This window comes from Cervus canadensis, chromosome 32 (assembly GCF_019320065.1).
Source record: "Cervus canadensis isolate Bull #8, Minnesota chromosome 32, ASM1932006v1, whole genome shotgun sequence".
Taxonomy (NCBI): Eukaryota; Metazoa; Chordata; class Mammalia; order Artiodactyla; family Cervidae; genus Cervus; species Cervus canadensis.
In genome coordinates, this window is record NC_057417.1 from 28099878 (window position 1) to 28221773 (window position 121896).

Genomic DNA, 121896 nt, shown 5'->3' on the forward strand with positions numbered 1-121896 from the left:
GGCTAGGGCAGGGGGGACCCTGGTGAGTTGAGGGCTGGAGGGCACCCAGAGGCCAGGGTCCCAAGTGCCCAGGTAATAGGGAAGGACCTTCATATTCTTTTACAAGTTAATCACGATTGTCCATAAGTTTTGGGGTTTTTTTTTAAAATATTTATTTACTTATGCTGAATCTTGCTGCCTATGGGATCTTTAGTTAGGGCTCTAGTTCCATGACCAGGGATCAAATACCAGGCCCTGCATTAGGAGTGTGGAGTTTTAGCCACTGGACCATCAAAGGAAATCCCACCTGTAAGCTTGTATTATACATAATGAACCACCTTTGGGAGCCCTGCCACCCAGGTAAGGAGTGTTAAGCTAAAATACCTTAGATTAGCTCACCGGACAGATCCTGACCAGGCCCACCTGTGAATGGCAGCAGGGAAGGAAGAAATGAACACATCCCCTCTGGAGTCTGGCCGGAACCGGGACTTTCCCCCTTCCCCTCTTAGTATGAGAAGCCTGAATTCTAACATGGGGAAGACGGTTCCTTGCAACACCAGTGTCCCATCTTTTCGGTCTGCTGGCTTTCCGAATAAAGTTGCTATTCCGTGCCCCAACAACTCTCCTCTCAGTTTATCGGCCTGCCCTGGGGCGAGCAGTTGGAGCTTGGACTGGAAACCCCCACAGAGGACCAGAAGCTGTGATGCCGTGAAAGCAGAGAAGTTGGTGTCTGCGGCGATGGAGGGGCGCCCTCTAGGCAGGTGTGAAGGGTGGGCTGGAGCCCCTGGGCAGGAGTCAGGCTGCGAACCGGGAGCTGCCTCCACATCCTGTCTCCCCCACAGCCCCCCCAAACCCCCCACCCCACCATGGCTCCAGGACTCCTGGTTCCCGTCAGCCCAGCCAGGGCCTGTTGGGAGCTGGAGCGGGAAGGCGGTGGCGCCAGAAGCCTTGACAGGTTTATGTTCTGGCTGCGGCTGCTGCTCTGGCCTCATGCCGAGTCCCCTGTCCTCCTCCTCCCCCCAGAGCTGGGAGACGCTCAGCCAGGGGTCTGGAGGCCAGGGTCTCCTGGGAATCACACCGTTCCCTTCCCAGTCCTGGGCCATCTCTGCTCAGGGGGTGCCTGAGAACCACGCCTGGACCCTTGTCCCTCCCCTCCCCCTGCCCCAGCCCTGCTCCTTCAAGTCCAGCCTGGTGCCCCCTCTTCCAGGAAGCCCAATTGGAACATCACCCTCTATGGGTAGGGGGTGCCTTGGGTGGCTTCGAGAGGGTGGGGCAGAGATCTAGACCCAAGACTCTGGATTCCCAACCTTCCCCTTTCAAAACCCAGGACTCCTGGTTTTTCACTTGCCTTGCCTCAGTTTCCTGCTTTGGAAAGGGGCAGTGGGCTGGAGCTGAGGGGCTTAAGTGACTGCAGCTCTGGGGAGGCCTCAGAGAATGGGCACCTCTGGGCTCCCTTCTGGCTGCCCCGCTTGGCCGCTGTTGGGGCCCTCACACTCATAGGGCACCTCGGGGACAGCAGTTAGCACTGCGTGCCTGCTCTAGGCTTCTGCTCAAGGCCACTCTCCCAGCCACCTTGGGGTGCCCCGAGGGACCTGCAACCTCTCTCCCCTCCGCACAAGGGGTCCCTGGGGAGAATTGGGGGACCACATTCCCCTTCACTCTGCCCCCACCTCAGTCGGGGTCTAGAATCTTCCCTCTGTCTCCGCAGCTTCTCTCTCTGACTTCCTGTCTCTCTGCTTCTGTTTCTTTCTCTCTGAGCAGGGTCGGTTTCTCTGTCCTCCCAGGGAGGGTGAAGCTTTGCTAGGAGTGGGCAACGTAGTCACAGTGCCTCTGCAGGGTCTTGTCTACAAAGCGGATGGACACCAGCCCTTCCGTCTGTGGCTTCTTCATCCGTACAGAGGGGATGATGGGAGCAGCCCCTGGCTCCAGCGAAGACGAATGAGAATGTTCCCGAAGTTTTCAGCACGGAAAAGTGCCTCTTGAGTTCTGCTGACATCAGCAAGCTTTACTCACAGCCACACTATGAAGGGGGTGCCCGCCCATTGCCCCACTTTTCAACTTAGGCAAACGAGGCCCAGAGAGGCTGAGTTACTTGCCCATAATCACACAGCAGGTCTTATTGTCGTCTTGAAACTGACTGGTGTCATTCCAGGGGGGCTCTGGTACCATATTGCTTTATGTCTCAGTGCAGCTGAAGAGGAAACAGACAGAACAGGCTCCCTCTTGAAACAGGACTCCATCGTGGGCCGGACTGTGGACTTTTGAGCTATATGCCCAGTATCTATGGAAATGACATGCAACTGGAAAACCAGGCCCCTGGATGGAAGAGCCCCAGGGCTCATACCTAGACTCTCCCTCCCTAAAAGAATACCGTAATTAACTGTGGAACTGAATAGAATCATACATTCTGTTTACTGGGGTATGACCACAGGCCTATTGATAATTGTCCACTGTTAACTACCTAGGCCTAAGGCATATGTTCAGGGTTAACTTTGATTGTATCTTTCTTTTCCTTTGTTTAGACTAGTTTCAGGGAATTTGGGGAGGTGGGTTTGGGCACATACACTTAGGGTATATAAGGTTTTCAGAAAAACTGGTCGGGGTCCTTGGCTAAGAGGAGACTCTGCCTTGGGCCCGCCGGTGTAATAAACTGCACTTCACTATCTGCGCCGTCCTTCTGAGTGAGTTTGTTTCCCAGAACACGTGGCAACAACATTTGGTGCATGGGCCGGGAAACTCCTCACTTTGAGGAGACAAGTCCCATTTGGGACTACTCCGAGGCCTTGCGGCTCGAATCTTCTAGAGGGGGGAAGGCACCTCACCCTTCTGGAAGGATTCTGCTTCTCAATGCCCGGACCTTTCACGTCAGCAGGTAGTGGACGGTAGCAGGGGAACTGAGCGCTCTGGTGAGGAGGAACCCACCCGGCAGGGTGGAAGAGGGGGCCTGGTCACCCCCCTGGGCGGGACTAGAAGGGGCGGGGACCCACAGGAGCCTGGAATAGGCAGGTAGCAACGATTGCTTGGTACACAGGTTGACGAGCGTGCTAGGGCTAGGAAGGAAATTTTTGAAGGTCATTTAGGAGGTGGTGTCCACGCCGTCTTGAGGAAAATTATTACCAAGCAATTGCCAGGGGATTGTTAGGAGAAGAAACTTGGTCTTTATATGCTCGCATTCTGCCCTCCCCAAGGAGGTGTCCCATCTGCTGTGAAACTCTTGACCCCCTTGGAATTGTCAGGCTAGAAGGAGGGGGGGGATACATAAGTGAGAACGAATTGGCTTTTCTGGAGACGGCCTGGGACGTGGGATATTTAACCCATCTGTATTTTCATCCGCACCTGATCAAGCCCACCAGAGCAGAATGGACTTTAAAAGTTAAGGGAGAAACAGTCTTGGATCACATGGTGGTGTTCTGGTTTGACTGTGCTGACCGGTAGGTGAAGACATGCTGATCCCCCTTCTCTCTCTGGGATCTGGCAGGTAAGGCTCTTCTCACTCCAATTAGGAAGGAGGCAGAATGGCAATTTAAGTGTCATTGAGTGGAAATATCAGAAGTACATAGGGTACTGAGAACTTCATAGACAGAACAAAAAGGAAGAGTAGAAGAAGGTCCGAGAAGGTAACCAAGATGGGGGGAAGTGATTCTAAGACAACTGTATTGGAGTGCATGAGGCTGTATATTGTCACCCTGCTTTTTTAACTTTTTTTTTTTTTTTTTGCTTTTTTAACTTATATGCAGAGTACATCATGAGAAACACTGGGCTGGAAGAAGCACAAACTCGAATCAAGATTGCCGGGAGAAATATCAATAACCTCAGATATGCAGATGACACCACCCTTATGCAAGAAAGTGAAGAGGAACTAAAGAGCCTCTTGATGAAAGTGAAAGAGGAGAGTGAAAAAGTTGGCTAAAAGCTCAACATTCAGAAAACTAAGATCATGGCATCTGGTCCCATCACTTCATGGCAAATAGATGGGGAAACAGTGGAAACAGTGACAGACTTTATTTTTGGGGGCTCCAAAATCACTGCAGATGGTGACTGCAGCCATGAAATTAAAAGACGCTTACTCCTGGGAAGGAAAGTTATGACCAACCTAGATAGCATATTAAAAAGCAGAGACATTACTTTACCAACAAAGGTCCTTCTAGTCAAGGCTATGGTTTTTCCAGTGGTCATGTATGGATGTGAGAGTTGGACTGTGAAGAAAGCTGAGCGCCGAAGAATTGATGCTTTTGAACTGTGGTATTGGAGAAGACTCTTGAGGGTCCCTTGGACTGCAAGGAGATCCAACCAGTCCATCCTAAAGGAGATCGATCAGTCCTGGGTGTTCATTGGAAGGACTGATTCTGAAACTGAAACTCCAATACTTTGTTCACCTCATGCGAAGAGTTGACTCATTGGAAAAGACCCTGATACTGGGAGGGATTGGGGGCAGGAGGAGAAGGGGACGACAGAGGATGAGATGGCTGGATGGCATCACCGACTCGATGGACATGAGTTTGAGTGAACTCCAGGAGCTGGTGATGGACAAGGAGGCCTGGTGTGCTGCGATTCATGGGGTCGCAAAGAGTAGGACACAACTGAGCAACTGAACTAACGAACGAACTAACTAACTAATGGGGTGAAGATGAAGCCTAACCGCCTCCACATACTCTCTGAGATCCAATGGACCCTATGGGAGTAGGATGGCCACCAGAGAACACCATGAACTTAAAAATAGTGGAAGCAGTCTATACAGTAGTCACAGGAGAGCCAGGACACCTGGATCAATATCCATATGTTGACTCATGGCTAGGGTTAGCTCAAGACCCTCCTACTTGGACAAGGTTCTGTATCCAGAAGGGGAAGGGGAAAATATTAAAGGCACAAAAATTGCCTGATGATAAAAAAGGAAATTCTACAGGATTTGGACGGGGATGACCTGACCCCTCCCCCATGCTGGATAATGACGCGCCTGCCTCCCAGTGCTCCACCAGGACCAGAGGCTGCCTTAATGCCCAATCCAGGGCCAGGTGAAGTTCCTGCAGCAGCCACTGTTCCTCCGCCAGCTCTCCCAGAGTTCGTAGAGCCGCCGTTTCGGCAGGCTCTGATCCCAGCAATGGGGACCTCTGGTCAATGCCCCCAGAATTCACCTCAGCTTGACCTCCTAGATTGTATCCACCTCTCCCGGTGAGTACTGATGGGAAGGGGGAAGAAAACACAGCAATAAGACAGAGGCTGCACTCCACCAAGGAACAGGGGGAAAGAACCCCACTACAGATGCCCCTCAGAGAGATACAACAGCCTCCGGTTCAGGACACATGTGGGCACTATCATCAGCTCCCTGTAGCCTATTATTACCAGCCATTTTCCTCTACGGATGTATTAAGCTGGCAGAGACACGCTCCACCATACTCGGGGGAGCCACAAGTCATGATTAGGCCAATGGAGACTATTTTTCGAACCCACCGCCGTACATAGGATGACATAATCCAACTACTAGTCTCCCTTTTCAGCTCTGAGGGAAGACACAGGATCCTAACTGAGGCCAGAAAATGGTTCAGAGAAATGGCACCTGAGGGCACTGCAAACCTGCAGCGGTGGGAGAACCAGCCACCCCCGATGAGGGGCCCGGTGCTCCGAAGTGATTCAAAGGGCACGCGAATCACCCTCTGAGTTCTGCGAAAGACTGTGCAAGGCCTGTAGACTTTATATGCCAATAGACCCAGCCAGAGGCTGCTGGGTCTCAGATGGTGATAAATGCAGCCTTTGTGTCTCTAGCCCACCCTGACAATGTCAGATGGGGGGACACCAAGTGACTCATGGATTTTTAGACATCCCTGAATGCCCAGTACCTTTGTTAGGAAGAGACTTGCTGTCTAAATTGAGGGCACAAGTGACCTTTCCCCCCACGAAAGACCCACTGTTCGAGTGGGCTCAACCACGTATTTACTCTTCCTCTCAGTAACCCCTCAAGATGAATGGAGGTTGCACAATCTTCTGGCAAGGAAACCTGATGGGCTAAACAGTTGAGAGAGAGAGTTAATTTAACAATTCCCTGAGGTCTGGGAGGAAGACAAACCACCACCACCCCCCACCCCCCAGGGCTTGCAAAACAAGTCCCACTTGTAATAGAACTCAAACCTGGTACAATTATGTCAGCACCCACCTTGGGCCAGCCAGACCTTGCTAAGCTGTTTACTCTTTACGTGACTGAAAAGGACAAGGTGGTGTTGTCCCAGACTATGGGGACCTGGGACAGACCGGTGACTTATCTCTAATCAGCTGGACAATGTTGCCCCTGGGTGGCTGGGATGCTTACGGGCAGTTGCTGCAGTTGCCTTACTGGTCCGGGAGGCAGCCAAGCTGACTTTGGGCCAAGATTTGTTCATAAAAGTCCCGCATGAGGTCAACACTCTCCTGCCAGGGGATCCCCATAAATGGCTGTCAACATCCCGGATTACTCAATGCCAGGGACTGTTAAGTGAGAGCCCCCATGTTACTACTGAGCCTTGTCAGGCCCTGAATCTGGCCACTCTCTTGTGGGAGAAGGTGGGCCCTCACATGATTGCAAGGAAATATGCCAGCAGACCTGACTGGAGAGACCAGCCAATCCCGGGCCCAGAGTTGGTCCTGTTCACCAATGGCGGCAGCCTGGTGAAACGAGGGCAAGGACTGTCGGGATACGCAGTAGTCATGGAAGAAGCCATCGTTGAGGCTAGCTCTCTGCCATCACAATGGTCCGCTCAACAGGCTGAACTAGATGCTCTCATCCAGGCCCTCCAGCTGTCAAAAGGTAAGAAGACAAACATTTACACAGACTCCAGGTATGCTTTTGCCACACTACAGGGCTCTGTATAAGGAGAGAGGCCTTTGACAGCTAGTGAAAAAGATATTAAAAATAAGGAAGAAATTAAGACCCTATTAGATGCTGCCTGTGGAGAAGGCAATGGTACCCCACTCCAGTACTCTTGCCTGGAAAATCCCATGGACGGAGGAGCCTGGTAGGCTGCGGTCCATGGGGTCTCGAAGAGTCGGACATGACTGAGCGACTTCACTTTCACTCTTCACTTTCAAGCACTGGAGAAGGAAATGGCAACCCACTCCAGTGTTCTTGCCTGGAGAATCCCAGGGGCGGGGGAGCCTGGTGGGCCACCGTCTATGGGGTCGCACAGAGTCAGACATGACTGAAGCGACTTAGCAGCAGCAGCAGCAGATGCTGCCTGGGAACCAGAAAGGGTTGCAGTCATACACTGCTGAGGACATCAAAAAGAGGATACCCCCTGGGCTCAGGGAACAGACTGGCAGATAAGACTGCTAAACAAGCAGCTGAGGGCTTGGGGGTGACAAGTGAAGCCCCTATTAAAGCTCTCATATTGGCGGAGCTACCTGAGCTAACGCTGGACTCTCCAAAATACACTGAAGCCCAAAACCAGCTCGCCAAAGCAGAAGGGGCCATCAAGACTGAAAAGGGATGGTGGGAATTGCCAAGTGGCAAATTATTGTACCGGAGGAGCTGGCACCCACTCTGGTAAGCCAAACACACCAAGCGACCCATCTAGGCCATGATAAACTGGAAGAGCTAGTTTGAAAATATCTCTTGGTTCCCCGCCTCTCTTCCTTCTGCAGGACAAAATCTCAGAACTGCACTGCCTGCTCACAAGTCAATGCTGCCTCTCAGCACAAACAGAAACCTCCAGGGATTCAGGTAAAAAGCACACTGCCCTTTGAACACCTGGAAGTGGACTTCATTGAAATGAAACTGACACTACCATTACCTACTGGTCATAGTATGTACGTTCTTGGGATGGGTAGAAGCTTTTCCTACCCGGACTGAAAGAGCATCAACAGTAGCCTGGTGCCTGCTTAGGGAGATAGTTCCCAGATTTGGATTTCCTACCAGCATTGGATCGGACAATGGCCCGGCTTTCGTAGCTGATTGAGTATAACAAGTAAGCAAAACTTTAAACATCAAGTGGAAATTACATACAGCATATAGGCCCTAGAGTTCTGGGATGGTGGAAGGTACCAACCGGACACTTAAAGACTCTCTCCAAGTGGATCTTAGAGACTGACTGTTCCTGGGTGGACCTGTTTCCGACGGCTCTGCTCAGACTCAGGATGACCCCACAGTCCCAAGGCTCTTCTCCGTACAAAATTGTGTGTGGGAGGCCCCCTCCCATAATAAAACAGGTGTCAACAAATTTGCCTCAGGTAAAGGGGGATGAGATTTCACAGCAGATGGAACAACTGGGTAAGGTCATAAATCAGGGAACTAAGTTTGTACAAGAAAAGGTGCCATTCCCCCTTGGGGAACAGATTCCCGAATTTGTGCCCGGGGATTGGGTGTGGTCAAGGACTGGACACACGACTCCTTGGCTCCACATTGGAAGGGTCCATATCCTGTTGTTCTAACCAGCCTGACTGCAGTTAAAGTTGCAGGTGTCACCCCCTGGATCCATCTCATGAGGGTGAAGAGAGCATACCATGCAAACCTGGAGGACGCCGAGGGGACCACACAAAGGACCCCACTGATCCCTGGGAAACCAACATCATCTTAAAGAAGGAAAAGAGATGAAGCTCTATGATCCACTGCTGCTACAAGGACGTGCTGGTATCATCTTGAGATTAACCATAGTTTCAGCACAAGGAGGGACCTGTGCTATAATTAAAGTTGAATGTTGTGTATATATTCCTGATTTATCTGGCTATATATCAGCCACCCTAAAGTGAAGTGAAATCACTCAGTCATGTCTGACTCTTTGCGACCCCATGGACTGTAGCCTACCAGGCTCCTCCGTCCATGGGATTCTCCAGGCAAGAATACTGGAGTGGGTTACCATTTCCTTCTCCAGGGGATCCTCCCAACCCAGGGATCGAACCCGGGTCTCCCTCATTGGAGGCAGACGCTTTAACCTCTGAGCCACCAGGGAAGCCCGAGATGACATGAAAGGTCAGGTAAAAGTTATGTCTGATGATGATCTTCCTTTTTGGACTTTGGTCCTATCTTGGGTGAAGGGTGATTGGTGGAAACTATGTTTACCATTGTTATAGTTGCCTTGATAGTTCTGCTTTGTGGACCCTTTATTTTACAATGTATTATGAACTTTGTAACCCAAAGGTTGATGTCGTTCTCCCAAATTGGAGATTGGAGAGTCAGGGTGCAATATATCCCTATGAATGATGCTCATACTATGAGTTAAGAGCATCAAGAGGGGGGAATGAAGGAGGAAACAGACAGAACAGGACTCCATCTTGGGCTGGACTGTGGACTTTGAGCTATATGCCCAGTATCTATGGAAACGACATACCAACTGGAAAACCAGGCCCCTGGATGGAAGAGCCCCCGGGCTCATATCTAGACTCTCTGTTGCCTAAAAGAATACCCTAATTATCTGTGTAACCTAATAGAATAATAAATTCTATTATGCTTATTGGGATATGACCACAGGCCTATTAATAATTGTCCACTGTTAACTACCTAAGCTTAAGGCATATGAATCATGGGTTGACTTTGATTGTATCTTTCTTTTCCTTTGTTCAGACTAGTTTCAGGGAATTTGGGGAGGTGGGTTTGGGCACGTACACTTAGGGTATATAAGGTTTTCAGAAAAACTGGTCAGGGTCCTTGGGTAAGAGGAGACTCTGCCTTGGACCCGCTGGTGTAACAAACTGCACTCCACTATCTGCACTGTCCTTCTGAGTGAGTTTGCTTCCCAGGACGCGTGGCTACAACACAGCGAAGAATTCGTCGAGAGCAAAGTGGTAGATAAGAAGTGACTTGTTAGACTAGGACACTTGTGAGGCCTACCCACAGGTGGGCAAGAGATGCTGAGCCCCAAGAACTTAGTGGGGCTGCAGTTTTATAATCAAAGGAAATGTGAGGAGGGGAGAAGTCCTTTGTCTTTCTTGAGTAGACGTCATGCATTCATCATCAGTTCCTCCTCCAGGTTGAGCAGGGGAGTTTTCTTACCCCTACATGGTCAAGCGAGGTCCACAAATTACTGTTTTTTATGTGTGCAGAGAGCATGTCCAAGATCATTAACTTACTGAGCTCGCCGGGCAGGAAGTGGGTCTCATGCCACCATTGTTTTACTGTTTGGGGGCATGTCCCGTGCTTCTGATGCATGGTTTTGCTGCTAAACAAGCCTGCTTGGTTTTGTGGTTAAGCAACCCTGCTTTCTTGAGTAATCATTAACTCACAGGGGTCTCCCATATCTTTCTACTTACAGTCCCCTAGCGGGATTAACTCATTAATCACCTTTCAATCACCTGTTTTGTCCCTTCCTGCTGTCGCCATCAGTAACAGAGCCAGGATTTGAACCCCGGATCCAGATCCGGCTCAGGGCTCACACTCTTTACTGTGGGCCTCTGTCTAAATGGGGCGGGGCAGGGGGGGAGCCGGAAATAGAACCTGACCGGCCTGTGAATGCCTCTTGGTCTGCCTCCTCCAGGCATCTCACAACTGGCCGGTCCAGACCTCTTGGCACTCTGCCCTCGCTCCGTCTGGAGCCTGCCAGGGCTCCCCGGGGCCCTGGGCTCAGTCCAGAGCTCTGCACCCAGCCTTTGTGGGGTCCCAGCTGGGACCCCCCTGCCCCGACCTCTGTGGGAGGGCTGCCCTTCCCCCCCTCAGCACCTCCGCCCAGCTTCCTCCCCACACCTTGCTTCTCCCTCTGATCCACTTCTCTGACCTTCTGACTCACAGTAATACCTCCCTGCCCTTTCCTCCTGGGGTCTCTCTCCTCTCAGAAGTCCTCTCTTGGGGCCCTGCTAAGATTTGGCACTGGGAGTGGGGAGGACAGAAGGGGAGGCCTCTCCCCTGAGCAGGAACAGCTTCCCCCGGGAGACCCTGCGGGTGAGGGGCCTCCAGTCCTTAGGTCTGGGGGAGGGGAAGGTCACTGGCTTCAAAATACAGAAGCTCCTCAGTTTTTAAAATTATGTATTTATTTGTTTGGCTGCACCAGGTCCTAGTTGCGGCACAGTGGGATCTAGTTCCCCAGCCAGGGATCAAACCCGGGCCCCCTGCATTGGGAACACAGAGTCTTAGCCACTGGACCACCAGGACAGTCCCCATACCCCGCCACCCCGCCAATTTTAAAAATGGTGAATGTTTCTTTAAATATCTTCTACATGCAATGTTGTGTCAGCTTCACAAATTTAGCATTTTAAGATGTGTCACTGTGCGTGAAAACAATCGGTAGGTCACATTTTCTCACTTGGGAAGGATTCCCAAGATTCCTAAGAGTGGACTATGTTTGTGGAGAAATCAAGGTCAGCAGCAAGTCAAATGAGTTCCTGGAACCCAGAGAACTTCCAAAACTAGGTTATAAGATTCTTTTTTGAATATTTTTACAGCCACAGAAATGCATATAAAGTTGAAAGATATTTGCATTTTTTGATTGTGGTTAAAAAAAAAAAGTAACATGAAGTAAATCACCATAACCATTTTTAGGGGAACAGCTCAATGTTGCTAAGTACATTCACGCCCTTGTGAGACACATCTTCCGAAGTTTATCATCTTGCAAAACTGAAACTCTATACCCATTAAACAACAAACACCCCATTCTCCCTCCCTGAGGCTAGAACCCTGGCAACCACCTTTCTACTTTCTATTTCTGAGCCTGACTGCACTAGACATCACATAACAGTGGAATCATAGAGCACTTGTCTTTTGTGACTGGTTTATTTCACTGAGCATAATATCCTCCAGGTCAGTTCACGCTGTAGCAGGTGTTGGATTTCCTTCTCCTTTTTCAACTTTTTATTTTAATATTTGTTTTTATTTATTTATTCAGCTGCCCTGGGGCTTAGTTACAGCATGCAGGATCTTTTGTTGCAGGGCTGGTGGGATCTAGTTCTCTGACCAGGGATCAAACCTGGAGGAGTGCAGAGTCTTAGCCACTGGGCCACCAGGGAAGTCCTTGAATTTTCTTCTTATTAAAGGCTGAATAATATTCCACTGTATATGTAGAGATCACCTTATTATTCATTTATCCATCAGTGGACACTTAGATGGCTTCTACCTCTTGGCTGTTTGGGGAAAAAGCTGCAATGAACAAGAGTATGCAAATATCTCTGCAAAACCCTGTTTTCACTTCCTTTGGATGTATCCGGAGGTCTTCCCTGTGGCTCAGTCGGCAAAGAGTCTGCCTGCAGTGCAGGAGACCCGGCTTCAATCCCTGGGTTGGGAACATCCCCTGGAGAAGGAAATGGCAACCCACTCCAGTATTCTTGCCTGGAGCATTCCATGGACAGAGGAGCTTGGTGGGCTACAGTCCATGGGGTGGAAGTGTGATTGCTGGTTAATTTTTTGAGGAATCTGGTATGGATACATTTTTATTTATTCATTTTCCAGTTTTGCTGAGCTATCACTGACACACAATAGGCTCTGGGCACGAAGACTTCAGTAGTTGTGGCTCATGGGCTTAGCTGCTCCACAGCATGTGGAATCCTCCCGGACCAGGAATCGAACCCATGTCCCCTGCATTGGCAGGCGGCTTCTTATCCACTGTGCCACCAGGGACATCCCCAGTGTAATCTTGATTAGACCCTCACTTCTCATCTCAGCCAACTTGGATTCAACCCCCTCCCTGGCGGGTAGCACCCAAGGGGTTCACCTTTGTCTAAGGCTCTTTCCCCATCTTGGGTGGAGGCTGGAGGGGTAGCTGGTCCTCCCGGCCCTTCTGAGTCTCCTCTGATGCTCAAAAACCCAGATTCCTCAAACTCAAACACTTTTCAGTGTCACTGACCTGTTGTGAGTTTATTCTAGACATGCTTTGAAACTCAAGAGCTGCTTCCTTAATGTGCCAGGAGCACTAAGACTTTCAGGAGTCCTTGGCACTCTTGCTGTTGTGGGTCAAGATCTTAAAATTTACGTCCGCTTTGGTATAGAGATGGATGCAATCCAGAGTGGATCCAGTGTTACCTATTCATTACTACTACATTCATTTTTTCTTCTGATTTAAAAGAAACTGAAACATTTTGTAGTTCCCCAAAAACATCCGGAAAGGGATACTCCATTTAACTGACCATGTGGGTTAGGGGCACAGTGAGCTCAGGGTGGTAATGAGACCCACGTGCTAATACTTCAAAATGTGGACTTGCTGAACTTCCAGCACCCAGGTCCATCCACGTCATTCTTCGGCTCCAAACCCTGCCCAGGAAAACATCTGAGCTGCCAAGGCCCTTCATTGGCTGGTTTCCCTCTGCCCTTCCACTATCAAGTTCCATAGGCCTCTGACACCTCCTTCTTGGATGTTTCTGTAACATACCAGCCTTCATCCTGCCTGCACACCTTTGTTCAGGCTGCCCCCCTCCACTGGGAGCATCCCCTCCCCCTTGGACCACCGTGGGCACCCTGTGTATCCTTTGAGAGCCAGCTCAAATGTCACTTCCTCTTTGAAGATCCTGGGGCCCCTCCCCCTCTGTATTCCTCATTCATTTCTCTGTTGTAGCATTTACCTGCCCTTTTAAGTCTTTCTTTTCCCTTTAATTGTAAACCCCTTGATCCCACGGATCCCCAGCACCCAGCACAAGTCAATGAATGCTGAAAACATGAGCAGATGACTGAATGAATGAATGAGGAAGATAGGGACTGAGAGTAGGAGTCCGCCCTCTGCAGCCGCCCTCTAGATGGAGGGTCTGATGGCAGAGCCGGGCGGCGCTCTCCTCCCTGTCCTGCCCTCTGACTCACCCCATCCCCAGAGACTGGTTTCTGGGAACGTTCTAGAAGCTTGGCTTGCCTCCCTGGCTGAATCCTCTGTGTCAACCCCATTCTGCCTCAGGAGTCCCTGTGGCCCCAGAGGTTGCGCTCTGAGGCCACCAAGCCAGGGAGTGGGCAATGCAGAGGGAAGGGCCTCTCGGGTCAGCAGGGATGTTGGTCGGTGGGCGGCAGCCCCCACTGGGCCTCCTCCCTTCCTTCTGAAGTTGAGCGATGCAGGGTGCCAAGCGCCACGGAAACTACTGGGAGAAAGGGGTGATGGCACCTACTCAGAGGACTGTCACGGGAACCAGATGACAAACTCTGTGGGTGCTCGGAGTCTAGGTGGCATCTAGTGGGTGCAGCGTGGAGAAGTCCAAGACCCTGCAGGGACTACTGTCGCCCTTCAGCGTGCCCAGCACCTGGACCCCCTTCCTCTGTCCAGGTCTTCCTCCCTCCCCCCACCCCGCTTTTGGAGGCAGGCCCCCTTCCCCCCCAGGCACAGACAGCCTCCCAGCTTCGTGGGCAGGCAGGGGAGGTGGCCGTGTAGCAGCTGGAGTGGGAGCACCTGGCCTCCAGTGTCGGTGTGAGGCGAGGGGTCTGGCCAGGGCAGCGGTGGGGGTGTCCACACCAAGCCACTTCTGGCATGTGATTTGGGGCATTGTTCCCGGCTGGGTGTGGCCTTTGGACCTGGTTCTCTGGCTCTCCCTGAGCATCCGTGATACACTCAACAGCCTCTAGTGAACCCCTTTCTGTCTGTATTAGAGCTGGTTTGTGTTGCTTGGGATCAGAAACCAGGGAAGCATGGCCCCCCCCAAAGCTAGTGAGATTGCGGGTGATATCACTAAAGGTCTAGCGCCCAGAGAATGGGAGGATCTGTTCATGTCTGCTCCATGGAGCAGAGAACACAGAAGGGAAGGAAGCTACACTCCAGAAGCTCTCGTGACAAAGTGGAGGCTCTCTGGGGGACGATTCTAGCCTGGGGTCTAGAATTCATAGTAGGGGAGGGGAACCTGGCCTGGAGATGAGTAGGCTGAAGGCTCTGGGGAGAAGAGTCATGGTTTAGGCCCCAGGGACCACTGTGGCAGCTCAGGGAATGGGGGTCCAGGCCGTGCTCACTGCTGGAATAGTTTGACGATGGACAGAGCTGCCTTTGGAGTCGATACAATTGAGGGCAGGAGGAGAAGGGGGCGACAGAGGATGAGATGGTTGGATGGCATCATCAACTCAATGGATACGAGTTTAAGCAAACTCCAGGAGACCGTGAAGGACAGGGAAGCCTGGCGTGCTGCACTCCAGGGGGTCGCAAATAGTCGGACATGACTGAATGACTAAATGACAAAGCTCCCCAGCACTGGAGGTAAGCAAGGACTGGGTCCTGAAGCTTGGGCTTCCTTGGCTTGGCTTTGGGGTGTGTCTCCCATCTAGGTGAAGAGAATATCCTTGCAGCAACAGCAAACACTAGACTTGGCAGTGACCCTCCCGGCCCACCACCCACCAACCAGGCCTCAGTGTAGCCTGGTGGGGGCAGTGAGCCACCAATCTACCAAGAAGCCAACATAGCTTCTTCTCATTCCCCAGATGGCCTGGTCCAAACCCAGGGGTAGGGGAACAAGCCTGAGGGATGCCCAGTCAGGAGGGAGCAACTGAGGATGACTGATAATGGCCTTGATAAACGACCTGAAAAAATAGCCCTAGGTCCCCTGCGAAACCATTCTGTTCCTACTGATCAAAGATTGCAGATTGATAACCAGCAGGCTGGCGAGGGCATGAGGGGCTGGCACTCTCCCGTATGTTGATGGCTGTGTATACCAGAACCACCACCACCACAGGAAATTTGGCAAATCCTGCGGAAGTCCCGCCCACAGATGTCTTCTGGCCCTGGGATTCCGTTTCTAGGAATTCATTCTCGGCTGCTGCGTGTGCTCACGGGCAATTGAGCAAATGACGTGTGAGCCATGGGATTGTTTGGTGAAAGCAAATGATGGTGACACCCTGCTCATCCACTGACTGGACATTGAAGACGTGATGGATGGACCTCCACACGAAGGAAAACTGGGTAAGCGGCCAAGAGAACAGGGATGCTTTTTGTGTGCAGATATGCACGGCTCCCTGAGACAGAATAAGTGAAACTCTCAGAGTAACCACTAAGCTATTATTTGTGTATAAAAAGGAAAACAAAATACATGTCTGCTGACGCACTGTAGGCAGAGACTGACTCCAAAAGGATGCACAAGGTGTCAGGACTTGTGGGTGTCCCCGGGGAAGGAATTTGTGTGGCTGGGAGAGGAGACTGACTTTTCACTGAAGATACTGTAAACCTTCAATGCCTTCTGAATTTGGTAAAGCATGCGTGTAAGTGTATAAATAACAAAACAGGAAAAGACAAAATGTTTCAGAAAATAGAACCTGCTGGGCACCCCATACATAATGTGTGCTTTTGGTAGGTGTCAGTGCTCCCTCTTTGCAGGTGATGGAATGGAACCAGCTCAGAGAGGTCTAGGAAGCCACCCAGCATCACCCAACAAGGGAGTGGTGGGGCTGGGGTGAGGACCCAAGTCTGCAGTCATGCTTGGGGTAATACCTCTCCCACCTACCTACCCACCCACACCCCCACCCCCGAGTCAGCTTCCAGGGCCAGTTGCCACTGTGCCAGACCCGGATTGTGACTTCTCGATTTGGGAAGGGGCATGCCGAGTCTCGGAGAAGGATCCTGCCCGCGTGGAAAGGTCCCCAGTCAGGCCTGAAGTTCTGGGGAGGCCTAGCCTAGCCCCACCAGGGGCCAACTGTGTGACCTTCCAGCACATAATTTTCCCTCTGTGAACCTGAGTGACTCATCCAGTCTCCCACTCCGGGCATGTAAAAGGCGAAAATGAGATGACAACTGAGGACGCTCCCTTCTCCCAAGCAGGTTCCCCCAAATAATCCGGGTCTTTCAGACAAATCCCCACACCTCTGGATCCCCGGAACCTTTGAGCTGCCCTGCTTCACCTCCTTCTGGATCCCTGCGACTCTAACACCAACACTCCAGTTGTTTGCTAAATTCATCCGATTATTCATTCGTTCATTTTACACCTTTGCAGGGGCCTCCCCGAGTCAGCCTCCGGGGACCAGCGGTGTCCTCCTCGCTCGATCCCACCCGCACATCCCCGCGCTTGCTCACGCCTCCCAGCGCACACTCGGGCCCACACCCTCGAACGCCTGGATTCAGACATTCGGACCACGCCCGTGGCCCACGCGGATCCTGGCGCACGTCACCTGGGGCCTTGGGTCTCCACTCGCCTAGGGGGGCGCCCCTCACCCCTCCGCTTTCTCCCGCGACCCGGGACCAACCATCGCCCGCCTCCGCCCGGAGCAGGCCCCGCCCTCACACCGCTCCCGGTGCCCAATGGGCGCCGCGGCTCGGGCCAGCCCCGCCCACCCTGGGGAGCCCCGGCGGCCGATTGGTCCGCCCGGGCGCTGTGTCCCCCCGCACGTGGGGCGGGGGCGGGGGTGAATGAAGTGGACGAGATTCCCCCGCCCCCGCGTTTACCTCCCCTGCCTCGCGGGGCCCGCCCCCCTCCGGCGCCCAGTCCAGCGCTCGCCTGCCCGCCGGCCGACCGCTGCACTGGAACCTGGCGTCCGGCTCCCCTGGCCAAGGACCCCGCGTCGCGGACCCGCGATGGCCAAGCGCAGCTCGCTGTCCATCCGCATCGTGGAGGGGAAGAACCTGCCCGCCAAGGACATGTGAGCAAGGCTGGGGATGGGAACCCCAACTTTCCAGGAGGGGTGCTGCCCCTTATGCCCGCCTGACCTTTCTGGGGTCTACACGGCCCGCCCACAGTGGTGGCGAGGGTGTGGCGAGTGCGGCTGCGGTGGGAGGCAGGGAAATGGGGACAGTGAGATGTGCTTGGAACATCGGACAGGGGATGACAGGGAAGGGCCCGGGACTGGGGAGGGGGCGGGGGGGGGCTATAAGGGGCCTTCAGTGAACGGGGAGGGAAGACGGCGGCCCTCAAGCGGAAGGGGCTTTGATATAACTGGAGCTGGCATGGGGAAGACATCGAAAAGGAGTTGTCTCTGTGCACTGCGGGGGGTGTGGCTGGAGGGGGTGGAGTGCCCCCCTAAAAACGAAGGGTCTTCTCTCTTCCTCAATAATTCTGGAACACTTAGTTCCTGGCAGTGTGCACCCGAAATGCCCTGGGGCTTCCTGCTGTGCCTTTGAAAAGGGAAGGATGGGTCTGAAGAGTAGACCTATTGGTCAAGAGGCAGGGTCTGTGCAGGATGGGCTGGCTGGGGAGTCGCTGTTCTTGTGTCATCCGCGTTGCCTAAGCAGCAGCCTTTAACCCTTAAAACCACCCAGTAAGGCCTCTGTCACTGGTCCATTTTACGGATGGGAAAACGGAGGCTCCGAGAACAGGGAGATCCTGGCCTCAGGTGGCAGAGCAAGGTCTTAATCCTAGGGCTCCTCACAAGCACTGACATCTAGGACTTTGCCTGGCCCCTGGCCAGATTTGAGGTTTCCAAAGCACGCCCCCCCCCCCTTCTCAGTAGATGCCAGAGCTGAGCTGTCCGATCCCATTGCCGCCCCCTTCCTATGCGCCTTAGGCGGCTCACTCTCCACCAACTCTGTTTCTCCGCTGTAAACTGGAGGAGGAAATCCCCCTAGTTGGAGGGTGATGGAAAGTATGAAGCCTGAGGGGCCTGGCTGCCTGGAGGAAGGGCGGGGGCGGGGGAGTCCGGAGGCAGCCTAGGGTCCAAAGTCTGCTGGCCGGCAGCCTCTCCACCCCCGGGCTCCTCAGCGGGTGCCGGGATGCAGAGAGGCGGCGGACCGGCAGTGGGGTGCAGGAGGAGGGGGGCTCAGGCACCTCCCTCCCGCGCACAGTGGTCCCCGTGAGTTTCCCAGCACGCTCAGCGCCACGAGCAGTTCCAGTTCAAGGCCCCCTGGGCCTGAGGCGGCCAGGCTCAGCAGTTGCCATGGCGATGGGTGAGGGAGGGTGCTGGGCGGGCTGTGTCAAGGTGGGTTTCGCTGTGTGAGGGGAGGGGAGCTGGAGCTGGGAACGTGGTCTCTCGGGTGGGGAAGCAGATGAGCTAGGAGAAGGGTCTCAGTCTCCAGGCCCAGCCTCCAAGCACCCGCCCCCACCCCATGCTGGCACTGGTATCTAGGTCAGCTTGGCCTTCTCCGGCTGGTGGCGGCTGGGAGGTGCAGCCCCTCCGTCTGTCGCCTCCCTCCCCATCCCCGCAGCGCTGGCCCTAGTGCCTGACTCCAGGCTCTTAGCTGCCGAGGGCAGTGAAACTGTGCACTCCGCCCACCTGGGAGCCTTGGTGCCCGGTTCCCCAGCCCAGCCCTGCCTCTGCGCAGGTAAGGGGCTCCTCGGAGGGTGCCTCCATCCCCAGGAGAGGGGTCACCAGGTTCTGTGGGTTCTGCCTCCAGGATCTCTTTGCTTGCTCTGCGCTCCTGTGTACTCCCCTCCCCTCTCCTCCTTTGGTCTGTCTTCGACATAGTGGCTGGTATAGGCAGCTCTGACTCATCAACCATCTCTTAGATCCAGCTGTGAACCCGCGCCACCTCAGGCCCTCACATTTGGGCCGTTGGCCTCCAGAGCCCTGCTCTTGCACATGTGTGAGTCTTCCGCCTTCAAACACTTCCCTTCGGGGGCCACTGGAAAACTCCTATTCATCCTTCAGGACCCCTTCCAAACTTCTGCTTCCCTCCAGAGCTTTCCCTGGTGCCCTTGGGCAGGGTTCCTTGCCCTGCAGCACTTTGGATCAGCTGGAGTTAGGATGAAGCCCTGGGTACCAGTTGCTCCTTCGTGGGCTGCCTGTGCCACGTGACTCCGAGCACAGGGACCGTGACTCATTCGTCTCGGCATTCTCAGCGCCCTCAGGGACACCTGGTCCACAGTAGAGGAGATTCAGATGTGTTGAAGACCTTTCCCATGCAGTCCTCTGTTCAGTCTCCAAGTCGTGTCCAGCTCTTTGTGCTGCCATGGACTGCAGCACGCCAGGCTTCCCTGTCCTTCACCACCTCCCGGAGTTTGCTCAAATTCACGTCCATTGAGTCAGTGATGCCATCCAACCATCTCATCCTCTGCTGCCCGCTTCTCCTCTTGCCCTCAACCTTTCCCAGCATCAGTCTTTTCCATTGAGTCGTCTCATATCTACTTTATACAGCTGATCACTGGAAAAGGCCCTGATGCTGGGAAAGATTGAGGGCAAGAGGAGAAGCGGGTGACAGAGAATGAGATGGTTGGATGGCATCACTGACTCAATAGACATTAATTTGAGCAAACTCTGGGAGATAGTGAAGGACAGGGAAGCCTGGTGTGCTGCCGTTCATGGGATCCCAAAGAGTCGGACACGACTGGGTGACTGAACATTGCGCCAACAAATGCTACAACAAATGTTTGTAGATGGGGAAACTGAGGCTCAGGATATGGAAGTTCTTTGCCAAGGCCACACAGCTGGTAGGGAGAGAAGTCAGGATTCAAATTCACTCTGCCACTGACAGGCCAAGCATCCTAGATGGACCCAGGTTGCAAGCTTGCTGTGGGGCTCAGTGGGGACCCAGCCTCGCAAATGCCATGCAAAGCATTTGGCTTAGGCATGGCAGGAATCCAGAGATCTCAGGAGGCCCTCCCTGAGTGCTGGAGGTGGGGGTGATGGTGGTGAGCCTGCACCCCTGGGCCTCATGAGCCCCCAGCCTGACTCCCGAGCAACATCCCTTCCAGCTGGCACTTGGATGCCTCTGAGGACAGGGAGCTCGCCTTCACTCTTGGTGACCCATCTTGACTGAGTTCGGAGGAGGGGTGGTCATCACACAGTGGCCACCCGCCTCCCTGCCACTTCCACTCCTGGGGTTTTAGTCCCCATAAGGGCACAGGGCCCAGCGGTGCTCCCCGAACAGCTTCCAGAGCCTGCCCGGTTCTGTCCTGCTTCCTCCTCATCCTTGGGTGCCTGGGCCAGCCAGAGAGGAGCTGAGTCCCATGGTGACTGGTGACCTGCTGGCTCCCTTGCCCAGCGGCCCTGGGGACGGTCCCGGGGCTATTTCAGGATTTGCCCTGATCCTCCCCCTTCTACAGCCTGGAAACTGCCAAGGCCCTAAATATAGAGGCCCTGCAAGGAGCCAGGCTGGGCCAGCAGCAGCATTGAGTGATTTGGGGAAGAAGTGGGAAGGGGCCCAGCCCAAGGGCAGACAGCACAAGTCCCAACAGCTGGCCAGGGACCATCATTGGGCTCAGGTCCTTAAATGCCCACGCTGCATCAAGTCTTAATTGCAGTACATGGGATCTTCTCTAGCTAAGGTGCATGGACTCCTGTTGTGGCTCGAGGGCTCAGTAGTTGCCTTGCATAGGACTTAGTTGCTCCAAAGGCACGTGGAATCTTAGTTTCCCAACCTGGGGGCCGGGCTCTTGAACAATGGGAGAGGGTTACAAACAGAAGATCAGAGTCCAGGGCGGTGCTAACGTTTACTAAACACAGTCTAGGGGCTGGTCCTCACATCAGGTCAGGTCAGCTACCCTGTGAGCTGCCGTTACAGGTCCCAATCTACGGGGAGGAGGGACTGAGTCTTGGGAGACATTTCCCATCAGTGTCAGGAGAACCTTTGTCTCCAGTAGCTTCCTCTGCAGGAAGATCCCCTTTTGAGTAGGGAAGCTGGGCTTGGAATTCCCCAACCATCAACATGCAAATCTCCTTCCTTTTTATGGGTCGCAGACCTGAAGGGCACTTCTGGAGAAAGTCCACTCCCGCTTTTTGCTCAGGAGCCACCCTGGGCCTGGCTAGGGCTGCCCTCAACCCCAGGAATCCCCCGCCAACGAAGACAGGAGAAACCAAGCCATTCTAGCTTGCCTTCCCTATTTATTCTTTCCCAGATGGCTGGGAGCTTGAGGCTGATGGCTGTCTTCATTCTTTCATTCATTCCACTCAACAAACACTCACAAGGGACCCCGTCTTGTGCCAAGCCCTGTCAACACAGAAGTGGTCCCTACTCTCGGGTTATAGTCAGGCAGAGGAGGCAACTGATGACAATACATCACTAGCTGGGATGGGAGGGGAGACCTTACTCCCAGCCTCTGGGACAGGTGAGGGCTCTCAGAGGAGGGGGTCTGGGGAGGGGTCTTGGGAGGAGTGGGAAGGCAGAAGGAACAGCAGGAACCAAGGCTCAGAGGAGAGACTGACGTGGTGGAGGGGCTTCTGTGACTGCTATTTCTGTCCTCCCCTGAACGAGGCAGGGTTGGGGGCTGTGGGAGCCGGCAGGAAGGAGAAGCGCCCTATCCCGAGCTGGAGAAGCAGTGGCTGGAGAGCCTTGGTGCAGGTTCCGGCCTTTGCCTCACCAGCCCCCTCCCGGACCCAGGGTGGGGGCACACTTTTCAGCCGGAGGAGTCTTTGGGTCCCAGCCGAGGACCTGGTGCCTCAGCCTGGACTATCGTTTTTCCTGGGGTGGAAGGAGGGGTGCCCATGGCCCGCCCGCCCCCATCAGCTCCTACCCTCTCTTGCAGCACCGGCAGCAGCGACCCCTACTGCATCGTGAAGGTGGACAACGAGCCCATCATCAGGTACCGCCCCCGCCCCGCCCCTCCCACTCCTCCCGCCCCGCCCCTCCCACTCCTCCTGCCCCGCCCCCCTCTCCCACATCTAAGGGCGTGTGAAATTTGCATGGAGATGGCCAGGGCTTGGAGCACCTGATTCCTTGGGGCCCATTAGGCCCTGACATCCTGCTGGGAGGTGAGAAAAGACCGACTAGCCTTGCTAATTACAGACCTTAACGCCCATAGAGGGATTATCTACTGTGGACTGGGCGCTCAGCCAAGGGCCTCCCACCCACTGTTCCTCTTGACAACTTTACTACCGGCCAAAGGGCCAGAGGATAATGGGTGGTAACCACAGCTGTCACTCAGGGAGGATGGACTTTGCCAGGCCCAGTGCTAAACCTTTTGCAGCCCATTTAATCCTTAAAATGAGCTCCATACAACAGCATCACATCCCATTAAAAAACAAAAACTAACTTGCCCAGAACGGCCCCTTCCCCTGTGCTGCATCCCTTTCCCCGTGGGTCCCATGATCCTGGGCAGGGTCTTTGCTGTCTGGTACCCTCTCCCACGAAGGCCTTTGCCTTCGAACTTCTTGGCCAGAGCCGCTCCACTCTTCTGCCCACTGGGGTGCCCACTGCTGATCGATCAATAGCCAAGGCCGTCAGCCCCACAGTGCTTCCCACCTGCAAACAGCGTGCCTTTTTCCAGGTTCTCTCCCGAGCACGGACACTGTGGGGGATGCGGGGAGCAGGGTGGGGAGATGCCTGACTGCTCGGGTTGTCTCAAGGACAGACAGGGAAATCAAGGCCTGAGTTCAAGTGGCCTGTCCAAGAAGTGTTTGGGGTGAAGGCGATTCCCTGCGCTTTCATCTGGGTCCTTGGAGGGTTTCAGCTTACACTGCTGAGCCCTAGGATTTTGGAGGGGTTTATTTTGGTACCACCGCACGGGCACGTGGGATCTTACTTCTGCGACCAGGGATGGAACTCACCACGCCCCCTGCAATGGGTGCACAGTCTTATCCACTGGACCACCAGGGAAGTGTCTGGAGCCCTATGAGTTGAGGGTTCTGCCCTGGGATGAACCAGAGCTGGCTCTGTGGGGCAGGCTCGACACCTTGGCTCTCAGGCTCCCCCTAGGAGGACCGTCTGTCCCCAGAGTCAGCTTGGCCATCCCCCTGCCTCCACCCTCAGCGAGTCTCTTCAGCATCAGGGGCCAGGGGGGCTGGGAAGCTAGGCTTCTGGTCCTGGCTCTGCTGCTGTCCTGCTGTGTGACCTGAGGCCAGCCAGCGACTGCCAACTCTGACCTCAGTTTCCCCAAATGGAAAATGGCCTGATAGATGCAGCCAGTACCCCACCCAGGGCAGAGAGCATGGTCAGGAGGGGATGATGGGCGGCGGACGATGGAGGGACAGGGAGAATCATCACCCAGCAGAGGAGCCGTTCCGGGAAACGGAGGGGGATGTGGGGACGGGTGGGCTCGAGCCCTGCAGCGCCCACTGCCTTATCCCAGCCCGGGGCCTGCGGGCGGTGCTGAGGGTCGTCTCCTGCAGGACGGCCACTGTGTGGAAGACCCTGTGCCCCTTCTGGGGCGAGGAGTACCAGGTGCACCTGCCGCCCACCTTCCACTCGGTGGCCTTCTACGTCATGGATGAGGATGCCCTCAGGTGGGTGGAACCCCGCTCCCTACCTGGACCCCACCCCCCTGTCCCTCTCTGGGACTGTGGGTCACTTTGCCTCCTCTTTACAGCCTGGAAGGAAGGGGAGCCCCGGGGGACCTGCAGGGTGTGGGGCTTGGATGTGCAGCGTCTGTGTCCGTGCATGTGGGTTCACTGTGCTCCCACCCCGTCACACGTGCGTGTGAGCGCTGGGCTGTGTGTGCATGGGGATGCGAGCTTGGAAACAGGCACCTGGAGAGAAGAGCTGGGCATGTAGGTAGGCACACGTGTAAGTTTATGTGCAGACACATGGCCTGTGCCCCCGAGAGGGCCTGCCAGAGGGTCACGGGTCCTGCTCTGGGCTCCTGTAAGTGACCGCAGTGTCAGCCTCCCAAGAGGGGCCCTGAAGGGGGTGGGGTTGGGGGTCCCAGGCTCTGTGCCAGCCCTGCCCAGCTCCCGCTTCTTCTCCACTCTCCAGCCGGGACGATGTCATCGGGAAGGTCTGCCTTACCAGGGACACGCTGGCCGCTCACCCTAAGGGTAAGACCCCAGGAGGGAGGCCACGCCTGCTTCTCGTCCCCTGCCCACTGGTCTGCCCAGTCCCCGGCCCATCCCCCGCTCTGAGACCTTCCTCTGGGCTCTGTCAGGCCCCGTGCTCAGGAGAGCCATCGCTGCCCTCCCCAGAAGGGCCTGTGGCCCTCTCCATCGCCTATTCCCTGGCCTCTGCCCCCTAGCTGGGACCATTCTGCCCCCCTAGTTGGGACCACATCACCCCCAGGGCGATGAAGGGCTGCTAGTGGTGAGATCTGAGACCTCTGCATGCAGAGGAAGGGGCCTCTTATGCTCCATTGTTGAGGTGTGGGGACCCCTCCTCCCAGTCTGGCTGGCTGTGTACCCCACCAGCGTTCCTCGGCCTGGTTCCCAGTGTCCTAAGTCTCGGGGGTTGGCCTGGAGCGGGACGTGGCTAGAGAGCCCCTGGAGGATTCGGGGGACACAGACATTGTTTGGAGGGGTCAGCCCTGCCCCAGCCTGGCCGTGTGACCTGGTGCTGCTGCTCTGGGCTGAGTCACCATCTGCCGGTAAAGGTTCAGGCCAGGAGCTCAGAGGTGCTTCAGGCTCTGCTGGCCTGAGCCCCCGTGACTCCCAGGGGGCCTTGCCGGCACCCACCTGCTCCCATCCGTGAGGCTGGGGCGGGCTGCTGCTGACTCACGGGGCCTCTTGGCCCGTGCCAGGCCTGAGGTCTCTCCTGCTTGTGGCCCCAGCTGGCCGCTCAGGGGCCAGTGGCCCCCGTGATGCCATCCCCTTGTCGTACCCCCATCTGTCACATCCTCCTTCTGGCAGCCCACTCTCCCCGTCTCTTAAGATGGGGAAACTGAGGCAGAGAGGCCGGTCCCAGGATGGGGCAGGGGCAGGGCCACCAGATGGAGCTTGGCACCACTCTGAACGTGGACTTTGACCCCACCGCAGTTCAGCTCCTGACCCTCCGTGTCCCCACCTGCCACTGGGGGCAGCAGCCCCAGCCTCCTAAGAGCTTGAGAGGACCCCGAGGCGATCGCGCAGGGGCCCGGGGTGCCTGGGGGTCTGCGGGAGAAGGGCCAGGCCCCTGGCTGAGACGCGGCCCCTCAGGTTTCAGCGGGTGGGCCCACCTGACCGAGGTCGACCCTGATGAGGAGGTGCAGGGTGAGATCCACCTGCGGCTGGAGGTGGTGCCGGGGACCCGGGCCCGGCTGCGCTGCTCTGTGCTGGAGGCCAGGTGAGCCATGGGGAGCTGGGCCGGGGGCCCCCCGAAACTAGAGAAATCCACCGTGGGTGCTCGGCCTCCTCTCCCTGACACCACCAGGCTTGCTCCCTGGACGGCGGGCTCTGAGGGGAACTGGGGACATGAAGACGCTTCGCCGGTGACCCCGTGGGAGGCTGTGTCTCTTAGGGGCAAGGATGCTGTTCTGATGCTGGACTTTCAGGCATCCTCGAGCAGTGGGGTTAATGGGGGAAGGGACCCTGCTCCCCGATCGTCCAGCCCCAGTGCCAGGACTGGGCTTCCCCTGGGTTTAACTTTACTGTGAACTTGGCCTGACTTGTGGGGTTGGCGGGGAGTCCTCCGTAGGGTAGGGTGAGGCGGGGGGAGATGAAAGGAGTTGCTGAAAATCTCCCGAGGCAAGGGTTGGGGTTCTCCCCGGGAGGGACAGTGACTTGGATGGGAAGCTGGGCCTGTCACCTGCACCAGGGAACCCCCCGCCCCCACCAGGGTATTTTTAGCTGCAGGCTCCACTCCTGTCTGGGCCTGAGTGTGAGTCACACAAACTCCGTGAGAAGCACCTTCCTTTCAGGGTCCTTGCCTGCCCCTGGGGCAGGAGCGGGGGCAGCCCATGGAGGGACACACCAGCCGGCCGGCACCTGTGGAGTGTCCGCGGGGTGGCTGGCCACTAGGGAGGAAGGCCTGCCTCCTGAACGCGGGGCCTATGGCTCCACCGGGCTTTATTTTGCATCCTGGGGCTGGGACATGTGCAGCCAGCCCCAGGGAAAGGGCTGGACTTGGGCAGACGTACAGTCACTCCCCTCACGCCCTGTCATCCTCACGGACCGTCCACCCCTCTGCCCACTCACTTCCTCCATCCTCAGCCTCACCCAGGCCAGGCTGTGTGTAACCTGAGTGCTCACATGCTCACACACATGCACACACACACACACGCACACATGACCTGGCCTCCTCTTAGCAAGTGACGGGGTTGGGGGCGAGGTGGGAGGACGGCGGTCAGTCACACACCCCTTTGGTGTGTGAGGGGACTTGTCCCCCACTGTCCTTGGCTCTTGACCCCTTAAGGAGCTGCCTTTGTTGCAGAGGCAGGAAGAACATTTTCTCCTCATGTTTCTGGGCAGATTCTCAAGGCCACGCTCTGGAATTTTAATAGGCAGTTCTGAGGAGGAAAGAGAAGCAGTCACAAGAGGCATAAACTGGAAGACAGAAAAGAGCAGAAAATAATATTTCCAGGGAAGGGAAGGCGGGTGGGCTTCGTGATTCTTCCAAAGAGGGTGCTAAGCCAGGGGCACCGTGGCCAGATTTGGTCTTGGTGAAGGACCAGCTATGGGGAGAGGGCAGGATGGTGGTGGGGGTTGCTCCCCAAGGGCCCCCCTCAAGTAGGAGGGGGTATTTCAGGGACAGGCCTTCTAGGAGCCCGTTATCTCCATTCAAGGGATTGTCTTCTTCACTTTCTTGATGAGGAAACCGAGGCTCAGAGAGGTGAGCCTTGCCCTGTGAACGGAGGGCAGTGAGAGGTGCCCCTGGGCCGGGCTATTCCAAGCCGCGCTTGCCTCACTTCCCCGCCCCCCCCTTGGAGGTGCAGCAGCTGGCTGGAGTCAGAAGGGGCCTTGGAGGACCCTTAGCCTGGTGTGGGGGACACGTGGGGGTCCATGGGGTGAATGCAGTGGGAGTCAGGGTCCAGAAAACAGAGGGACACTGTCCACAGCCTCCCAGCTTGCGCCCAGGCCTTTCCAGCCTGGTGTAGGGTCACCCCACAGTGGGGTGGGGGGTGTCCACCTGGGTGAGGCTGGGTGACAAGTGGGTGCTCTGCTGCCTTGCAGGGACCTCGCCCCCAAGGACCGTAATGGCGCATCTGACCCCTTTGTCCGAGTGCGATACAACGGCCGCACGCAGGAGACCTCGGTGAGGAGGCTGGGGGGCCGGAAGTGGGCCGGGGGGCTCAGGGACCCGCCCTGGCCCTCACTGCCTCATCCTTTTTCACCATCACCGGGGAGGTCAGCTGAGGTCTGCAGTCTCTCAGAGGAGGCTCAGGGAAGCAGGGCGACCCCTCCCAGGGTGCACCCAGGTCCCACCTTTCTGGTGCCAGCTCCTATGGTCTGTGCTGCCTTTCACTCCTGGCCCGGGTGGGCCGCGACAGTCTGCCCACCTAGGGGTTAATCTGCCAAGCCCACCCCCTGCCCACACTGTTTTTTTCTCAACTCTGGAAGCAGCCAGGGTGGGGGGCCCAGCCCTGGTGGGGAGGGCGTTGAGACCTGGGTTCTCAGGGCAGCCTGCTATCATTTTGCTGTGTGACCTTGGACTAGTGTCTTACCCGCTCTGGGCCTCGATTTCCCCACTTAAGAAGTGAGTAGGGGTTTGGACATGGAATCATTACCTCTGCTATCTTGGGGCTTCTGCCCGGTCGAGGAGGGGATGTTGCCTCAGAGCCCCTGGGGGGTGCCCAAGGGAGGTGTGTGGGGTGGCCCTGGGGAGATTGGTGGAGTCAGCCCGCCTCCAGTGATCAGTGATCTCTTTTTGGGCAGATCGTGAAAAAGTCATGCTACCCACGTTGGAACGAGACATTTGAGTTCGAGCTGGAGGAGGGGGCGGCGGAGGCGCTGTGCGTGGAGGCCTGGGACTGGGACCTTGTCAGTCGCAATGATTTCCTGGGCAAAGTGAGCACCCTGCCCCTTCAGGCCGCCCCTGCCAGCCTCCGTTCCGACCATCCCGTCCCCCAGAGGGGCACCCAGGAGGCCCGGGACCCCCCAGGTGCACAGGGGCCCTCAGCAGGTACCCCCCTCTCGAAAAAACAGTGGTTGGCAAGGAAGAGAAATGAGGACCCCAGCCTCGGGTCATCTCCACCCCTCCCCCGCCAACAACCAAGGCCTGTCCTGCTCCCAGGTGGTGTTCAACGTGCAGAGACTGTGGGCGGCCCAGCGGGAGGAGGGCTGGTTCCGGCTGCAGCCTGACCAGTCCAAGAGCCGGCGGGAAGAGTGAGTGCTTGGGGCTTGGCTGCAGGGGTGGCGGGTCTGGGCCCTGGGAGGCTGAGCCTCGGCTCCAGGAGGCAGACAGGTGTGCCAGTCGGGGTTGAGTGATTGGCCCCAGATTTCTTGTGCCCTTGGCCCACCCAGGCCAGCATCTCCTCCTCCTCCCCTTCTGACAGTCCTGGACTCAGCCCTGACCTCAGAGCTCCAAAGCAGTACAAGTCTCCTGCTTTCAGTCTTCTGGCAGATTCTAGAACAAGCCTTCAGATACTTCCCCTTTAAGGGTGTCCCTGCAGACCCTAGACCAGAGCTCTAGTCCCCGGAACTCTGAGTCAGTGTCCCTGAGCCATAGCTCTCACTCTTCCCCCACTTTTTCAGGAGTAGGGTTGCCAGATAAAATATGGGATGTTTGGTGAAGCTGAATTTGGGATAAACCTTGAACTGATTTTTTGGTGTACGTCCGTGAAATATATGAGACAAACTTTATTTAAGATAACTCAGTGTAACAGTGCCTTGTGTCTTTATTTTGGTGAATCTGGCAACCCTATAAGGAAGCCCTCTGGCCCCCTTGCTTTCTACTCAGCCCGGAAGTGGAGGAACAGCAGTGTTCCTCACCTCGGATGGTTCAGCTCCGTCTGTCCACAGAAGGTCCCAGACCACCCCCCCACACACCCTCCTCAGGACAGGGGCTGGGTGGACCGCTGTGTCCAACTCCAAGACATTTCCGTAGACCCAGCCACGGCAGTCTTGTCACTTGTCACTTAGCCGGGCTGTCCTGCAGGCAGTGGGGACTCAGAGACTGTCAAGCCTTAGTCAGCGGCCTCCCCAGGAGGGGTCAGAACAGGGGAGCTTGGAAGTTAGGTCTGAGGTGGCAAGTTGTTTACCCAGTCTGAGCCTTGGTTTCCCCTGGCAGGTTGTCAGGATGCTTGGGGATTTGCTTCCAGTGTAAAATAGACACATGGGGGAGCTGTTCTCTGGGAGTTGACAGACTCAAGGCCGGGGAGCCCAGCACGCCCACATGGGTGAAGCCTGGGGTCCACAGGAGTCTCGAGGTGGCAGGGAGCCAGGCCTTGAAGACGGATGGAGCTCCCCTGAGGATGGAGGCAGCAAGGGCTTTCCAAACAGAACAGCGGGGCAGAGAGTGGGAGGTGGGGGGAGACAGTGCAAGGAAACTCCGGTGGCAGGCCGGCTCGCTCAGAGGGACAGCAGGGAAGACGGAGGCCGTGGGGAAGGGGGCTGGCCCCGGGCGGCCTGGGTCCCAGGTGGAGAGGTCACGGGCTGCCTGTTCCAGGGGCCACGTGGGCTCCTTGCAGCTGGAGGTGCGGCTGCGGGATGAGACGGTGCTGCCATCCGGCTGCTACCAGCCCCTGGTGCAGCTGTTGTGCCGAGAGGTGAAGCTGGGCACCCAGGTGAGGGGGCCCCTGGGGGACGGTGGGAGGTTCAGGGACCGTAGGCGTGTCCTCCCTGTCCTCCTAAACACGCTCTGAAGAGCAACGGTCTGAGTTGTCAGAATGGTAAGGAACCAGCTGGTGCCCGGGGCCCCTCCGTGGTCCTCTGCGTCCCTTGGGACAGTGGCCCCCCTTCCCCGTGGTCCTCTGCGGTCCTCAGAGGGAAGGGTTGGGGTTCTCCTGTGCATCCTGCAGCCCCGCCTGTCCTCGCCGCCTCCTGCAGAGCCCAGGGCAGCTGATCTCACTCATTGAGGAGACGACCAGCACGGAGTACCGCCAGGAGGTGGCCACCACCCTGCTCAAGCTCTTCCTGGGGCAGGGACTAGCCAAAGACTTCCTGGACCTGCTCTTTCAGCTGGAGCTGAGCCGCACCAGTGAGGCCTGGGAGGGAGTGGCCTGTCTGAGGGCACCGGGTGGGGGTCGGGGGAGGAGCCTAGGACTCCAGGGATGCTCAGAGGGGAGAAACCCCGGGGTCCTCCTGCAGGAGGCTGATGGGTCCAGTTAAGGCAGGAGACAGGTCAGATTCGGAAGTAAAGGAAAAAGCAAAAGGCTGAGAGTTGACAGGTGGCCTGGAGGCTACTGAGTGGCCAGCACGGAGCCCCAGGCCCAATTTCCTCTGTCCCCTTCCCCAAAGCCTTGTCACTCTCCCAGCCCCATACCCGTGGGAACCTCTGCTTGTAGGTGAGGCCAACACCCTGTTCCGGAGCAACTCTCTGGCATCCAAATCCATGGAGTCTTTTCTGAAGGTGAGGTTGCATGGCATATTGTCTTTGTTTTATATATGAGGAGACTGAGATTCGTAGAGGCCAAGAGACTGAGCTGCGCCTTAAACTTATCTGTCTCCTGTCCGGGGCCCTTTAAGGCTAAGAATTCCTTTCATTCATTAATTCATGTAGCTGCAGTTTGTTGAGCTGCCGTCCCCTGTATGTGCCAGGTTCTACCCTGGGTGGCTACAGCAGGCAGATGGTGGCTGGGAGGTCAGCTGCGGGGAGAGAGGGCAGGTAGCTGGAGGTGGGAGGCGGGACCAACGCTGCTCGCGGTGGCCCCCAGGTGGCAGGGATGCGGTATCTGCACGGAGTCCTGGGCCCCATCATTGACAGCGTATTTGAGGAAAAGAAGTACGTGGAGCTGGATCCCAGCAAGGTGGAAGTCAAGGATGTAGGGTGAGGCCAGGGGTGATCCCTGGGGGTGGGGTGGGGTGGCGGGCAGGGGGAAGGGTCAGGCCCTTTCTGCAAGTATGCGTGGGTTTCTTTCTGCCTGAGTCGGCCTTTCGTCCGCTCTGCCCACTTGTATGTTGTCTGTGTCCCGGTCTCGGCTTTCTACACCTGTGTCTCCGGGCGCCCCTGTCCGAGTCGTGGGTGCAGGCGCTGACCTCGATCTTTCGGCGGGTCCGCCCCCGGGGCCCACTCAGGTGCTCTGGACTGCACCGCCCGCAGACCGAGGCCGAGGTGCTGGAGCAGAGCGCACAGACGCTGCGCGCCCACCTGGGGGCGCTGCTGAGCGCACTTAGCCGCTCGGTTCGCGCGTGCCCCGCCGTGGTCCGGGCCACCTTCCGCCAGCTCTTCCGGCGCGTGCGCGAGCGCTTCCCCAGCGCCCAGGACGAGGTAGCGCCCTCTGCCGGTGGGGCTGGACGGAGGGGAGAAAGTGGCGGCAAAAGAAGGGGCGGGTATCTCAGGGCCTGGTAGGAAGGGGCCTGATTGATGGTTAGAAGCCCAGGCTGGGGCCGGGCTCGGGAAGGTCACGGGAGTGAGGGGGAGTGTCCCAAAGGGAAGGGAGCTGTTAAAAGAGCCCAGGCCTCACGGAGTCCAGCCCCCAATTCTCTGGCGCCCCTCCAGAACGTGCCCTTCATCGCCGTCACCAGCTTCCTGTGCCTGCGCTTCATCTCTCCTGCCATCCTGGCGCCCAAGCTCTTCCACCTGCGAGAGCGGCACGCGGACGCCCGCACCAGCCGCACCCTGCTCCTGCTGGCCAAGGTCCGGGGCTGTGGACCCTGGCGGGAGATGCCCAGCTGGGTGCTGGCCTGGGGCCCTCGCGGCAGTGCGCTGGGTTCCCCGTTGGCTCTAGGAACGCCTGGTGGCAGGCCGCCGGTACCCTCCTGGGGCACTGCATTTCACAGTGTTCATAGTTTTCTCATGGTCGCCCGGTCTCATGGATTAGGGGAACAAGTCCACGAGCTGGAGGGTGCCCAAGGCCTGGTCTCACTGCCTGTTGGAAGAATCGGTGCCTTCTAACTCCCAGATCTACCTTCTCCCAGGTTGCCATAAGGGCAACACCAGGCTGGGGTCAGGGTACCCAGTGGAACAGAGTGCTGTGAAATCCGCAGAATGTCAATAGACTGGGCCCAAGTTGTCCCCAAGTATGGACTTCCCTGGTGGCTCAGAGGGTAAAGCGTCTGCCCACAATGTGGGAGACCCGGGTTCGATCCCTGGGTCGGGAAGATCCTTTGGAGAAAGAAATAGCAACCTACTCCAGTACTCTTGCCTGAAAAATCCCATGGAAACAGGAGTCTGGCGGGCTACAGTCCATGGGGTCGCAAAGAGTCGGACACGACTGAGCAACTTCACTTTCACTTTCAGTCCCAACTATACTATAAGTTCCCTAAAGACCACAAACTGTGACCCGTCCCTGCCCCCTCCCCCCGCCCCGGTCCCCAGTAGGACAGAGTGGTAGAGTGGGCCCTTGAGCAGAGCCTGGGTCGCCCCTTCCTCCATTTCTACAGTGGGAGTAGCACAGACTGGGTGCAGGTGGGGGGGGTGCAGGTGGGGGGTAGTAGGAGTGGCCGTGGCCTGCTCTCTGACTCTAGCAGAGGCTGGCCTTTCCTACTGTTGAACCCCTAGGCGGTCCAGAACGTGGGCAACATGGACACGCCAGCTTCCAGGGCTAAGGAGGCTTGGATGGAACCGCTGCAGCCCATGGTGCGCCAGGGCGTGGCCCAGCTGAAGGACTTCATTACCAAGCTGGTGGACATCCAGGAGAAAGACGGTGAGTGCTTCCGGGTGCGGCCCCGCCCCCTGCCCCACCCACCTCTGGCCTCTCGCCCTCCACCCACAGCCCGGTGTTGAAGTTTGCTCCGCCCGCGGCCCCCCGGCCCCGCCCCTTCTCCCTCTCCCCTCTCCGCCTGGGGCTCACGTGTTGCCTTACCTCCCTGGCCCGCAGAGCTGGACCTGCAGCGGACCCTGAGCTTGCAGGCACCCCCGGTGAAGGAAGGGCCGCTCTTCATCCACAGGACCAAGAGCAAAGGCCCCCTCATGTCCTCCTCCTTCAAGAAGCTCCACTTCTCCCTCACCACGGAGGCCCTCAGCTTTGCCAAGACCCCCAGCTCCAAGGTAAGGGTAAGAGGGTAAGAGGGGCTCTGAGGGGTTGGAACACCCTGGAGGTAACTGTCCCTTCTTAGCCCACCTCAGGGTCCACCGGGGTCGGAGAAGAAAGCCAGGAAGGGGCAGGCCCCTGATGGCAGTCATAGGGTGACTTAAGACCCATGAGGAAGAAGGTCCTCTGTCTTGGGGGTCCTGGGCAGCAGCTACGGTGACCTGCCCTGGCTTCTTGGTCAGGGGTGTGAGTGAGGTAGGGTTAGGGCACTGACCCCAAGAGGCCAGGTGCATCTGCTTGTATGCGTCCTGACTGAGGTCACTCTCAGAGCAGGCTCCTGGGAGGGTGGGTCCTCTGGATCCCCAGTGCCAACCCCTGGTGCTGCAGAAGGGGAGACTGAGGCCCAGAAATAGGAAGGGGAGTGACCCCAGCTAGGACCCTGAGCTTCCCTCTCCCTGTCCCCGTCCCTCTAGAAGAGCACCCTCATCAAGCTCGCCAACATCCGGGCAGTAGAGAAAGTGGAGGAGAAGAGCTTTGGCAGCTCCCATGTCATGCAGGTCATCTACACGGACGACTCAGGCAGGCTCCAGACTGCCTACCTGCAGTGCAAGGTGTGGGCCGTGTGGAGGGGTGCCCACGCCAATAGGGGTCCTGTGGGAAGATCCCCCCCACCCCCCGGGTAGGCTGGAGTGAAGGTTGAGTGCGCCTCCGACCGCCTGTTGCTGTGTTAAGCACAGCGTGGGTGTGAAAGCTGATGTGAGTGCCATGGGTCTGGGGTCTCTTGGGGTCTGGGTGCCTCGGAAGCCATGCCCATGTCTGTGTGGCCCTGCCTTGGCACCTTAGGTCTTAGGCACTTGGCATCTTAGGTCTCGGGGTGGTCCAGTGCGTAGTTGAGTGTGTCCCTGTGTCTTGAATCTTCACATTGTACACATCTGTTGGAACTTGTCTTAAGTTGGTGTCTGTGTGTTTCTGTGTGTGTGTGTATGTATCTACACATAACAATCGCATGTTTATGCAAGTGGCTGTGGGTCATTCCCTCAAATCCCCTTCTCTTCATGTATTAACCCCATTCACTCATTCATTCATCTAAAAAATATTAATTGAGTACTTTCTAGGTTCCGGGCACTAATCTAAGTGATGGGGGTACAGCGGCAGACAGAACAGAGTCCTTGCCTTGATGGGCTTCCATCGCAGGGAAGGAGATAGACCCATAAATAAATATTTTAAATGTCAATTAAAATATTTGACATTATTTTAATGTCAATGATTCGTTGACATTAGCAACGGAGCCTGAGAGAGACAGGGAGGGGACAGAGTGGGGTGCAGCAGGGAGGGGCGCTCAGGGAGGGCCTCTGATGGCAGCATTTGAGCAGAGACATTGAACAAGGAGGACGGTGAAGTGGGGGGCGGGGGCATGCTTCATTGCCCAGAGTGACTCTGTTGGATGCAGGGGTGGGAGGTCACAGATCCATCCTACCGGGCCCAACCCTCAAGGACTCCCTGATGGGTCAGGGTCTAGAGCCACAGGGAAAAAATGGTGATAGCAGAGCCACCACACATAATTAACAGGTTGTGGACTGCCCGGGGGCTTGGTCAAGGGGGCCAGTGGAGGCTGAAATCCAGCCTTCGCTCTATTCACCAGGCCATGTGCTGGGTGTGGGCTGCCAGCGTCTGGAGAAAGGGCAGCTTTTCCTAATTCCCCCAAAGCTGCTGAGCCAGCTTTCGAGACTGTGTAGTCCTGAGAGGCAGGGCAGCTTCAAGGACGGCTGGCTTCCTGGAGGCAGTGACCTCTCATCAGCGCCCCTCCCCCCTCGTCCCCTGCAGTGTGTGAACGAGCTGAACCAGTGGCTGTCTGCACTGAGGAAGGTCTGCATCAACAACACCGGCCTGCTGGGCTCCTACCACCGTGGCGTCTTCCGCGGGGACAAATGGAGCTGCTGCCACCAGAGGGACAAGACAGGTGGGATGCAGGCAGGGAATCCACAGTGCTGAGTCTGTCCCCCATAGGCCTCAGGCCCTGCCTGGGGCGTGGGGCTCTGGAGCCCCGCCTCACTGCCAGCTGGGAGCCACCTGGGCAGCTATGGGTACTCACCTGAGGCCAGCCAGGCCATGCAGGTGCTCTGGGCAGAAAGGGTCCTGTGACCCCGGTGGTCTGGGAACTGCACTTGGTGTGAACAAAGCCTGTGGGTGCCTCGGAGACCCTGGAGGAGGCCAGAGTTAGAATCCCATATCTGACGCCATTTAGTCCAGCTCTTTCCAAACTCCTTTCCCAGGGATCCCTTTTTCGGCCCAGTGAATGAGCTTCTTGCAGAACCAGGGTTCCGAGCAACATGCTGTAGGAATTCCTTGCTAACGAGGGCTGAAGAAAGCTCCTGAATTTGCATACTGCCACACTGGCAGCCCGATACTGGAGCTGTGAGTTGGGGTTACCCTAGGCCTTGCGCCCTAGAGGGATGACAGAAGCTTCTAGAACTTTCAATGATGATGGAAATGGTGTGTATCTGTACGGCCCAACACTGTGTGTGTGCCTGCTGTGAACATGTGGTTGTTGATCACTTGTGATGGGGCGAGAGCAGCCTAGGAACTGAGTTTTGAATCGATTTTAATTTCAATTCATTTTGATATGAACGGTCTCATGCAACTGGTGGCTGTCTTCTTATACAGCAAAGTTCTTGAAGGTTCCAGATCTTCCTGCACTATCTGTATCTGCTTTACAAAATTCTTGCTCCCCAGTCACAGAGGAGACTCAGCACTTTGAGCCCCTCCGCCCTCAAGGCCAGGCCGAGCCTTGAGCCCTGTAGCTCGGCGTGGTCCGGGCCCTGGGAAGGTGGCCCACCTGCTCTGGCCCAGCCCTGGCTCTGACAGGGGGCAGTGGCAGCTTGTTAGGAGCATGTCCCTGGCTGGTGGGCCTGGCCTGCAGCCTCCGGCTATAACCTTGTGGCAAGAACCCTCGTCACTGGCGCAGCGGGGCTCTCCAGGGCGCTACGAGGCAGGGCCGGGTAGCCGTGTGCTGTGGAGGGGGAGGTGTCTGTGCCAAGGTCGTGAAGCCAGCACATGGCAGAGCCAGCTCATTCCAAGGCACAGCCCTCCTGGCTCCTCTCACCATGACCTTGTGGTTCCCAGCTTCTCTCAGCATCCTTCCAGGCATGGAATCTTCCAGAAAGTGGTCCATCACCCTAGGTTGTATCCCACACAACTCCCACATCCTGCAGTTACGTCAGTAACCGCTCAGGAGCTGACCAGGAAGGAGAGGAGGGGCTGACCCTGGAGTGTGGGAGCCACCCACTGGCCCTGGGCCAGACCTCCCAGGCTGTGCCCCCAGCCCAGCCCCGCACTGGGGGGCCCCTGAGTCCACCCCTCGCCCTCTCTAGGCCTCAGTTCCCCCATCGGCGTTCCAGGAAGTCAGATGTGAATGCTCACAGTGCCTGCCCACCACTCCGTCCCCTCTTTGCCCCCAGATCTGGGCTGTGACAAGACGCGGTCCTGGGTGACCCTACAGGAGTGGAATGACCCTCTCGACCACGACCTGGAGGCTCAGCTCATCTACCGGCACCTGCTGGGCGTGGAGGCCACACTGCGGTGAGGAGGCCCATGCGGGGGCAGCGAGGCCCACGCGGCAGAGCCTGGGCAGCCCCCGGGGATGTCCTGGGGGACAAGGGGTGGCCGGAGCCAGGACTGGGGCTCAGGGCTCCTCCACGGTGGCAGGTCCCTTCCCTCCTAATCCAACCCCCACACCTTCCTGCCTAGGGCACCCACACCTGGGGAGGGTAAGGCGCCTGAATCTCTGCAGCATGAGGCTGGCTCTCATTTGGATGAAGGTGCCAAGGGCTGTGGAAGCCCAGGGTCAGGCTGTGGTTGATCTCCGCCCCGGTTGACCCTGCCCCCTTATCTGCCCAGCATGTCCGTGGGCCCCTCGGAGCACCAGGACTACCCTCAGCAAACTCACTCAATTCAGTGGTTCTCAGCCCTGGCTCCAGCTTATTTTAGTTTTATTTTTGTATTTTATTTTTTAAAATATTTTTCGCTGTGCTGGGTCTTCATTGCTCTGCAGGCTTCTCTCTAGTTGTGGCAAGAGGACTTCTCATTGCAGAGGCTTCTCTTGTTGCGGAGCACAGACCCTAGGGCATCTGAGCTTCAGTAGTTTTGGCTCTCAGGCTCTAGAGCAGAGGCTCAATAGTTGTGGCACACAGACTTAGTTGCTCTGAGGCATGTGTGATCTTCCAGGACCAGGGATCGAACCCATGTCTCCTGCTTTGGCAGGCGGATTCCTTACCCCTGCGCCACCAGGGAAGCCCCTGGCTCCACAAAAAACATGGGGTGCTTTTAAAAAACCACTTTTTGCAGCCACTGAAGCAGGTGGGTTCTTATCATCCCCCATTTAAGCCAGGAAGCAGCAGAGCAAAGATTCGAACCCAACCCACCCGGGGTTCAGGTGGGACCAGTGCCCAGGCTCTTAACCAGCACAGCCTGCCTTGAGGGCCTCCCCACCTCCAGAACCTCTGACCAGCCCTGGCCCATTCCAGCCTGCTGCCCAGAACTTCTGCCCTACCAGGAACTCCAGCCTCTGGCCTGATCACCTGTCCACGGCCCCCTGCTGTATTAGTTTCCTGCAGCTGCTGTAGCAGATTATCATACATTTGTTGGCTTAAACAGCACGGATTTCTCTTCTTCTAGCAAATGTTGAAGAAGCAAATGAACAGAGGAGTAAGGGACCAGACTGACCCCCTGGGGCCTGGAAGGCCCCTGATGGGGAGGAGCCTGTTAGACCTAAGCAGAGGGACACGTCTCTCCCAGAATAGATCCGGGAGACGGTCAAAGGGCTGAGCCCATAGAATTCCTCAATAAGGAGCTCAGAGTCTGCACGAAGGCTGCTCACCTCTCTGTGCAAGCGCACAGAGGATTGTACTTGAGGGGCCTGGGGGGCCATTGGTGAATGCCGGTCAGGAGCCACGCTTGAAACAGCACTCACAGGACTTCCCTGGTGGGCCAGTGGTTAAGACTCCGTGCTTCCAATGCACGGGGGTTCAGGTTTGACCCTAGGTCTGGGAACTAGGATCCCACATGCTGTGCAGTGTGGCCAAAAAGAAAGAAAAAGATCACTGTCTCCTGTTCCCAGAAGAAGGAAACTCATTCCACGGCCAGTTAACACTAGGGGACGTTCAGGCTCCGCTTGGCCCTCTTCCCAAGGGCCCTCCGAAACAGGAGTGACACCCTTCAGCCTTGGTTTCCTGACTGCCTTTGTAGGGGTGATGGGGGGTGAGGGGTGAGTGGGGCCAAGGGAGGGGGTTGGAAGGGGGGACGAGGGAGGTGAGCGGGGGCCAGCTGAGACCTGGGCCCATATCTCTTCCTGTAGATTGGAAGAGGCAGGCCCCTGCCCCCAGGACGCCCTCCAGGTCAGGAGGCCCAGCTGGGGTCACCCTGGGTCCCGTAGGAACATGGGAGCCTCACACCCTGTCCTCCCCCCTAGGGAGAAGCACCGACAACTGAGCATGGGCCCAGAGGCAGGCCGCGGGCCAACGGGCCCTGGGGAAGGTAGGTGCTGCCCACCCAGCTCCCTTTCGGGCATCGTGGGCGGGGCCTCCCTCCCAGGGCGCCCTCTCTTCTCTGACCCCACGTCTGCCTCCAGCCCCCGAGGACCCACTGGCCGAGCTGCTCCAGGTGCTCGGGGACCTCCAGGAGGCCCACAGGTCCAGCCCAGCCGGCTCGCCACCCTCGGAGCCCAGCCGCGTCCTGGAGCTGCAGACGTGAGGATGCCCCGCAGGCTGTGCCGCGCCCCGCCAAGTGCGGGGAGACCCCTGCGCACTCTCAGCGTTTAGTCTCAGTCCCTCTTACTGGGATGCAGGGCCTGGGTCCCTCCTGGGCCAGGGGAGCCAGGGGGACCAGGGGCTCCGGACGTCCAGGGCTGACAAGGCTTTGGCCGGTCATCGCCCACCTGATGTCTCCAGGGAGCTTCAGTTGCTCTCGCTCCTCTGTAAGGCCGGGCTGCTCCCTGCCGCCATTGCTACCGCTCGCCCCAGGCTGCGCCAGGGGCCCTCCTCTCCTGCCCAAGGCAGAGCCAGCCAGAAGCCACCCTTTATGGTGGCCCACTCCCAGATGTACTAACGCTTCTCAGACCCAGAGAGGCAGGAGGGCGCGTGGGGCCCAGGAGACCAGGCCTGGACCTCAGCACCCCCTTTGCTCCCAGCCACCACCCCACCTGCTCCTCGGCTGTGCCCCCCGGGAGAGCATCGAGGTGCTTTATTGCCGACAATAAACCTGCTGTGACTGCGGAGGCTCTGGGGTCTCGTGATGGGGGTCGGCTGCTGGCGGGGGTGGCTGAGGACCGGGCACCAGCATAGATTCTGTGTACCCCCGTTGCCTCTTCTCTGCTGCCCCCCATCCTGAGGACTTCCTTTCTCCTCCCACCTACTGTCCCCGCCACACCCCTGGGTCCCACTCATCCATCGCACAGGCTACGGAGCCTGACATGTCTCACCAGCTGGCCCCTCCTTGCAGCCCACAAACAGCCCCTTCCTCCAAGCGTCCTGAAGACTGCAAGCAGAGGCAGGTCAGAGCCTCAAACCACGTGGCCTGGCCCTGTCAGTGTCCCTTATGCCAACCTCCTCATCCCAAGCAGGACTTCCTGGGTCATCACCTCCCTGCCCTCCTCCCAGTCCCTCCCTAGGTTTACAGTAACCTTCCACGTAACTAACGAGACAAAGGAGGGACAGGATCTTCCAGCATATTCTTAAAGATCTCATTCAACCAAGTTTAGAGTCTCCCCTGTGAGCCCAGACCTGGGACAGTTCCCAAGGGCCTGGGTCACAGGCAGGACCCCTGACCCGGCTGACTAGCCAGGCTCTGGGGCAGGACCATCTGGGCAGACTACAAACTGGGTTCTTTGAGGGGTGGCCCAGAAAGGCAAAAGGGTGATGAAGGTACAAGGGGCTGCCCCCTCCCTTCAACCCCCTGGCTTTTGAGGCCATATCAGGCTTTTCTCCTGGCCACAGCCTTGATGGGGGTGGTTCCCCCCCCCACAGCTCACACCAACTCAAACCCCTGGATGTTCATCGCTTCTTGGTCACGATGCCGCCATCCTGTGGGCCTCACCAGCTGCTTTGCAGGGCTGGGCATCCCCTCTCCGTTCCTGGCCCAGGGCTCAGGTCCAGGGGGGCTCATCCCTGCCCCCATCACCAACTCCTGCTTCTCTGGCTACTTCCCTAGGGTCTCACACACATCTCCTGCATGTTGGATCTTCTTGAGTTTCAAGGATCTCCTGATCAGGAAGTATGGGCCCCAGGGTCTGCTGAGCCCCCAGGCAGGGAGTGAAGGGGAAAGAGAAGTGTGCACTTATAAGGGGTTGCCACAAGTAGAACCACGGTGGGGGCGGGTTTTGGCCACAACCCTTGGCATGTGAGATCTTAGTTCCCTGGCCAGGGATCAAATCCACGTCCCCTGCACTGGAAACTCGGAGTCTTAACCACTGCACCACCAGGGAAGTCCCAGAACCGCAGATTTTAACGGCATACACACACAGCCACCCACTGGCAACACTGGCCACCCTCTCCAATGGATCTGATGTGGGCGTGATCACTGCCACCCTCTCCTCCAATGGACCTGATGTGGGCGTGGTCACTGCCACCCTCTCCTCCAATGGACCTGATGTGGGCGTGGTCACAGCCACCCTCTCCTCCAATGGACCTGATGTGGGCGTGGTCACTGACACCCTCTCCTCCAATGGACATGATGTGGGCGTAGTCACTGCCACCCTCTCCAATGGATCTGATGGGGGAGTGGTCACTGCTACCCTCTCCTCCAATGGATCTGATGCGGGCGTGGCCACTGTAGCCTCCTCTCCCGTGAGTACCCACCCAGCTAGGTTCTCCTCTCAGGTTCTGAGCAGAGCTCCCTACAGTCCAGGATGCTACGTTCTTTTTGGAAGCCTCCTGGAAAAAGGAGAGAGAAGAGACTCCTTCCTGCCCTCAAGTTCAGGCGGTCCTGGAGATCACCCCCTCACCTGCCCAGGGAGTCTGTACCACTCCCCTGGGATTGCCAGGCCTGTTATTCATCCGCCCCCCAGATGTCTTGAGAGTCTGATTGGGCCCTCAGACACAGGCCTGCAGTCCTGGGGCTGGCGTTCAGTACAAAGCAGACACCCTGGGAAGCCCTGAGTGGGCCTAGCTCTTGTGGTATGTGCATTTCTTCATCCTCTGAGCTGATCCCATAGGAAATCTGGGCAAATTCCCACCGACTTCCTCTTGGGAAATTCCTGTCAAAATATAATTTTCAAATACGTTAAAAAATGACTCAGACAAATATAGAATGAACATGTAACAAAGATTTATTACACTTCAAGGAGGAAAGGAGTGTTGAGCAAAGCTGGTTCATAGACTATTTTGAGAAGCTGGGAAATGTTAGAATAAGATGGTGATATTAGATACAAAACTGGTGGATGAAGTTTTGTATGGGATGGAAACCTTTAAGTTAACAAGTAACTTCAGTGTCTGGGCTCTAACTGAATAATAAATATCAAAGTCAAACATGGGTTCATTCCCCAAGACTAGGGATTGCCAGATTTTTCCTCCAAAGGCCCAGGCATGCAGGTTTTGGTCACAGTTATTCGTGTGGCACAAAAGCAGCCACAGGCAATGAGGAAACCAGTGGGGACAGCGTATTCCAATGAAACTGTCAACTTAAAAAACAGTCACAACCTAAAAGACTCTCTTGGCAACAACAACAACAACAAAAGACTCTCTTGGCCCGAAGAGTCAGGTTGGTGTGGGCCTCCAGCATATGACATTTCTCACCGCAGGTCTCAAGCTCAAGTAGGAAATAGTCCTTCCCAGGAAGTGGTGAGGGAAGCTCCAGATTTCCTTGGGGGCTCCACAGCTGTGGTCCAGACCTGAAGAAGCAGCTAGGGAGCTGTTACAGCTCCAGTAGTTAATCTGAGACCCTGGCCCCTGTTGCTTTGACTGCTCAGGTAGGACTTTTATTCTAAGCTGTAGTCTGCAAAATATCAACCAACCAGAACCGACTCATACCCTTATCCTTTCGAGTTCCTCTCAACTGTGTTGACTCAAAACAAAAAAACCCAGAAGTTGGAAGTTATGTTTGATTTTTTTTTTTTGCTGCCCCACGTGGCTTGTAGGATCCTACTTCCCCAACTGGGGATTGAATTGGGCCTCAGCAGTGACAGTGCTAAGTCCTGACCACTGGATAGCCATGGAATTCCCAAATGAGTTCTGTTTTATTGGGGATCCTACTGAGGACGATAGCCTGGGAGACAGCCTTTCAGATCGCTGTGAGGAACTGTTCCAAAGACGTAAAATACAAGACAGGATATAGAGGAGCTTTTTTGGTTTTTTTTTGCTGAAAAACATAACACATGTAGTCGAGTATCAGAAGATCGCTCCTAATCACAAAAGACAGACACTCAAGGACTTCAGTGCTTTTCTTGGGAAGATGCAAGGATGTGGGCTCACTGAAATGATTTCTAGATATGCAGCCTAACTATCTAGGGCCAGCATCCTGTTTTTCTCCATCCTGAACTCTCCTCGGGGCGCACTGTCAGGGGCTGGTAACTCGATAGTGGGCAACCGCTCCTTGTTTACTGAAATGGCAGACTTTTTTTTTTTTTTGGTCCCCACCTGTTTACACCTGCTTCCTCCCTAGCCCTCCCTCCCCTAATAAGAAACTCACTAGGCTACAAGCCCACCTGGAAAGTCAGTTGACAACCCGGCCAGGGGTCTTGCAGCCCTTCGCGTGGGCACAGGGTTTTTTTTTCATACACAACAGTCTAGCCCAGGGGAGGTTTCTTCCATCCCTTCTGGTCACACCTGCTCACTACCACAAGGCTTCCAGCTCCGTTCAAGGGCCTGTTCCTCTGTACTCCAAGGGCACATTTCCAAAGAGGGATAAAGGGACAAAGAGAGCGGAGGGAAGTACACCGCAGGCTTCCCGCTTAGCTTAAACGAGGATATCTGAGAACCGAAAGAGAACCCGCCAGCGTTCCCACCCAGCGCCAAAGCGCGCCGGGACCCGCAGGTGAGCGGGGAGGAGCTTCTGGACTCACGCATGCGCAGAGCCACCAGCCTCCCTCTGGCAGGCTTTCCTCACGCCTGCGCAGGATCCTCCAGACCGATAGGGGGCAACGAGCCGATCCTCACACGGGTTAGGCAATGCCGGCGTAATCCGGAAGCAGCCGCTAACCCGGAAGTGGTCGCTTGGTTGGGTTCTGGAGGCGGTGGTGGCTGCTGCCGCGGTTTTGAAGGTGGCCGCGACGCTAGGATGAACGCCCCTCCCGCCTTCGAGTCGTTCTTGCTCTTCGAGGGCGAGAAGAAGTAAGTGGAACCAGCCTGGGTCAGGGGCGGGGGGAGGGTCGCGGGCCCTCGACCGTCTGCGCCCGCAGATTCTGGGGCTTCTCTGCCTGTTCTCTGCCGGGAGACAGAAGCAAGTTTTGCTCAAGTGTCTACTCGCCGAGTGCTCCACACCCGTGTCTGCCAAACTTAAGACAGTCCTGGGTGGTGGTGAGCCGCCCCATTTTCTTGACGAGGAAACCAAGGCTCAGAAAGGTTAAGTAACTCCTCCAGGCGCACAGAAATGGGCCTATTTGTATTCGAACCCGGGGTTTCTGGCTCCACAGTCTTCCCACCCGGCACCGTTATCCTCTTTGCTGCATCCAGAGGACAGTTTGACGGCTGTCAGACTCACACCGGATCTTCATTCGCCGGTGTAAAATCTCCAGTGACTCCTTATTGTCTGCTGGTGAAGGGAAGTGCAGTCCAGTGCTCAGATAGCCTGCGTGGGGATCCCCCATTTAAGAACTCTGTGTCTTTGGGCAAGTGACCCCTTAATCTGCCTAAGAACCACTTTCCTCGTCTGGGAAATGGGCTTATTAGTGTATTAAATCACAGGATTTTCTCTTTGGGGAGGTTAAATTAAGTAATTTATGTGAAGTGCTTAGTCTAGGATTCAGCACAAAGAAGACCGTCTTTTTGTTTTGTTTTTTCTCCACGCTGCGGTGGCGTGGGGAATCTTTCCCAACCAGGGATGGAACCCTCACCCCCTGCTGTGGAAGCGCGGTCTCTTGACCACTGGACTGCCAGGGAAGTCCCCGAAAAAGACCATCTTAAATGCTGGCTTTTCTTTCTCTTAACTGCCTGGTCTTAACTGCAAAGCTCTTCAGTCTAGCCCGTAGCCCCTTGCCAGCCACTTCAGTCTCCCTTGAGAGCAGTGGTTCTCAACCCCGGGGACCACTTTATCCCGCTAGGGGACTTTGGCAGTGTCTGCAAACATTTCTGGTTTCTAGTGGGTGAAGGCCAGGGCTACTGCTAATACCCTACAGTGTACCAGACAGCTCCCTACAAAAAAATTTTCTGGCCTAAAATATCAGTGGTGCCAAAGTTGAGAAGCTCTGCTCTGAGAAGAAGGGATAATTCAGAGTAGTTGAGGGTCCTACAGTACCAGGTGTGGCTGGGTTTGGGCTTCTCTGAGTCAGAGAGGTTTGTATGGGATGAAGAGATGGGTAAAGGCTCTCAGGAGGAGGTAGGGCCTAAGCTTGCCTTGGAGGAGAGGGTTTTAGACTCCAGGGAGGAAACCCCCCACCCCCAATCTGTTGCCTCCTCCTCTTCCTAGGATCACCATTAACAAGGACACCAAAGTACCCAATGCCTGTTTGTTCACCATCAACAAGGAGGACCACACGCTAGGAAACATCATTAAATCGTAAGTTCCAAGTCAGTGGCTTTTGGGGGTTGTGTTTTTTTAACTGTTTATTTACTTGGCCACGCCGGGTCTTAGTCACGGCACACAGGATCTTTAGTCGCTGCCCGTGAACTCTTAGTCGGGGCATGAGGACTCCAGCTCCCCATCAGGGATCGAACCTGCGCCCCCTATGTGGGGAGTGTGGAGTCTTAGCCACGGGACGACCAAAGAAGTCCTGGGAGTTACGTTTGATGGGCTTTTTGAGAGGCCAAGCATAAGTTCCAGAAGACATTCTCCAGACTCTTTGAGCTCCAGAAAGTCCTGGGAGCTGGCTGTGGGAATTCACAGATCCCAGTGCCTTTTCTTCCAAATGATGGTGACCCCATATCTGGTCTTGCCGCCATTTCTCTGTGTTGGCTCAGTTATCTGATTAAAGAAAGTAAATGCCCAGTGAGCCACAGAAGGAGGCCCACTTGAGGCTCTGTGCTCACGAGACACCTTCAGAGTTGGCCGCCCATCCTGTCACAAGTAGTGACATCAGTGACACCTGGCATTCCAAGACGCACGTGCCAGAGATTGTCAATTAGTAGAATAAGGGAAGGAGGTGGGAGAGGGACTCTGGTCATCTGGTGTCCTGGTGGTTACCTGACACCTGGTATTTGCACCAGTGAAGTCCTGGCCCAGTAGGTGGCCAGCAGTGGGATTGCCACTCTGGCCCAGGAACTTGTCCTTTCACTACTGAAGCATGCTGTCAGTGAAACCAAGCCTTTCCCGGGTCTGCATGTTTGAGGCTGCGGGCAGGAGGAGCCTGTTTATCCCCTGGTGTGAGTTAGGGGGCGGGGTTGCCCAGCTTCTGTCTGGATGACTCCCGCCCAGCACCACGCCAGGGGTGCACCCAGGTGCACGCAGGCCCTGCTGCGCGCCCCCCCCCCCCGCCCCTGTGAGCCCAGTGTCCCCTCCTGTGCCAGGCCGCACCCCTCCCTCGGTGTGCGTACTTTTTATAAACATTTTATTTGTTTCTGGCTGTGCTGGGCCTTCACTGCCGCTCAGGCTGCTCTCTCGTTGCAGTTCGAGGGCTTCTCGTTGCAGTGGCCTCTCTCGTTGCAGAGCACAGGCAGCCCGGGCTCAGGGACCGCGGCACGTGGGCTCGGGCGCTGTGGCCCCCGGGCTCTGAGCACTGGCTCCATGGCTGTGGCGCACGGGCTGAGTTACCTGCTTAGCCGCACGTGTGATCTTCCTGACCCAGGGGTCGAGTCCTCGTCTCTGGCATTGGCAGGCAGGTCTCTCCTGCTGAGCCACCGGGGGAACCCCCCAGTGCTCACACTTGACAGAGCCGCGCAGGAGGAAGCCTCCCGGGGCCCAGGGCACAGGCTTCAGTCCCCACAGCCTCATGGAGCAGGACCCCATGTGTGCGGCTGGCAGCTGCCAGCCCGCGTTGCCCGGAGGATTTCCGTTTCTGGTTCATTAAGTGCTCAGAGCCTAGGGCCTTCTTCACCTGCTGCCTTTATTTACTCTGCCAGATGCTCTTTGGGGACTGGGAATGGGGCTTTTTTTTTTTTTTCTGGTTTACTGGACGCTGGCTGGATTTTTGCTGTCTTGGGAGGTTTCTCTGGGGCTTTTGCAGGCTCCTGGACATCCCCTGAGGGAAGAGGTGGCTGTTCACTAGGAACGGTTGTTGACTGTCTTGCACGTAGGTGTGTATATGGAAGGAGTCCCCACGGGCTGTGTCGTCTTCAAGTGTCTGTTTAACTCGGAGATTTTTGCAGGGGCTGGGGTGGGGTGTGTGACACCACCACACAACACACTCTTAAAGGTTGGGAGTAGCTGCGTGTGCTTTCAGGCCACAAGCCAACAGGGAGCCCTTTGGTTAGAACGCCACAAGGGGGCCAGAGCCCCAAGTGCACTCGGCCCAGCACCCTGCCCCCCTCACTGCGCCCATCCTTGTGTCTCAGGCAGCTGCTCAAGGACCCACAGGTGCTGTTTGCTGGCTACAAAGTCCCGCACCCCTTGGAGCACAAGATCATCATCCGGGTGCAGACCACGCCGGATTACAGCCCCCAGGAGGCCTTCACCAACGCCATCACCGACCTCATCAGTGAGCTGTCCCTGCTGGAAGAGCGCTTCCGGGTGAGGGGCTGCTGGGGGGGGCGGGGGTCCCCACAGACACCAGCCTGTACGCCCTCACCCAGGACGGCCCCTGGGGGGTTGCCTCTGACTTACTGGGGGGTAGGGGATGATGACAGCAGGGACGTCCGCCACAGCATCCAGCAAGTGTGGACTGAGGGTTTACGGAGCTGAGGCCTGGGACCTGCGCTCTGCATCCGGGGGTGGGCCCTCCCCTGGTGCCCCGGCCTCCCTGTGGGATCGAGGGGCCTGTTGCCTGGGGCTGGCCCTCCAAGCCTCTTCCCTGCAGTGTCGGCCCGCTGTGGTTGGTCTGTCTAGGGTGCAGCTCACTGTACCCTGGGGGTTCCATCTTCGAGAAGTCCAAATGGGCGTGGCCACACTTGTTTATTCGGGGGTCTTTAAAGTCTAGACATAATTGAGAGTGGGAAAGAGCCATGGCTTCCTGAGTCACCAGGAGGCACCTCTGCTCCTTGACTCTCTCCTGCCCCAGGCAATAGGACCTGAGCTGCGGGGGAGTCAGCGTGGGTGGGGCTGGCTCCAGGGCCCCTGAGGCGCCTGCCTAGCACCCAGAATGCTTGGGGCCCGCTTGCTGCTTCTATTCAGCTCACGGCTGCACTCGGGAAGGGCACGGGGGCGGTTTCCTGGCGGCCCTCGGTCAGGGAGCCTGGGGCTGAGTCTCCAACACCCTCACTCCCCTGCAGGTGGCCATCAAAGACAAGCAGGAAGGCATCGAGTAACTGGCTGCCCCCGGCCCTTCTCCAGGTGGGCGAGAGCGCTTCCTCTGGCTGCAGGCCTCCGTGTAGGTTCCAGTGAGCGCCCCCCGCCCAGACACCAATGTGTCTTGTACATAGAGAATCTGTTTTACTTTCCTAATAAAGCGTGGCCAGAAACGACCTGGTTGTGGGCTGAACAGAGATGACCTCACAGCAAACGGACCGTCAGCTCAGGGGAGGTAGTGGACCTGTTTTGACGCCACTTGGGGGCCTCATTTCAGAGTGGTCTGGCCCACAGACCTGATCTGTGTCTTGACAGGGTGGCAGGAGCTCATTCTGAACAAACCCTGGGAACCTGGGGCTGCCAGACGCTGTCTCAAGCAGAAGGGAATCGAAAACCCATGTGTTTCCAGGAGTCTCTGCTCTGGAAGCCTCAGCTGCAGGGCCAGCCAGCCTGCCTCCCTCAGCACAGGGATGGGGCCCACAGAGATCTCTCCCCAGGCTTCTCTTACGAAGTAGCATTTAATAAAAACAACAATCTCAGATACAAAGACCCCGTCACTACCCCCAAAACTGAATAAGTTAAGCTATGTCCTTGGGGCCCGGTGACGAGGCGGCCCACGCTCAGGGCTCGCGCCGCCTCCAAATGGCGACGATGTTGGAGTCGGTCAGCGCCGTGAGGTAGGTAAAGGCGGGGTTGGCCACCACTGTGTTCACCATCGTCTTGGTCACCATCTGGCCCAGCGCCTGGGGCTGGGGCCACTTAAGGATCTGGGAGGAAGAGGGGGCTCTGAGCAACTGCTTCCCGAGCAGGGCCCCCGGGCAGCACCGGCCCCTCGCGTGCCTACCTGCGTGGGGGCCTGCACGGCGGCCTGCGGCGGGGAGCACTGTGCCAGGAGGGGCCTGACGTCGTAGATCCACACGCTGCCCTGCTCGTCCCCGCAGAGCACAAGCCCCTTGTCTGTCAGGACAGGGATGGAGTCTTAGGTGGAGCAGAACTTGGGGGGCGGGGGGGGGAAGGGGGGCCACTCACCAGGACAGGTGCTGAGGGAGAAGTAGGCCAGGATGGTGGGCGACCACTGCAGCCGAGCCAGGACCACCACGGCCACCGTGGACTGGCTGCCCCGGCCCTGCCACGTCTGGCTCCAGCTCCACAGGCAGATGGTGCCCGGGCCGCTCCCCTTGGAGGCTGATGGGAGAAGGAAAAGCTATGCCTGCTGGGGGGGGTCCCTTCTCCAGACACTTCCTGGTCCACAGCGAGGGCCCCTCAGAAGCCCTTGGACCTAAACCCCCGCCCAGAGAACTCACCCCAGAAGGCCTGGCCAGGGCCCAGCGGGGTCCCAAGAAGCCAGACTCCCCAGAGCTGGGCTCACTCACCCACGACATCCTCGTTCACGAACGCCAGCCCGTCCACCCTCTGTCCCGATGCCTCAGAGTCCTTGGAGAAGACAAACTCGACTTCACACACCCTGCGGGGCAGCGGAAGATGCTGGTCAGCCCAGAAGGCTGCAGGAAGAGTCACACATCAAAGCTGGGCACTCAGATCCCTGCCGGGCACTTCCTCGGGACCCCTGGTCCACCCAGGCCCTGCAAGGGGGAGCCAGCGGGTGGGGGTGGGGTGGGGGCGCCGCCAGGAAGGGCTCTGAAGCCTGACTGCGCCTCAGGCTGAATGAGGTGAGCAGTTCGCTGGCCAAGGGGCAGGAGTTTGCTCTGACGCCGAGGGCAGTGTGCGGAGTGGTGGCTGAAAGTGTGGGGTCACACTGCTTGGAGAGGCTCCCAGCAGAGTCCGAGATCCACAAAAGGCAGCCAAGTACCAACCCCAAGAGGCGGACACATCGGAGATGCGGAAAAGACATCACAGGACTTGGCGAGGAGGCAGACGTGGGTGGGCAGGGAGGGAGGAGGCAGAGGCCGCCACCAACAGCTGGCTGGACCACTGCCCGGTGGCAGCTGGTCTGTGCCGAGATGTCTCTGCAGTTTTCCCCGGCCACCTCCCCTCAAATTCTCCCCAGACTATCCCTGCACTCAGGTTAAAATTCAGTACATCACCAGAGCCCACAGGCCCGGTCTCCCCGGGCCCAGGCAACCTCGCCCTTGCCTTCCCTCCAGTGTTCCAAGCTGTGGCCAGACCTCCCTGGTCAGCCAGCTCCCCCTGCCCCTGGCCCTTTGTGCTTCCCTCTGTGTAAAGATCCTCCCTCCGCCTGCCCACCTGACCCTTGGGGCTCGTGAAGAGCCCAGGCCTGAGGACCTGTCCATCTGCCACTGGTCACCTCAGAGTCCCCTGAGCCTCCCTGCTCCTCTCGGAGCGCCTTATTCGTCGCTGATGCCTGTCTCCTCCCCCAGGCTCTGGGACCGTTGAGGGCAGGGCTTCCCTGCCGAGCACTGCCTCCTCCCAGGGTCCAGGAGCCACAAGCCTCAACCTGGCCTTCCCGGGGCCTCGTCCCAGCCCAGACACTATCCCCCTTGCCCTCAGCTAGCCCTGGGGTGTGAGTTACTGTCCCCACTCCGCAGATGAGGAAATCATGCTGGACAAGGGAAAGTCCTACAGCTGGCGAGTGGCAGGACCTGGGCAGTGATGAGGTGATCTCAGCCTGGGGTGCTGGGAGATGTGATCTTTCCTCGAGAGATGAGCAGGAGGTGCGGACAGGACAGCTCTGCGAAGAGGGCCCCGGAAACTGCCTCGGGGGCTGCCCAGCAGGGGGCATGGTGCAGGCACTACCCCTGGCAGCTGTGCCTGGGGTCAGAGCCTTGGACCTGCAGCTGCTCAGCTCTGAGGACGGGCTTTCGGGGCACCCCCTGCCCGCACTCACCTCCTCTTCTGGGGCTGGTCCAGCCGCACGTCCCAGCAGCAGCAGCCACCCTCGCAGCCAGCCAGCAGGTAGGCGTCCGGGCAGGGGGCGACAGGGCAGAGGCGCAGGGGGGTGGAGGTGGTATCCAGTGTGAGCAGCTGGCTGCCAGCAGGTGAGAGGAGGCAGGGTGTGAGGCCACAGACTCGGGTGTGCCCACCCCCCATCCCGGGCGTCCTGCCTCGCAGCGTCACCTGGCCTGGAATTCATAGTCCTGGTTGGGTGTCCCAATATCCCAGAGGATGATGCGCTTGTCGTAGGAGGCCGCTGGCGCGGGGACGGGAAGGAGAGAGGTGGCCCTGAGAAGGCCTCACTCCCTCCTGCAGGCCGCATCCCGGTGGAGACTGGGCTCCTGAGGCTGGGAGACAGGACTCCCGGGCCCCCTGTCCTTATCCTGCTTGAACCGAATGTGCCCCACACCAGGCAGCTACGGCTCAGATACCACCTCACCACACCCAGAGAGCTGGGGTACCCACCCAGATCAGACACTGCCCTGGCTCTGAGAAACCTCCAAGGCCGCAGGGCAGGTTGGGGGAACAAGACAGAACCCGAAGCCGGGTCAGCTGTCCCTGAAGCCTCGCGCTTCCTGCCGCAGTCTGAGCTGACCTTGGCAGCCGGTGTGAGGCCCGCCAGCTACAGGCACTCCGCACCACCCCGGGGAGGAGCCCTGGGGTGCCAGGCTGCAGGACATGGGTACTGGGGGAGCCCTGGGGGGTTTGGGAGGAGAGGCTCTTACTGAAGAGGTGGGTCTCGTGGGTGGGGCTGAAGCAGAGGGTGGCGATGGCCTTCTTGTGGCCCCGGATGAGCCCACAGCAGAAGCCAGCCTGCACGTGCAGCAGCCGGACCAGCCCACGCAGGCCCGCGGCTGCCAACACGTTCCAGCGCTTCTTGTGGCCGGCCTGTGTGACCACCGTCAGGGCGGTCCAGGCCACGGAGAAGAACTCCTGGGGCGGGGAGGGGAGCAGTCACCGAGGGGCAGAGCTACCTGGGAACCGCGGCCCAGCACTGAAGACAAAGGCCACCTGGTGAGCTGGTGGCAGAGTCTGGCCCCTCGACCTCAGCACTCCCGTCCCCAGCAGCCACGGCTCTGCCCACCAGCCCGCGGGAGCCAGGTGCTGGCACTCACCTCACCGGGCACCTTGTACTTGTGCAGCACAAGGCCCGTCTGGCAGTCGATCACACACACGGCCTCCCCGCCGCACGTGGCCACGGTCTGGGACGTGGCCCCTGCCTGCCCTGTTTGGGAGGTCAGTCTGGTGAAAATATTTTCAGTTGTCCACGGCAGTCGCTCCTCCTGACCTTAATGACACTTTAAGCACTCTGTCCCTCCCTGCTCCCCACCCTCCCAGACAGCCCCTGCAGGTGGCATTCCCAGGGCCCCTGCCCCGGGGCCCTCGGCTGGCCTGCCCCCCAAGGGTGTACCCTCGTCCCAGGCCGGCTCGAAGGCGCAGGCCCAGAGCTGGGTTTTCAGGTCGCTGGGGCTGTTGTTCTTGCTGTGGCATTGCAGGAAGTGCAGGGGCTCCAGCTGCAGGACAGGGATGGGGACAGAGGGCGGTCACGGCTGCCCCGGCCCTTCTCCCGCCTCGCGCCTCCCTGCCACCACGCGGGCTCACCTGGCCACTGTCAGGGCCCACAAGGCTGCCCTCCACCGGGCCCAACGGGGAGGTGCACACCCGCTTCTCGGGGGAGAGGCTGAGTGGGGTGTCACCTGGCCGCCTCAAGGCCACTGGCCTGGCCTGTGGAGGAGGGGGCAGGGGCAGGCTGAGGTGTGGTGACCGGGCACCCATCTGCCCGGGGCTTGCCTCCTCCCTGTCACAGACTGAACTTCACCCTCCTGGGGTATGGGAGGCAAGGGGTACCAGGGTCAGAGGAAACTCACTCAAGCACAGGAACCCATCTCCTGGGCACATCTCAAGGACCCCGGCTTCCCTAATGCCTCCTGAGGCAAGAAGGGCCAAGGCAGGCCCACGGAGCCCGGGAGCCCCAAGGAACCACTCACCCTGGGCTCCTGGGTAGCTGTGGCTTTGTGGCGCCCCTCTGGTGTGTCTGCCTCATGTGTGTGGGTTCCACCAGAGGCCACCAGCTCCTCAGAGATCATCTGCACCTGGATGGGAGCAGGCCATTAGGAAGCTGGGCACAGTCCTGGGGCCTCCAGCCCCTCCCAGACAGCCAGTCAGAGCTGGAAAAGGGTCTTTCCAGCCCCCAGGGCCACCTTCCCTGACCTGCCCTACTCCCCATGTCCTCTTGTGGCCAGAGACGTCCAGGGCGGCTCAGGCTGTGGGAGCCAGGGAGGAAGGAGCTGGGAGAGCCGCCTGGCAGCACAGCAGCGTGAGGGCATACCCGCCACTGGGTGAATTCGCTGAGGGACAGGGGCCCGTAGCGGACGCTCCTGACAGCCGACTTCACAAAGTCCGCCTGGGCCTCTGCCTGCTTCTCTGGGCTCAGTGCGGCCACGAACTTCTTCCAGTGAGCTGTGACCTGGCACGAGAGGGACCAGGTTCAGGCTCAGGCCAGCCCAGCTCTCCTGGATCTTCCGTGGCGCCTCTGTGTCTAACGATCAGAGGTGTTGCGCTCATCACCTCCAGGAAGCCTCCAGGAACCACAGCCTTCTCGGCTGCACGCTGCACAAACCCAAGCGAGCCACAGGGAGACACAGCCCCTGAAGGGAAAAGCTGGCCCAGTGTAGCGTCACCGTGAAAGCGTCTCAACGTCTCATACCTGCACAAGAACAAGAGGCCAAGCACCACAGCCAAGCTCAGAGCCCTGGGTCAGGGTAAGGTCTCAGGGCTGCTGCAGCCCTGAGCTCTCGGTGTCCTCCAAATACTCCATTCTGCCACTCACTCCTCAAGGCTCCCGAGTACCAGGGATACCTCCTGGTTCCTTACCCTGGTGGTCAGCTCCCGGTTCAGGTTCTCCGCCTTAGAGCGAGTGGTGGAAGCATCCTTGCCGTTGAACTTACGGAGCTCGGGCAGGAGGAAGGTGACTTTCAGGCTGTCACTGACCTGGGGGAAGAGGGAAGAGTGGCTCGGGGTTGCGCCCAATCTGTGGCTGAGCCCCAGCCCATCGAGTGCCTGGGGCTGCTGCTTACTGTCAGGAAGGGGTTGCCCTCCAGGCTGAGCTCCTCAAGTTGCCGGAACTGGCAGAGGGGGGTGACGTCGCTCAGCTGGTTGTTGGCGCAGTGGAGGACCTGCAGGTGGGGCAGGCCCAGGTCAGCGGGCAGCGTTTCCAGTTGGTTGTCGGAGAGGTCCAGCTCTTGTAGCTGCTTCAAGCGACTCAGGAGCTTGGGGTCCAAATCCTCTGAGAGCAGATTCAGCCCTGACAGGCTGGGGAGAGGTGCAGACAGGGCGGGCTCAGGGGGCAGGCCCACCGACTTCCACCCCACACCCAAGGCAGCCCAGGTGCCTCCGATGGCTTTTCTCTTGATATTTCTTGTTGCCTGTGCAGTTGATCCCCAACATCCCCTCCCTTCATAACTACTTTAGAACTTGAAGCAGCTGGCTACCTCCAAGAGGCTTTTTCCTGATCCTCTAGGGGGGGCTCTCTGAGCTCCCCTGTAACTCTCTCAACAGGTTGCTCCATATTCTTTCTGCAAGACTGTCTCCCTAGCAGCCCAGGCCCTCTTCTAGGGCAACGCCGCTCCAGAATCCCCCCCAACCCGCCCCGACCCATCTCATAACGAGAGAACCGCGTTTCGCCCGACTGTTTAAAAGACGGGGTGATAACGGGGCCGGGAAGGGAGAGAAAAAGGATCCCAGGCTTTCTTTCCGATTGCCCGCCGACCCAGGCCCCGGTGGCGGACAGTGTGGCCCCGGCCCTTACTCCAAGCTCCGGATCTTCCCCAGCCGGTCGCTCTTGGGTCGCCCCCGTTGGATCAGCAGCCGCGTCGAGAGGGGGGCCATGGCGAGAAGGCGCGGGCGCGGGCTCCCGCTGCGCAGCACGCGTATCCGATGCAGGCGCCAGCGTCTGCCTCAGTCCAGGAGGTGGCGCCGCGCGAATCCGTCCGCGGCGGCGACCACCGGAAGGAAGCGGCCCCGCGAACCTGGCGCCCTGCGCGCGGACTACCACTCCCAGCGGCCCCCGCGGCCCCGCACCTGCGCCCTGGCTGCCGTGACGCCTCCATGGCGGCCGCGGCGGTGGCGCCTCCCGAGGTCCTTCGGGAATGCGGCTGCAAGGGCATCAGGACCTGTCTGATCTGCGAGCGGCAGCGCGGAGGTGACCCGCCCTGGCAGCACCCCTCGCAGGTGAGGGGTGGGAGAGGGGCTGCGCCCACACCTCCATTCTTCGTGTGGGGAAACTGAGGCCCAAGTTGGCCCTGAAGACAGGTTCCGGATCAGACCTTGTCAGCGGCCCTGAAGATGGGGGCGTCGCGAGGTGAAGCGATGAGGGATTTGAGGAGTGGGCTTGGAGCGAAGAAGGGGCTGGGACGTCGGTGCAGTCCGGCCGCGGCTCACCAATGGAACTTGGGGGTAGTCTGATAGCAGACGTAGCTACTGCCCCCCCCCCCCCCGCCCCTGGTCGGGCTGGGAACCTCACCGGCCCGTGGGAAGACGACTAGAAGAGAGCAAAGGGTCCCAGAAGGCATTGGACGGAAATGAGATTCCTTAATCCTACGAATTAACAAAGAAGGACTCAGAGCTTTTGAGCAGAGCAAGGGCCTTCCAGCTGGGGAACTGTTTGGGCCGAGGCCTGGGGAAGGTGGGTGATGCGTCAGGTGAGGGAGATGAGGCCGGTGGGGCCTGACCACGGAAGGCAGGCTGGGCTCCTCTTGAGGGCCGTGGTGAGCTCCTGAGGGTTTTAAAGGTAAAATCACATGTGAACCTTCGAAAGTTCCTCTGAGGGGAAGGAGTGGATAAGAAGGAAAGGGGGCTGGGACGCCAGTGAAGAAACTGTCACGGTGTCCCTGATAGACGCTCAGAAGGTCCTGTGAAAAACAGTGGCAGTTCCTCAGAAAATTAAAAGTAGAGCTGCCATATGACCCAGCAATCCCACTTCTGGATATGGACCCAAAAGAATTGAAAGCAGTGTCTTGAAGAGATTTCTGTACGCTCATGTTCATAGCAGAGTTACTCAGAATAGTTAAAACATAGAAGCAACCCAGGTGCCCATGGACAGATGAAAGGATGATCAAAATGCGGCCCATCCATAAAATAGACTATTATTCAGTCTGAGAAAAGAAGAAAGGAAAGTCTGGCACGTGCTACAACACGAATGAACCCGAGAACGTTATGCTGAGTGAAATAAGGCAGTCACAAGGCATACTGTATGATTCCACTCAGGTAGAGCATCTAAAGTAGTCAGAGTCGCTGAGACGGGAAGGAGAGTGGTGGATCCAGTGGCTGGGGGAAAGGAGAGGGGATGTGTTGTTTAACGGACAGACTTTCTTTTTTTTTTTCTTTTTCTTTTGTATTGGAGTATAGCTGATTAACAGTGTTGTGATAGTTTGAGGTGGAGAGAGAAAGGACTGTTATGCATATACATGTATCCATTCTCCCCCAAACTCCCCTCCCATCCAGGCTGCCACATAACGTTGAGCAGAGTTCCCTGTGCTATACAGGAGGACCTCATTAGTTTTAAATGTAGTAGCGTGTACATGTCCATCCCAAACTCCCTAACTATCCCTCTACCCCATCCTTACCCCCTACCCCCCAACCCCCAGCCCCGGCAACCACAAGTTCCTTCTCTTAAGTTAACAGGTAGACTTTTGCTAGATGAAAAAGTTCCAGAAGTTGGTTGCACGACCGTGTGATATACTCAACACTGAACTGTGCACTTAAAATATGGTTGAGGATCAGTCTTACGTATAAAATATACGTGGTTGTATATATTTCACCACAATTACTTTCTTTAAAAAAAAAAAAAAGTTTTTCAGACCTCACCAGAGGTCTGAACTTGTGCTCATGGCCGAGGGTGTGGAGGTTCCAGGTACTGCAGCAAGTAGCATCTTCCCAACCTGATGCCTGAGGAACAAGTGAAATGTACAGGAGGAGTCCTTACTTTCTGTGTGTCCCGAGTGAGGTGCCAGGAGGGAGATGCGGTGGTTCAGAGGCGGGCGTGCTGGCAGTGCCTGTAGAACATAAACAGGGAGGAGGCAGGGGCACTGGGCAGGGAGCACCTCTGACTGCCGCCTAGATCTGAGGAAGTCTTGGCTCACCCAACCGGAAGCTCCAGAGCAAAGACTGCCTGGTAATTGGCCAGGCTCGTGTCGGGTCACTGGCCGGAGGCCCTGCCGCAGGAGGTTGTCAGTCTGGTACTCCTCTAGTTGACTGGCAAGTTCTGCTCTTCTTTTTTTATTTATTTTTTATATTATTTTCGGCTCTCCTGAGTCTTCATTGCTCTGTGGGCTTTTCTCTAGTTGCAGCGAGCAGGGGCTACTCTCTAGTTGCGGTGCACGGGCTTCTCATTGCAGTGGCTTCTCTTGTTGCGGAGCACGGGCTCTAGGGCGTGCGGGCCTCACTAGTTTCCGCTCCCAGGCTCTAGAGCACGGGCTCAGTAGTTGTGGCGCACCGGCTTAGCTGCTCCACCGTGTGTGGGATCTTACGGGATCAGAGATTGAACTCACGTCTCCTGCGTCAGCAAGCGGATTCTTTACCACCGAGCCACCTGGGAAGTCCTCTGTTCTTTTTCGATGAGAAATTCAGGAAGTGGCCATGGCTGCCGCCGTGTCAGGGAGGCCCCAGCGACACCCCCACTGCGGCTGGATAGAGCTGCTCCCTCTGGTCTCCCAGCATGTGCGCTCACCCCCTGGGCAGCCCGAGGCCTCCGCTTTAGGGGAGCAGATTCCCCGGGATGGGGAGGTGGCCGGGGGGGTGGGGGGGGACAGACATTGCGCACGGCGACACAGGAGCAGTGTGGCCTCGGAGGCTGCAGCCTTGGGCTAGTTCCTTAACTTTGCTGAGCCTCAGTCACCTCGCCTGCAAGGTGGAAGACGACAGACTGGTCCTGTGTACTCTCTTCCCTTTTACAGAGGAGAAAGTCAGCAAGGCAGGGGCCAGGCAGGGGTCCCACCTCCCGGTAGATGCCAGCTGCCCCCTAAAGTGCTGCCGGGGAGGGTGCACCACTGTGGGGCAGCTTCTCGGGGCGCATGTGCAGTGTGAGCCAGGGGTCCAGAGGCTCTGATACCCCTGTCTTTCTTTTGCAGAAAACACACCGGTTCATTTACTACCCCGACACCGGCTGGGCTGTGGGGGCCGAGGAGTCTGACTTTGAAGGCTGGGCCTTCCCCTTCCCGGGCGTGACCCTGATTGAGGACTTCATGACCCCGGAGGAAGAAGCCGAGATGGTGCAGCTGATGGACCGCGACCCCTGGAAGCTGTCCCAGTCTGGGCGGAGGAAGCAGGTAGGCGGGGCCAGAGCGGGGCTGGGGGAGGAGGGCCGGGCAGGTCAGGCCGGCGAGAGAGGACTGTCAGGTCTCAGAGCCTGCCAGGCCCTGACCCTGAAGCCCCCAAGCTTATCTCCTTTCCATGCCTTCCTCTGCAGCCACCCCCCCAGAGCCATTAGCGGACAAGCTGACCTAGGGGTGCGGGAGGGCAGGGCTGCTGAATAGGGTGTGCTGGGGAAGGGCCCAGAGCATGGCCTGTTTACCTTCCTGTGAGTTGGGGCTCAGAAGCAGATGGCCACCCAGCTCTCTGTGCCCTCTCCCCCGCTGGCCTGGTGCCGGTGACTCTCATGGAGTGCTTCTTTTTTTAATTAATTAATTATTTTAGGCTGTGCTGGGTCTTCATTGCTATGTAGGCTTTTAATTGCAGCAGGCAGGAGCTACTCCCTAGTTGCGGTGCGAGGGCTCCTTATTACAGTGGCTTCTCTTGTTGCTCTAGGGGCTTCAGTACTTGCGGCTCCTGGGTTCTAGAGCACTAGGCTCAATAGTTCTGGCTTCACTGCTCCGAGGCATGTGGGATCCTCCTGGATCAGGGGTTGAACCTGTGTCTCCTGCATTAGCAGGCGGATTCTTTCCCACTGAGCCCCTGGGGAAGCCCTGTGGAGTGCTGCCAGATGCCCCACCCCCGTCGGCAGTTCTCCCTGTCAGTTGTGAATCTCCTCATGCCTGTTCCTACCAATACTTTGGCCTCCAAGCCCTGAACCTTCCCTTTGTTGGGATCACAGCCCCCTTTTCCTTGGGTCCACTCCTGTCTCCTCTGTTCCTCATCTCCAGCAATCCTCGCCCCCCTCCAGACAGCCATCGGCCCCCTTTCCACGTTCCCTGCCCGCGCCCACCCCCCAACTCCCCCCGCCCCCCCAGCCAGTTAGTACAGGCACTTCCTCGGGTGTCCCTCACCCTTTCTCCTCTCACTTTGTCAGACTCCTTCCGCTCACCCACAGCCCTGGTCGGGTCCAGCCCCCACGCCCACCCCCAGGTGGTCCCCCGGGCTCTGGTTCTCCATCCTGAGCCGGGCCCTTCATGCTCAGAGCCGTGCTGACCTCCCCAGGTCATTGGCTTTGCTGCTGTCCTTCCAGTCCTCACTCCCCTCCTCCCTCTCCAGTGATGACCGGACCTCTCCGAGAAAACAGACGGATCTACCGAGGTTCCCTTTTCTCCTGTGCCCCACTTCCCTCCGAGCCCCTCTCCAGCTTCGGGCTGGTTGCTGCTTCCCAGAAGCCCTTGTCCAGCTCCCTTCTCTCAAGGTCGGCTCTCTCCCACCGGCCTCCCAGGAAGGTGCATTTCTCATCTCTGCAGCAGAACTTCTCAAAAGAATCAGCTGTTCTATTCAGCTCCTCTCCTCCTGCTTGCCCTTAACCTACTCTGAAACTGCCTCATCGCCGACCCCCACCCCTAAACCCAGCGGCTGGTTCTCAGGCTCAGGCCTCTCCTCCCTCTCCAGACACCCCTAGCTGATCTCAGTGAGGCCCGGCCCCACAAATTCAGGGCTCACGTGTTCGTATCTCCAGCCCCAGCTTCTCCTGTTTGTCAACCCTGAGCTGAGCTGGCACATTCCACCTTCCACCTACTCAGACCAGAAACCCTGGATCTTTCCATAGTCCTCTCTGTCTTTCACTGGTGATTCTTGTCAGCTCTTTACTCTTTTAAAACACGTCCTGAATCTGAGAACATTCACCCCTGGCCACTGCTCCCACCTGCCTCCCACACTCTCTGCGCAGCCATCGCCCCTCCTCAGCTGGTCTCAGTAGGAAGTGATCCCACCATCTGGTCAGAGTCACCGCTCTGCTGCAGGCCCTCCACGGCTCCCATCTCAGCGTGAACACAGAGGCCTTCCCGTGCCCTGAAAGGCCCTCTGCTGGCCGCCAGCCCAACCTTGTCTCCGCGGCTGCTCTCCCCACGGCAGTCGCCCCAGCCTCCCAGGGATTCCTTGGGCTCCGGCTTCTCTTTCTGCCTGTGGCCCTTCTGCCAGCTGCTGCCGATGGGTCGGGGTGACCTGAAGGAGCCACCTGGCCCCGACTCTACCACCAGGTGGGGCCACCCTCCCCTGGAGGGGCCCCCGGGAGCAGGAGTGTGTATACATGCTCCCCTCTCACCCCTCAGGTCTGAGCTGTATTCTGCAGGGCTCCTCTCTCGTGGTTTTTTTCCTTTTAGATGGAAGTCACCTCCTGTAAGACCCCCATTTCAAGTATATGATTCAGCGCTTTGATTTTCAGTGTAGCCACAGTGTTGTGCAGCCATCACCACTGTCTAGTTCTGGAACATTCTCGTCACCCCAGAGCAACCACACACCCATTGCCAGTCCGTTTGCATTCCCTTATCCCCCAGCAACCACTTACCTGCTCTCTGTCTCTGTGGGTTGGCCTGTTCTGGACATTCCTATAACTGGGGTATGAGCCTCTGTGTCCGGCATCTTTCACCGAGCACGTTCTCAGGGTTCATCGCTTTGCACCCTGTATCAGGACTTCACTGCTTTTTGTGACTCGGCATTATTCCATTGTATGGATAGACCACTCTCTGTTCATCATTCACCGGCTGGGGGACACGGGTTGTTTCCACTTTGACATTTTCTGTTGCCTGTACCGAGTCTTAGTTGCAGCATATGAACTCTTAGTTACACCATGTGGGATCTCGTTCCCTGACCAGGGATAGAACCCGGGCCCCCTGCATTGGGAGCTGGGAGTCTTAGCCACTGGACCACCAGGGAGGTCCCCACTGTTTGACTTTCTTAAGTAGCGCTGCTGTGAACATTCCAGCGCAGGCTTCTGTGTGGCCCTGTGTTTCCATTCTCTTCAGTGAGGCCAGAAGTGGAACTTCTGCCCGGTGCTTGGGGAAGCACCGCCCTTGTGGTCTTGAAGCCCAGTGTTGACCAGCTGGGTAACACGGCCTGGGGCGGGCCGCCCTCCCACCTGCCCTGCCTGGCTGCTCCTCCTTCCCAGGCCCTGACTCCTGGCCACCGCGTCGGGGGACACCACCCACACACGGGGCTCTAGCTCTGCTTCCTGAGGTGCCTGGGCTGAGACGTCCTCCGCCCCTGCTTTGTTTTTATACTCGGCATTTACCGCCAGCTGGTGTTGCTGTTTGTATTTATCTCTGTGCTGTCTCCTGCCAAAATGTCAGATCCACGAAATCAGACATCGTGGCTTGTCTTGGTCTCTGTGATTGGATTCTTCCGCCCTGGCATGTGATGCCATTTCCGTAAACTCAGCCAGCCCCCTACTTCCTTTTGTCTTCATCCTCCAGGACTACGGCCCCAAAGTCAATTTCCGGAAACAGAAGCTAAAGATGGCCGGCTTCCGAGGCCTCCCAAGCTTCAGCCGGGAGGTGGTGCGGCGGATGGGCCTGTACCCCATCCTGGAGGACTTCCGGCCCGTGGAGCAGTGCAACCTGGACTACTGCCCGGAGCGGGGCTCGGCCATCGATCCCCACCTGGACGACGCCTGGCTGTGGGGGGAGCGGCTGGTGAGCCTCAACCTGCTGTCCCCCACCGTGCTATCCATGTCCCGGGAGGCGCCCGGCAGCCTGCTGCTCTGCCTGGCCCCATCCGGCTTCCCGGAGACCCTGGCGGACGGCGCGATGGCCCCCAGCCGGTCCGTCCCGTGCCAGGAGGTGGAGGTGGCGGTCCCCTTGCCCCGCCGCTCCCTGGTGGTGCTCAGGGGAGGCGCGCGGCACCAGTGGAAGCACGCCATCCACCGGCGAGACATCGGGGCCCGGCGCGTGGGCGTCACCTTCCGGGAGCTGTCGGCCGAGTTCGGCCCCGGAGGGAAGCAGCAGGAACTGGGGCAGGAACTCCTGCAAATGGCGCTCTCCTTTCATGGGAGACCCACCACGTGAGCTGCCAGGCCGGGGAGCTGGCCGCTGGGCCTGGCGGAGGCGCTGGCTCCCGAGCGGTCCGTTGGCCAGCATCGAAGGGAGCGCCCAGTGCCAGGGTCTTTCTCAGGTCTTAAGGGGAGACCGCTGGACACGCCCTGGCCCAGGGCAGCTCAAGCCCTGCCCGGGATGGTTTCACGGTGAGGGGCCTCAGGTCGGTCCCTTTTGACCTGCGCGATGGCCACTTGTTTGGGTGGTTTGTCACAGTTTGAGGGCAGTGGCCTAATTTGAGCTTAAAAATGGTTGGTGCTCCTTCAGGCTGTGTTTTCTCCTTTATCCATCTGTCTTAATGAGGTTAGAGGGTAACCGAGGTTAGAGGCTAGGTAGCATCACCAACTCAGTGGACATGAATTTGAGCAAACTCCGGGAGACAGTGAAGGACAGAGGAGCCTGGCATGCTGCAGTCCATGGAGACGCAGAGTCGGGCACCACTGAGCCACTGAATAACAACTTAACAAGGCTGCAGAATATCCCAGCCTGCAGGCCCCACATTTATTTACTATTTTACTTATTTACTTTTGGCCATGCCACGCAGCTTGCAGGATTTTAGTTCCCTGACCTGGGGATTGAAGCTAGGCCATGGCAGTGAAAGCGACGAGTCCTAACCACTGGACCGCCCGGGAGTTCCCAGGCCCCCCCTTTAGGGAGCGTGTTGGATTGGAGAGGGGATTGGTAGAGGATGTGAGGTGGTTATTGTTTCAGACGTCAGGCCTGCTGACAGCTTCTGAGCCGGCTCTGTCCAGGTCATGCTTGACTCCATGGGGTGTGCGGTGTGGTGATGGGGCAGTCTGCTGGGAGTCTGGGCCCCCCACCCCCAGTGATGTTAGAAGTTGGGGAGGGGTCTCCTCAGCCCCCAGGACAGCACAGGGCGGCTCACTGCCTGGCAGCAGTGCTGTGAGGGCTGACCTGGACGGGCGGCGGTCCCCCGCGGCCAGGTGAGGAGCAGCCTGTGGAGGCTGGCGGCATGGCGGGCCAGCCTGGTCTCCTGCTGCTTATATAACAGTATACCTGGCCCACCAGCCACATGCTAGGAGCCAAACTTGGGGGACCAGCGCCCCGTCACAGCCTGGAGACATTTGCACACTGGTTTTCACTGTCACTGGAACTTTTTAAGAGCTGTCAGGCGTGCAGAGGCACGGGCCACCCTGCACTGTCTGCATAGTGGCCTGGCAGAGGCCCAACAGAAGGGCTGAGTGGGCCCAGCGGCCGGCCGTGGGGGGCAGTGGGCTTCCAGACACCTCGACTGGTGGGGACTGCTGCTCCTCAGATACTGTGACCGCCCTGCTAGCCCTCACGCCCCTCAGGGTGGCGCTTGGGCAAGGCGGCCAGAGCTCCAGCCCCTCTTGCCACATCAGCTGCCAAGCAGGCGCACAGACCCGGTGGTCTGCTCGCTGGGAGCTTGGCAGGCTGGGCCTCGGGGCAGCCCGGCCCCTGGATGGAGCCTGCAGGGTGCTCCACCAACAGAGGGCCCCATTTGAGCTGAGGCCAGGCAGTGTTCTCTAGGCTCTTCCTGCAGAGACGGGTGCAAAACTCGCTGACTGTGTCCCCAGGAGCCTGGGAGGGACGGCAGGGGCTGGAAGGACAGCTCAGCAGGTTCTTAATGGGCCTGGGGAGGAGTCTCTAGCCTTGTCTGTCCGTCTTCTCCCTTTGCCCTCCTGGAGGCATCCGAGTCAGGACCGTCTCTGCAGGCTGGCTGAGCTCACCCAGGAAATGGTCAGAGTAGGCTTGCTGGCCCAAAGATCTGCGCTGAGCCCAGGCCTTTTCTGGGGTCCCCCAGGGCCTGGAGAGTCGTCTTGGGCTGCAGAGGCAGGCTGGCCCTCTGGGTTGAAGGGCCAGAACATTCAGAACAATAATAGTGACTTTCCTGGTGGTCCAGTGGTTAACTCTGTGCTTCCACTGCAGGGGGGCATGGTATCAATCCCTGGTTGGGGAGCCAAGATCCCATATACTGCACAGTATGGCCAAAAAAACAAAAGAATCTTTTTTCTTTAATGTTTTAAAAATAGTAAAGGCCAGAAGTGTCCAATAAGGGGGCCTCTACCTCCCTCACCTGGGAGCCTGTTGGGGCACTGGTGACCAGTGGTTGGAGCAGGGGCTTCTGAGTATCCCCTCTCCCTGTGGCCTCCCACCACGAGCAGAGAGCAGGTTATAGCTTTATTTATTCAGTTCAATCCAGGGCAACTGTTTTTAAAAACTCCATGTACAGGATGGGGGGGAATGGGGTTGCATATACCACATGTGGTCTCCATGATGTCATGCATAGTGCATTTCTCAGCAGAAGACAGATAAGGTCTGTAAATGAGCCTCAATCCACTCAGGCTTGCGTGGTTTTGTCCTGCACGGATTTCCCTAGAAGACACTGAAATACATTCTGCCCTGGCAGTTTGTCCAAAATAGAAACCCTTGCGTTTGCTTCTGGTCCGGTACTAAATGGAGATTGTGTTCCACTTTGGAAACGGCCTCTGTGTATCTGTGGGCATTTGTTTTATGAGCACCAGGAAGGCTCCTTTCAGAGGAAAATAGGGCAAGCCCACACTGGCTCCTCTCACCATGGAGAGGCCACTGTACGCAGAACCCTCTTCACAATCAGGTTAAACCTCCAGAAACCGAATTTCTAGCCTGTAAATATGCTTCCCTCTCCTTCCGAGACTGCCCTGCTGTGGCTCCAAATAGTAGTTTACTCTCCTGCCCCAGAGGACGCTCTGGGCTGCCCTGAGGGGACCCCCATCGCCAGGCCCCAACCCACGGTCATCTCTGTTCTCACAGAAACTGCCCCACACCTCGGAACTAGAAAGGCTGGAGCCAAGAAAACTCGCTGGATGAAAATAAATTACAAGAACACTGTTCTCCTAATCAGTGTCTAAAATATGTCATGTGGCATCTTCCCTACCCGAGTGGCACTGTCCCTGGCACCTAGTGTCCGACCCTGATGTGGCCAGGTTAGGAAACCCCCCTCCCACCACCGCCACGGGCCAGGCGTTAACAGCGGGCTCCTGGCTGATACCTGGGGTGTGCTTGCCACGGTTTGGGAAGCTGGGCACTCCATGGTCCTGGCTCACAGGAGAGGGCACCAGGCGGCCCAGATAAGTGGGTCACGGTCAGCCCCGTGAGGCCCCTCTCAAAAGGCTCAGGCTAGAGGAAGGGGCTGCTGCCTGCTCCCCGCAGTGGGGAGGAGCCAGCCCGTCTGGTCCCTACCAGGACACACAGTGGTGGTCTTGCAGTGACGCTGACATTCTTGCACAAAAGAAACACGAAAAGGCCTTTTCAACAAGGCTCCAGGAGAGGAAAGGAGACATGCGCTAAGACGCGAGCAAGTCACAACAGATGTCAGCAGAGGATGTCAGCATGAGGGACACGCCCTTCGGAAGGCGCCAGGGCTCACCTCTGGCCCCGCAGGACACGACGTCCAGGCTCCCCGTAAATGCCATGACTTGCACTGGTGGTACTCAGCATTTCAGAGTGATGTGTTAAGGTTTACATTCTCAACAGTATGTCACAGTCTCAGAAACCTCGGCAAGGCCCACCAGCATTTCTTGGCACTCACAACCCAGACACCACAGAGCTACTAGGCTGTGGACAGACATGCCATCGGAACATGAAGTCCGATGACTGTGGAAACAAAAGAAAAGGCACCCCTTTCTGATGGCTGCTGGCCAGTATTGTACATGTGGTTCTTAAAAGCAGCTCAGAGCACAGCAAGCTCACAGATAAGCTGAGCTGTAGCATGTGTGTGTTCTACCCCAGGACACGGGCTCAGGTCTACCAGATGCCCTTCTCGAAAACACCAGAACCCACACCTGTGCATGGCTGTGTAGAAGTATGAGCTGGGCCTGTGGGTGTGGCCGGAAGGCCCGGGGGGCCCCCAAGGAGCGCTACACAGGACCTTGGTCTCCCTGCTGTCATAAGCAGAACGCACATGTGGCCAGGGCTGGCCTCTGACACCGCCACCCACGGACCAGGCCAGGCCACGGCCTTGTCTAGACAGGAAGTCCCCCAGGCCACCCCCTCCCACAGCCGGGGCCACAGGCAGCAGGGGAATGGGTGAGTTCAGCTGCCTGGCCAGTGTCCGGCCCTGTGTAGCCACAGCTTGGCGGGCTGACAGCTCAGAGGGCTGACAGCTCGGGACAATCTGGGGTTGAGAGAAGGACGTCTCTGGACTGTGGGCCCCTTCCCCAACCTGGTGGCCTCGCTGGGTCAGTGTGGCCAGGGATCCTGCTGTCTGGGAAGAGAGAGTTCGAGCTCAGGCTGCTTCAGGTCATCCCTGTTAGCCGCCTCAAGTGGGCACCTCACCTGGGATGCCCGGAGGTAGGCCTCCCGACCCCGCAGGCCTCAGACCTCGGACATCTCATCCAAGGCCTAACTAGTCTGATGGACTTGCTGTACTGACTTGCCCTACCCAGGTTCCTGCCTCCCCGCCCCCACCTGCCCCAGGAGCCAGGCCACCCAACTCCCTCCAGGGCAGGGAGGGAAGCACCAGGCCAAGCTGTTAATCCTGCGCCCCATCTATTCATAGCAGGGTGGTATCATCACTCATGCCCCGGGGCTGCCACCAGCCCAGCTCCGGAATCGGGGTACAATCCCTTCCGTGAACTCAGGATGCTGCCCCGACTCTATAGGCCCCTGCCAGGCTCCCGCCCCGAGCTGGTCACTCAGTCCAAGTCTCCGAGGGGACCCGTGACCACCCCTTACAACCCAGAGCCCGGCCTCCTTGCCTCTGGAAGTCCCCAGGGCCAAGGACTCAGTCTTTCTTTGCCCTGAGCTCTTGGCCATCAGTCTCCCCTTTAACTGAAGAGTTCCATCTTCCGAGGGAAAACGAGCCAGGTCTTAACAGCATTAAGACAGGAGTAGAACTTTGGTCTTGAACCGTCTGGCAGTGACTCGGCGGCCCGGTGGGCCATCCGCGTGTCTGAAACTGTCCAGGAGGCAGGCGAGTTCCGGTCCACGCCAAGTGACGCAGACGCGGCTGCGGCCGCGCCCGGGAGCGCATGCGCTCACACCACCTGCAGGCTGCGCTCGTGCCCGTCCAGCTGCACCTTGAGCTTGTGCAGCTCCTCAATCTCGCGGTTGTGCCGCTCGGTCTTATGGCGCACCAGCGAGCGATAGAAGTGGATGGTGAAGACCACGAAGATGAGGCCCACGGGCACCATGATGATGGTGGACACCAGGGCGGCCTGCCAGCCCGTGTGGCCGCCGGGGCCGGGTGGGGGGCCCGGCTGGTGGCGCGCGTCCACGGGCAGGAACTTGATCCAGCAGAGCAGCACCACCTCGGCCAGGAAGAGCAGGATGCCCAGCACGGTGGAGAAGCCCCAGGCCAGCTCGATGTAGGGGTGCATGCGCTCGTGCGGAGACTCGCTGATGGAGTTGAGGTTGTGGATGTTGCTCACGGCCTCCACGTTGGGCAGGATGCACGTGCTAATGAGCAGGGCGAACAGGTGCACGGCCACCAGCACCGTGGTGCAGGCGCTGAAGGCGATGAGCAGCGGCCGCGGGTACTGGTATTGCGTCTCCAGCTGCACCTCCACCATGGCCACCTGCAAGGCAGAGGGGGCGCTGAGTCGGGGCCTCCACAGAGCAGAGGGCACTCTCCTCCCCTGTTCACATATTATGAACTTCTTTCTGATAGACTAAAGATCTCACTAAGGGCAATCTAAAAAGCACAGAAAAGGCCAAAGAAGCACTGGGTCCCGCGGAGACTGCATCCTGGGTGCCAAGAATGGAGGAGTACTGGGGGTGCTCAGCTCCAGCCCAGGGCGAGGCCACACTTCCCTGGGAAAATGCAACACTACTGTTGATAGCTGAGCCAGGCTGCTGTAGGGCTTAGCTCCCAACAACTGCTGCTTTTCAAAACAAACAACCTGACCTTTCAGGGGGTTAAAAAAAAAGGAACAATGGAGGCTCCTGGTGACCCCCAGACTCAGAACTGTACATTGGATGGACTCACGCAAGCCACAGGGTGCCTCTGTCAGCTGAGACCAAAAGCAGGAAGGAGCAGCCTCATCTCTGAAGGCCAGGAATGGTCATATACATGAGAACAATGGTAAGAAGGGGAAGCTGGGAAAAGGGCTGGGCTGGGCAAACAGCCGGATCTTCAGCAATGGTCACAGCTAGGCCAAAGGTATGTCTAGCAAGTGTAAGAAACAGTAATTCCCGAATTCCACGTGGAGACCGAGGGGCTCCAGGGGTGGGAACCAGGGGCTGCTGGGGTTTTAACTGTGTGCATGTATTCACTTCAATAACATATGAATCACTTTTACGTCAAAGGGAGTAAGAGATCCACCAAAGGACCAGAAGCCCCAGCTTATCTCTGTAGCAGTGGGTGTCTATTTAGGCTGAGACTTGCTCACCAGAAGCCCTAAGGGGCTTTCAAAATCCAGACTGGGTGCCAAGCTCCTGCCACGCTTTCCCAGGTCACACCCAGTCCACTCAGGATGGCTCTCCTGTGGCCCACACCCCACCCCAGCTCTGCAGACCAGCCCCAGTGGAGGGTTTAGTCTTGGCTCACCAAGGGCTTTCTCCCAGGTACCCAACAATAAGAAACCAGACCCATTAAGACAGCAGGAGCAGGGAGCTCTTCCACTCACTGTTTGTCTCCTAGATCTAAGCCATCCCTGTTTGGTTTTTAGTTGTTTTTTTTTTTTTCTGAACTGTGCGGCTTGTGGGATCTTAGTTCCCTGAACAGGGATTGAACCCAGGGCCACAGCAGCCCAAAAAAAAAAAAGGTGCCAGAGTCCCAACCACTGACCACTGGACCGCCAGGGAACTCCCAGAGCCATCCCAGTTTTAAGAAATTTACAAGAAAGAAGATTTCACAACTTCTAGCAACTATTGCTTTATCCCCTCATTCCGTCCTCAGTGGAGATAGAACCCTTGGTAGGGAAAAAGATAATGTCAGTCCTAATGGACCACAGCTTGAATGGAAACTCTGCAATGATTATTGCTCCAAAGAGTCAGTGGCCACATTGCCAAGGTGAGGGAGGGGTGGTCCTTTCTCAGTGCCCTGGTAGCCTGGGTAGGCTCTTGTGACCACAAAGGATGTGACCCAACAAAAAAGGATGTCCTGAACCTCAGAGGGTGGTGAGATAAGAAACAAAGATGATTAAAAGGCCAGCAAGGAAAGCAATTTTGTTCCACCGCAGGAGGAGAAAAGGCCAAAGGTCATATTTCAGTGTATTTATGCAGATATTTTATCACAGGCCTCGGATCACAGGTTTTCTGTGTTAGGGGCAGGATAAACATGAAGAAATAAGCTTAAGGTCAGGCATGAGCACTTGTTGGACAAAGGACCAGCTTTGCAATTCTAATTAGGGAATACAAAATACAGAGAGCTGCAAAGAGCCGGACATGACTGAGTGACTGAGCGCTGACAAGAAAGGACACAAAGCGGACTCCGCGTCGAGCACCGTGTTCATTTTTCCACGACCCTGTCCTTATTCAGCTATAGTTTCCACAGCGGAAATACTGGCTGACGATCGGTATTCATCAGTTCTTTCTCCTAGGTGGCTTTGCTGTCTGAACAATTATCTGATTTACTGGGGTCTGTGTGGTTTCTGAAACGTATCCCCGCCGGCTTAACGGGAGCACTGGCTGATACAGAGGAGATATTCCATGAAAGCTGAGAAAATGCATTATTATTTCCACCCCTGCCTCTCAAAGGTCACTGCTCCCGTTCTCAGGCCACTTCACACCCCTGAAGGCTGCAGTTAAGTCTCAAACCAACCCTCCAGGATTCACTCTTTGTTTTGTAGCTTCACCGGGCTTGCTTTCAAATTTCAATGAGGGGTTTTGTAGCCTTCAACTTGGGTGAGCGTTTTGTTGGAAAAAGTGACTCTTCCCTAAATTTGGAAATCCAAACCGTAGTCTCAAGAGACCGCCTGCAGACAGGAAGTGATTTCCAAGACCTGGGCCCCACACAGAATGGAAACCATCCTACCGCATTCAGGCGGGCAGTGCTTCTCAGAGTTAGTTTTCCAAAGATAAAGTCTATATATATATATATATACACACATATATATACATACATATATATATACACACATACACACATATATATATATACACATACATATACGTATATGTGTATATATATACAGGCCAGAAAAACTTAATGCAGTACTATAATTCTTCTGTGAAGATAGAAAACAAGATTTAATTTTTAAAATATTTATTTCTATCTATTTGGCTGCACAGGGATCTAGTTCCTCATCCAGGGATCAAATCGCAGGCCACCTGCATTGGGAGCAGTCTGTGCCACTGGACCACCAGGGAAGTCCCCCAAGATCTAATTTTAATAGTGACATTGAAAATTCCCTTGCCTATTTCTTAAAATTAAGCTTGAGAAAATATTCCTTTTTTAATGTGATGAAAGAAAATCATTTTGAGCCAAAATTTTGCCCCGTGTGATTGGACACTTTTGTAATTATGTTTTTTTTTTTTTTTAATATATATTTATGTGGCAGTGCCGGGTGTTAGTTGTGGCATGCAGGATCTTTAGTTGTGGCTTGTGGGATCTGGTTCCCTGTCCAGGGATCAAACCCAGGCCCCTTGCTTTGGGAGCTCAGAGTCTGAGCCACTGGACCATCAGTGGCTTGATTAAAATCAGAATTGTTTTAATTCGCAAGACCTGAATCAGCCTTTGCTTTAAACCACAGACCTGAACGCAGATTGACTGCCCTCTAAATGGTGGTGGCAGTGGTGACCACTGCCCTGCCCTGTATGAAATCACGCCCTGACTACACAATGTCTCATTTCTCAGAGGGTGACCGGGGCCCATGACTGGCAGGCCCTTGTCAGGGGCGTGGCCACACTGGCTCTCTCGGACACCTTTCTATTTTCTGCATATCCACTGGACAACTGACGCTCTAGGCTATGGAAAAACAATTGTTTCCACATAAAAAAAAAATTGCTTCCAGCCCAATAGGACCTCCCAGCAGACAACATAGAGAGGAGGAGCTGTGCCCGCAGTTCTCACTGGGATCCTGACATCCCCGGGCTCTGGGACGATCGCCCGGAGGGATGAGGTCTGTGGGCTTCGGAGTCAACAGGAGACGTGGCCCTTCCTGGGGGCCCGCGGTTTCTCCCCAGACAGACTCGCCCTGGGGGATGACTCAGAAGGAAAGCATAACTGGGCAGGCGGGAGTCAGGCCAGAGGCTCTGCTTCATCACTTCGGGGGAGCGTGTGCGTGCCCAGCTGGGTTACACTGAGCAAGCCGGGTCCATTCTGCAGTTCCTGTTCACACTCCCAAACTCTTGGGGTCCTCATGAGGGCTTGGGGGACTCCCCTGGGTGCCCCAGGCCGTCCTTCCTGTTGCCAGACCAATCCCCTTGGAGGGGGTGGGGCCTGGGCGGAGAGTTTTATTGTAGGGCGGGGGAGCGGGGGTCTTAGCTGCAGCACTTGGGGTCTTTAGTTGCAGCCAGTGGGATCTAGTTCCCTGACCAGGAATTGAACCCAGGCCCCCCTGCATTAAGAGTGCAGTCTTAGCCACTGGACCTCCAGGGAAGTCCTTGGACAGAGACTTCCTAGTGGTCCATCCCTGGACCACTTCCATGGCTGCCAGCAGGGCCCAGAGGGTGGGCTTTGCTCCCTGAAGCATCACGGGATTTCAGTTAGCAGAAGCCCACCTTATTGGCTGCTGTTTCCCACCACGTGTTTCCACTCACCATGGCAAAGCCCGAGAGGAGGGCTGACGTCCGGCTGGAGGCCTTTAGCTTGGCCCTGCTCAGGTAGAGCTTCCTCCAGGAGAGCGCCTGTACAGAGTGGTGGTTGGAGGTGACCAGTTCCAGGTAGCTGCGGCGGACCCAGTCCCGGTAATCCATGCCCTTATGGCCGGGTTCTGAGCAGGCGGGAGCGGAGGGGTCCACAGGCACGTTGAGCTCGGCGCTCATGGTGGGGGCCAGGCTGGGGGCGGGAGAGAGACACTCAGGTATACCAGAGGGTCCCCGGGGCGGGGAGAAGCCAGACTCCCAAGTCCCTTCTACCTTCCCTAGGGGCCTGCTATATACACCCTGCGCCAGGGCCACGGGATCCAGGGGTGCACAAGGGTGGGGCTCTGGCCTCTGAGGCTTGTCCCCACACAGGAATGTAGGGACCACCTGTGGGAAAGAGGGGTCAGGCGGGTGCATCTTCAGGACCCACTCTGCGTCCAGTGTACCTCCATAAAGCTGGAATCTGGTCTCCTCGCCTGAGCTGAGAAAAGCTCCAACTGAGCGTGGCTCTGGGTGAACAGAATTCCAAGGCTGGCCAAAAGCACCTAAATGCCCATCTTCAAGGAATAGGGAGTCGTAGCGGTTTGGAAGCTTCTAGGACCTGAAACTTCTGGATTTGACCCGGCCATGGGATTCTAAGCACAACACCTGACTTTTCCAACCTGTTCATCTTCACGTGGAGACATGCCCACCCTGTTAGTCGCTCAGTTGTATCCAACTCTGTGTGACCCCATGGACTGTAGCCCGCCAGGCTCCTCTGTCCATGGGATTCTCCAGGCAAGAATCCTGGAGATTCTCATTAACAAGGGAATGGAGCCCAAAGACCCCAAATTGCCTTCCAACGGCCAGGTGCCAACCATGAAATCAATGTTTCCACACAGCTGCTAATTTCTCAAATCTCACTTCAATTTAAATCAGCACAGTTCACCCTGAAAATAACTGATTTATACAACTGAAGCTACATCCAGGGTGCTACATCCAGGGTGGAAACCTTTAGCAAAATGAAAAACCAAATTGGCCAATTGACATGAGCATGGTTTGGGGGTTTATTTATTTATTTTTTTTAAGAAATGGAGGCTGGAGACCCCTCAAGTCATCCCAGTAGACATGTGGTTTGACAGTAACACAGGATGAAGATCAGAAGGGCTGATCTGTTGAGATTTGTGAATTTAAACCCAAATCTCCACTAATCCAAATAGGGGATCGTGTGGCCCAAGGGGCTGACCCTGCAGCAGCCCTCAGGATCAGCTCTAATTAATCTGCAGGGCAGGCTTCAAGGGCACAGGCACCTCACAGCTCACTTAGCATCAGATATTAACTTGTACCTTCAGGCCCGCATGGGCCCGGTGAAAAGCCTACTTAAGGCTATTACAAACAGATCAGCGTTCCTAGGTCCCAGGGAGCCAGGCTGGGGGTGGGTAGGCAGGATAGAGGGTGTTTACCAGGGTCCGTGGCTGAGGAAATGCCCCAAACTTGATCTGCCCATGCCAATCCCTAAGTGGATTCTCTGGGAAGGTCCTGAGGAGGGGGGAGGCTCTCTCTTTTTGGGGGTGCCTTCCTCTTTGTTTTGCGCCAGGCCATGGAGGCACGGCTTTTACTGGCCAACAGGGCCCCCAGAGAACAGCTCTGTGCCCTTCTGTTTCTGCCCGGGGACGCCAATTACTAGGTCATTTACAAGAGGGCCGACTTGGGAACCTTGGTCACCACCACCCCCGCCCCCACCCACATCTGCAGCCAGCAGCACTGCTTGTGAGCACTTCAATCACAGGAATGTCCCTTCCCTGGGGAGAGAATTTGGAGAAATGTTGTTCACTAACCAATCCATTGGCTGGCTCCAAATCACTTACAATGGCATCATTGGCATCATTTGGAAATACATTTTTTTCCCCTCTTTTTGCCCCACTACATAACAGAAGTGAGCCCACGGGGTTGATGAAGACACTGTCCAGCCTGTGGAAGGGTGAAAGGCACAACCTTTGTCCCCTCAGAGGATCCATCCTCCGTCCTGCATCCAGTAAACGCTTCCTGGGCCCTAAGGTAAGACTGCATTTGGTACTTAAGGATCAAAGATGAAAGGTGAGGATGTTCAGTGGGCGAGTGGCCTAAGTGGGGGGAGATTCTTGTCCGGTGAGTTAAAGGCTGCTGTAGTGGAGCGGGTGTGAGGGCTGAGGGGGTGGGTGCGCACTTGGAGAGGGTCTGAGAGGCAGGGCGGGAAGGCTGGCTGCAGCGGGGCCGGGGAACAGTGGTGGAAGCAAGATTCAGGGAGTACGTGCGGCCCAGGCGGTAGGACTGTGTTGGACTTGCCCTGGCGCTGCCCAGATGCCCGGGCTTGGGAGGAGTTGGTGAGGGAGCCATCGGGGCTCCGTCTGGTCTGTATGCTCAAACACTTGGCCAGTTGGGAAGGGCAGGAGGGCCTGGTGGCCTCCAGAGAGATGAATGGTGTGGAGATGGGGACCATCAGTGAAGGTGAGCTGAGCCCAAGTTGGAGACTGGAGAACTCATGGGCAGTGAGAGCTGACGGTGGCCTGGGCGGTGGCCGGGGCGGCCTCAGCTCTACTGATGTCCCCAGTGGCAGGATTTGGGGAGGAAGGACTGTCTGTGGGCTTGGAGCGGGGGTGGTGAGGTGAGCCTGTGGGGCCCCAAGACAGAGAAACCACTTCCTGCAGAGGGAGCAGCTCAGACTGGATTCAAACCCATCCTCAGGCCCCTCAGCCCCAGAGTCCTACCCCGGGCCAAGTCTCCTCCCCACCCGGGCTCCCCAGAGGCAGAGTCTGGTCCTCAGACTCCAGGGCTCGGCTTAGGCAGCGGGTGGGGCAGGGCAAGATGGAGCTTGACCTTTCTGTCAGGTGGCAGAGGCTCCAAAGGATGCTCTCCTGGACGAACCTTGTGGGCTTTTGGTTTTGTTTTTAAATAAGGGGCGGTCAGAGAAAAGAGATCTCGTAGAATTACCGTGACGTTGTCTCTGGCCGTGGGAAACATTTCCAGGGGGTGAGTTTGGGGGTTTGCCTGTCAACTTCCCTTAAACATCTGGGGCACTAGCAATGGCTAGTGCCACGCAGAAACGGCTGTTTCTGACTCTTTCTGTCACACCCGCACACGGGAGGGTCCAGCTCCCCTCCTCCCCTGGGTGTCTCTAGAGGAACCCGCCTGCATCCCTGTTCCTTTCCTTCAGCACCCCCTAGCAGCCGGGGGACCCGCATGCGGCCCGCATCTCTCCGCGCCCCGCAACCTCCCAGTCATCCCGGCGGCGCCGCATCCCGCTCGGGGATCCCGCGGGCTTGGGGTTCCAACCTCACAGTCGTCCCGTAGGCCTGCCCAGGAGGAAGCTGGGGTCTCCGGGTGCAATTCCGGCTGCCCCCGCCCCCGCCGGGGCGGAGATCCCGCAGCGAGCACTCACCGATCTTTGCTCTGCCCTCCCGGCCCAACTCCGGCTCGGGCGCGCAGCTGGCGGCACTGGCGTGGCCCGGTGGCCGGGTGGCCCGGCCGGGGCGCCGAGAGCGGCCCCCTCCCTCCTACGGCCAGTCCCGCGGGGTCCCCCAGGCCCCGCCCCCGCCGGCAGCCCCGCCCCCCCCGCCCCGCCGCAGCCGCTGCCAGGGCAACGGCGCGGCTGTCACGTGACCGGCCCGCGGGGGGGCGCCGCGGGCCACGTGACGCTGCGGGCCAGGAGGGGCGGGGTGCGCAGCACCCCCCACCCCCCACCCCCGCCACCCGGGGTCCCTGCAGCGCGGGCACCGCTCCCACCGGGACACGAAAACCCGAGAAGGGTGCTCATCTTTCCTGGTTCCCGGGCGCGCCGCGAGTGGCCGTGAGCAGGGATCCGCGCCGCGGTGGTGATGAGAGCCGGAAGCCTGGGCATCCCTCGCTCTCCCTCCCCCGCAACGGAATGGGGAGGCTGCGCTTTCTCTGCCCCTGGGTCTGGCCCGCAAGTGCAGGGCAGGGTGAGCCCTAGTCTGCCAGACGTGTGTGGGTCTGAGCGCAGAGTAGGAGCACCAGGTTCCCAGGGTGAGCCCCGGAGGACGCCCAGGACCGGTCACTGACCCTGTGGACGGGTGGGATCTCGTTATCAGTCTGCCGCGCAGACGGTGGGTGGCGGGGTGGCGGGGAGAAGGGGTGGAGAGGAGAGGAGGCTCCGTTGGGGGAAGGTGTGGGTGGCCACGCCCCAATTTGCCAGGTGGACAGCGACCCCAGGCCGAGCATGCACCCGGAGCTGGTCACCTGGAACCGCAGCCCCACCCACCAGGCCCAGCTAGATCTGCGGGGTCCTCACCCGAGTGCGGCATGCTTGGTGGGCAGAGCGCTGGGGGAGAAGTTTCCGCAGTGCTTCTGGCTGCTTCCGTTCCAGGCTGCAGGGAACCTCTCACTGGGAACGGTGAACTCTCCGGTTTTGTAACCCAGACATTCAAACAGGAACGGTCTTTTCAGGAAGTGCATATGGGTAACTCACTGAGGGAGAGATGGGTTCCCATCCACCCACCGTGCCAGGCGGGCCTCAGAGCCCTTCCTGCGTGCCCTACATAGGATTTTTCCATCTGTCACAACAGCATGGCACCGTGACACATTTATCCAAAGGAAAGAAAAAAGAAAAATTCCATTCCTGTCGCCCAGTCCAAGTTTTCCGACAATTGGATGAGTAAAGATTAGCAGGTATGCCAGGCCAGATCCATTTATACTTCAAGACCCTCGCTGAGAGCCAGAATGACACCTTTTATTCCGAGAGAACACTTAAGAGCGGACTAAGCTAGTTTCCCTGTGTTTACCGCCCTAACAGAGGAATGAGGAAAATCCTGGGGTCTGATTAGTGCCCCTCCCACCCATGGCAACAGGAAAGAGATTGTTGTATTTCGGGGAGCAAAGTCCACAAAAAATACAGTGTGGCTTTCACACCTCTGGCAGTTGATAAAGTGGACTGAAAAACAGGAGGAAAACACTATTTTTAAAAAAATTTTTTTTAATTTATTTTTTTTTCACCTGAAACTACCAGAACATTGATAATCGGCTACACCCCAATATAAAATGTTTTTGGTGTTCAAAAAAGGAAGGAAACATTCTGAACACTTTGCTAACGGCAGTAATTGCATCACAGGTGAACATTCTTTGAGCAACAGAGTCCTTTGCTTGAGTTCTTACCTCTGAACCCTGATGGCACATCCTTTAGAAAGCTTCCTAGGCCTGGTAGTCATGCTCCCACCCCCAGGCACATTTATCCAGCATGTCTGGGCAGAAGTAGAATGTAAGTCATAATTACCAGGGCTTTCCAGAGCTCGTTTACTAACCAAGAAAATGGCGTTCCCCACCCTGTGAGATTAAGCATGCTGACAGCACCGAGTTGAAGAGAAATTGAATGATCACAGTACTCACAGTTGCAGAGCCCACTCAGGCGCCCAGGGTGTTGAGTGGGGGTTACGCAGAGACCAAGGTGGTTCGGGTCAAGGTGCACAGTACTGGCCGCTCAGCGGGGAGGTCTGGGTTCCAGTCTGTGCTGACACTCCCCTGGCTGGTGGTCTGGCAAGTCACCTCCTTTTCTGAGGCCTCGGCCACCCCACATTTGAAAAAGGCAATTCTGGGAGGTGCATCCCAGAGGTCACCCCCATGCTGGTGACCTCATCCACTGTGACCCTTCGTTCCGTGAACACTGTGATCCTTGCTGTCTTCCTCCCCCCAGCTCCTAGCCAGGATGGCCTCCCAGCTGGCGTAGACAGTGTATCCAGTCCCCTGACATGGAGACAAGTTCTGTCCCCTTGACCATTCACTCCTAAAGCCCAGCGCTTATTATCACCCTCTGTGAACTTCCGAGGATCGAACGTGGGGCCCTGGGAGGGAAAGCGCCGAGTCCTAGCTACTGGACTGCTGGGGAATTCCCAGTGTGAACTCTTAAATTCAGATACCCCGCTTTCTGACCCTCCTTCCTCACTCAGTCCCCAGCACTCCCCCAACCCTGCTGACACCCGTCTTTCTCTCAGTCTCCTTTCCACTCCTGTTGCCTTTCCCCTGCACTTCAGACTATAAATTCCTCAGAGAGCTGTAATCACTTCCTGTGTTTCTTCCTCAGCCACCTGGAGTCACGGCCCTTTGTGCTGCTAAATCCAGATGTCCCAGCCACTGCCCTGTCTGTCCCTGCGTCCCCTTCCTTCCACCTGGAAACCCTCCTTCCTTCTCTGGTGAGCCCACCAGACTCTCCCCCACACCCTATGCGAGCTTCTCTTCTTCTGTGTGTCCACTCGATACTGGTGTTTCTCGGGATCCTATCCGGGTCCCTCTCTCTACACTTCTCCTGGAGTTTTCTCACCCACTCACCGTTTCGCCTGAGGGCTCCCGTATCATCACCTACAACCCCGATCTCTTCCCAGCAGGACGTGTCCCAGGGCCCCTGGCTTCAGCCCGCCCACAGCTAGAGTCCTCATCTTTCCCTCACATACCTGCTCCACCTCCTGGTTCCCTGTCGCCTGGCACAGCTGGTAACTCTGTAGATCTGCAGAACTCTATAGATCCTGACCCCACAAGGAGAATTCAAGTCCTGTGAATTTTCCCACTGAAATGTCTCTGAAATCCCCCAAGCCCCTCATTTTTGCTCTCCCCACCTCGTGTCTATTCTAATTCAGGCCATCGTCACCTCTGGTCTCTGATCTGAGTTTCTGATCTGAGCTAGCCTCTGCTCATCCCGGAGGCCTGGGGCCCATGCCCACGCAGGACCCCGAGTGGCACCAGCCTGACTTTCATGTCTGTGTCCCCGATCAGACCCGGAGTCCTTGAAGGTGAGGATCGTGTTGCCCAGCAGTGCACTTCGGAACCCTTTGGATTTCAGCCTAGTGTTTGCTCGATAAATGTTTGCTGCAGGATCTTCCCTGGTGGTCCAGTGGTTAAGAATCTGCCTGCCAATGCAGGGGACGTGGGTTTGATTCCTGGTCAGGGAACTAACATCCCAAGTGCATGCCACAACTTGAGAAGCTCGCCACAGCACAGCTGCGCCCCCCTCCAAAAATTTTTTTGCTACATTCTGGGGAATAAGAAAATGGAAAATTGCCTGAGGACTTGCCCCAGGCTAATTTCTCAGGTGGTTCTCCTTACTGATCTATGTTATTAGATAGAGGTTGTAGATCACTTTAGTAATGTATGCTGGACAGTAAACATAGATTAATTTCCAAAGGGGAGGAGGAGAAACTGTGCCTGTTTCCAGTGATGATCATGGAAGAAACGGTTTTCACACAGCCCTCCTTCCACGCACCTTGGAAACCAGGTTTAGTTACTAAACCAAGTTTAGTTACGTTCCTATTTTCAAAAGTCAATAGAACGTCTCTCCTCTAACTCAATTTTTTCCCCTCAAATGATAAATGTTGAAACAGAGAATTAAAATAATGATGGTACTTTCTTTGCGCCAAACCAGTGTTTCTCAAGGTATTGGTGGTGGTGGGGTGGGGGGTGGGGACCCAGAGTAGCATCTGAGGTTCAGGTCAGTTCAGTTGCTCAGTCGTGTCCGACTCTTTGCGACCCCATGGACTGCAGCACGCCAGGCTTCCCTGTCCATCACTAACTTCTGGAGTTTTTCACTCAAACTTATGTTTTTTGAGTCAGTGATGCCATCCAACCATCTCATCCTCTGTTGTCCCCTTCTTCTTCCACCTTCAATCTTTCCCAGCATCAGGGTCTTTTCAAATGATACCTGCTTAAAATGCCTCATCATGGCCAGAGCTGTGATGACTCAGTCTGGGGGGTGTGGCCGGGGTCTGGGTAGTTCAGGCAGGCTCCTACCCTGCTGCTGAGCTCTGGGCATTAAAGGCAGCAAAAGTGACCGTGTCTACTTGCAGGTTTGTAGGTTCTTCCTGCCGTAGGAGCAGTTTTTTCAGGTGTGCACAACTTACCTGCTTGCTTTCAGCCACTGAGATTGCTCAGGGACATCTGTTTCACACCTATGACATCCCAAGCGCCCTGCTGGCACTGGGGGTCCTTACTGTCAGAAGCTGAGTTGAGTCTGGGGGCGTGGGGGCTGTGGGTGTGACAGGGTGCAGGCAGGTGAGCCAGTGATGGAGCCCTGGAAGAAATGGAACAGGTGGTGAGTGGGTGGAAAACTGAGGCCTACAGGAGAGAAGAGGCAGGAAATGCTTCCGGGGTGGAGTCATTGGGAGCAAGCGTGGGAGGCAGAGGCTGGGTTGAAGGCCTTCAGCTCCTATTTTAAGTGTAATGGTGTTTCAGGGAGAAAGCCCGTTCTGACTCCCATGTTGAAAGTGTTGCTTTGACTTGCTTTTCATTGCTTTTATTATTATAATCATACTCAGTGGCTTGCCTGGAGGACCCTGCCCCTTTTGCTTGACTGTAAACTAACGTGCCTTTTAAATGCTGGGAAAGATTGAGGGCAGGAGGAGAAGGGGACGACAGGATGAGATGGTTGGATGGCATCACCGACTCCATGGACCTGAGTTTGAGCCACCTCTGGGAGTTGGTGATGGACAGGGAAGCCTGGTGCGCTGCAGTCTATGCGGTCACAAAGAGCGACTGAACTGAACTGAAAGTGCCTTTGTTCAGCTCATGGAGAGAGAGTTTGTCCTTGCCCACCTGTGAATAGAAGAGATTGGCACACCCCTTCCCCACTGCTGCTCACTCTCTGTTCTGCCTTTTGACTTTAGTTCCTCATTGCTTCTTTCTTGATTTATAAAAGAACCTGGCATCCAGACCCCAATAAGATGGTTATTTTGAGGCCCTAGCCCACCATCTTCTCAGTCTTCTGACTCTCTGATTAAAGTCTCTCTCTTGCTTGCCTCAACACCTTGTCTCTCGGATTCATTGGCCTGTCGTGTGGCGAGCAGAGCAAGCTTGGACTCGGTAACAACGGAAGCCCGCCCTTGAGGACTTAACCCTGAGGGGAGGCAATATCTGGTTTCTGCTTTTTTTCTTTTTTCACCATGAGACATGTGGGATCTTAGTTCCCCGACCAGGAATTGAACCTGTGCCCTTGCACTGGAAGCTTGGAGTCTTAACCGTTAGCCTGTCAGGGAAGGCTCTAGTTTCTTTTAAAAGATTACTCTGGCTGCTGTGTGGGGAACGGATTTGGGGGTGGGGGGTGTCATCAAAATCAAGTTCATGTGCATAACAGCGGTGAGGCCAAACAAACTGAAATGCTGGCGTTTAGAGCAGAGAAGGGTTTACTAGTCCAGGAGGTGCCAACTGGGTGGACAAGAGGTTTGTCTCAAATCCATCTTGCTGGCTGAAGTGCAAGGTTTTTAAAGCGAAAAAAAAAAAAAAAAAAGAAAAGGTAACGAGGAGGGATCTGTGTGATTTCAGTTTCCTGAAAAGACCTCAGTTGCCTGCTTCTCGGTACTCCATCCGTCTTGTGACTCTGTGTCACTGGCGATCTGTGTTCCTGAAAAACAAACTAATAAATCATGGTCTTGTTGATTCCTTAACTTCTTTCTCAGAGAGAGCAAAAGGGATGGTTGAGGCATTTGATTGTTTACTTAGAGCCGAGGTGACTGACTGGTTGAGAATTTCCTGGTCAGCCCCTGCTGTTTTCAAGACCTTTCGGACCTGCTCTTCGTTTCTGTGTTCCCTTCCTTCCCTAATTAGTAACTGCTTGAGTCCGCTCTTTGGAACTCAGGGAAGGTCTAGGAGACTACAAAGTCTTTTTCTGTAAACAAGAAACAGGGGACATGGAATGGCATTTGTCCCCAGGAGGGCCCCACAGGGCCCTGCTTGGCTTCAGCCCTCCAGTTTCTTGGGTTCTCCTCAATCTTGAGTCCCCTCAAGACTGCAGGACAGAAAGGGGATAAGGTCTTGGATAGAGGTTAATAATAAATTCCGGAGAAGCCCTTTCTTTCAGGGGGACTTGGTTTCGGAGGGGCCTGAGTGGGAAGAAGCCACAGCATCCATCCAAACTAGAGATGCTAGTGGTGTGGACTCGGAGGAAGGAGGCAGAGACGGTGAAAGTGAGCAGGTCCGGTGAGATGGATGGATGTGGGGAGCGGGTGAGGAAAAGCAGGAACCAGCCGTGACCCTGACTCTGAGGTTAGAGGCTCAAGGAACTGGGTGGAAAGCGGGGCAGTTTACCACGGTGGGGAGATAGAGGAGGAACGTGCTTGGGGGATGTAATCAAGGGTTGGTTGGTTTTTTTTGCCATGTCGGGGCCTTGGTGCTGCGTGGGCGTCTCATTGCCGCGGCTTCTCTTGCTGCGGAGCACAGGCTCCAGGCGTGTAGTTGCAGCCTGTGCGCTCAGCTGCCCCGCGGCATGTGGAATCCTCCCAGACCAGGGATGGACCCATGTCCCCTGCGTGGGCAGGCGGATTCTTACCCACTGTGCCACCAGGAAAGCCCGAGTCAAGGTTCCTTTATGCGAAGCCCACAGTGCTCATTAGACAGCCCCGAGGAGACGGCGGGCGGGTGGATGGATACGAAGTCTGGGTTCCAGAGGGAAGGTGCAGCCGCAACGCAGAAGACAGGCTGGCCTTTAAAGCCACACGTTAGAAACGATCTCCTGGGGCCTGAGTGTTGACAACAGAAGGCCGTGTTCTGGGTCACCCCCATATGTAGAGTTTGAGCGGCGGCGAAACAAGCAAGAGGAAAGGCAGGAAGCCAGCCGGGAGGCAGTGCTGTCAGGAATGCGGGCAGAGGAGTGAAAAACGGAACAGAATGCCGAGAGGCTGAGCTGCTTCCCAGGTGGCGCTAGTGGTAAAGAACCTGCCTGCCAGTGCAGGAGACTTAAGAGACATGGGTTTGATCCCTGGGTCGGGAAGATCCCCTGGAGGAGGGCATGGCAACCCACTTTAGTATTCTTTCCTGGAGAATCCCATGGACAGAGGAGCCTAGTGGGGTTACAGTCCATGGGGTTGAAAAAAGTCAGACATGACTGAAGTGATTGAGCATCCAAGCACAAACCACTCCTTCCCCGGGGAAATACGGGGTTAGGTTTCTGTGAGCCTCTGGTCCCATCAGTAAAGATCAATACACAACTTTTAAAATGTGTTATTTTTGGCTGTGCTGAGTGAGTCTTGTTGCTGCCCGAGGGCTTCTCTGGCCGGGGAGAGCAGGCGGTGCTCTCTAGCTGCACTGTGGGGGCTTCTCCTTGCGGTGACTTCTCTTGTTGCGGAGCACAGCCTCTACGGGCTCAGTAATTGAGGTACTCAGGCTTACTTGCTCCATGGCATGTGGAATCTGCCCAGACCAGGGATTGAAGCCATGTAAGCTGCATTGGCAGGTGGATTCTTAACCCCTGGGCCACCAAGGAAGTCCCACAACCTTGATCTATGTGTGTTTTTGTTTAAAGACCCTTTCAGTGGTAGATATTACTGATTCACTATCTTTGAACTCACAGCACCTGATTCATGCCTGAGCAAAGCTGCTCTAAGACACACCCAGCCTCCCTGAGCTTAGAAACACTAGTCTCTGCATTTTAACACGATGCCCACGGGCCGTTTAAAATGGAAAAACCATGGAGAAAAAGCAAAGATGCAGAAAAGGCCCACCATTAAGTAGACAAGTATGAGCTGAAACCAGAGGGCAGAGTGTTGCCTTGACTTCAGCTGGCAACCACGCATCGGGCAACTCAAACTTTCACCACGGTGCGCATGTCTGCACCTGGCCACAAAAGTATCGATTTGGGGTTACAAATCAAATTGAGTGACCAGGCCAGTTCACAAAAGCAGAAGGTGTGGACCACAAGGAGCGACTGTATCTAAGACTATTAGACGCTGTGACACACGTCTATGTTATTATGCAAACACACGCACATACCACCCTCGGGGTGGGGGTGGCTCACTCCAGGAGGGCCTTCAGCCTGGCACCCTCTCTGCCAGGTTAGGGCTCCGCACACCCCTCCCTGCAGCGGCCCGGCCAGTGGCCAGGGCTGGGAGGATGGATGCTGCAGTCACGCCCGGGTTCAGGTGGCGGCGCTACACTTCCTTGTTGGGGGATTACTCGTCAAACGCACCTCAGCTGCCTTCACTCGCCAAGGTCGTTTAAGGCTGGCCGTCCCCTCAGCGGTGTGAAGCCTACACGGTAAGCTGTCTGCTGAGTAGTCTTTCAGGAGCTCAGAGGCACCTGTGCCTAGTTGGAGCTGAGCTGGTTAAGACCAGAGAGGACCACTGATCCTCCACGTGGGCGACCTTTTGATGTCAGAGATCCACCCTCAGATGGTGCTAAACGTCTCCATTTTTTTTTTTTTTTAATATTTGGCCTCACCTGGGGAAGTGGGGGGATGGTGCTTGCAGAATCTTAGTTCTCTGATCAGGGGTGGAACCTGGGCCTTTGTCAGTGGGAGCGTGGAGTCTTAACCACTAGACCACCAAGGAAATCCCGTGCCTCCATTTCTGAAGGTGCAGAGGCCTGTAGCTGAGTCCCACCTGCGCAGGACGACGATGCCCACACCTTTGCTCAGTCACCGATCCCCACGCCCCCCACGCCCCCCAGGCCCCCCACGCCCGGGACCAGCCTGCTTCTCCATTTGCTCTCCCACGATGCATCCTAAGCCTCTTGCCTTCTGGAAGGCAGACCTGAGGTTGGTTCTCTCCCCTCACTTGGCCGCCTCGTGAACAAACCCTCTCAGCTGTAAGCCTCAGCATCTCGGCGTCTCGGCCTGCTGGGCATCAGGCAAGATGAACCGGGTTCGGGATGGTCTGAGCCGGCCGGGGGGTAAGCCCAGATGGGCCTTCTGCCCGGGGCTTGTCAGCTGGTGTTGTCTCAGAGCAGCTGCCTCGTCCTTTGGTTCTGGGACCCGCGCCCCAGATCTCCTCGGTGAGACGCTGGGGCCCTTCGGTGTTTAGTTTTGTTCTGCAGACCACAGAGAGGGGCTGGGGTTTGGAAGACCTCTTTGGGTGATGCTGTGAAAGTGCTGCACTCAATATGCCAGCAAATTTGGAAAACTCAGCAGTGGCCACAGGACTGGAAAAGGTCAGTTTTCATTCCAGTCCCAAAGAAAGGCAATGCCAAAGAATGCTCAAACTACCACACAATTGCACTTATCTCACACACTAAGAAAGTAATGCTCAAAATTCTCCAAGCCAGACTTCAACAGTATGTGAACCGGGAACTTCCAGATGTTCAAGCTGGATTTGGAAAAGGCAGAGAAACCAGAGATCAAATTGCCAACATCCGTTGGATCATTGAAAAAGCTAGAGAGTTCCAGAAAAACATCTGCTTCTGCTTTATTGACTATGCCAAAGCCTTCGACTGTGTGGATCACAACAAACAGTGGAAAATTCTTAAAGAGATGGGAATACCAGACCACCTGACCTGCCTCCTGAGAAATCTGCATTCAGGTCAGGAAGCAACAGTTAGAACTGGACATAGAACAACAGACTGGTTCCAAACTGGGAAAGGAGTACATCAAGGCTGTATACTGTCACCCTGCTTATTTAACTTATATGCTGAGTACATCATGAGAAACGCTGGGCTGGATGAAGCACAAGCTGGAATCAGGATTGCTGGGTGAAATATCAATAACCTCAGATATGCAGATGACACAACCCTTATGGCAGAAAGCGAAGAAGAACTAAAGAGCCTCTTGATGAAAGTGAAAGAGGAGAGTGAAAAAGTTGGCTTAAAGCTCAACATTCAGAAAACTAAGATCATGGCATCTGGTCCTATCACTTCATGGCAAATACATGGGGAAACAGTGATAGATTTACTTCCCTGGGCTTCAAAATCACTGCAGATGGTGACTGCAGCCATGAAATTAAAAGATGCTAGCTCCTTAGAAGAAAAGTTTTGACCAACCTAGACAGCATATTAAAAAGCAGAGACATTACTTTGCCAACAAAGGTCCGTCTAATCAAAGCTATGGTTTTTCCAGTAGTCATGTACAGATGTGAGAGTTGGACTATAAAGAAAGCTGAGCACCAAAGAATTAATGCTTTTGATCTGTGGTGTTGGAGAAGACTCTTGAGAGTCCCTTGGACTGCAAGGAGATCCAACCAGTCCATACTAAAGGAAATCAGTCCTGAATATTTACTGGAAGGATTGATGCTGAAGCTGAAACCCCAATACTTAGGCTACCTGATGCAAAGAACTGACTCACTTGAAAAGACCCTGATGCCGGGAAAGATTGAAGGCGGGAGCAGAAGGGGACAACAGAGGATGAGATGGCTGGATGGCATCCCTGACATGATGGACATGAGTTTGAGTAAGCTCCGGGAGCTGGTGATGGACAGGGAGGCCTGGTGTGCTGCGGTCCACGGGGTCACCAAGAGTCGGACACGACTGAGTGACTGAACTGAGCTGCCTGAATGCACCTGTACCTGGGCTGGTTGGCATTCCCGGCCAGACGGGGGCGGGGGCTGGGGAGGGAAGGGGCAGAGGCCCACCTGGCAGTGTAACTGAGACCAGGGTCCGGCTGCTCAAAAACCAATAAAAAGAGGCCAGGTTGGTGGGAAGGAAGATCTGTTTTATTTTGGATGCCAATGTAGAGAGGGGGCAGGGCAGATGCCTGTCCAAAAGCCAACTCCCCCTCCACCCCCTCCCCGACAGTCAGGGGCCAAGAGCTTTTATAGACTGAGGGAGGGGGCTCCATGCACTCTTGACAGTCATCCTGAAATTGGCCACTTGGTGTCTGACCAGCATCATCTTGTTTTAAGTACAGTTGGTCTTCAGTTCCAGGGTTGGTTTGTTCCCATTTCCTTGATGACAGTTCTTGAAACTGCGGTAGCTTTTGTCACGGCCGTGGGACTTCCCAGGTGATGCGGTGGTAAAGAATCTGCCTGCCAATGCAGGACATGCAGGAGATGTGAGTTTGATTCCTGGGTCAGGAAGGATCCCCCTGGAGAAGGAAATGGCAACCCACTCCAGTATTCTTGCCTGGAAAATCCCATGGACAGAGGAGCCTGGTGGGCTACAGTCCAGGAGGTCGCCAAGAGTTGGCCACAACTGAGGGGCTGAGCAGACAAGCATGTCATGGCTACAGCCCGGTCATCATGTAGTGAACTTCTTCCATGTGATGGGGGTTTCAGCATCTGTCAGACAGCTCACAGGATGTGGCTCAGAATATTCTCTATAGCCCTTGAGAAGGAACTAGGGGTCCTTAGCATATGACTAAACTGTGGTTATTTGGTCTCCTTTGACTCCTATTTGTTTCCACCTTTTCTCACTTCTCTGATTAAACTTAGTCTTTGACTCAAGTTTTCCAAAAAAGGCAGGCAGAAGACATGGGGGACAAAGACCATAGGGTCAGCAGAATTTTGGTAAAAAAGTATAAAAGGTCCCAGCTGCTCAGGTACTCCATACCTGGGCTGGACACCCAGGGCTCTGGTCTTTGGTCTTATTTCTGGTCTGGTTTGTATGTGCCAAGATATCCTTTGGACTTGGGGCCTAAAAATGGATCCTTAAGTTATAATACAAATTTGCAACTAGATTTGTTCTGTAAATGGAAGAAACACCGGGATGAAATACCTTATGTACAGTCAATTGTTACTGTATCAGAATAAACTTGCCCACTAAAGGAGCAGGTGCAGCACGGAATTCAACCCCTGCTGACAGCCCTCTTGGAATACGATTTAATGTGTCCCCGAGTCACCTTACACTCCAGTTTTTGTTTGTCACTAAGTCATGTCTGACTCTTTGCGAATCCATGGACTGTGATCCTCCAGGTTCCTCTGTCCATGGGATTTCCCAGGCAAGAATACTGGTGTGGGCTTGCCATCTCCTTCTCCAGGGGATCTTCCCGACCCAGGGATGGAACCCAGGCCTCCTACATTGCAGGCGGACTGTTCACCATCTGAGCTACCAGGGAAATCCAATTTTACTTGTCTAGAAACTGAGCACAGATGAATATTGGTTTGTGCATGACTTACAAGCAGTTAATCAAATTGTAGAAGATATTTGTCCATGAGTCCCTAACCCATACATTCTTCTCACTGCTCTGCTCACGCGAGGTTTTTGTTGGTTTACTTACTGGATGTGAAGAATGCTGTGTGTGTGTGTGTGTGTGTGTGTACACGCACGCGCTTATGCTTGATTTGAAGAATGCTGTGTGTGTGTGTGTGTGTGTGTGTGTGTGCGCGCGTGCGCGCTTGCATACCCCTGAGATTTGAATCCCAAGAATTGTTTGCTTTTAATGGAAAGATCTAGATAGAAGAGTTAAAACAACCGTTCTGCCTGACAGGAAGTTCTCAGGGACTTAAAAATTCCCGCACCATATCTGTAGAAATCCTGGCCAAAGATTTGAAGGCCCCTGAACTAAAAGAGGGGGAGCCCCACTCTAGTATGTGGACATTCCCATTTGATTGCATGTAAAACAAAGGAAGCCTGAGACCAGAATACAGTTTTGACTTTGAACTTTGTGGTTGAATGAAGCTGTAAGGTGTCTGAGGAAAAGGCATAGTTGTCTGCCCTCTGTTGACCACTTGGGTTTTGAAGTCTCACAAGGACAGAGTCTCGTCCCCTGACAGAAGGGAGGCTCTAGCTGGGCTTGGAGTTCCCACTTTCAGGAGACAGTTGTGGGGATTCCTGAGAATGGCTGGGTTCTGAAACATTTGGATCCACAATTTAAAAAAAAATTTATTTGGCTGTGCTAGGTCTTAATTGGATAAGGCAATGGCAACCCACTCCAGTACTCTTGCCTGGAGAATCCCATGGACGGAGGAGCCTGGTAGGCTACAGTCCATGGGGTCGCTAAGAGTCAGACATGACTGAGCGACTTCACTTTCGCTTTTCACTTTCATGCATTGGAGAAGGAAATGGCAACCCACTCCAGTGTTCTTGCCTGGAGAATCCCAGGGACGAGGGAGCCTGGTGGGCTGCCGTCTATGGGGTTGCACAGAGTTGGACACGACTGATGTGACTTAGCAGCAGGTCTTAATTGCAGCATGTGGGACCTAGACCCCTGACCAGTGATTCAACCTGGGCCCGGGCCCCCTGCATTGGGAGCTCGGAGTCTTAAGCCACTGGACCACTAGAGAAGTCCGTGTGTGGAACGTGATGGGAAATGGAAACCATACTGTGGAGCACTGTCAACAGAGATCACTCCAAGCCTTGGCTGGTTCCAGGTCCCCTACACTGATTCCTCCCAGTGGGCAGGTGAACCTCGAACAGATCTTATGCAGCTTTTCAGAATGAAGTCGCAAGAAAGAAATTAAGGCTTGGAAGGGCAGCTCAATGATTAAGATTTCTCAAAGCTGGGCAAAAGCAGGCACTCTCTCTAGCTGTTGGATGTCTTTAATGCTCACTCTTTTAATATTTATGGCTGTGCTTGATCTTCGGTGCTGTGTTCAGGCTTTGTCTAGTTGGGGTGTGAGGGCTTCTTCTTGCCGTGGCTTCTCGTTGCAGAGAACAGGCTCTAGGGTGCTCTGGCTTCAGTGGTTATGGCTCGTTGCAGAGAACAGGCTCTAGGGTGCTCTGGCTTCAGTGGTTATGGAGTGTGGGCTCAGTAGTTACCGCTCGAGGGCTGAGTTGCCGCTGGCATGTGAAATCCTCCCGGAACATCGATGGAACCCGTGTCGCCTACACTGGCAGGCAGATTCCTAACCATCGGACCACTGGGGAAGTGCTGGTGGTGGTGGTGTTCCGTCGGTCAGTCACGTCCGGCTGCTTTCGACCCCATGGACTGCAGCACGCCAGGCTTCTATCCTTCACCATCTCCCAGAGCTTGCTGGAACTCATGTCCATTGACTCAGTGATGCCATCCAACAGTCTCATCCTGTCGTCCCTTTCTCCTCCTGCCTTCAGTCTTTCCCAGAATCAGGGTCTTTTCTAATGAGTCAGCTCTTCACATCAGGTGGCCAAAGTATTGGAGCTTCAGCATCAGTCCTTCCAATGAATATTCAGGACTGATTTCCTTTAGGATGGACTGGTTTGATCTCATTGCAGTCCAAGGGACTCTCAAGAGTTTTCTCCAACACACTTCAGAAACATCAATTCTTTGGCGCTCAGCTTTCTTATTAAAGAAACTCTCACATCCATACATGACTACTGGAAAAACCATAGCTTTGACTATACAGACCTTTGTCCTAGCTGTTGGAAATTTCATCCAAAATCTTTTTCTGTATTTAATGATGCCTACCTCTTGTCCTGCCTGCCATTAATTTTTCAACTGTCCCTAACTTCACTGTGACTTCCAATGTTACATATCTGATTAGTCTAATCAATAGAATTTCCTGTCCTGTTTTTCCCTGTCTAAGCTGAAATTTGGTCCTTGTGACCTCAGATTTAAAAAAAAAATAATCCTTTTCTACCCGTCAAGGTTCTGTTAGGTGAGAATAGAAAACATACGTATTTTTCCAGCCTGTGTTCCTTCCATATTTAGTATCTAAGTGTTTCAGTCAAACTGCTAATGATTGGGACTCTCCAGTAAGGAGGTAAGACATGGATTCCCTGGCTTGACCATGTCCTAGATAAGATCTGGGGCCTAAATTTTAACAATATGTGTGTCCCCCTCAGAGTTGGTCTTTGCCATTTTGATTATCAGTCTCGGGCCTGTGACAGTTGGTACAGAGGTGGTTATCTATTTATTGGGATCAAAGTGCTCACTGGAAACTGGGAACAAGAGAATGTTTAAGTGAGCAATCAACAGCTGCATTCTTCAAGCCCTTGTTAGCCCTAAGCTTTTTAGAAAAACTTTTAATTGGAGTACAGTTTATGTACAATGTTGTGCTGTTAAGAGGGCGGCTTCCCAGGTGGCTCAGTGATAAAGAGTCCGCCTGCCAATGCAGGAGATGTGGGTTCAATCCCTGGGTCCGGCAGATCCCCTGGAGGAGGAAATGGCAGCTCCCTCCAGTATTCTTGACTGGAGAATCCCACGGACAGAGGAGCCTGGCGGGCTGCAGTCCATGGGGTTGCACAGAGTCGGACTCGACTGAGCGAGCATGTGCAGACACTGGTAAGAGGCAGAGGGCTAACACAGCTCTGTAAATCTGTCATCGCCCCTGCCACTCTGAAGATCGAGGAATGATCAGAAGACATGGGGGAACGAAACTGAGGGTAATTATCAGTCAAATCCATTTCCTCTACCTGCATTGATCAGGGTCGTTTGTTCTGAGACTTGTGTGTCAACAAGAAGCACACAGCCTAAACAGTATTTGTCAGTTGTTTCCCAGGGGCCTGGAGTCAGCTGTGTCTAGTCTGAGCTGAGCTGGCTAAGGCTGGATAGGACCAATGACCTTCCAAATGGGCCGGCCCGTGTGTCCACGTGGTGACCTTCTGACCTCAAAGGGTAACCCTCAGATCATGCTGTAAGCAGCTCCACTTTTGAGTGTGTGCAGAGGCCTGTAGCTTAGTTACACCCGCACAGAATGACAACTGCCAAGCTTTCTCCAATTCCCCATCCCCACTGCCCCCACACCGCAGGCTGCCTTGCTTTTTCACACCATGAACACCGGGAGCCCTTTGCCTTCCAGGAGGTGAATCTGAGACTTGCTCTGTCTTGTTGCTTGACTGCCTTGTGAATAAACCCTCTTTGCTGCAAACCCTGGCATCTCAGCATTCTGGCTGCTGCATGTTGGGCAAAATGATCCTGGGTTTGGTAACTGTCACAAAGGGCATTAATCATTTTTTCGGGGGCGGGGGGAATGTGGGTCTCTCCCCCTCCTCACTGATGACACATAATCGTTCGCTTTTTCTACACATTTTTCATTTCTGAAGAAATTAAACTGAGCAGGACTCGGGTTGGGGGGCTTCTTGGGGACGGCCTCTGGTGTGTAGATGTACTGCTATATAGCAAAGTGATTCAGTTATGTGTGTGTGTATACACATTTTTAATATTTTCCATTATAGTTTATCATAGGATATTGAATATAGCTGTGTCATCCAGTAGGACCTTGTTTATCTAAATATAAAAACTTACAGCTGCTAACCTCAACCTCCCACTCCGCCCCTCTCCCAACACCCCTCCCCCCCAACCACCAGTCTGCTCCGTGTCCGTGATTCTGTTCCACAGGTTCATTTGTGTTCTATTACATATACCTGGTATATTCTTTTTTTTTTTTTTGCGGCACTCACTGAATGGGGAAAGTCTTAACCACTGGACTGTTAGGAAGTCCCCGTCTCTGACTTCACTTAGTAAGATAATCTCTAGTTGGATCCGTGTTGCTGCAAGTGGCATTGTTTTGTACGGCTGAGTGGTCTCCCACTGTATGTATGCACATCTTTATCCAGCGATCTGTCGGTGGTCATTCAGGTGGTCTCCGTGTCTTGGCTATTGTGAGCAGTGCTGCTGTGACCGTGGGGGTGTGTGTACCCTAAGTGATAGTTGAGTCTGGGTAAACTCGCAGGAGTGGGGTTGCTGGAGCAGTAGGGGCACGTCAGCCCCTGGCGGGCTGCAGCTCTCGGACCCGGTCCAGCAGCGGGCCGGGCAGCAGTGTCGCCGGGACAGCCTGAGTGCTGACTGGCCCGTGGCAGTCTCGGTTCTGTGGTGAAGCACGCGAGGCTCCAGTTCTGCTCTGGAGGCGTCACTGGTGAGCAGTGGGACATCTCCCTGCTGGGTTCCTGTGACTGGAATCTGTCCTTCCTGGTGTGTGGGGGGGCGCCAGGGGAGAAGCACAGTGCCGCTCTAAGTGGAGCCTTCTCTTCTGGGTTGAGGAATCCCTCAGCCATCCCGCACTGCGTGGGCCGCTTGGAAAACTCCTCATACACCAAGGCTGGTTGCTCTTACCCCTCTCTGGAACAACAGATAGGAAATCTTCCATCCTCGTGCTTGGAACTAGGATCTGAGGGGCCTTTGAGCACTGGGTTGCCTGGTTCTGATCTGTTTCTGATAATACAGCTCTTTGAAAAGATAAATCAGAGCTCTATTGCCTCTTGTAGTCCCCTAGGGTGTCTTACAAAACTGGGAAATTTTCAGCTAGATCTCTATGAAAAGAAAGATGACTTTGGTGTAACACCACGTGGCCACAATGTTATTTAGACTTCGGAGAAAAATGGCCAAGATAAAACTCTTGACCTTCTAATTTTGTTTCCTTTTTGCAAATACAGTTAAAGAAATCTGGTTTGATAAAAATTTTTCAAAATTCCGACCCTGAGAGCAAAAGTTTTCCTAGGTACAGAGCCAAAATTATAACTCCCATTTCCTTTAAATGCAAACACGGCTCACACTGTCTGAGACTATGGTCTTAGCTTAATAGGTAGAACCTGAACTGAAAGGAAATGGAAAAGCCTTTTAAAACTCAAGTGAAACTTATTTCAGCTGTGATAAGTTAATGTGTTAAAACTACATGAGAAGCATTATCAAATGAGTGGTGATAAGCCTTAAGTAATATTGTATGGGTAAATGTCATTAAGTGTTCTAGAAACTATACCATTTGTTATCGATCTTAATTCTTGTTAACACATTACTGACTGGGGAATTTTTGCAGAAACGAATGCCTCTGGCTAGCAATTTGTTATGTAAGTGAATGTGGAAATGTCTTTGATCAATAGTGTTCAGATAACAAGAGATGTCTCTGGTCAGTAAGTTGTTAAAATATTGTATGTCACAGCAACTTGGTTAGGCTTCTTTGTCAGCTGCATGGTAATCATATCCTTAACTTCGTCTTTTCAAGTCCCTTGTCATTCATAGGTGATATTTCAAAACATTTGCAAAAATGTCTCATCTTTAAGAAGACTCACAGAAAGGACTTTCTGGCAAGCACAAGATTCTGATAACTTCCAGGTCATACCGATGAACTGGTAAGAAATTAATTCTAATGGAAACCCCGATGGTTTCATCAAACTGTTAACAAGATCAAGGGCTAGTTACATGGGACTCAGTTAACTGATGAATAGTTATAACAACTTTTAGTCTGTATTTTCTAGACATAAGGAAATCTTTTTAAAAAGTTAAATTTGATATTCCTTAGGAAAGATTCTGGCACGGTCGATTTAAAGGAGCCTATATGATCAATTACACTTAGGTAAATAATCAGGCCAAGTTTATCAAATGACTTAATTTGGCAGTGTTAGTCACTTACTCATTTCCAACTCTTTGCGACCCCAGCGACTGCAGTGTCCATGGGATTCTCCAGGCAAGAATGCTGGAGTGGGTTGCCATTTCCCTCTCCAGAAGATCTTCCCGACCCAGGGATTGAACCCAGGTGCCCCACACTGCAGGCAGATTCTTTACCGTCTGAGCCACAAAGGGTAATTTAGAGAGATTGTGTTTTGATAACATACCTTTGTGGATACTGACGTTTTGTATATGCTGAGGTTGTTGTATTATCTACATTGAAGATGACCTTGTTGTTATATTATAAAGTCTAAGTTTTAAAGGAATATTCCAAGCTTGTTTCTGAAGCTGATCACAGTAATCTGTCTTTGGACGAAGATCAGATGCCCCGTGATCCACAACCAGATTATACATATACACATTATACTGGAAAAGACATCATTTATTGAGACTCTCTCCAACCCAAATGAAAGGTGTCTCATCAGGTATTTAGTGGCTCATGCATAGTGGAAACTGACAGAAACCGACTCCTGAATGAATTATTTCCCACTCAGGGCTTCTGCACAGGACTGGCCTAGAGAGAGCACTGCTGACCTCCAACAACGCTGACACCAGGCCGAGAAGACGACGACAGAGGGGCAGACCGCTGACCCAAGAATCCGCACCAGGTCTGTAAGGTCCACTGTAATTCAGCTGAACTGTTCACCAAATGTGTGTCTCCCGATCAAGACAAAGTTTTATTTCTAATCATACTTCTGACTCCAGAGTTCAAGACTGAAAATTCTCGTCAAGTTGAGTACTCATGACATTTATCACCACTTGCTTTTAACTCTACTCTGAAAGCATATGTACAATGTTTGTGTGACAATTTGGTATAAATGATAATGTACAGCCTATAAAATTAGCATACCTGTGAGCTTGTTCACTATGTTTGATTAGTTTTTCTCATCATAATATATTTAATATTTTATATACTTTATATATAGAAGGAGGCCTAGCATTGAGGGACAAGTATTTTGAATCATCAATGCTTTCTACTGAAAGATTTGCAAACAAAAGGAGAAAATAATGGAAACTTTCACATACCAAGGTATAGAGAAATTATTTTGGTTTATACAGGCTGTTTTAGTTTATCAAACATACACTGTATACATCTACTTTACAGAAGCATTTACAAAATTAAAATGAAGTAACTGTAGTTCAGGCATTCAGTATGGACCTGCGTGCCTATTACAGACATGGGTTCAGACACGTTCCTGTATTATTGAGAACCTGAACTTTCTGAACTGTATCAGACTCAAGGACACTATCAGCTGCCATGAAATGCCTTTCTTTAGGAATACAGTGAGTCCCCTACATATAAATGAGTTCGTAAGTCCAACAAAGTCAGTCTAGGTACCTAACTAACACGATCGCTCTATAGTATGGTACTAGGCTCATACTTGCACACAAGTAATACCTAAACAGAAAAAACAAACTTTCAACCTTACAGGACCTTGAAAAGTAGTCACGTAACAGCTGGCACTGAGTGAGCGGCTAAGAAGAGTTACTGACTGGGGGAGGGAGACAGTGGAGCTGAAGGATCGTCAGCAATAGGAGATGGAGGGCAGCTTCACTCACACCTGATGGGCGTGGAACACATTTACATATCTGAAAGTTTGAAACTTGAAGGTTTGTATGTAGGGGACTTACTGTAGCAATTAGCAAGACAGCTCAAGCTATAGCTTCCAAGGAGAAGGCGCTAGATTATTTAGGCAGAAAAGTACTAGATAATAAAACTACATTTTAACCACAAAAAAGATGTGCAGTGGCCAACAGCTCCTGTTTATATACACACACACACACACACATACATATATATATATAAATATATTTTAAAAAAGAGCCCTGGAGAAGCTGAAACCCAAATAAATAGAATTCAAAAGACTCCTTGGTTACAGAATTTATATAAAAATGACTCACTCCAAAACTGATTTTCCTGGTTGCCATCTGTAACAAACTCTGGGTATATGGCAGGTGTGTTTACATCTCTATCCTTATTGTACTGTGTCTAATTTTCAAGCGTTTGTCCAGGTGCTGTGACAAAGCCATCAGGGGTAATGTCTTTATAATACAAAGTACTGGCACCAAGCAACTTGAGAATTCTTTTAAAAATGAAAAGAATTTTAAAATGAAAAGGTCAATGACTTTCTCCCACATTCTTGCACAAATTTAGTTACAGATGAGAAAATGAAGAAACAAGGAAAGCAGTCAAGACAGACAAAATAATTTGGCCATAAAGTCAAGGCCCTTCAGTTCCTCCTTAAGGGCGCTAAGTAGTATCCCGAGCCACACCCTTTAATTGTCTTGCAGGCATGATTACCCCCAGGTGAAAGCAGTTGCCCGCCCGAGGACCACCAGCAGCGCAGAGCCCGGACGGGCTGGAACCAGAAAGCTGCAACTCCCCAGACATCACTTACTCACTCACCATCGACCAATCAAACCGCACAGGAGCGGATCACATACCCTGGGACCCTCTCCCTCGCAGTCTTTTGGGCTTCTGAGCACCAGCTGGCCTGTTCTCCTTGCTGGATGCCCTGCAGTGAACTGGGTTTGATAACACGAAGTGCAGTGTCAGTCGCTTGGTTCTGCTGAGTGGATTGGGAGAGTGGATCCAAGTTTCCGGCTGGTACAGAAGGCCGGCAAGTCATTCAACCTAAGGCACTAAAACCGCTGCATCACTGGGAACTGCTGAAGGACATCTTCTCCCTGAGCAGCATCTCCTGACATCCAGTAAAGGTAAAAGCAAGCACCCAGTCTAGTCATCTGCCCACCTGCCCGGCACACATCTGCTGCGGAAGCTCCGAGCTCTTGGCCGGGGACACTGGACAGGGACTTGCCCGGAGTTCCCTGTCCCATCAGAGGCAGGGCCAGGACTCAGTCCCAGGGCTCCAGGCTCAAAGCACGAGCTCTGACACACACACTTTGAGGGGACAAAGGAAACCAACAGCTCAAAGATAGGAGGACACAGAACTAACCGGTCAGTCCCTAATGAAAGAGAAACGCCACTTTCAAAACAGTCAGGCTGTGTTCTAATTTATGAGGGCTGACTTTCCATTTCAGCTTCCTGGGAAAGAAAATTCCTGTGACTTAAACTGTGGACATACAGACGTTATCACAGATGTCACAAGGCTCAGGATGGAGCCAGGGAAATCAAGAAACGTAAGATGTCTCCTCATTTCCCTTCACTTGAAACCACTATTTCCTTAATTCTATCAAACTTTCTATAAAAGGCACAAAATAGACCTAGAAACTTGGAGATACCAAAAACGTGAGCGAAGGCTTTAGATAGAAACCATCTGTCTCTCCCACTGGCCTGAAAGGTTGCCCTCAGTCACCTTCCATTTTCTGCTTAGATCCCCTTTTCCCTCTTGATGAAAGTGTAGCTTTTGGCCAGCGTCACCCGCACCCCTGTGGTCCAGCAGGGTTCCCCAGGCCACCTGCTCTGGTCCAGCCCAGCCTGGCTCCTCTACCTGCTGACTTTCTATGACCAGTTGGTTTTCCGAAGTCGTCCTCAGACGCCAAGGTCCTCTCTGTTGGCTCCACCCCTGGCTCAGTCCCAGGTCTCCCTCTGCAGCTGCTGGGATGCGGGGAGCAGTCCTGGGGTGCACTCTGCACCCTCAGCTGAAGGACACGGAGGCCCCGCGCCCTGCAGCGAGGGCTCCTTCCGGAGCCGAGGCTGCTTCTCTGGGTCTGGGAACCAGCCCCCCCCTGTCGTGTCACGTCACAGGTCCGAACAAAACCTGGAGTTTTTCTGTTCTTTACTAAACAAACATTCGTTTCACAGAAACCAGCCCCAAGCTCATCACTGTCCACTTATGTGAGAGCAGGTGGGGGCGCCAGGTCATACAGTTCCCCCCTCACAGCGAGAACATTAGCGAACCCCGCTTGGCAGTGCCCTCGCGTGTCCAGGCGGCCAGTCTTCTCCCTACCGGCTGAGTCCTGCCCGCAGCGGGGCTGCGAGTCCTCAGGAGGGGCTCCCACTGCGTGTCTCCATGAGGCTTTGGAAGGGCGTTCGGAGTCGCGGGGCCAGCCCCGTCATCGCCCCATGACGAAGCTGGGCGCGTCCCCCTCGTCCTCTGTCCCAGACGCCTCCTCGGAGCCACTGGACGGCTGCTCCTGGGTCTCACTGGATCCTGCAATCACATGGCATCTGGATCAGCGATACACACATCCACTCGGAGAATGAGGGGTTCGCTGAGAATGGACTGCTGGAAGAACCCAGGCCCCAGCCGTCCCTGGACTGGACAGCGAGGAGCCGGAGAGGTCCTCGTGCCCGTCAGCCCCCAAGGCCACCCCGGGAATAAAGGGCCAGTCCCAGAACCGACCCTACCACTGCTGGAGGGTGGACCTCATCCCTCTAAGAGGGTCCAGCCCACACAAGATCCTGACGCCCCAGAAATCAGGCCTCACTGCTTTATATGTGGTCCTCCCCAGTCCATCGTCTTGGCAAGGCAACGCCCCCAGCCGCCCTTTACCACTGAGGGAGGCCGACTACATGTGCTCACGTCCCTGCTCTCGGCCCATCTGCGAAGGGACTTTCAAAACCCATGCAGCAGAGGGCCCCGCCCACAACAAACATGTTCGCTTCCCAGCCCTGCCCGCAGACCCAGAAAGCCTCCCACCGGCACTCCACGTGCGCCTCTGAATCCCAGCGTCTTCCCTGGCGTGTCTGCCAGTACCCACAGTGCCGCTGAGCAGACCAAGAGCAGAGCACAAAGACAACTTGTTCCCGACTCCTCCTGCTTCCCCCTCTTGGAGCAGGGCAGTGGGCGAGAGCGGGGACGAGGCGGAGCCAGAGCCCGCGGAGCCCGCACCAGCCTCCCCAGCTCCCCAACAACACTGGCGGGCACGGTGGGCACCTCCCGCAGAAGTGTAGGAACTCACTCCTGCGCCCACAGGCACCCAGGGCACAGCACGGTCTATCCACCTTCACACCGTTGGCGGGACACTAAAGAGCATTCATGGCAAGGGGTCGAAATCATCTCTACGATTTAATTCCTTAGGATGTTCCTCCTCCTCAACCTCATGCCCAACGAGGATGAGAAACTACAAATGATGAGCATGTTTTAGTGGCTAAGATTTGCTGAACACCTGTCACATGCCAGGCGCTGGGCGAAGTCTGCACGTCTGTACCCTCTTGTTTAATAACAGTCTCTGAGATGAGTAATGCTCCTCTATACCCATTTTACAGATGAGGAATCAAGCTCAGAGAGGTTAAGTAATTTGCTAATCAAGGTCTCACAATCTGTAAAACCAGGACCTAGGATTCCAACCTGCACTATGTGACTTTCAAGCCTCTGCCTACCTTGCCTGCAGAAATGCATAGGGGAATGGAGACAAAAGAAACTTGACGTGACAGTCATAGAAAAGAATGAAATAGAGCCCTTTGCAGCAACACGGATGGACTGAAATGATCAACTAAGACAAACATCTATGGTGTCACTTATATGTGGAATCTAAACAGTGACACAAATGAACTTATTCACTAAACAGAAACAGACTCAGAGACTTAGAAAACAAACTTACGGTGTGGGGCAGTGTCGGGGAGGGATCAATTACATACACGACTGCACATAAAACAGATAATCAACAAGGACCCACTGTTAGAGCAGAGGGAACTCTACTCAGTACTCTGCAATGACCTGCATGAGGACAAGAACGCCTGCCAGGGCAGGGCACACAGGTCTGAGCCCTGATCGGGAAGGACCCGCAGGCCACAGAGCAGCTGAGCCCTTTCGCCACAATTACTGAAGCCCGTGCCCCTAGAGCCCCCACTCCTCAGCAAGAGAAGCCACCGCAGTGGGAGTCCTCCTCCCCACAGCTAGAGAAAGCCCACACAGCAACAACGGTCCAGGGCAGCCAAGATAAACAAATAACCTAGACGAGAAAAGAATCTGGAAAAGGATATACGTACAAAGGAACCTCTGCGGTACACCCAACACTAACACTACATTGTAAATATACTACACTCCAATACACAGTAAGAAAAATGAGGTGCAAGCAGTAACAATGAGCATGCTGAATGGATAAGGAGAATGCGGCCTATTCATACAGCGCAGTGATTCAGCCTGAAAAAGGAAAGAAGTTCTGATGGGGGCTGCAACGGGGAGGAACCCCGAGGACATTACGCTGAGTCAAACGGGAGTCACAGGATGACAAACGCTCTATGATTTCTGTTACAGGAGGTCCTGAGAAGAGCAGATTCGAAGATGGAAAAGGAGACGGGTGGCTGCCACGCGCTGGGAGGAGCAGGGAATGGGGGAACTGCTGTTTCAAAGACACAGTTTCTGTTTTACAGAATGAAAAGTTATGGCAGTAGATGATGGTGATAATGGTTGTTCAACAATCTGAATGTATTTAGTACCACTGAACTGTACTGATGGTAAATCTTGTGTTATGTATATTTCACCAAAATTGTAAAAAAAAAACAAAAAAAAAACAAAAGAAGAAGGGGGGCAGGGAGGGGGAGAAAGAAGGAAAAAACATGCTATACGGAGACCAAGTGAAAAACTAGAGGTGGACCAGACACACAGCTCTGAGCGCCCTGGACTCCTCGGGCAGTGCTCTCTGAGCCCTGTCCAGGTCGTGGGCACTCAGCCGCCACCCTGAAGGCAAGGTGATCGGGGTCTGCCACGTGTGCCCCATTCCCCATTTGCCAGCTGGGGAGCTCTGCTCTAGGACCTGCGCTCCCAGGGTGCAACTGCTGATTACTTGTTTTGTTCTGTAACTTAGTCATCACAGGTCAGCCTCAAGCCTGAAAACCACCAACCATATCCTAAGAGGTATGAACAGGCAGGACAAGTGCACAGACTTTCATCTTGAATTCTGATCTTAAAGGGACAGGACAGTCGGAGGTGTCTTTGAGCTCACCAAGTAGACAGCATGAGCAAGGCTCACCCTCCTGAGTTGAAGAAATGTATGGACAAGAAGTTATTGCTGAAATTAAATGGTGGCAGATATGTCCAAGGAATACTGTGGGGACCTGATCCTTTTATGAATCTTGTGATAGGTGAACGTGTGGAGATGGCTACTGGTGGGCAACAGAACAATACTGGATTAGTGGCAATACGAGGAGACATCATCCCGTCAGTCTTGGAACCAGTACCAACAATGGCTGTTCATCAGAGATTCAACGGTGTCCACATGCCCCCCTCCCCTGCATTTTACTATAAAAATTGGGTTGTGTACATTTTATTACTGAACATCTTTGTTAAACTTCTGTAATTGTTGGACCAAAAAAACAGTGAAACACTCATTAATCTGGTTGTCTGGGGAATGTGTTGTCTGGATGTCTGAGATGCTGACTGACTGAGGAGAGCTCAAAGCACTGCTTATGACTGACAAGCTCTAAACACAACTGGTTCCTGTGGATAGGAGACAGGCTGTTGGAGCCTAGAAGTGTCACTCTCAGAGAGGAGAAACTTAGGAATCCGATGCACATTCAAGTCGTTTGGCTCTTCAACAAAATTATTTCATTCTCCAATAAAAAGAAACAGGACTCAGAGGAATGGCTGAATCCTAGGTTAGGGGCTGAAAATACATAAGACAAGTCTGGACTACCTTGTAGCACCAGGAAGTAAGGAAGTGCTGATGCAAACAAAACCAACCCCCCAAACTCCACCAACGATGGGAGTCTGTGAAAGGGACAGGCACTATATGAAAGAGCCCCCAGTGGCCAAAGCTGGAACAATCTGAGCAAGAAAATAAAGCAGTATTAGATTAAACTTAGAGTGCAAAGTAAGTATCTCAGAGTCCACAGTTACAAAGAAAATGAGGACCAGACAAATCCATGCAGAAGAGTTTCAAATAGCTGATGCAGAGCCTCCGCCCTCGTGGAGGGGCTGCGTAAACCCCCACCCCTTATGTGTGGGTCGTGCAGGGTGACTTCTTTCCAAAGGGCACAGCGTGGGAAGGGGAAGCAGAGTCGCCGTCCAGCAGAGGACCCTGACGAGCACTGCCTGAGGAGGGCATCAGGGGCAGCGTCAACAGTGACAAGTCGTCCTGATAAGCATCCAGCCCTGACGTGAGAATGGAACTTTATCTCTGTGGTCTTCTTCCTCTAGGTAACTCACTCATGAGAAAAACGCCAGACAAATCCCAACTGAAGGACATTCTACGGAACACCTGACCCTCGAAACTCTCAAGGTCATCAAAACAAAGTCTGGGGAACTGTCAAGAGCGATCAGGAGCCGAAGGCTACATGATGATTAAATGTAATATGACACCCTACATGGGATTCTGGAACAAGAAAAGGCACTAGGTAAAAAGTAAGGAAACGAAGTATGGACTTCAGCTACTACATGCATCAAGACTGGTTCATGAACTGTGACCAATGAACCACATTAACTTAAGATGTTAACAATAGGGGAAACTGGGCATATGGGAATTCTTCGTACTATACTCTCCTGGCAGTGTTTCTGTAAATCTAAAATCATTCTAAAACCAAGCTTATTATTATTTTTTTAAAGACACTGCCTACCCTCAGGGAACTGAGATTGCGACTGAATAAACACATTATGTGATTTAGCACATTCCATAACCAAACCCTGTGGGAGCAAAGTGGGAGGCTGGGGTGGGGAGGGGCGGTAGGAAAGGTCTTACAAGGTGCAAGCTGAGCAGAAGCTTTCTGGGCAGACGGGGAGTGGGGAGCACGAGAAAGAAAGAGCACAGCGGCCTGAGCAGGAGCAGAGGTGGGAGAACAGTGAGAGAAGCTCGGGAGCAGAGCACACGGGGAAGGCAGACAAGGTCAGAGGGCAAGGGCGGGGAGACCGGAAGGGGTGGGCGTGCAGGGCTGCTGGCTAGGTTTGAAACAGTCACCTGGGGGGTCAGCGCAAGGCCAGTGGGGAGACACTGGGATTATCTGCTCGCTCTGTGGGCGCCCATCACTGCCTGGTCCCTCAGGCCCCTCAACTGTAAAATGGGGATTGTCACAGGGCCGCTGTGAGGATTTTGTTAATACCTGCAGAGCACTTAGAACTGGGGCTACATAGTAAATGTTCAATAAATGCTAAGGACTGTTGCAAGTAAGAGTGAAGCCGCTCAGTCCCGTCCGACTCTTTGTGACCCTATGGACTGGGGCCTGCCAGGCTTCTACATCCATGGGGTTTTCCAGGCAAGAATACTGCAGTGGGTTGCCATTTCCATCTCCAGGGAATCTTCCTAACCTGGGGATTGAACCCGGGTCTCCGGCATTGCAGGCAGACTCCTTACTCTCTGAGCCATCAGAGAAGTGTAGGAGAACAAATGACAACCCAGCCTGTTTTAGAGAGAGCTTTGGAGGCTGTTCAGGGTGGGTGGGAAGAGCATGGAGGCTGCTATCACAGTCCTGCCAGATCTGGATCTATATTTTTGTAAGGTTTTTTTTTTTTTAATATGGTAAAATGCACACCACTGCACATCGCTGATGGCTGTAAAAACTGATACTACTTCTTTGGAAAGAAACTGGCAATACATTTCAAGAGCCAAAAACTCTTTTTATATTCTGTGATCTAATAATTGCCACTGCTGGAATTTTACCCAGAAAGGGGGAAGGGAGACAGGTTCATAAATTCACTAAAATATCTTCTAAAGAAGAGAAAAACTGGAATCAGTCTAATGTCTAACAAAGGGAAAATGTTAGGTATATCATGGCATGTCGATTGCTGGATATGATCAGTCACTGAAAAAGTTATGAAGACCAGAAGTGCTTATAATGTTTAATAAAAGCAAACAAATGGGGAACATGTTCATATACTACAATTATTACCTACATACAGACGGTATGTTCACATGGCGAGATTAAAACAAAACGGACAGGGACATCCCTAGTGGTCCAGTGGCTGGGAATCCGCCTTGCGATGCGGGGGACTCAGGTTTCATCCTTCGTTAGGGAACTAAGATCCCACACACCTCAGGGCAACTGAGTGCCAGCAATGCAACTACTGAACCTGTGCGCTGCCGTGAAGGGCCCCGCGCGTCGCAGCTAAGACCCAGTGCCATCAAATAAACAAACACGTAAAAAGGAGAAAACGGACAGAATGAGAGGTGATCTATTAGGATGGTGATACTTGACCTTTTTCCACTACTCTCACACTGCTGTTTACAGATGATTTTAAAATCTAGGTATCTGAGATTTTATTCACAAGACTGTAAGAATACTAGGTAAAATGCCACTGAGTGTAATTGAAGCTGATGTTAACTTTAATAAAACAAAACAAAAAAACAAAAATCCAAGACAACAGATGAATGAACAGATTGGGAAAAAAAAATCCTTCCTTGCACTATGGAATTATAAGAGCATGGGAAAATATTTGTGATACAATGTTATATGATAAAAGGACAACTGTAAATATGATAATTATGTAAATAGGTTTACATGATAAATATTAAAATTTAAATAAACATCATGAGAATGTTAAAGTGATTTTTTTAAGTAAGAATTGCAGATAATTTTTTGACTTTTTTCCTTTCCTGTGTATTCTAAACATTTCTAAAATGATCCTGTCTTGCCTTTACTTTCAAAAGACGCAAGGGATACACATGGTTTCCCAATATAGAGAGCATGGGTAAGAACTGTGGCACTCAAGCAAACAGTTTGATCCAAAACATAAACTGAGTGTCTTCCCAACACCCGATACCAGCTGAAATAGGAATCGTATTAACTAGGGACACTTTTGTCCCTCTCCGCCATGAGGAAAACACTTGGCAAAGGTCTGGAGACATTTCTTTTTGTCAGTGATGGAGGGGAGGGTGGGTGCTGCTGGCATCTAGCGGGTAGAAGCCAGGATGCTCTTAAACATCCTACAGTGAACAGGATATCGTCCCTCACAACAAAGAGCCATGTGGCCCAGGGTGTCCACACTGCTGAGGCTGATAAACTGCTCCTCCCACCCCAGTTTTCAAATACTCACCACATGTTTGGTGAACATCCATCTCTCATAAGGTTAAAGAAATAGAAAAAAAGGTTTTTTTCCTTTTTCAGAGAAGTCTGTTAACTTTCATTTATAATGTACAGTAGTATTATCTTTATCATGTTGTATATTACATCCCAGTACTTACTCATCGTGTAACCAGAAGTTCCTTTTGACTACCTTCATCTAATTCCCCTTCCTCCTGACCTCTGCAGCCACAAATCTGATCTCTTTTTCTAGGAGTGTTTTTGAAGTATCAGTATTATATTAGTTCCTGGTATACAACATAGTGATGCACTATTTCTGTATGTTTCAAAATGATCACCACGGTAAGTCCAGTTGTCATCTGACACCACACAAAGATATTAACCTTACTGATGATATTCCCTACACTACACCTTTCACAGCTGTGACTCATTTACTTTGTAAGTGAAAGTCTGTACCACTTTATCTCCCTCGCCTGCTTCTCCCCCCACCCAGCCTTGGAGAAATCGCCCTTGATGTTCTTGGTAATGCGTCACCTTAAGGTTTCTCTGGTAGGTAAGCCAGCGTCATGATTAACACTGGCATCAGAATATACTGTTCAGGGATTCAAGGCTTTAATAATCCAGACTGGCTTAACGCCACCCTGTGGTATCATTCTGACAAGTCTCACTTCACTGAACTGCTGGACCAGCACGGACGATAAGCTGGGATATTTCCTCTCCAGCAACAGAACCGAACTCCTAGCCAGCTGCCCCTCACCACGGATAGAAGAGCCAAAAAGCTCAGGTGCTTTAGCTCCAGGTCCTTCAAGAACCCAGCGGTGCACTGAAGCCACCTTGTGGCAGAACTGAGTATCACCACATTAAATTTATTTTAGAAATAGAAATCCTAGAAATCTAGAAATCCTTTCCCTTTCACAAAATGAAAAATAAGGAAGGAACTGAGAGGTGCAGGAAAGGCACACAAACCCCCTGTAGGAAGCTATCCCCATAACACTCTCCTGCTCATTTGGTGAGAAGCATATACAACCATACATTATTACTAATCATTTAAAAAATATGTACAGGTGCTAACTGCACAAGACAGGTGGGGCTCATGTATCCTAACAGTGATTTTCAAGCCTGACAGCTCACCTAGAAACCGAAAAGAAAATTTCACTAAACAGTTACTCCAGGATGTGAGGCATTCTGATGTTTTCTAGTCTGTTTTATGCATGTTTGAAAAAAACAACAACCTGTAACTTCTAAGCTAACTTCATGACCCAGTAAGTAAAGGATCACAACCCTCAGTTTGAAAAACACTGCACTGCTACAATGAGACATGGATGAAAACATTTTATCCTTTGACAGAACTGAAGCTCAGGACCGGGGGAGACCCAGGGCAAGGGCACGGGGCCATTTTAAACAGGGCAGACACCCTGGGTGAAATCTATCATCTCTGAGACTCTTCACAGCCTCAGGCAAATGAAAGAAAAGGGACTGGAAACTGTGTGGTAACATGAATCTAAGGTGAGAAAGTGGCGAGAAAAGGGGGGTTTAAGAAATCTCAGCTCTGGGATACTGCCACCTCTCTCCAATTCTAGATCTGATTACTAAAAAGTTACTCTGATCCCGCAGACCCATCACAGGTTCAATAAATACAAACTCAGAGCAAGCAAAGTAACCTCAGTTTCTTGTTCTGAAAGGGTTCTTGCATTTACAGGGGATGGAACTCCTCTGCCCCACCCCCCCAAAGATGGTGTATATTCATTATAGCAAGGCATGTGGCAAAGATACCAAGTTGCAGAATTTTAGATCTAGGAAGAGCTTATCATTTTACAAGCTAAAATTAAGGGAGAAAAAAATATCTGCTCCAAGAGATGCTTGAGGTCAAGGTGAGCCAGAAAGAGCGCTGAGCCAAGACCCTACGGACACCATGCTCACTCCATGGCCTCGAGTGACCTCTCAAGTTTCCTATGATTCCTCTGTGGGTCAGATTAAAGAAGAGGGAGTCTGGCTGATTCTCGGCTGGAGAATACCACCACCCAGGGTTTCAGTGAACAGGTCCATGCCAGGCTAGATGGAGCTCCCTGGCCCAGTCTGGCTGGCTCAGCATTTTTACCAATGATGGAAAGGAGGTATGTTTATCAAACCTGCCCATCACAACACCAGAAAGACATGGTAACATGCTGAATTCCAGAATCAGAATTCACAAGGACTGTGGAGACCTGAACCAACAGAACCAGTAACACCAAGTTGAAATGTGCAAGAGCTAAATGTCAAGTCCTGTAACTGGATTCAAAACACCAAATAGGGCTTCCCTGGTGGTCTAGTGGTTAACAGTCCGCCTTCCCATGCAGGGTACACTGGTTAGATCCCTGGTCCAGGAAGACAACACATGCTGCAGAGCAACTAAGCTCACGCTCCACAACTACCGAGCCTGCACACCACCAGGGAAGCCGCCGCAGGAAGCCTGTGCACCGCAGCTGGGGAGCTGGGCCCACCGGCCGCAGCGCGAGAAAGCTCATGCACAGCAACGAAGACCCAGCACAATCAGAAAGAAAAAAAAAAACCACACCCCCCCCCAAACAAATGGAGGGTGGGTTCCAGGTAACACAGAGCAAGCACATTCGACTGTTTCTCCACTGAACACTGCTTATAGCACCAGGACAGAATGCATCGACTCGGAAAGATAAGCAAAATGGGAGAAAAGACCAGAATACAAAGTACCACTGGAACAATATTGCATTTCCTGTGGGTTTTTTTTTTCCTTTTTTTCTCTCCAGTATCCCAGCCTGGATTTGGGGCGATCCAATACACAGAAGTGGAGACTGGCATAGACAAGTTCTGAGAGAAGCTTTCGAGTTCTGGTTCAAGGAGTAAGACAGTGGGTTCCCGATGTTCAGAGGGAGGGGAATCTCTTTTGTCTTTTCCCTCTGCCAGTGTCAGGATGGCCACAGTGACTGGTGGCAATGGGGGCTTACTGCACAAAAACCTGGAAGGAGGGGAACCTTTCTCTATGATCAGAGGAGCTGTGGTCCTAGGATGGCCAGGCAAACTGTTACTTTTCTTCTTTATCCTCCCACCACTCAGCCCTGGATGCAAGGGCAACTGTACGGAGCACATGGCAGAGTAGGTAACTAGAGCCCCGACTTTCTGGCCAGAGATCTGAAAAGGGGAGCTCCAGGAAACCAGGAACTACTGGGGAGGTCATGGAGAGATTGGAAGAGACATCGTAAAGTCTTTATGAACTCCTGGGGTCACCCTGACAGCACATGCATGGATCTGGCCCTAATCACCATGCCGAGCACTTTGAGAACCGAACTCAGCTAAACCCTGACTGGCCACTGGGTGGCACCCACAGGACACATCTGGAGAGCACAGCAAAAGCTTTAAAAACCCTGGTTCCTGGAGCCACAGTCTACAGAAGGCTGATGAGAACCTGGGTTCTGAACACAACCAGGATGACTGACTGCTGAAACAAACATCAGCAAGATCAGAGTCTCACAACATTCAAAATGTCCAGGATCCACAGGAAATCACTCAGTACGTGGAGAATCAGGAAAATCTCAACTTGCACGAGGAAAGACATTCAACAAATGCTAACGTCAAGATAACCCAGATGTTGGAACTACCAACACTTCAAAGTAGCTATTGAAATATTTTTCCAGGAAGTGAGTGTGAAGAATCTTGAAACAAACGGAAAGATAGAAAATTGCAGCAAAGAAAAGAGAAAGTATAAAGAATCGAATGGAAACAAAAACTTTTCTGAAAAACGTAATTCACCGGATTGACTCAGTAGTGGATTGGAAATGACACAGGGAAGAGACAGCTTAAGGTCAGATCAACAGGAATTATCCAATATGAACAAAGCAAAAAAAAAAAGTTGGAAAAAAGTCCCAAATTTGACAAAGACACGTGCTTACCAATGATTCATGTAGCTCAGTGAACTCCAAATGCAACTCCAGGATAAACCCAAGGAAATCCATGTGCCAACACATCATAATCAAGTTCCTAACACCTAAAGATCTTGAAAGCAGCCAGGGAAAAACAATGATAGGAAAACAATCTGAATAACTTTTTTTTTTTTTTAATTAGAAATGGAGGCCAGATGAAATGAAGCAGCATTTCGAAAGTACTGAAATAAACCACTGCCAACCCAATATTCTTATCCAGTGAGAATGTCCCCATAGGAACAAGGATGAAATAAAGATAGACATATATGAAGAACAGCTAAGATAACTCATAGCCAGCATACCTATTCTCACTGAATGACTTACAGGGAGATCTTCTGACAGACGGGAAAGAAGACAGAAAAAAGACAAACTGATAGAAAGGAGTCTGGAACATGAGGAACAAAGAAAAGGCAATAGAAATGGTAACTATCTGGTCACTATTCAAGACTATTCTCCTCTTGAGTCTGAAATATATTTGATGATTGAAAATAAAAGATAGTAATAAAAATAGCTCTGCTTCATAAAAACAGAACTACCATATGATCCAGCAATTTCACCTCTGGGTATTTATCTGAAAAAAAAAAAAAAAAAAAAAATGAAAACACTAGTTCAAAATGATACATGCATCGGAAAGTTCAATGTAGCATTATTTACAAAGCCAAGATATGGAAGCAACCTAGGTGTCCACTGACAGATGAATCAATAAAGAAAATGTGTGCATGAGTGTGCGTATACGCACATATACACACAAGCAACCTAGGTGTCCACTGACAGATGAATGAATAAAAAAACATGTGCGCATGCTCGTGTGCACACACACAAGCAACCTAAGTGTCCACTGACAGATGAATAAAGACGTGTGCGTGTGCACACACATGCACACATACACACGAATATTACTCAGCCATAAAAAAGGAATGAAATCTTGCCATATGCAAGAACATGGAAGAACCTAGAGGGTATTATGCTAAGTGAAATAAGTCAGATGGAGAAAGACAAATACTGCATGTTTTCACTTATATGTGGGATCTAAAAATCTGCTTAAACCAGAAACAGACTCCACTGATACAGAGAAAAAAACTAGTGGATACCAGAGGGGAGGAGGATGGAGGAAAAGGCAAAACAGGTGAAGGGATACAAAGAGGTACAAACGACCAGTTACATAATAAATAAGTCACAGGGATGTAATGCATGGCATAGGAAATATAACCAAAGATATTATAATAACTGTATGGTGCATAATCTATGATAATATCAAGTCACTATGTTGTACACCTGAAACTGAAATAATATTGTAAGTCAACTATATGTCAACTTAAAAAAAAAGTAATGTTATCTGAAGGGGTTTTCAGTGTATGGAGATATAATACCTAAGACAACTGTAACATAAGGATTAAAGAAATCTATATGATGAAAAATATCTACATTCTACTTAAAGTGGTGAAATGCTGATTCTAAGTAGATTGTGAAAGCATAATGAATAGGGTAAGCTCTAAAGGAAATACTAAAAGGCTGCAAAAAGGGAAATAGTTAAAAACACAATAGATAGAATAATGTTCAAATAAATCCAAAAGACGACAGGAAAGGAGAAACAGAAACAAACAAAAGAAGAGAATTAAGACAAAGTGGCAGCCCTAAAATCCAAACATTATCAAAAAATACAGAGACTGTCAGAATGGATTAAAAACATGACCCACATATCTGATATCTACAGGAAACATATTTCAAATACAGGTAGGTTAAAATTTAAAGAGATGGTAGCACTTTCAGAAGGGACCTCTTAAAATCTGCTCCTCCATAAAAGTAGCAGTATTTTTGAGAACACTGACAACAATCATCAGAATCAACTTTTTCAGAACTCTACAAATGTTCCCTGGATGGTTTGACAAAAAGTGGTTGAATTTTGGTAAGAACAGCAAGCTTTGTGGTTGTTTTAACTTGTCCTGTTTCCTACTCCTCCTCTCCAGATCCAAAAAAGTCGCTCAATCAACAGCCTCCTAATTGCAGTAGCTGTGAAAAGCGACGAGTATCCCCTGGTGGGAGTTCCTCCGAAGTCACCCACTCAGAGCACTGTCCCTATTTGACCCGTCTGGCAGCTCCCTGGAAACTTCCACTCCCAAGGCTTGTCTTTATTCAACCCGACTCAGTGAGAACAGACTTTCCCCAAGGTATCTGTCAGAAACCATCAGTGGCAACTGTTTAACATCATAGCTGCCTGAGGCAGTGGTAACAGTTGAAACAAACAAGAAACTGACCGAAAGTATAAGAGGACAAGCTGGTAATCTAGAAGGCTGTATGCATGTGCACCGCTGTGCACAGTCTAAGACAGACAAGCGATGGCCGTAATCTCACCTCTGGTTAAGCTTGAGGCTCTGTGCACAGAGGTGACGGCTAAGGCAAAGCTGTTAACTGCCTGCCAGAATGCTGAAGACATGCTCCAGCACACACAGAAAAGGCCCTTGGCAAGAATCAGGAGACTTACTGGTTCAAAGCATTCCAGGAAATCTCTAATCTTCAGCTGACCACTAAGCTAACCAAGCAAAGACTTCAGCTGCCACACACAACAAAGAACATAAGCTTCAGAGTTAGCTCAGGGAACTCACTCAACACATACATAGCAGTAAACACAACAAGCAGCAAAAACAAGCCCCAGGGAGGGAAGGTCAGATTACCAGGGCCAAGGAGAGTCTTTCTATTTCTCAATATACTGGGGTCCAAGCCATAGTACCTTCTTCAACAGAACACGAGACTGGCACCTGTGCCCAACCCTCCTGGCCCTGGAGCAAGTACGCCCACACTCCTGTGTGTAGGGGCTGGGGGAAGGACAGGGGACATGATGAGGCGGCTCACTTGGGGGAAGAGGTCCGAGCCATCACATTTTGGCACTCTAAAATAATTTCTTCTCAGAAATGGTGGGCAACAGGCTAAAATCATGTCCTATATAGTGTCACATGGTGGTGATTTAGTTACCAACTTGTGTCTGACTCTGTGACCCCATGGACTGTACCCCACCAGGCTACTCTGTCCATGGGATTTTTCAGGCAAGAATATTGGAGTGGGTTGCCATTTTCTTCTCCAGGGGATTTTCCCCACCTAGGGATTGAACCTGGGTCTCCTGCATTGCAGGCAGATTCTTAATGAACTGAGCCACCAGGGAAGCCCATTATAGTACATTTACAACTCAGGTCACAGAAGGGGCTGATGATGTTTCAGTATGCCAACGCAGGTCTGATTTTATCTTAAGAACAAAAATCACAACTGTCCAATCAGGAAACACGTCTAGTCAATTATGGTATAGCCACCAATTCAGTAATGTGGTGATCAGTTGTCATTTTTTGGGTCTCTTAGCCTCCTTGATCCTTCCCATCTGGGACCTCTCTCTGATTCTCAGCCCAGGGGCTCTCAAAGGAGTGACTGGCATCACTGGCCTTGTGATGGGTTCAGAAGTAGGCAGGACTGTGGAATGCTGACATATTCAGTTCAGTCGCTCAGTCGTGTCCGACTCTTTGCGACCCCATGAATCGCAGCACGCCAGGCCTCCCTGTCCATCACCAACTCCCGGAGTTTACTCAAACTCATGTCCATCGAGTCAGTGATGCCATCCAGCCATCTCATCCTCTGTCATCCCCTTCTCCTCCTGCCTCCAACCCCTCCCAGCATCAGGGTCTTTTCCAATGAGTCAACTCTTCGCATGAGGTGGCCAAAGTACTGGCGTTTCAGCTTCAGCATCAGTCCTTCCAAGGAACACCCAGGACTCATCTCCTTTAGGATGGACTGGTTGGATCTCCTTGCAGTCCAAGGGACTCTCGAGTCTTCTCCAACACCACAGTTCAAAAGCATCAATTCTTCGGCGCTCAGCTTTCTTCACAGTCCAACTCTCACATCCATAAATGACTATTGGAAAAACCAGAGCCTTGACTAGACGGACCTTTGTTGGCAAAGTAATGTCTCTGCTTTTTAATATGCTATCTAGGTTGGTCATAACTTTCCTTCCAAGGGGTAAGCATCTTTTAATTTCAAGGCTGCAATCACCACCTGGAGTGATTTTGGAGCCCCAAAAATAAAGCCTGACACTGTTTCCACTGTTACCCCATCTATTTGCCATGAAGTGATGGGACCAGATGCCATGATCTTAGTTTTTTGAATGTTGACCTTTAAGCCAACTTTTCCACTCCCCTCTTTCACTTTCATCAAGAGGCTCTTTAGTTCCTCTTCACTTCCTGCCATAAGGGTGGTGTCATCTGCATATCTGAGGTTATTGATATTTCTCCCGGCAATCTTGATTCCAGCTTGTGCTTCTTCTAGCCCAGTGTGCTGACACATTACTCGCCCCCTATTACTCCTTGTAACAAAACCTCAATTCTGTCTAGACTGGCAATGTACCATCCATCCAGTGATGGTGATGATAGGTTACAGATAGTTGTGACACTTGTTTTCTATTCATCTAGCCTGATGACATTAAGTGACCTGGTACTGACCAATGAGATGTAAAGTAATACCTGATGGCACTTCTGGGGGATCGTATGCTCTCCAGTTAAAAAAACAAAACCAGACAAGTGCCACTTCTTTTCCCTCTTCTTTCTGCTTTAAACCTAAATATGATGCCAGGAACTGCAGCAGCCATCTCATGCCCCCAGGTCAAAAGAACTGCAGGGATGCTGAGCTTGATAGTACTGACCGGCTCAACCACCCTACTATCAGATTTCTTGCTACGTGAGAAAAAATAACTCTTTGCTTAACTACTGCTAGGTGAGTTTTCTATTTCTTGTAGCCAAAAGCATTCTTAACTGACTTGCCAAATGACTCAATAAGAGCCAAAGAGACACAAAAACGCTTTTGCTGGAGACACTCCCTCAGTCTTTCCTACTGGACAAGAATGAGCCAGGGTGCAGCCTGGAGCAGCCGCAGGGACCTTGGAACCATCAGGAGGAAATGAATCCCCCTGAGGACAGGGAGCCAGGGGACAGAGAGACAGTAAATGCCAATAATAGCAGTGCTCCTTTACAAGGCAGGCCTGAAAGGAGGTCTGTCCTGGACTAAACATGAGCCAGTATCTTTTCTTTTTTGCTTAAACCAGCTTGTTTTTCTGACACTTGAAAATTAAATGAGTCAAAACTAACAGAAATAAGCCCTCATTTCTTCAGAGGCCAGCCAACCAGCTCCAGACTCTAAACCTCATTCTTGACAGGTCAACCACTGTGATCAACACTGAGAAAGGTCAGAAAAGGAAAGTAGGCATCACTCACCTTCATTTTGCTTCTTCTGTTCAAGTTTCATCTTCTTTGCCAGTAATTTCTTCTCTTTTAACTTCTGGCTACAAATGTAAAATAAATACATTAATTCTTTAACTACCCATTTTATATATTAGAAAATAAACATCTACTTATAGAACCTTCAGCGATTTAGACACTACACAAATGCTACAATAAAATGAAAGAAGTACTTCCTCATGACTCTGCTACTCCAACATCATCAACGTTATCAACCTGTGTCCTTCATGAATCAAGATCAAATTCTTTGGAGTCCTGAGGTGATTAAAGCAATCCAGAGAGATTGATACCAGTGATACTTTTTCATTCCAAGATATTCAGGGACGACTTTTAGAATCCTGCTCACCTCTCTAAAAGTTGAGGGAGCATTTACTAAAACACACACACACACGCAGCCTGCATGAGGTCACTTAGGGAGGTTACAGGCCCTCCTTTCAGGGAGAGGCTAACTGCAAAGTTTGCTCATAGCAACTTACTAAACCTTTCATTAAAACACAGACATAGAGGAGACACAGAAATCCACGCCATCACCGAAGTGCTGACCCCCAAGCCTTGGAAAATCTGTAGTAAGCTGGGGGTGGGGGGCAGTAAGTGAACGGATCTCTCCCCAGGAAGAAAAGTCATTTCTCTACTGGGGTGCTCCACTGTAGGTTTTAACACCCAAGACCTCAACAGGCCATACAGGTGAACTTTTGACCACAAGAAGGATTTGTTCACCAGCCATCTATTTTTACATTTCCTGCCCTAAGTCTCACTAGCTATGGGATGCCACAAAGTTCTCACCGCTTTTTCCGACGCTTTGCAGTCTGCTCCTCTGCAGCAATTTTATTCCTTTCCAGTCTCTTCTGAAACTCTGCATCCAATTTTTGCTGCAAAAAACCACATCACTTAGACAAACACTGACGTGGCATGAAAACTCTACAAGTCACACCACCGGGGGTGCTACAGGCACGGCCAAATCTCTGGGGCCACTTTAAGAAGTTGCCCAACAGGTGGGGCAGGAAATCAACATACAGGACTCTGATGTTGAAGCGAATCAATTCATTAAGATACCATTCTGCTGCTGCTAAGTCACTTTAGTTGTGTCCAACTCTGTGCGACCCCATAGACTGCAGCCCATCGGGCTCCCCCATCCCTGGGGTTCTCCAGGCAAGAACACTGGAGTGGGTTGCCATTTCCTTCTCCCATGCATGGAAGTGAAAAGTGAAAGTGAAGTCACTCATTCGTGTCCGACTCTTAGCGACCCCGTGGACCGCAGCCCACCAGGCAAGAGTACTGGAGTGGGGTGCCATTGCCTTCTCCGAAGATACCATTCATGCCCAAGTAAACCTAAGAGACAGAAAGTAGGATAGAACGCACTGTATATCTTGAAGGCAGCAGCAGCAGTACTGACTCTTTCTCACTAGAGCCTTGGAAAATGTTACGTTGTGGTTTAAATATCTTGTCTACTTTTTTGACACATAGCTCCTAAAACTCTTATAAATTTCCTATTTAAGAGCCACAGGGGGATCTTTTACTATAATATTTAATTTTGTTGCCAATTTCTTCCCTAACTCCAGATACAAAGCTCCAGAAATAAAGATGAAATGGGTATCTTTTGTTCTTTATAACCAGTCCCTTTCAACTACAGGAGTGTATGAGTGACTCTAGGAAAGCCCCTAAGAACAGGGCTGGTTGCCACGGGAACTTTCTGCCCCGCCTCCTTGACCTTCAGGGAGCAGAGAGGGGCTGAAGCTTGAACTAACCACCAATGGTCAAATGATTTACCCATGTCCACAGAGTGAAGCCTCCAATCCCAAAGGGTGTGTGTGGATAGTTCCTGGGCTGGTGAACGAATGGAGGTACAGGGCTTCCGTTCCTTCTCCCTGCACCTTCTTCCATCCGGCTCTCCCTGAGCTCCAGCCTTTCAGAATACACCAGAAACTAGTAAGCGAGACGCCTGCCTGAGTTCTGTCAGCCTCTCTAAGCAAGTGAATGGAGCCCCGAGGAGGGGGTCACAGAAGCCTCTGATTCACAGCCAGGGGGTCAGAAGCACAGCTGACAATGGTGGCATGTAGTATGCCTTTGAAGTTGGGCGGGGAGACAGTCTTGTGGGGCTGAGTCCTTAACTTTTGAGATCTGAAGCTATTTCCACATAGGTAGTGTGTGAATTGAGTTAAATTGTAGGACACTTGCCTGGTGCCACAGAACTGCTTGGTGTGGGGAAAACTCCCATAGATTTGTTGACTGTGTCAGAAAAGTACTAGGAGTACTCAGAGTAAGGAGACACAGAAGGGTGTGCTTTTTCTTCAGAGACAGTGACCAGAGTTCATCAGGCAGAGTGGCCAGAGGGCTGGGACCGTGGAACTTTCAAGTCCCAACTAGCTAGTTACTAACAGACAGATTCTAAGGCAGCATAACATGTACTGCCATTACCTAAACATACATACATGTGGTACATATGTATATGTCAATACATACATACATACATATATCCACCCCTTGTATTATTTCTTCCTAGCAGCTGTACCTGTTTCTAAGCCTCAGTTTCCACATCTATAAAATGGGGGAATAGTAATTCTTCCTTTTCCAAGCCTTTAGGAAGAACAATGAACTGCAATAAACCTACAGGAAAAACTATAAAGACATCTTCAGATAAAAGAGTGTCACCTCTACCTCTGGTAGTTACAGCCACAAAGGTCGGGCGGGGGGGTGGGGTGGGGGCGCAAAAAGGGAGCCAGCAGAGGAAGAAGTGGCTTCATCACCTCTGCTGGTCTGCACTGCCAGGGCTGGGTGGTTCTGCTGAGACTGACGCAGAAACTCTCTTTGAGAGCAGAATTCTGAAATAAAAAAGAACTGCCTCCTTCCAAGAAAGGAATTAGCATCTTTTTTTTGGTCCGTGCTGTGCAGCTTGTGTGATTTAGTTCCCCAACCAGGATTGAACCCGTGCCCTTGGCAGTGAAAGCTCAAGTCTTAACTACTGAGCTACCAGGGAATTCCCAGGACTTAACATCAATTAGAGTTCAACTAGAAAGCAACGCCTTCAAGCTAAAAGCGCTTGGTCTGTTGAGAAGCTGAGCTGTGAATGTCTGAAGCAGCTGCACTTTCCAAGGGAAAGCCCCTGCTGGCTGCTGGCCCACAGTCACTGTGGAAGGTTAAGGATTCTCTGGCATCTCTCTTTCCTTCTAATCTCAGAGCCTGTCCTTCACCATATGAAAATAAAATCTTTGCAACTATGTGGATTCAAGGTTTGTGAAATATTTTTCTGTATTTTCTCTGGGTTGTCCATCAATACCCACAAACGTCAACTGAGCACTAGACACAGCCATGCTCTATGTTCCGCTTTAAACAGTGCTCGGCGTCAAGATACCAAGATGGGGCAAGGACACACAGAGGGACTGTACAAAAAAGACCTTCACGACCCAGATAACCATGACGGTGAGACCACTCACCTAGAGCCAGACATCCTGGGCTGCAAACTCAAGTGGGCCTTAGGAAGCATCACTATAACAAAGCTAGCGGAGGTGATGGAATTCCACTTGAGCTATTTCAAATCCTAAAAGATGATGCTATGAAAGTGTTGCACTCAATATGCCAGCAAATTTGGAAAACTCAGCAGTGGTCACAGGACTAGAAAAGGTCAGTTTTCATTCCAATCCCAAAGAATGCTCAAACTACCGCACAATTGCATTCATCTCACATGCTAGTAATGCTCAAAATTCTCCAAGCCAGGCTTCAGCAATACATGAACCGTGAACTTCCAGATGTTCAAGCTGGATTTAGAAAAGGCAAAGGAACCAGAGATCAAATGGCCAACATCTGCTGGATCATCGAAAAAGCAAGAGAGTTCCAGAAAAACATCTATTTCTGCTTTATTGACTATGCCAAAGCCACTGACTGTGTGGATCACAATAGACTGTGGAAAATTCTGAATGAGATCGGAATACCAGATCACCTAACCTGCCTCCTGAGAAATCTGTATGCAGGTCAGGAAGCAACACTTAGAACTGGGCATGGAACAACAGACTGGTTCCAAATAGGAAAGGAGTACGTCAAGGCTGTATATTGTCACCCTGCTTATTTAACTTATATGCTGAGTACATCATGAGAAACGCTGGGCTGGAAGAAGCACAAGCTGGAATCAAGATTGCCGGGAGAAATATCAATAACCTCAGATATGCAGATGACACCACCCTTATGGCAGAAAGTGAAGAACTACTAAAGAGCCTCTTGATGAAAGTGAAAGAGAGTGAAAAAGTTGGCTTAAAGCTCAACATTCAGAAAACTAAGATCACGGCATCTGGTCCCATCATTTCATGGCAAATAGATGGGGAAACAGTGGTTGACTGTTTTTCCTTGGGCTCCAAAATCACTACAGATGATGACTGCAGCCATGAAATTAGAAGACGCTTACTCCTTGGAAGGAAAGTTATGACCAACTTAGACAGCATATTAAAAAGCAGAGACAAAAAAAAAAAAAAGCAGAGACATTACTTTGCCAACAAAGGTCCGTCTAGTCAAGGCTATGGCTTTTCCAGCAGTCACGTTTGGATATGAGAGGTGGACTGTAAAGAAAGCTGAGTGCCGAAGAATTGATGCTTTTGAACTGTGGTGTTGGAGAAGACTCTTGAGGGTCCCTTGGACTGCAAGGAGATCCAACCAGTCCATCCTAAAGGAAATCAGTCCTGAATATTCATTGAAAGGACTGATGCTGAAACTCCAACACTTTGGCCACCTGATGCGAAGAACTGACTCACTAGAAAAGACCCTGATGCTGGGAAAGATTGAAGGCGGGAGGAGAAGGGGCTGACAGAGGATGAAATGGTTGGATGGCATCACTGACTCGATGGACATGAGTTTGAGAAGGCTCCAGGAGTTGATGATGGACATGGAAGCCTGGCGTGCTGTAGTCCATGGGGTCACAAAGAGTCAGACATGACTGAGCGACTGAACTGAACTGAACTAAGTGTCTATACACAGAGTTTTGCTATTCCTGACGGTGCAAAGCCATCAGTGACCTGGCACAGCTGTGACAAGTCACCTGAAGCTAATTACTGGAGCTGAGAAGACGCTGGAGAACCACCAACAGCTGGGGGCCGAGTTAAGGGCTGGAGGACACACAAATACCAGGCGAAAACCACCACAGCAATTATCCCATTCTGCTCGAAAATCATAAAGGTACCTCTTCAAACTCAATTCTGGCCAGGCCAATAAATATGTAAAGGATCACTACAATCAAAATACTTAAAAAAAAAATCTTTGAACAAATGTAGTGAGACATATGTGAAATCTCCATAGATGATTACTGAGAGATACAAAAAGATACAAGCAAAAGAAGACAAAGTTTCTAGAGGAGATGACTAAACACTGACATCCATTCTCATTCAAGTTAAGTTACAGACTCAATCTAAATCTAGTAAAAAAAAAAATCAAGCAACATGTTTGGTGTGGATAAAAGAACTTCAAAACCCAATTCCAAAAACAAAACAAGTGAAATGTCCAAGAGAATACTTCTTAAGAGCAATAGGAGAGAGGTTTCTGGTCTTTCCCATCAAGCAATGGAAAATTTAAGAGTTCTTACAGTACAATTTCTAAAGCAATTCTCAATTCTTAACTTAAAAATTTTATTTATTTTTGCCATGCCCCTCCCTGGAGGCTTTCAGGATTCTCAGTTCTGAGATCAGGGATTGAACCCAGGCCACAGCAGTGAAAAGTGCTGAATCCTAACCACTAGACCACCAGAACTCACAGATACTCTCAATTCTTAATCAATTATTATGTGTCATGAAGAAATGCCAGCCTCAAAGCTAGAGAACTCAGAGAGGCAAAAACACTTGAAAGCACAGTACTCCTTGCACCAGACACACAGCTAACTGGAATTACAGGCATTCAGCCAAAAAGAGAGAAAATTATAGAGAAATAATAACTCCAGTGATGTGAGATCCTGCCTCCTATTCCATGGCAAAGGGCCTGGTGGGGAGAGGGACCCTGCTGGGCTCTCTACCACCTGGCAGACGCCCTCCCTTCATTCCCTTCCTAGTGTGAGTGCCCTGCTGTGCTGGGTCTGACCTAGAAGTAACCCAGACTCTACTTGACATCTGTTTCTCGTGCTGACTTCAGAAGGCAGCCCTCACTCAAGCCACAACCAGGTGTATCTACTCTTCTTCAATTGTTTATTTTCCTCGGGTTTAAGTGCACATCGACTCAACCCCAGGCTTCAGCCAGCCCCCTGGCTCACTAACCTTCTCAGCCATGGCATCCATGTAGTCCTGTCGCTGGTACTCTCTCCGGCGGAGATGCCTGTACACGTGGAATTCTCCGCTGCCGGCCCCAGCGCTTGAACCTAGAGCCAGGACAGTCCAGAGCTCTTGATGAGATCCAGTTACCAACTCAGGCTACCCTTAATCAAAGCGGACCAAAGACAAATACCAGAAGTGATGGAAGGGATCAAGCTTGCCCTGTTTCCCACTGTATTCCAGAACCTAGCACACTGGCTGGCATGTTGTAGATATCATTAAATACTTGTTGCATGAATGTTGAATGTGAAGTCCCTAAAAATTTCATTCTCAAACAGCATTAAGAGAACAAGCAGATTCAGGTTCAGAAACCAGAAACCTAAAAGAGAGTCTGTGACCTTTCCCCTCCCCAAGCAAAGGATTTCACACGATATGTGATTCTATTGAGTTGAAAAGATGCCATGATCTAAAAAAGAGTAAATTTCAAATAGTATGTGTAGAACAACAGTATTTTTCTAAGAACATTTTTTCTTAAGCATGAGTGGTTTTGACTATAAAGAGGTGTCCAAGGCTTTACCAAAATGTTACAAGTAGAACCACGGAACTACAGGTGGTTCTAATTTTTTTACACCTGTTCTTTACTCTTCTTTAGAACTGTGTTAATTTACTAATCCAACAAAATAAAAACTATTCCACTTTGAAAAAAAAAAGATATCATTAAAAAACAAAGAAGATTCTCTAATGCCAAACCATAACCAATAATATCCCTTCATTGTAAGAGTAAAATATTAGATCAGTGAACTCCCCCCCCCCCCACGGGGATATAATTAACAAAAACTAGAGGTTTTATACTTACACTTTAAAAACTGTACACACACACACACACACACACACAAAGACATTACCCATTACATCTCGGACAAATTCTGGGGGAGGTCGAGGTGCCCATTCACTCATTTTTTCTGGAATTGGAACTGCTTTGTCCTGCAACATTTAAACATGAAAGCGTTTGTTAGTTATAAACCGGCTGACGAAGTGACATCTTTTACAACCAAAATCCTTTAACTGAACTAGTGAAGTAAGGCTGCTTTGTTTCTTGGACCCAAAGCTGAGTTTATTTTCTCCCTTCTGGCTTTACTTCATTCTGTATATTCTGGGTCCTATAACAGCCCACAGCCTTGTTAGGGCTAAACTCAACTTTCCAGGGCAGAACTCAGAACGTCAGTCATTATTTATCGCTGGAGACCTCCAACCCCCAGGTTTCTTGGCCCAACGCCTAACAGTTAATGCTTCTAGAATAAATTCTTGCGCTAACCCAAAGACTCCATCTTTCTAGTCTAAGGCTTCCGTTCACACGAAGTTAAAGGGTCTTCAAGCACGGGAAGCCAGTCCGCAGCGCGCTTCTCCACGCTTGGCTCTAACAGAAGGGCAGCAGAAATCTGTCTCCGGCTCGCCTATTCCTTCCCAAAGTCTGACCCTGGGCTTTGGCTCCTGAGTTCCCGCGTTCAGAGACTGGGGAAGAGGGCCCGCGAGCGCCCAGAGACGCCGGAAGGAAAGGGGTTGGGACTCGGGACGGCCGTCAGCCCGCGCCTCGTCTCACCGGGTTCTTCATGAGCCGTTCCAGCTTGAGCTTCTGCTCCTCCGCGGCATTCTTGGGGATGATGAGCGCCTGTGGCTCTTTCCTGGGCCTCGGCGGTCGCACGGAGGAGGCCGCCGAGCTCGCCATGACAGCAGCCTTCCCTGGCGGGCGGCGGCGCGCGCGCGTGACGACAGAGTCGCGCGCCAGTGACGCAAGCGCAGTCTCCTAGGTGGGCGCGGCCGGAGCGGTTGCCCGCCGGAAGCAGGCTGCTGAATATTCATGAGCTCGAGGCCCGGGTGGGTTATTTTGATTAAAGCTGCTAGATTTCTTTTTCCTGTTTCTGAGCAGATCTGTGCAGCGAACGCCCACGTCCTTGGGGAGAGGTGGCCGGCCCTGTGTGCCCGAGGGTCTGGCCCCCGCCGACCTCCGCAGTCCCGGGGCGAGTTGTGGCTTCGCCCGCCACCCTGCTAACGCTCTCAGCAACCCCCACCCCCGTCCCCGCCCCCGGGCCTTTGTTCCTTGGGTCTGGTCCACTCCTGCCGCT

General features: G+C 53.4%; 6 protein-coding genes and 1 long non-coding RNA gene across 12 annotated transcripts; 4 read left to right on the top strand and 3 right to left on the bottom strand.

Annotated features, from left to right (window-relative positions):
- The first annotated feature begins 17164 nt into the window (after positions 1-17164).
- RASA4B (RAS p21 protein activator 4B) lies at positions 17165-39572 on the top strand. 2 transcript variants are annotated; one of them, XM_043456154.1, is made up of 21 exons: positions 17168-17383; positions 22138-22194; positions 23720-23833; positions 24303-24364; positions 25451-25577; positions 27404-27485; positions 28106-28237; positions 28464-28555; positions 29838-29955; positions 30218-30368; positions 30676-30740; positions 31045-31157; positions 31406-31598; positions 31830-31967; positions 32832-32976; positions 33151-33320; positions 33777-33914; positions 35128-35263; positions 36762-36882; positions 38771-38835; positions 38930-39572. In XM_043456154.1, exons 1-21 carry the CDS (start codon positions 17319-17321, stop codon positions 39049-39051), a joined length of 2406 nt encoding a protein of 801 aa, XP_043312089.1. In that variant the 5' UTR covers positions 17168-17318; the 3' UTR covers positions 39052-39572. The 2 variants fall into 2 exon arrangements, with proteins under 2 accessions (XP_043312090.1, XP_043312089.1); XM_043456155.1 differs by lacking the exon at positions 33777-33914 and having other exon boundaries at positions 17165-17383.
- A 3894-nt stretch (positions 39573-43466) lies between these two features.
- Positions 43467-48002, top strand: POLR2J (RNA polymerase II subunit J). Its single transcript, XM_043456660.1, has 4 exons — positions 43467-43622; positions 44917-45006; positions 46938-47112; positions 47811-48002. Exons 1-4 carry the CDS (start codon positions 43570-43572, stop codon positions 47844-47846), a joined length of 354 nt encoding a protein of 117 aa, XP_043312595.1. The 5' UTR covers positions 43467-43569; the 3' UTR covers positions 47847-48002.
- Positions 48003-48325: 323 nt separating this feature from the next.
- LRWD1 (leucine rich repeats and WD repeat domain containing 1) lies at positions 48326-54695 on the bottom strand. Of its 2 annotated transcripts, XM_043456655.1 has the most exons (15): positions 54488-54695; positions 53757-53991; positions 53554-53670; positions 53009-53146; positions 52668-52772; positions 52282-52404; positions 52091-52193; positions 51795-51904; positions 51405-51612; positions 50863-50935; positions 50633-50773; positions 49200-49291; positions 48856-49011; positions 48671-48783; positions 48326-48593 (listed from the first exon to the last, which is right to left on the bottom strand). In XM_043456655.1, the coding sequence occupies exons 1-15, from the start codon at positions 54565-54567 to the stop codon at positions 48447-48449; spliced, it is 1941 nt and encodes a 646-aa protein (XP_043312590.1). In that variant the 5' UTR covers positions 54568-54695; the 3' UTR covers positions 48326-48446. The 2 variants fall into 2 exon arrangements, with proteins under 2 accessions (XP_043312590.1, XP_043312591.1); XM_043456656.1 differs by lacking the exon at positions 53009-53146.
- A 48-nt stretch (positions 54696-54743) lies between these two features.
- ALKBH4 (alkB homolog 4, lysine demethylase) lies at positions 54744-64763 on the top strand. Its single transcript, XM_043456657.1, has 3 exons — positions 54744-54909; positions 57807-58004; positions 61284-64763. The coding sequence occupies exons 1-3, from the start codon at positions 54787-54789 to the stop codon at positions 61872-61874; spliced, it is 912 nt and encodes a 303-aa protein (XP_043312592.1). The 5' UTR covers positions 54744-54786; the 3' UTR covers positions 61875-64763.
- Positions 64764-66396: 1633 nt separating this feature from the next.
- On the bottom strand, positions 66397-76036 carry ORAI2 (ORAI calcium release-activated calcium modulator 2). Of its 2 annotated transcripts, none has more exons than XM_043456658.1 (3): positions 75880-76036; positions 71568-71805; positions 66397-67441 (listed from the first exon to the last, which is right to left on the bottom strand). In XM_043456658.1, exons 2-3 carry the CDS (start codon positions 71790-71792, stop codon positions 66902-66904), a joined length of 765 nt encoding a protein of 254 aa, XP_043312593.1. In that variant the 5' UTR covers positions 71793-71805; positions 75880-76036; the 3' UTR covers positions 66397-66901. The 2 variants fall into 2 exon arrangements, with proteins under 2 accessions (XP_043312593.1, XP_043312594.1); XM_043456659.1 differs by lacking the exon at positions 75880-76036 and adding an exon at positions 75010-75167.
- LOC122433599 lies at positions 73375-94382 on the top strand. The gene is made up of 3 exons (XR_006267127.1): positions 73375-73649; positions 93073-93182; positions 93993-94382. It is a non-coding gene; the product is annotated as an uncharacterized LOC122433599 (long non-coding RNA).
- On the bottom strand, positions 80722-121666 carry PRKRIP1 (PRKR interacting protein 1). 3 transcript variants are annotated; one of them, XM_043456663.1, is made up of 6 exons: positions 121374-121666; positions 120679-120757; positions 119780-119880; positions 114342-114427; positions 113535-113602; positions 80722-80964 (listed from the first exon to the last, which is right to left on the bottom strand). In XM_043456663.1, the coding sequence occupies exons 1-6, from the start codon at positions 121497-121499 to the stop codon at positions 80882-80884; spliced, it is 543 nt and encodes a 180-aa protein (XP_043312598.1). In that variant the 5' UTR covers positions 121500-121666; the 3' UTR covers positions 80722-80881. The 3 variants fall into 3 exon arrangements, with proteins under 3 accessions (XP_043312598.1, XP_043312597.1, XP_043312599.1); XM_043456662.1 differs by lacking the exon at positions 80722-80964 and adding an exon at positions 94522-97613 and having other exon boundaries at positions 121374-121587; XM_043456664.1 differs by lacking the exon at positions 80722-80964 and adding an exon at positions 102588-108859 and having other exon boundaries at positions 121374-121660.
- Between the last annotated feature and the right edge of the window lie 230 nt (positions 121667-121896).

What these genes read in the sequence shown, in the direction of transcription:
- ALKBH4 (XM_043456657.1), top strand. Translation starts at nt 54,787, where the DNA reads ATGGCGGCCGCGGCGGTGGCGCCTCCCGAGGTCCTTCGGGAATGCGGC. An exon ending in CCTGGCAGCACCCCTCGCAG is followed by an intron (nt 54,910 to 57,806) that starts GTGAGGGGTGGG and finishes TTTCTTTTGCAG; the next exon opens with AAAACACACCGGTTCATTTA. An exon ending in AGTCTGGGCGGAGGAAGCAG is followed by an intron (nt 58,005 to 61,283) that starts GTAGGCGGGGCC and finishes TTCATCCTCCAG; the next exon opens with GACTACGGCCCCAAAGTCAA.
- LRWD1 (XM_043456655.1), bottom strand. Translation starts at nt 54,567, where the DNA reads ATGGCCCCCCTCTCGACGCGGCTGCTGATCCAACGGGGGCGACCCAAG. An exon ending in GCGAATTCACCCAGTGGCGG is followed by an intron (nt 52,773 to 53,008) that starts GTATGCCCTCAC and finishes GCTCCCATCCAG; the next exon opens with GTGCAGATGATCTCTGAGGA. An exon ending in CAGCTACCCAGGAGCCCAGG is followed by an intron (nt 52,405 to 52,667) that starts GTGAGTGGTTCC and finishes CCTCCTCCACAG; the next exon opens with GCCAGGCCAGTGGCCTTGAG.
- RASA4B (XM_043456154.1), top strand. Translation starts at nt 17,319, where the DNA reads ATGGCCAAGCGCAGCTCGCTGTCCATCCGCATCGTGGAGGGGAAGAAC. An exon ending in GCTGGAGCTGAGCCGCACCA is followed by an intron (nt 30,369 to 30,675) that starts GTGAGGCCTGGG and finishes CTCTGCTTGTAG; the next exon opens with GTGAGGCCAACACCCTGTTC. An exon ending in CTGCCTACCTGCAGTGCAAG is followed by an intron (nt 33,915 to 35,127) that starts GTGTGGGCCGTG and finishes CGTCCCCTGCAG; the next exon opens with TGTGTGAACGAGCTGAACCA.
- ORAI2 (XM_043456658.1), bottom strand. Translation starts at nt 71,792, where the DNA reads ATGAGCGCCGAGCTCAACGTGCCTGTGGACCCCTCCGCTCCCGCCTGC. An exon ending in TCCTCTCGGGCTTTGCCATG is followed by an intron (nt 67,442 to 71,567) that starts GTGAGTGGAAAC and finishes TCTGCCTTGCAG; the next exon opens with GTGGCCATGGTGGAGGTGCA.
- PRKRIP1 (XM_043456662.1), bottom strand. Translation starts at nt 121,499, where the DNA reads ATGGCGAGCTCGGCGGCCTCCTCCGTGCGACCGCCGAGGCCCAGGAAA. An exon ending in GCAAAGCGTCGGAAAAAGCG is followed by an intron (nt 113,603 to 114,341) that starts GTGAGAACTTTG and finishes TTACATTTGTAG; the next exon opens with CCAGAAGTTAAAAGAGAAGA. An exon ending in ACAGAAGAAGCAAAATGAAG is followed by an intron (nt 97,614 to 113,534) that starts GTGAGTGATGCC and finishes ATGTGATTGCAG; the next exon opens with GATCCAGTGAGACCCAGGAG.
- POLR2J (XM_043456660.1), top strand. Translation starts at nt 43,570, where the DNA reads ATGAACGCCCCTCCCGCCTTCGAGTCGTTCTTGCTCTTCGAGGGCGAG. An exon ending in CTAGGAAACATCATTAAATC is followed by an intron (nt 45,007 to 46,937) that starts GTAAGTTCCAAG and finishes CTTGTGTCTCAG; the next exon opens with GCAGCTGCTCAAGGACCCAC. An exon ending in TGCTGGAAGAGCGCTTCCGG is followed by an intron (nt 47,113 to 47,810) that starts GTGAGGGGCTGC and finishes ACTCCCCTGCAG; the next exon opens with GTGGCCATCAAAGACAAGCA.